The sequence below is a fragment of the Onychostruthus taczanowskii genome, unplaced genomic scaffold (genome assembly GCF_017590055.1).
Source record: "Onychostruthus taczanowskii isolate IOZ18803 unplaced genomic scaffold, ASM1759005v1 scaffold58, whole genome shotgun sequence".
NCBI lineage: Eukaryota > Metazoa > Chordata > Aves > Passeriformes > Passeridae > Onychostruthus > Onychostruthus taczanowskii.
Window position 1 is genome coordinate 5421405 of NW_024503457.1, and position 134693 is coordinate 5556097.

At 40.0% G+C, this 134693-nt stretch overlaps 3 protein-coding genes across 3 annotated transcripts; 2 read left to right on the forward strand and 1 right to left on the reverse strand.

The window, feature by feature from the left end:
- The first annotated feature begins 33101 nt into the window (after positions 1–33101).
- ST6GAL2 (ST6 beta-galactoside alpha-2,6-sialyltransferase 2) lies at positions 33102–53921 on the forward strand. Its single transcript, XM_041418141.1, has 5 exons — positions 33102–34047; positions 37893–37990; positions 41084–41185; positions 42283–42457; positions 53674–53921. Exons 1-5 carry the CDS (start codon positions 33102–33104, stop codon positions 53919–53921), a joined length of 1569 nt encoding a protein of 522 aa, XP_041274075.1.
- LOC121343185 (pinopsin-like) lies at positions 51752–116613 on the reverse strand. Its single transcript, XM_041418142.1, has 4 exons — positions 116220–116613; positions 90648–90973; positions 70210–70443; positions 51752–52043 (listed from the first exon to the last, which is right to left on the reverse strand). Exons 1-4 carry the CDS (start codon positions 116569–116571, stop codon positions 51828–51830), a joined length of 1128 nt encoding a protein of 375 aa, XP_041274076.1. The 5' UTR covers positions 116572–116613; the 3' UTR covers positions 51752–51827.
- Positions 116614–129281: 12668 nt separating this feature from the next.
- LOC121343213 (40S ribosomal protein S19-like) lies at positions 129282–130417 on the forward strand. The gene has a single exon (XM_041418191.1). The coding sequence runs from the start codon at positions 129922–129924 to the stop codon at positions 130294–130296; it is 375 nt and encodes a 124-aa protein (XP_041274125.1). The 5' UTR covers positions 129282–129921; the 3' UTR covers positions 130297–130417.
- Positions 130418–134693: the final 4276 nt, after the last annotated feature.

Genomic DNA, 134693 nt, shown 5'->3' on the forward strand with positions numbered 1-134693 from the left:
TCTCTGTTCTGAGACCTATATGTGCTCTGTCAATCAATTTTGTCAGAATTTTCAAAACTGTTATTTTTGCAAGGAAATGACAATTTAATGAAAATAGAAACACATCAGTTTCAATAAAATTTGCAGTTCAAGACTCTTGCTCGGAATCCAGAAGGAAAGAGAAACATTTACTGGGGGCAAGCCAGAATCCACAAGTTGTCCAAGTGGAAGGGATATGAGTTTGAAGTGTCTGCTTCTTGTGAGGAAGAGTAAGAATATGCACCTTAAATATTCCACAGCTCAGAAAAGTACAGTGGTGACTGGCTCTTCTGGAAGCATGTGTTCCCTTGAACCTATTCGAAAAGCTTCTGTTTCACTTGGATTAAGAACAAAATCTTGATATTTTCCTTTGATTTTTTTTCTCTTTTTTCAAAACAAATTTCTATTTTCCAGTAAAGGGTAACATTAATTTTCCTTTTCCAACTCTCTGCCACCTTTTCTGTGTGGCTAAAATAAATGTTTGGGAGATGAAAGAGGGCCCATACACTGGAACTGTAAGTGCCTCTAACTGAGCCTTATAAACAACTGGGAAAATAAAACAATGCTTCTCAAGCATTGATCTCCAACTTTTTTTAAGATAGTAGCAAATTGACCCTCCTCTTGTTATATAATGTCTTGGTTTTTGAACAGAGATATTTCTGTCTTGGAGCAAACTGCAAATTTGAGAAGGGAATCAGCCTAGCAAGAAAGCTGCAGAAAATTTTAGAACATAAAAGGGGTAGGTTTGGAGGGGAGGACTGAGAGAGAAAGGCTTCCACTTCCTTCAAGAAGTGCACAGAAAACAAAAATATTGAAGTTCAATTCTGTGCAGAAAGACCTGGGTGAGTCAGGGACTGAAGCAATGTCAGATGGGCAAAGGAGTCAGGAAAAGGGACATGATCTTACAGCCAGGGTGACAGGTGCCCGGATGCCACCTGGCTTCTGGCAACAGGACAATCCCCCGACTGTTTATACCCACTGCTATCTGCTTCTGCAAAAGGAGAAGGTTGCACGCACTAAATGGCCATAATATTTTTTTCAGGAAAAGACTGTTTTATCACGAAATGGAAAACAGTGCTTACTGTTTACTATCTTTAAAATGTGAAATATGCTGGAAAATTAAGACTTTAATTAAAGTTGTCTTTTCAATGCCTATTCCTTGTAGAAAAGTGACACCATTTCAAAACACAGCTTTTCTCATATGCCTCTATTTGCTTTCTTATTTTTCATACAATAGCTTCTATTTAACCAATTTCAGCAACATATTTAACATCATTGCAAAAGTAAATGCAACACAAATTAAGAGCCAGTAAAGTCAAGAGCCCAGTAAAGTAGGATAAAATTCTATCTTATATTTGGTGTATCCAAAAAAGTGGGGAACACAAGATCAATTAGCCTAAGAGTTGTTTTCCCATATTGATGTCGGAACTCCTGCCTTTGTTATTTAAACAAACCAGATAATGGTTTCAGTTCTGAACTGAAAATACCAAAGCAAGGTAGGAACAGGTTTTGCCAATTTTTCCTATTAACAGTGGAGGCTAAAAGTTGCTGACTCACTTTGTGACACTAATTGGCTAAACCTGCCTGTACTTTAATTGTGGTTTTAACTGTCTTAAAAAATGTACCTACATATTTAATGTATGATACATAGCCTGTATGTATGCAAACCACCACTAAACCACAGCACTCTTCATATTTCTTTACTTGTCTTAAAGCATTAGGAAAGTATGCACGATGAGAGCAGCTTTGCTACACTGATCTATCCGCACTCCCTCGCAGCAGAGATGATGCCTGGGGTTTTTTCAGGCTGTGTACAGCAGAAACCAAGGCAGCATTTCCCAGGCCAGATGAAAAGTTACATGAAACAGAGTAATAACGAACTAGCAATAACCAGCTCTGGAGCAAAGAACAACCAGAAACCAAGTTACTCCTGGGAAAGTGCCTTTGCATTTTAAATCAAGAAGAAAATGATGACCCATTTTCAAAGCATAAAGTCATTCCTGTAAGAAAACTAATTTTCTTCAGCAGTTCCTACCCAGGCTAAACCAGTATATGGGACTCCTGCAAAGTCGCAATCCCACCTGAGTCTGTGAATCCCATCCGCAGGAGCGTTGCACGTTGCCCTAGAACTGCAAATGCTATTGGCCAGACAACACTAGGAGGGACACTTGCAGGGGCAGCAGGCACTAAGGATGAATTCATGAGTGCCTTCTGATCAAGTGGTGTCAGGGTACTCTTTTTTGACTTTTTGGTTATGTCTGTTAAACCCTTAATTTAAGGAGATGAAGGTTGGTTGTGGTGATCAGGACAGATGGAAGAATCTTCTAGATCCCTTCAGGTACACATGCCCTAAATCAGACCTCCAGGGTGGTCAGCAGGAGGTCAGAGAAGGGAAGAGATGGTAGAACAGGAGAGGCCTTCTCCTCCACACATGTGCTGTGCTGCCCTGCGCTGCCTGAACCGCAGGGATGACTCCTGGCCTTGCGTGCTGCCCTGCCTCGCTCTGCACAGGCTGGGCTGCCTCTGAGCCAGCGTCTGCTGCCCTGGGCAGGCTGGGCAGAACAGCCTCTCTGCCTCCAAAAGTTTCAGGATGTGAATATGTATCTGTTTCCCTACTGATAACACTGTCCAGGCAAATATGTATTTCTTCTTTGGAAGGAAGTTTTCCACTGTACATTGAGAAAACTCTGATTCCAAACACAATTTTTTTTCTCCATTCTCCCATCTTGATGGTTCAGCAGATAAGGCACATTATTTTTTCTTCAAAAACCTGCTACACAAACCCATGTTTATTTCAGTTAACCTTTTCACCCAAAGAGCCAGCTCACCGCAGCTCATCAGTAATGCCTCCATATATCACAACCACTCAGAGTGCAGGCAGAGATTAATTCAATGTAATTTTGCGTATAAAATTTGCTCCAAAACTACTCTGCCTCCAGATATTTATTTACCTTTACAGCATATCCAGGGTTTGAATTCCAGCACTGACTGATTATTAATAAAAATTCCCCAAACACTACAAATTATTTTAGCATCTTCACCTTCCACTAGAAGTTGACAAGGAGTCAAGGCACATAGTACACAATGAGTGCTGCCAGTAATAATAAATAACAGTGGGAAAAATGGACAGAAAGTTCCTGTGCTTCAGCAGAAAACTGGATGAGAACATTGTTCAAGTTCATCAAAGCAGTCAGGTTTTAGGAACATTTTACTGCCCATGTCTTTAGGATGCTGCTAGTCTTTTACTTGTGTAGGATTTGTGATCTTGTTAACGTGACAAACTGAGATTTATGACATTTGTGATTTTAGCTGTGTGACTATGCTTATAGTGCTTGTTCAGTGCCACAAAAACACTGGCTGGAAGATGACTGCTGAGGTCAGTGGGACAGAGCACCAGAGGCAACTGCAGGGAGCTCCCAGCCCTGCTGAGTTTGGAGTCCCAACCCTGTTACCCACTTGTTTTACAAATGCAGCTGAAGTCCACCCTTTTTCACAGCTTGGGGATGACTTCTGCAATAATGTGACAACTAGAAAGAAAAAAAAAAGGGAAAAAAAAAAACCACAAAAAAACCAAAAAAAACCACCCAAACAAGCCAAGCTGAAGGTAGCTCTGGTACCTTTGCCTTTTTCTTTCAGCTCTTTTCTGTTCCTTATGAAACTGACTTGATGAGGAGAAGTCAGAGAGGTGACTTGCATGTATAATGGAGTAAATGGACAGGTGACCCTAGTGTTGTTAAAAGTTCATGGAAGTCCATGTTTCCTTCCTGAGGCAATATGAGGGAGAGGAAAACAAAGAATAGGCTCTGACTCTGCTTATTGGCTTCCACATCTGAGCCGGCACTGAAGGATAAGAATTACTTATTAGCACAAGTCAGGTCAGCAGTGAGTTAGCACTTTCCTTCAAGACCAGAAAGAAACTGTGTCCATTATATCTTTGAGACCCAGGGCTGCTTCAGAGACAGTGTAGCTTACACTTGATGGCCAGACTCTGGATTCGTAATCCATTCTGTTTCCTACGGCACCTTGCCCAGACACAAGGAACATTAGCCAGCAACCGGGCTGGATCTTCAAACACACATGCAACAGGATACAGACAGAATTATTCCTGACATTATCTATGCCATGCTGGCAAATACTATTTTTTCCCTTTTTTCTCCTGCCAGCTCCGTGCAAGCAAAAAGAGTCCTTGGAAAAACACTTTGTGCACACACCAAGCAAGGATGTAACTTTGGGCAGCCATCCATCAGCAAGGATGTAACAAGCCTTGTGAGCACAGCCAAATGTGCATACACCTCTGAAACTAAACCACCTCGCCACTGAGTCAGGGAGAATTTTGTCACGATGTTTCTGAAGGGCAGAGAAACAGCTTGCTTGGGAGAGGAGGCAATTCTGCCAATCATCCGCCATAAGACGGTATGAGAAAAAGAAACCAGGCCACTCTCTCTCCTAAGGGAGAGCTGTTAATTGAGGTCTGTAGGTTCCAATCCTAAATCCACATAGGAAACTGAACAACTGCAATGCTGAAATGCATCTGATCTGTGCAGAAGCCAACAACAGTATCCTCAGCTTATTAAAAATCTGCTTGATGACTAAAAACAAAATGCAGGTCTGCACTAACAAAAATCATGGCGTGTGATAACTGCAGGTCCCTCCTGGTGCAGCAGGATACAAATGCCAGGCCAAAAGAGCCCTACCCAGAGGCAGCACCGCTGGAGATTCACCACCTCATTGCTAAAGGGACCAGTCTGAAGCATGTTTCCTCCTTCCCACCCCAAGGAGGCAAAGCACACTTCCCCAAGATGTTTGAGGGTTTGCAGAAAGGCAGTGGGAACCCACATAACAAGTCCCCTTCAGAAGTGATAACAGAAAAATACCTCAGGGAACCCTGAGAAGTGGGAGGTGCACAATCTGTGGACACCCAGAGCTTACTCGTTGACCTTAACCTTAAGAGCAGTTATTTGTTCAAAACAAAATAAGTTCTAAAATAAAATTGCAATTACTTGGGTGAAACTCAGTTTTGGTAGAGTCAAGAGAAAAATTCTCTTTTCCATCAGTGGAGTCGTGTTAGCTAAGAATATATTCTGAAAAGGTTAAATAAGCTTGTGCCTGGGCTTTAAGGATCTTTGTGTACTCTACCTGCCAGTTTAAATGATGACTACAAAGATCTGTTATAAAACTTTTTCCAGGAGAGGCAAAAGCTTTCTCTGTGCCACTGTTTTTAATATACTGTGACTCTTGCTCATAGTAAATTAGGTTATTTATCCCTTTTATTTATAAGCACTGCTCTAACACAGTAACAAACCAAAGTGATAGATACATCTACACCAGTCATCAAACTCAATAACAAAGCAACAGCAACTCTGTGTAACTTTACCCTATTGCTATCAATTTATATAAAAGACAAATTCTTCAAGCTGCAAACATGTGAAAGTAAATTCTTTACTATTCTGGACTTCCAGCTATTACTATGTCCTCTGATCTAAAATCCTTCCCCAGGCAGCTCCCACATCATGGAAACCTGATGTTGATCTCACAGACCTTATCCCAATTCACCTTCTGGCTTCCAGAGAAGCTGTTCTTTATTACTCTGCCGAAATTGAAGGCGGAATCAGGCCAATGATCGGAAATACACAGGATGCAGAGTTCTTCCATTTTGGAGTTCAGAGTCTAAGCCAAAAGCAGAATGTCAAAGGCTGAAGCAAACCTTATTGGATTGCAGAATAACTCCTTCTGCCTTCTGCAGATAAATTTTACATTTAGATGCATAAGGGAGACTCCCACTGCAGTCAATAAATATTATGCCCATCCAGCGTTATTTATCACCAATCCAACTGCCCATTCTATAAGTGCTTTGCTGAAAAAAAGGGAAGTCTTCAGGCAACAAGTATTCCTGATACTGTGTTTAAACTATCTCAGATCCCCACATAGAATTTCTTAGCTTTACCAGCTTTCCTGAAAAACCTAATTTATACTATTCATTTACATTATATTCCAAATTGAAGTTCTATATCACTGGCATATTAAAACGAGCATACTAAAGAATGGTGCATTCTAAAATAGTAACAGATGGATATGTCTGTAGAGTTGTACAGATTTAGATTCCTACTTTAATTATATAATTTTAAAAAATTGAGTAAGCAGTATCCACCTTTCACTTTGTTTCTTGAAACACGTGCTTATAGCTTATTCTATGAGCCAGCATGCAATATAATATCATTTTGTAGACAGATGCAGCAAGTCTGGGAAAAAAATAAAATTACTGGGAAAATATCCATCCCTTAACTGCTAACTATCTTAATAAATTTAGATTTTTGAATTAATGCTATACAGGACTATTCCTCAAGCAGCACTGTTCCTCAAAAAAACCCAAATATTTGTGGATAATTTGTGGATATATCTACATCACAGTGTCCCTGAATAGAATTTTTGCTGGTTTTATGTATGTAAGACAACCTCTCCTATCATACTGATAAACCAAGGATTCTTATAATTTTGAAGAAATTTTCAAAATGTTCTAGAATGGAGGAAAATATTATATTTTTATTCATTAATTGCTTTGCTGTTCATGAAATTCCTCACAATGGAATAAGTAAGTGCATGTATTTACCTAGAATTTAGAAACATTACTTGCTTTCGGCATTAAGTGCTGTCATTTCAAACAATCATAGTTTTTAACCTTTAACCTATTCTTGATTGTGCTTTGCCTTTCACAGCCTTGTGATGCTACCTCTTAATTTAGGAAATGGCACCTTTTTTCCTTTAGTTCTAATGGCTTTTACTTCGACACTTGTTTCACAGCTTCGAAGGCGTGCCTTTTGCAGGCATGCCGCTCCGATCAGCTTACACCTTACAAATATGGGCACAAAGAAGCTTCAGTCTCAGATGCATTTACACAGATGCTTATCTTGGAGCACAGACTTGGCAGAAAAAAAAAAGTTATCTGTCATTATCTTAATTATTTGTAGGTGACGACTTAGGCTATTTGCAAAGTAAACTACCATTAAATTTGAACCAAAAGCAAAATATGCTTTAAGGTATTTCTAGCCTTTCAGCAAGCTGAGAAAGCACACCAACGACTGTACGGAAAACATTTCCCTTTTTCTGTGCCGCTGGACAGACCCTGGAAGCCCCAGCGGAGCGATCAGCGCCGTGTGGGTCCGGCGGCGGGAGGACTCATCTACCGCACACCGGCAGCATCTCTCTGATCTCTCCTCTCCTTTGTGATCGCTGATCCAACAGCCCTGTTTCGCATTGTTTTTCTACCCGCTTTATTGGCCAGTTAATGTGCTTCTTCTCAGGAGACCTTTAAGCTTAAAATATTTCTTTAATTAACGGAGCCTAATCTTAAAGAGCCAAAGTCGGCGCTTCCACACCACGTGAGTGCGGGAATCCCACCGCCCCGGCTCACGGGGGATGCTGAGGAAAGGACCATGCCTTCAACTTGCCGGACCGGTCACAGAGAGATCCCGCGTCCCCGGCCGGCCCCGGAGCCCCGGTGCCGGAACGCTCCGGGGCTCTCCGCGCTCGGCAGGCGGGGGTCACAGAGACAAGGCGAGAAAGCCGCCGGCCCCTCACCCGCGCCCCTCCCACCCTGCCCTGCCGCTTTGAACTTCTCCAGCACAGACCCCGAAGGTGCAGCGCGGCCCCGGCGCGGCCACGCCACGCCAGGGGAAGGCGCAGCGCCAGTGCTCCATCCCCGAGCATCCCCCCGTCCCCGCCGGCGCGGAGGAAGATGTCCCGCTGCCGCCGGCCCCATGCGCTCCCCCACCCCCCGCCCCGCGGCGGGGATGCGAGGCTGTGCCCAGCCGCTGCCCGTGCGGAGGAAAGCGCGGCCGTACCCCCGCCGCCGCGGTGACCCCCTCCGCCGCAGCTCCCGCCCCTCCCGCCGCTGCCCTTCCCGAACAATGAGCTGGGACAGCGCGGCACAGCCCCGGGGCAACCCCGGCGTGTCCGCCCGGCCCCTCCGCCCGCCAGCGAAAGAGCGAGCGAGCGCAGCCTCCCGCCCCGCCGCCGTAGCGCCCGGCTCCGCCCGCGAGGTACCGGGGGCGGGGGCACCCCCATCCCGGGAGGGGCCGGGCGGCGGCGCGGGGGGCGCTCGGCCGTGTGCGGGGGGCGGCTCCCGGGGGCGGTGCCGAGCCGAGCTGTGCCGAGCCGTGCCGCCGCGATCCGGCCGAGCCGCGGTGCCGCCCGCCCCCGGCCGCTGCCCGCGCCCTGCGCTTTGTGCGTGCGGCGGCCAGCAGCATGCGGGGGGAGAGGCTCCGCGTGGGACGCGGCGAGGCGGAGCGCCCGCGCCGCCCCGGCTGCTGCACCTCGGGGGGCAGGGCCCCCAGAGAGCCCTGAGCGCCCGGCGGTACGTAGGGGCGTCCCCGGGCGGAGAGCGCTTCTCTCTTCTATTATTCTTTGGTGTTTTTTTTTTGTTTTTTTTTTTTTCCTGGGGAGTGGGTGGTGATGGTGGGAGGAAGGATTTCTACCGTGCCGCGTTTGCTGGAAGGAAAACCCTGTAGGTGAAGCCATATGGGTCCTCAGTGGCATGGCTTAGTGGCTTCTTGGCTTTACCAGTTTTCGGGCGGGGAGTGTTCAGGGTGTGTTTTAGGAGGGCTCGACTGCTCAAGAGAGCTTGAATAGATACGTTTAGAGAAGCAGCGCTTTCCAGGAATTTAAATGAGACCCTTTTTTTTTTGTGGTTGCTTTTCGAGGCTATTCTGTTAGTTCTATATTTACTTTTGCAGATTGCTCTTATCAATAGTTAGGCAGCTGTGGTAGCGTATAAAAATCGATGTTCTCAAAGGAAAAAAGAAAGTCTCGGCGAATTCACCTCTGCTAAGCGGTGTGGATGACTTCTATGGTCTCTTTTATAATTTGTGGGAATGTTATAGTCTCATGCTCAACTACCATTTCTAGTTTATTTTGTTATGGCAATGTGTTTCTTTTGGTACTAGAAAAAAATTGGTTGGGTTACTCATTCAAGTAATTTAGTTGGTAACTTGGAGGAACGTTTAGTCATCTCATTTCAGATGTGGAGGGAAATGCTAAGAGAAAGGCAGAAGGCAGTGGCAAACCTCAAGGTTTAGGTTTTTGCACGTTTTTAAATTTGATTTTCCTTTTTCAGTCTTGCAAACTTTCTGAACTTTAACCCTTTTGCAATGAAACTTTCCAGGCGTGGTGTCTGCATCCAGGTAATTTTAATACATATCTATGTATGTATATATCTCTATCTTGTTTGGAAAACGTAGGTGAAAATATTTAAACTGGTTTGCATAGTGTGGAGCTGTTGGATGTGGGACATTTTTCCATTTAAAGACGGAGCTCTTGCAGTTTTTTGGGCTTTTTTGTTGGGTTTTTTTTATGTGTGTGTTTTGGGGTTTTTTAAAGGGTGTTTTATTATTTATGTAAATCTGAAGTATGGTTTAGAGGTATTGTTCTTTCATGGGCAGTTTCTGATTAAAATACTCTTTGATGCAAATCCTGCCATGGATACCTACTAATTTTGTGTGTATCTTGCTAAGACCAACTGCAGCACAATTGGGAAAATATGTGCTGTATTTGCTGAATGAGAAGCTGTAATAAAGGGTCTGGAGGTGAGGTCCCATCCGTGTACTCAAGCCCAAGGACTCAGCACTGATTTCTGCAGCTGACAACTTTGTGGACACTTCTGCTGTAGGAGGCAGCTCCTCTTGCCATTTGCTGTGGGAGTGCTGGATTTGAGATCTTGTAAGTGAAGACTTCAAACTATTTGTAGGCAGAAGTCTTCTCTGATTGAGTTTAGGATGTCTAAAACTCCTGGTGTGGTAGTCAGAGAACTCTTTTCTGTTCTGCACTTCATCTGGGCAGAGGACAGGATTTCCCAGCATTGTCCACACTGCACATTCAGAGTTGGAGGATGTATAGAAAATGTTAGAGGTTTCTTGCAAGGTTACAGAGTTCTACATCTATGGTTTATTATGTGTTTTTTACCAAGGACTTGAAAAAAAAGGCCAAACAATAGGGAAAATGTTACAAAAACTTTTAAAGGGAGCTTTAAGAGATGCTAGGGTCGCATATGTAAATGTCATAGCGGAAAGACATCATGGATGAAGTTGTATGTTCATTTATCTCTTATTCTTTGGAATCTGCAAAATGATTGTTGTATGCCCTCTTAGGTTAAATGCAGACTTGTGCATGAGTAAAATCAGGCGATTTTGTTTCCTGATTTAAAATCAAGAAAGCAAAATTAAAAAATAAATTTAATACTACAGAATTTTTGGTGGGGGGCGGGGGGGGTTACTGCTGATTAGTTAAATAAGGTAGAACAGCATCCTGGTGGCAGCATCCTAACAATTGCATTGTCAATTGATGCTGTGTGTGCTGCTTACTGCATAAACTATTGGGGTATGCTGACTTTTACATGAGTTGTTGGAATGCTACTGGCCCATCATAAATAGTATGCAAATCTCTCTGCAGTAATTTTCAGACTGTGATTTGGAAAATTCTTTGTACTTGCTAGGGAATTGGCTAGCAGTCTGCAGAGAAGTACTTGGGCATATGGTATAGGCTCATTTTCCATGTATTTAACTACTAATGGCATTAAAATAAGCCAAAATATATTAAATACCTCTCTAATATTAATTATCTTGTTAAGAATTTGCTGAAAATACTATTAAAATCACAGATGTGTACCAGGGCGGTGTGATCAGTGTGAAGGCAAATCCAGGGAATGGGGTCAGTGGGAAATCTGTTGATCTGCAAAGGTTTGCCAAGATGCTGTTGTTGCTACAAAAAAATTGGTTGCTCCTGTGGCATTGTAGCTTTGGAACAAAGACATAGGGGCTTGCTTCAAGGAATGGAAAATCTGACTTTACTGCTACTTTTGTAGTGAAGGGATAATTTTTGTTGAGTAAGGCTGTTGGCTTCCTCAGCCTAAAGGTTTACAACCCTTAAATAGCTCTTCCTGACACTAAGCAGTATCCCTTTGATGTGTTTCAAGTGTGTTAGAAAGGCTGGCTGGCAACGTTGGCACTGATGAATGAAAAGGAGAGAAATTTACAACATCAGATAGTTTCTTTAAATTATTTCCCTTGTTGTTAGTTATTACCAAGCATTACACTGCCACACTTGAATATAATTAATGTAGTAAATGGCTTATTAGGCGCCATCTGAACTTTTGCCTTGTTTAATTATGGAAGCTTAGTGCAGTGGTCTGTGTACAATATTCACCCCAAATAATTGCTTTCAGACTTTTATCTGACTATGGTTATTTTTGGAGCAGCTGCATACATGGCTTTTCCCTGAACTTTGCGCTTCTTAGGCTCTCTGCAGTCCTGACACTACATTTTCATTTGCATAACTAAAAGCAGTTGTGTTTTGATTTTGCTGGTAGAAATTCAGAGCAATTTTTCTGCATGCCATTCATATGTTAATATGTTTTGAGCTTCCTTGAAGTACTCTAATTCATATTTAGGTATCAATCAATCCATGACACAAATGGGAAAGTTGTAATAATTTTTTTTTCCAGAAGTTTTTAAATGGTTACTGAAATTAAGAGTATTTCTTTTAGTGACATGGTATGTATTGAAAATTATGTTAAAAGTGTCAAAGGAGTGGTGTGGAATGAAATCAGCACTACAAAGGATTTACAATAAAGGGTTCAAATTCAGCAAGCCCTTCTTCATGTGCTTAATTACATATATTAATTTCATAATAATGCCATCTTCCTCTAGTAGAACTCATGGGGACATATTTAGAATGCAAGATCATGTGGAAAGCTGAGTACAGCTACCATATTGTACCTGTAAAAACCCCTGATATTTATTACTGGGTTTGTGAACGTTTTGTATTTTAGATCCAGTTTTTTCTAAGGTGCAACCATAGAAAACTGATTCTCTTGATCTGTAACATCTTCTAAAATAATAATCTTGTAAAGAAATTCAGATTTCCTTACATCTCAGAAAAATGTTCTTTTTATCTTTGGAAAATTTTACACAGACTAGAATCAGTGCTTCAATAGCTGACCTCAAGGGCAAAGTATGCCAGAATCATTCTGTTTGCTGTGTGCATCTCTCAGAGATTATCTCCTTCCAGAAGGATAAACTCTTGAAGAGTTAAATATCAGGGACTTGTTCCCAGTGTTCTTGATGAGAGTCCTTGACCTTGGGAGCTCACACAAGACAGATGCTTTGACAGACCTTTTTGGTGTGCAGACCTTCAAAGCCCTCTTTGACACCAGTCACTTTGGAGAAGCCAGTTCTTCCATGCTGCTGGAGATGGCCAGAGGCTTGGAGGAGCTGGGGATGTGGAACAGAGTTTAGCTGGGAGGTGTGGCAGCCTGGGTTGCTGTTACATTTCATTGGAGATGCAGCTGTACAGGTGGTTGTGTGTGTGTTAGCACACTGTGCTTTCTGCAAGGTGTGCATAAGAGATCTAAATGTAAATGAAAAGTAAATGTTATTCATTGCATAGCTCTGCGGTTGTCATCAGAGCAGGATTCACTGTGGGTTTTGTGCAGTCCCTGTTTATTGTATTAAATTGTACCAATGCTATCCCAGAGTAGGGTGTTACATAGCTGGGGCTGTGAAATGACTGTGAGTGCTATAAGGTATGATCGCAAAATCTTTGTAATAACCAAATGGCTGTTAACTTTGGAAGGTTTCTTCTTCACATGTGATGTGTATTTGTCTGGCTGGAAGATATGTGGCAAACAGAGGGCTTAGCAAGATGGGGAGATTTGTTCTGTCACTTTCTGGATCCCTTATGTCATTGATGGAGCAAGAGGTCTGGAGGGTGTAAAATTTGATGAGCTATCTTTATAGCATCCTCAGTTTAAAGTAACTGTGCTAAGTTCTGTATGTAATTTTGGTAGTGGAGTTATTTTTCTGTTCATTACTGGAAGGACTACTTTTGGTCTAGTCACTGTCATATCGGGGTCTCTGATCCTGTCTCTGTGAAATACCACGCGGCATCTGCCCAGAATGTTCTGAGAAAATACCTTCTGTATATAAAAATATGGTGATGTACTCTACAATCATAGTCCAAAATGCCCTCAAACTTTGCATAATTGACTAGTGAAGAATTTGCCATTCTCTTATGAGGCTGATGCCTAGATGAGAAAATGCTAGTTAAGAGTGCTGTTTCAATACAATCTGAAAAATGCAGATGTTTTATAATTCACTGTACAAAGCAGGAGGTATTTGGCTCTGGACTGACAATGGAATATCGGGCCATTCACCCTTTCACTGTGTGAGGGAAGGGAGGTCAGTAACAAATGAAAGCTGTTACCATCTGATGGCTGTTCAGTCACCTGTGAAATGTGGTTTCTAATAGACAGGTTTCCACATCATAGGAGCAGCAACTGCAATTAGGTGAGCAGAGCCAGCCCCCTTGTCAGAAAGCCTCGTACATCATGCCTCACCTTAGCCTCAAACTGATCCCACCAGTAAAGTGTTTCCAAACACAGCCCAGGGACCCGGGATTGCTCTGTCTGCTGGTGGAGAAAGTGTGTTTATTGTCGAAGTTGTTGGCCTTTCTCTCCTAGAAAGCAGAAAAAAAGTGGAGCCTACAGCAGCATCCATGAGGTCCTGGCTCCATGTGAATAAGTTGCTAGCAAAATGTTCAAAGGCTTTACTGGGTTTAGGATTTCATCCTGTGGAAGTGTTATAGGGGGGCACCTTGTATCTCCCAGTGAAGCTAGCTAATCAGGTCCAGACGTGGTAGTAGTTAGCTGACAAATTGGCTGAGAAGTCAGTGATTAATTTTAACAAATGAGTTTTCTTTGAATGCAAGCTCATGCATGACAATTATAACAGTATGCCTATGATAAAATTAGAGATTTTTATTCTTTAAGCTTCAAATCCGCTTGCGTACAATTATTTTTTCCAGTGTCTTAAAATATCTGCTTTTTGTGGGGAGTATCATTGGGGGAAGGGGACAAACACACATAGAAAAGAAGTGCTCTTTCTTTCTCAAAATACGCTAAATACCAATGAAATGTTCAAAGCAATTGCAAAATTCCTTTTTAGTGCTAAGGAGTATTTAATATATGGTATCATACATTCTGTAAGGCCTCTGGTGTCTTCAGTGAACCACAGGTGTAACACCCAGTCCCATAAAACTAGTGAAAGGTTTTGTATCGCCTTTAAGTGCGCTCAGAGTTTAGACCCCAGTGAATCCTAGTTTGTGTTCTAGCTTCAGGCTCCTCTTAACAGGAGACTCTGAACTTGGGTGGTAGGAAACAAAGCTGCTAGCAAACATACCTGAGGTGGGTCATATTTTGATGTATTGAGGAAGCTGCTTTTAAATCAAGCCTGCTTGATTTATTGTGAGATGTTAGGGAGAAAGCATTAAGAATAAGAGGAGTGTAGGATTGAATAAAGCAGTGTACACTATGTGGCTTTTTTTTTTCCTCCTAAAGATTGTGGTGCTAGCACAGAAATTGCATTATAGCTGCATAGGCAAGAAGCCTTCTTTCTTAAGAACACAAATGTGTCCTATAGGAAAATCAAGCCGTGACTTGTTTTTAGGCATTTAACTTAGATCCAGTCTTGCAGATGCATGGAAGTTTGTGATCAAACCACCTTGACTCCACACTCAGATCTTTATTAGCGCAGCTGAAGGGCACAGAGTATCAAGGATGGATTTGCACCAATGAGTTTGTGTGACTGTAACAGTGTGGTGTTGACATTTTCTTTATGATATGCCACCTAATTTTCAGAATCTTATAATTCACCTATAAACCACATGTTCTGATATAAAGCATAGTTAAAAGGTCTATTTAGTGGAAGGAGAAGTTTTACTAAGTATAAAAACGATAGCTTTGACAAAATAGGGTAGAATGTGGCATTAACAAAGAGAACTCATTTTTCTTTTTCTTTCTTTTGTTTTTTTAAACATGCGTAATTCTCAAACACCCTTGGATTTAAAAGACATTTAGAGAAAGACCTTTAGAAAAATGGAAGTCTCTTTAAACATTGTTTCTTTCATTGTCTTGACAAACCTTGAAAAGTAGTTTCTGTGCCTGCACATTTGAGAAACAGTTCTTAGGGGTTTTATTATGTGCTGAAACATATGTTTATAAAAAAGACTATAACCTGGTGGAAAAAGTGTCTTATAATAATAAACCTGTCGATGGGCCATATGCTGCCATCAGTATGTTTGAAAAAAATAAATTCTTCTGCAAGTGTTAAGTAAGTTTACAGCCTGAGTGTTAAGTTAGGGTCAGACTGTGACTCACCCTTTGTGGATTGAGAGGGGGAGGAAAGTGCCTGCAGATCCTCCTCATGCTCTTTTCATTAGCTCACAGGGCAGCAGGCGGGCTGGAGCTGGGAAGAACCCTTCCCAAAGGGCAGTGGAGCTGGAGCTCTGGGAGGGACTGCGAGAAGTTCTCCTCCTGTAGCTTTCCCTTGGTGCTCTGCAGGTTTGTGCCAGCCCAGCACAAACCTATGTATTCTGTAAAACTTGTGTGGTCTCCGCTGAGAAGCGCACACCTCTGCGTTAGCTTATCTGCATTTTAAAGGTGAAAGAACAGATATTTGAAGTTGGTATTAAAAAAAGAGCTCTGAAAAATCTCCAATTGGTTAAGAAATGTGGAAGAAAACTTCTGTTCTTACTGTCTATTAGGTAGATAATTCTTATTTTATGGGTGGTTTTGGTGATTATAGTACTGGTTTTGGTTTTTAATGTAGGGGTCGTGGTCATTGCAAAGGCTTTTGTTTTTGAAGAGCGAAAGTAAGATGCAGAAGGTCAAAGGATATGTCATTCTTAAAAGGCGCTTTCTGTGTGGGATCAATGTTTGGTAAATGTAGACACTTTCCAGCCTATTTTACTTTGGATTCACTCGCGTAGCTCCTGTGAATGGTAGTCATGCATGTGTGCATCTCAAAAAGAATAGGTCTCTTTGTAACACTGTTTCCATGTAGAAACATACTTCACCGGGAAGTGTTTTAATAGCCTAATGTTTCCCACCACTAGTCAGCTGTGCACTGCTTGTTTTCCTGGCAAGGTAGCAGGTGATAGTCATTGTCAAAGGAAATAGCAAAGACTAAGGAGAATTGTTTAAAGTAGTTAACCATGCTGAAAGCTGTGTCAAGTGATACATGTGGTTGCCATAGTATCTGTCATCAGAATCAAGATTGCGAACAGAACCGTCCCCATCAGGAGTGAATTCCTTACCCACAGTCTCTCCAGGGTTCATCAGGCAAATTAGAAGTTTGCTTGGGGGAATAAATTTGCTTCTTGAGGGCTGAAATCTTTCCCCTGGGTGTTCCCATCCAGAAGTCTAATGTCCTATGTTGTGTCCACGTGTACAAGGCTCTAGTCTAGAAGAGGGCCTTGGAGATCAAGAGAGTGGAGCAGAGAGGGGGAATCTGCTGCAGAAGAAGCACCCAGACTCCAGCACAGATTCTGCAATCAGCATGGAAATGGAGAATAGATTGGATCAGTAATCCATGGGGGAAAGGGTTGGGAACTATGTGGATGTTCACTGAGAAAATTTTTTGGGTTCATCAGAGAGTAACGTTAAGTATGGATTGAAGGAGTAGGAAGAGGACAACACTAAGTCAGGGGAGGAAGCCATCTGTGTCTGGTGTTTGCTCACTTTTCCAAGAGAGACACTTTGGTACTGGCAAGGACGGGGAGCACACCACGACCATTTCTCTCCAGCTTGACAGAATGCCTCTCCACGGAATCTGTAAAGTCCAGCCAAGTTCTTACACCCAGTTGGACCTGAGGGAAGGGTCCTGGGCTTCTGGGCTGCCTCCTGAGCACAGCTGATGAGGTGATGGAGGAGCCTGCATTGGGCCAGGCTGGCTTGCCTGCGGCATGCACAAGCCAAAGTATTGTGTTAACAACTGCAGCGCTCAGAATTTGCACAAACCCACATTCAGGAATAAAATAGCCTGCAACTAGTCAAAGGCACCAGTGGTAGCCAAGCAAATTTGGAATGTGTAAGCCAACCACTTTTAAGTTATGGTGGGCCAAAAAAAATTAGGGAACAGTCCAAGAAATGGAGAACACCTCACTTTTCAGGAACTCTCATATCTTCAAGATGCCTTGGCTGATCTACCTCAAACTTTCCAGAGGAGCTTTCCTTGGCATGAGACCATGACTGAAATTTCATGTGACTGGTTTTACTTTGTTGAAGTTATGAAGGTTAAAACCAGAGTTTGTTATAGAAAGCTAATCTCTCCTTTAGAAATATTTGTGCATATTTAATATTCATTCCATTGTCATTGTTCACTGCTTGTTCAGACTGATTCTATTTTTGCTATTTATTTCAGGGGGTATTTTTTGTTTCTTTTTTTGTTTTTTTTTCAAGGGTAAATTCAGAACAGTGTAGATTGGAGCCAAAGTGTGCATGGCTGGCTATAGGCACATGTGGTAAGGCACAAGCATTAGCCCTGTGACTGCTGGAGAAGGATTTGCACTTGGAGTCCTACTGCCACCGTACTGTCACTGAGAGCTTCTTGGAGTGTCTGGTTTCAGAGATCACTATATAGTACAGCTTTTCCCTCTCTGCTCGGTCAAAGAGAGTATCTCTGTTGGCCTAGTTATACTCTGACCTGGAGGCAAAAAATGTTTCTGATTGATGGCCAGCCTGGCATTTAGGGTTTCCCTAGTGGCAGCTCCCACTGTGGAAAGCTGCAAGAGTGGCAGTGGCCTAAGATGAGGATCAGTATTCCCCATGTGTACTTTTGGGCTGCTCTTCCTTGTGTCTAAAAATCTGTAGGCTGAAATGTCTAGCTTTCAAAATGGCAAGATTTCAGACAGGCATTAGAAAACAGAGAAAATGTTTGTGGGCCTGGAAGTGCATCTTATTTTTCAAGTTAGAGGCACCTTAGCAGTGACTTCTGTACCGGGATGTGACCTGGTTGTGCACCAGCCCTTTCCTCTGCTCTGACTGCTGGTTTCTGAATGATGAGAAGACCACAGCATGCTATTGCAGATACTTGCTATTGCTGCATGGAGCCAAATGAGCAAAGGTCTCTAAATATACTGTATTTCAAGACATTGAATTAGTTTGATTGAGCCACTGAAAAGACAGAGCAAGCAAGGCTGGAACAGATGTCAGGCTGGAACGAGCCCTCACCCTAAGGCAGGGGCTGAGAGTGTTTGAAGTCACTGCTTGTCTGTGTTTTTCTTTCTGGGGCTTAAGTAACAAAGCTTCAGGAGAGACTTGGCAGAAGTCAGGAGGTGCTGCTCCTGATGAGACAGGGCGCTGTGCATCACTGTTTGCTAGGGCTGCCTTTTAGGCAGGGTCACTCAGCACCTGCCCAGCTCTGCAGTCGATGGAGCCAGGAGGTGCTCTGTGTGTCTGTGCAAGGCCAGTCTTTGTCCTGTTTGCCATCTGTACTGCTACTGGCTAGCAGCTGTACCAGAGGGGTATTCCTGCTTCTTGCCTAGCACACCCCGCACCAAAAATACAATTGCTACATGAGTTTACTTTGGGTTAATTCTTGTAAAAGGCTATCTGCATGAAATAGCGATCAGTAGGTTTTCTATTTGCTCAGGCCTTTTATTATTAGGAGCACTGAAAAGACCAACAGAGTCAGCTAAAAATCAATGTGCCTCTATATAGGCAGCCACTGAGAAGGGTGCAGATAATGTGATCACAGCTGCTGAAATCAGTGATACCACTACAGTCTGCAAAAGCTTCCAGCATGAGAGAAACCCTATGGAAAACTCCTGGAACACGGAATGAAAATAATTAAGTCTTGCAGTCTCTGAAATATATATTGCTCTTGCAAGGTCATCATGAGATAAATAGGGACACTAGCACTAGGTAGAGCACACTGTATACGTGGAACTTTGCTTCTGTCCTGTGTGACATTAGGCTCTTTATTTTTGTAAAACAATAACTAGTTGCAGTTGAAAGTGCCCTGAGAATTCTTCAGGTGGTGATAGCACCAAAACCAGAGTCATTGAAGAGGAAATATAAAGCAAAATATGTAGATATGAGGATGCATCTTTTGGTTCCTAAGTTAGCTCAGATATATATCACTGCATGGCATTGGAGTGCCTGCATAGTGACTCCCTGCATCATTTCTTCGGAAAGCAGGACCTCAAAGGAGGAGGTCACCCCAAAGAATTTTTATCTTCTTGGTGTTTCTAGAAATAGTGTATCTGCACTCTTCAGGCTGCAGAGCTGCAAAGCTTTGAGTTGCTACTGGTGCTGCTCCATCCCGTGCTCCTAGATGAAAGTTTCCAAGGAGTGTCATAAACCCGTTGCACAAGCTGAGAGAAGGAACAGAAAACTGCAAAGCCTGTAATTCTGCAATATTATAGTATTGTCTACTGCTGTAATAACCCTGCTGTGTTTGGAAGGTCTCAGGCATACCAGCACCGTGGTTAATCAGTCAAGCAGCCAATAGTAATTCATAGCCTTCACTGCTGAGAAATTCAGCATGGTTAAGATCAACATCTGATCCAGCTCAAGAAAGTAAAGGCATCTTCCCACAGCAGTTTGCTTTTTGACGGAGTTGCTTTAACCCTGTTTCTGAATTTTCTTACTTATTTTCTAAAGAATACTTTTCATATTTTTTTCAATTAGAGTTACTAAACAAAAAAGTTATGTTTTTGTTCTTTGAAATGTAATGTCTTTTAAAACAAAAGGTTCCCCTTATTTATTTTCTACCAGTCTGAAGTGAGGTTACAAAAGAAGAAGGTTGCAAGTCCCATGTATGCAAAGTATATAGGGAAAATGCAAGTGACTTGGAAACAGGCATGCTAAATAAAAGCATCATCAAGAGAAAGAGAAATTGGGTCAAGACTTCTAGCAGTGTGACTGGTTTATAGGTCTTGGAGTTCAGAATAGAGGTACTACTTCTGAATTTTGGAAATCAAGGTGATTGTAGTGATACGGTGATGCCAGAGGAGACACACTACTGTAATCTGGAGTTATCAGTCACTGGCTGAAATGCTGGAGAAATAGTAGCAGTAGAGAAAGTACATAGAGTACATAAAGTATTTATTATATTAACATTATTATTTTTGCAAGAAAGACAATGCTTTTAGAGAGCTAATGTCGTATACTAAAAGTCTAATTTTTTCCCTGATTCTCTGATGGCCAAGCCAAGTGAATTGATTTTAAACTGAAGTGTGCCTGTTTTGTACAAGCGTGCTTGGCAGAAAAGTGATGCATTAGAATTCACATAAACTTGGATTCTTCAGCTCCTGGAAAGGAGACTATATATGTAACCCACTGATGGAACATGGGCTCCTCTACACTATGCCCTTGGGCTTGTTCTGTTTAAGTGCCTTGAAAATACGTGGTTATTCCTCATGTGCTTGTCCACGCTCAGTTTGTTTATGGAGACTGTGACATTTACAGTATCTGCAGTCTGGAATACTGCTTTTTGCCATAGCTTTTAATTATTATCTCCTTTTACTAAATAAAACCCTAGGAGATCTAGGCAAGGCAATTGCATAGAAGACTTAGCAAATACAAATTGTTAACTGCATGTGGTGATAAAGTTAGAAAACACTTTAAAGAAATCAAGCTTGCCATTAGCCTGATCTGAACCATACAAATTCTTCCCCTTTAATTTCTCTTCCCTCATGGTATAAAAGTCTGCTGATTCTTTCATCAGAAATGATTCAGACCTGAGGGACACTTGTAATTTGGAAGTAATTAGTAAATAAGTCAGATAAATACTATCCATTGAGATTTGTGAAAGCACATTGGATAGGATTCTTAAAGAGCTGTATCAAATATGAACAATTAAAGTTTAAAAAAATTATCTCTAGTTAGTATGATAAGTCCATTTAATCATAAATTAATTCACTGTTAATAGTTTCTGCTGCTTTTGGAGCAATCTGAAGGGGTTTGAGAATCTGAAAAATTAGTTAAAGTAGAAGAAAATCTGTAATAGCACAGCATATGTAGACAAAATTTTGACAGTATCCAGATTCTGAGATCTTGCTTGTGTGCAAATGTTGTCAGTGGGGTTCTGGGTCCAAAGATGAACCTCAGATCTGTGGGTGTGAGTGCTCACTCCTCTCTTCCCATCTAACTTCAAACAATATTTCTCTTGGTTCTTGTAGGGCATAACACATTGCCTGCCTTCTTGTTTAAGAAAAGCTCAGTGGTACTCGTTTTCTTATGTTGAAGTCAAAAACCCCAGATTATGTGGCTGTCACTGTTCACAGCTTTGGGCTCCTTAAGTAGAAAAGCAGAATTTGAGGTACAAAAATGTTTGAATAAATGTGGTTTGTAAGTAGACCAGCCAACAGCTGCTTCTAAATTAATCTTAAAATCATTGTATATCTCTACCTGAAAGTCCCTTCAGAATTGTGAGGTGCTACAGAATTCTCCTGTAGCTTTGCATCAATGCAAATGGGAACACACAGAGTTCTGCCATTACCGCCTGGGAATAACCTGGTGTCTCTCATGACCCTCCAGGCTATGTTAGACCTAGTATCAAGTTTCACATTTGGAGGGTTTATATAATAAAAGTTACTAAAGTTACTGGAAGTACTATGAAATTATACAATGCATGAAAATACATTAAAACATTGCTGTTCCCATATAGATTTCTTTCTGCTTTATTGGAATGGTAAATTTGGTTTAATCAATTCACCAAACCAGGCTTGGTGATTGATAGGGTTACTACTAGTGGCAGGTGTCCTGCCTGATTACCAGAACCTTGCTGTACTGCTGCATGTCCAAATACTGATTTGTAAGAATTTTATTCTTTGCCTAGAGCAGAGCATGCACAGCAGACTTTTTTTGCATAGATACTGAAAATTTTGAAAGAGTTTGGAGCAGATTGAACACAGCTGAACACCAGAACAAGAGTCTTGTCACTGCTTGACATCGTTTATGATTGCTACTAATACATCTATTTGCATTTTTATGCCTGTCTTTAGTATGAACTTCAATGCATTTTTCTCCAACATTTAAAAATGTGATGACAACCCAGTATGATGAAAGTAGGAAAATTTTGCTTTGCTTGCAGTCGTCCTGTGTAATATAGTCTATACCTTCTATATAGTTTTAACTGTTAATAAAACATCTCTACTAATATGCTGACTAGAAGTATAGATGTAAATCAGGAAATAAAAGCAAAAATACTGAAAGTTTTAGAAACATTAAGCATTAGTTTTTAGATCAGACTAATGTTTTCCCCCCATTTTTTTACTGTCTGAAAGGGATTGAAGGAAGACTAAACCCCATTAGCAGAATATGTTTGACGGGATTGGGTGTTGCTGAGGAATCAAGCTGTGTTAAAACAAGGAATTATTTTTCAGAAGTCTCTTTTCATTTTGGTAGAGAAAGCCTTCTTCTGATTGATTTAGGGCAGTGAATTGGCTTTGCTTTATTACTTACCTTGTGCCTTTAGCACTTAAAAGCTACAGGCAAGTGTTGGGGTTGTATTATCCAAGGCAAGGGTCAAAATCACTTAAATGTTTCATCTCCACCACTACAAACCTTTTTCCTAATTCTCCTAGTGGTTGGTTTGAGTGTTGCCAGGAGGTTTCCTAAATGGCAAATGGTACCATGGTGAGGGAAAACTCCTGTTTCCTGGGCAGGGCACGAGCCAGAAGAGAAGCCAGCGCTGTCTCAGAAGATGCTCCCTGGCTGGGGCAGTGTGGGCACAGCCCGTGTGCTCCTCACTGCAGGTGTGAGGGTGGCTGTTCCCAGAGATGCTGAGTTGTCAGTGTGCAGCGAGGGGGAGAGGAGAGGAGAGTTTCAGGTATTTCTGACATCTTGATGAAAGGATGGCTGACTTCTGTGCTGGGCAAGAGGATGCACTTCATCGGCACCTTCTCAACAGCTGCATCTACATCTTCTAAACAGAGTGTGCAAAAGGTGGCAAGGGTTTGCATGCCTTGGCTGCTTAGGCAGTGTTAGAAGGAGAGCTTTTTAATGAAAGTGGTGGTATTTCAAAGGCCTTCCTGTTGGCTGAAAACCTAGAAATGCACGGCCAGCGTTTGAAATACTAAGAAATATTTAAATGAAAATTTTGATTATGCCACCTATTGAACAATTGAAGGAAGGCAATGTATTGCTATATACTGGTTAGCTTCAGGTTCTAAAGTCAGTATTTAACTTCAGACTTTACTCTAAAGACAAAGGCACCAAAAAAACTCTACCAAGGTTCTTGGAAAGTAAAGTATTTACTCTTTCACAGATTCATCTGTAGTAGCCTGTAGGTCTCAAAATACAAGGTTTTAGGTTTTCTTGTCTCTTAGGATGGTGAAAATTACCAGCAAATGGTATTTCCACATATATCCAGTGAGGATGGTTTCAATCATATCCCATCTTTCTAACTTTTATAACAAAAACAACTAATGTAAATAATGTTGGGAGCTAGCCACTCTGTCTTGCTTCTCACTCACTTCTGTGTCTCATTGTTTTCATGGTGTCAGAGCTTTCAGGGAACCTAATCCTCTTTGTGTTATCTTCCATCTTGTAAAAGTCAGTTGTATTTGTAGGGAGTGAATGGCAAGTGCTGGGGGAAAAGACATCTTGTGTGCTGCACATGAGCATCAGTGTTTGACAAAGGGGATGAAGCACCCAGCCAGCAACCTTGGTTTGTCACTATTGCTCGTGCTAGTTTCAGGCTGGTAGTTGTTAGAGATCCTGTTTCTCTGTAAAATTTCCAGACAGATAGGATTCAGGTTCCAGTGGTTCATGTCAGGTTAGAAACAGCTGTATCCCCCACAGAAGAGATTTCTGTTGAGCTAGTCATACTTAAACTAATTTTGCCCACAGCCATGCATAAAACAGTGCCAGAATGGAGAGGGAAAGAAAGGAGTGGGGGGGAAATACTAATACCACTTCATTTTGTTTTAGGAAGCCAACCAAAATACCCCAGCTAGTGTAGGTTGGCTTATTATCAGCATAATCATGTTAAGTATTAAAATATACAAAAAAAAGAGGGGAAAATCGTTTCAGTCCAGGAAATTTCATTTTTAGATTGTAATGTAACAAAGGGCTGAACTGACTTCATCCATCAGTTTGGCAAGCCTTCTTCCAGGGTGAAATTTTTCACTCAAGCTTTTAGACTAAGGCAAATAAGCACATAGAAGGCATGTTGTTTGTATGTATATATATGAATATACAAAAATGAGATGTTAACAATGATAATTTTCTAAATATCCTCCTACAATTATTTTGCTAACATAAACAAATAGGAACTGGCACTGAGATAGAACTGAGAAATAGGGAACAATTTGTTTAACACTGTTCTATATTAGAGTTTTTGAACAAGGGCTGAGTTGCTTGCTTTCTGGAACAAATGTAAAAAGACAAACTACAGTCCAATAAAGAAGTTAGTAATTAAAAGGAAAGCAAAACAGTGCCTACAGTATTAGAAACATACAGTAAGAACATACTTGGCAGATGGAAAATTCTCTGCTACACAGAGATGTGGATAATCAGTATATCTCAGAAATGTTGCTTTAGGGTGGAAAATCAAAATTCTCCAATCACTTCTGCCTGGAAGAGTTAGTGAATTTGGTCAAGTTTTTGTGATGGGATTGAAACAGGTCTTTTGTAACTGTACTCTCTGTTCATGTGTGTGTTAGTATAAATGTTTCCTCCTTTAAGGAAGCAATTCAGATTGCCCTTTTTCAGGGTAATTACTGATGTGCTAAGTTCAAGTAATATAGCATCTAAAAACATTTATGGAGCAAAGAAAAGAAACCTTTTATTCTAACCTTGCCAAGAGCAGAAGTAAAATGAGCTGTTGTGCTGAAAGTGTAGAACTGCATGAGGATTTGTAACGTCCTATTTCTTGTGGTTTAGTCTTGTGTGCAGCCTGAGATTTGTGTGATTTAATGAGACTGTGATTCGTTTATCCTGTCAAGCTTTAAATAAAAGCCCTCAAAGCACTTCCTTCCTTTTTTGAATTATGTGTTTTTGCAAGTACAGTATCAAAAACTGTCCCTCAAAAAGAGGGAGGGGAACCCAATACAGTTATGTATGTTGGCTGGTATTTTTTTCTTCTGTTTTATTAGACACTGAGTAGTATTATCCATTTCTCTGTGCCTCTCTGTCTTGTTTTGGAGCATTAAGAGGTTCCTGCCATCCTCTTCAGTTACACATGAAAGCAGAACATAAGCACAGGCTGCTCCTGAACTGTTCTTTTGCAGGGGGGATTGGGGTTAAAACCTTATTCTGTGGGTGGGGAATAAGTCCCACAGAAAGCCAGGCTGTGCCAAAGATGGGCATAAACTCTTGCTTGTGTTGTGTGTCCTCAGGCACCATCTGTGCCTGTATGTTGGAGCATCCCTGCATGGGGTGTGAAGTAACCTTCAGAGGGGAAATATGTGCAACTCTTTTGGATGCTGATCCATCACAAAGCTCAGTCTGAAAGTGCCCTGGTGCAAGGCTTGTGCTCCACCTGCAAGGACCAGGGTTGGTGCTCCAGGGTCCCCTTTCCCAGTCACAGGGATGGCAGGAAGCAGCACAGTGACCTGGGAGTGGCTGTCCAGAATAAGAGGGAAAGACACAGCACAGGTCCTGCCACTCACCCAGGCTTCCCATCTGCTGAAGGAACGTGGCAGCCTCTTTCCCATCCTGGGAGGAATAGGGTAGGATGCTCAAGTCCAGAACCTTCCCTCAGCAGCAGCAAGGCTCTCATGCTGCTTCCCCAAAGGGAAGGATGTGATCATTCTGGTGGGAGGAAGTTTTCACTTCCAGTTCTCATCCCTGTGGTGCTGAGGTGTCGCTGCCTCTCTGGCAGGTGTTGTTTTGCTCCTCCACTAGCACTATGGGAGTAGTTTATTTTCAGTCTCTCTGCCTTCCTGCCCTCTCTGCTGCCCTGCAGCCAGGCTTCCTTCTTTCCTGGCCCAGTGCCAGAGCTTCCCCCAGCCCCTGCTTCTTCCTCCCTGTGCTTGTGTACAACTCACTTCCTCCTGATTGACCTCACTGCAGCAATAAAACTAAATACCTTAAGTGGTTATGTGTGAGTGGAGGATGTACAAGTAAGTGACGGCCATCAGTCTGGTCACTTTGTTTCCACACCTGGCTTTTATCTCCAGCCTGCTTGTTGTTTCAGTCTGCACAGCATTCAGCTTCCTAGGACCTTCATGGTGATCAGATGTCCTGGGAATAACTGCAGTTCCTCTGCAACCTGCAGTTTGTGAGAGGGAGGAGAGCTGCACAGAGGTAACACAGAAAAACCACAGGCAGCTCTGTGGTTTGATCTGCAGAGGAACTACTGAGGTGGAAGAGTGGAGCCTGCTGGGATGGTGTTTGTGGAAACCTAGATCCCTCCATGACTGTGCAGTGGTGTACTGAATTTCACTTTGGAAAAGTGACTTGCACTGTCTTTGGATATTTGTGGTGATATTATATTGGTGTAAGTACAAGTGGATTTTTTGCTGTCTGGATCAAGAGACAGTGCTGTGGCAGCTGAAATATGACCAAAACCCTTCCAAAACACCCAGCTGGTAGATCTGCAAGGGCAGTAAAAATACTTCATCTGCTTCTTTACTGTGTGTGAGGGCATGCTAGGGACTGTGGCCAAAGTGGTGGTTTCTGCACCTGTGTCCTGTGGTGGAACCAAGCTCTGTTGGCATTTGCAGCAGCTTAAGCAGCCTTGAACCTTTGCATCTTGCTGTGAACAGGGCCAGGACACAGCAAAAGTGTGGCAAGAGCAAAGGGCAAAAAAAGGTGTCAGAAGTAGATAAGGCTGAGTACAGGTAGTACGTAGCTCTGTGAGGCACTCCTTGAGAGGCTGTGGGGCGTGATTTGAGTTACGTTGTGAAAACTGCTTGTCTTCACACGACTGTGTGACACTTCTGCCCCTTTGTAGTTTTGATTAAAGAGCCTGGAAGTGATTTACACTAAAGTTGTACTGAATCTCACATGAAGTGGTATGTACTACATTTCTGTAGAATCCCTCAGTTAGAATAACAAGACTGTGCTCAGCTCATAACCAGTCTGGAAAAGCCAGACAGGTTCAGTTGTTTCCCCTGACCTGAAACTTGTGAGGAAATCCTGGCTGGAGTGGTGAATCTCAGGGCATGTCAGAATGAGAGCTCCTCTCATGGCTCCTGAGAAAAGCTGCTGCAGGTTGGGTAGGTGGAGGTTGACCTGCAAGGTGCAGTCAGTCACTGGGAAACCAGGTTCTCCCTGACTACAGTTGCTCTGTTCAACATTTCCACTGGTGGTGGGAAAGTCTGCATGTGAAGGATCAGAGATGGTACAGCTTTTCTTTTCTATTTTTACTTCCCTCCTGTCAGCCCACACTCGGATAACCTGTATGTGGTCTGTGGGCTGTGGGAAACTGATAGCTGGCTTCAATGCCAGGAAGCTTGAACTTGATGATGGAGCATGGAGACTAGGTATCAGATGCATAGAAGATAATTTTGACCTTCCACTAAGCCCCAGAGGCTGATGCATCTAAGCTTCCATGCTCCTACATAATAATCTAGGACGTGTTCCTTGGCAGAAGCCCCACTGAGCATTTCTCCAGCTGCTGGGTTGCCAGCTCGAGTGAGTTTTACTGCAAGTTTCACTATATTTGGCAATTTTCTTACAGCCTAAGCTCCTGGAAATGGGTCATTAGTAAAAATAAATAAAAAAGTTGCTTCACTCCCACCCCCTTAAACTTGAAATCCTAGGTTTTATCCAAGGACCTAAGAACAGGCACACTGCCTGCCTGCATCCTCAGAAGCAAGAACCTGAGACTGGTCTTTCCAAATGCTCTGACTTGGGACACTTGGCTCACTTTTTGTAGGTGATTCAGGTTAGTATACCATTATTTGAATACCTCCCAAGGAATTTTCTCTAAATAGATAATTTAGTATAGTAAATTTAAAAGGCAATATTGGGGGAAAAAATCCTACTTCAGATTTCTTTGGGTGTTTTTTCTTTATTTCAGAAGACAGTTTCTTAGGTTGCCACAAAAAATGCAGAATGCAGCTTGACCCCTCTGAACGAAAGAGCCAGATTTATCGGGACTAACAAGGAAGTTGTCCAAAAGAGATTCATTAATTAGGAAACCTAATCAGAGCCAATAAGACAAATGCACAGGCCATCCACAGACTAATATACATCTTTTGGCAGTCACCACTCCCCACAGGCTTGCCGGTCTGTTGCTGCCTACTGTATGGCTTCCACCGCAGAAATGATGTGATAACACTAAAACCAATTTGCCACTTTCCACATGAGAGGACGAGTGTATTCCCCACCCTGGAAATGCAGCCTCCAGCTGTCTTGCCCTATGCCAGAGGTTTCTTAATACTCTGGAATTAGCTGACTAAGAGATGCAGCAAACTAACAGAGCATTTGCTATCTGTTCAGACTGCCTAAGCTTTCCATCAAATAAACTTTGGTTTGATTCTCAGCCCTTTGGGAACGATTGCCCACAGCTAACATTTGCTACCCCAAATAACCCCGTGGTGACCTTCGCTGCAAAGCTGCAGCCAAGAAAAACCCTGTTTAACATAACAGTGCACATCTTAGCACATCAACTTGAACCATCCTGACCTCTGAGCTGCCAGGGTCTGTACAAATTAATTTTAACAATAGACAGTGTTGAAAGGAAGGAATGTTTCAAAGGAATTAAAAAAAAAAATCTCCCTTATCCATCTCTTCTCATTTGAGAAATAGTCAGGAGGCCTACTTTAGAAAAATGAAAAGTGCTCCTTGTTGCAAAACAATGGGCTTTATAAAGGGAGGGGAACTCTTTAGTTTCTTGCATCTTAGTGTGGCAAGATGAAATTTCCCACAAGTGGGTGCTGCTTCTGGAAAATCAGCCTTTAATTTCTACTGGGGAATTGCCTTTATTTTTCCTGGGATGCCTCAAAGATACCATTGGGGTTTGCCTTTCTTTTTCATAGCTGCTGCTAATACTTCTATTAAGCAAATAAGTAAGTCTTCCCTTTCTGCCCATTTCACTGGTTTGTACCTTGCCTAATGTTTTCCAGGGCTTTTGTGTGAACGACCAGACTGGGAAAGGAGAAAAGCCATTCTCCATATGCTAGTTGGAACTTAAATCAGTTAATGATTGAAGGAGCTCATCAGAAGGGAGATACATAGGAAAATGAGGTCTTCAGCCTCTGGGGCAAAACAGGCTTATAAGTTCTGCTGAAGAGGAAGCTGGGTTGGGTTAAGTCTCGAATGTTTCCCCCAGGGGTAGACTTATTCCTCTGCTCCTCCTCTGCAGCAGCTTGGACTCCAGCAGTCTGTAAGTAGGAAGGATTATTACAGCAGGGGGTGTGAAGTTGGAGACAATAAGAAATGCTAATGATAATTTAAAAACTTGTGTAGAATTGCTTTAACAGTTTAAAAGCTGTATGTTGAGCATAGATAAAAGAGATGGAAGGTTATTACTGAAGCGTCCAGTGGACTTCAGTATTTGCACCCATGAAACCACCTGTTTTTATTTATTTAGCCAGTGTAATTCGTTGCAATCATCATTTCTGGTTTCCTACACAAATGCTGTTCTCTTTGCAATTGAGATGTGCTGCTGAAGGCAGCACAGGGCAGGAATCCAAGGGCATCCCCAGATGGTGCTGAGGAAGATAACCCCTTGAGCAGCAGAGGGGTCTGCTGCCAGCAGGAGGATGGTGGGGGGCAGGTGGAAGGGCTGCCCTCTCCTCCCAAACATTTTCAAAGCCAGGGACTGTGAGGTGTGAGAAGCTTCAGGGGCTGAGGGGGAGAGAACTGGATGTTTAGTGTAGAGGGAGAGAAGATAAATTGATATTTCTCTGAAGTTCGTGCAGCTTCCGACATACAGCCTTCAAGATCCTGTAAGGTTATAGAGGTCCTCTTGCAACTAATACAGCAATGACCTTGAATTTGCTTCCAGCTTAGCTGTACCGCTGGAGGACAAGGCATTTCTTGTGAGCAAAAAACATGAAAGCAGCACAGAGATTTGCCTGCAAAGCTCAGGTCTTCAGGAGATGTGGGTATCCTTTCTGAGGCCCCACATGCAACAAGGAATTGCAGATAAGCTTCTTCAGTAGTTAATGTGTAAAGTTTTTGGATTTATTCTCACTGATGCCTCTCCTTTTGCTTGTCGTGTTGACAAATATACTGTTGGGTACTGGTTTTTTTTGTTTTATGTGGGTATTTTTTTTGCTGCACAAAGAAGCTAATCATATGCATGCTAATATGTGCATGCTGACCAAGATGAGTGTGCTTTCATGACATAATTTGTGGAGGGCTTGGTGGGGGGGGGGGCGCAGATTTTTGTGTGCTTTAATTTAAAAATAATTAATAATGCATCTCAGTGCTTTTTCAGATTTTAGCCTGAATACTGAGTCTTGACTTCTTTTGCTCTGGCAGTCTGCTGTGCCCTACACATATGATCACAGACAATTAGAAATTTGTAGTCTCATGCCTGAATTAAGGCTAAACCTTTCTATTTCTTAGCAACTTCTGGTTAGAAGATACAACAGAACTTGACGGGGTGGGGGGAATAATCAGATTATTAGATTTATAGATTAAATTGTGTCTGGATTTGCTACGTGACTCAGTGCAAAATATGAGTGACCTCTTCCTTTATGACTTTGACTTCCTGCAAGCTTATCTGTTAAAAAGATCATGAGAGATGCTTCCACTGCAGATCTTGTAAGAAGTGTATATTCAGCAGGAGAAACATCTGACTGAGCAAAGACTAACTTACACAGTGGTTTGGAAGCCACATGTTGAAAAGTGCTGGGGAAACACATCAAGGAAAATGATAAAAAGAGATGAAAGCAGTTCAGATGGATAAAGAATGCTGATTTTAAATGTGAACCATCTGAACACTGATGAGTGGGCAGGTTGCAATAACTTCAGGGCAGACCTAACTGGCACAACAGCCATATACTGTAAGGCAACTCCCACAGGACATCACCTGCAGTGATTTAAAACTGGAAGGTGTGGGAGTGTCGAGGTACTGCAGAGAGCAATCTTGCAGCAGCGGAGTGCAAATAGGAAATGGGTCAGTTGGAGTAATAGCTTTCCTTCGTGTGGTTTGTGTGAGCTGAGCCAAGCCAAACATATGTGGAGCACTGGGTTATCACAGTCACGATTTTTTTTTTCTGTGTATTAGAAATTGCAATGAACTTTGGTCATCCAAGTGTAACTTTATGAATCCTCCCTCTGGTCAGACACTGCCTTGAGCCACAACGTCAGCTGTCTTTTTCTAATGTTCTAGTCTTTGTTGAGATCATTAAAATAGACTGTGTTTGGAAATGTAATAGTGTGGTCTCACATTCTCAGGAGGTCAGCAGAAACGCAGCCTGAAGTATCTCTGCTGATACCACCTGCGGTTTGTTCTCGCCTCTGCATTGTGCCAGGCAATTTGTGCTGAAACAACTGGATGTGTGACCACACTGAAGTGAGTAAAGGGGCTGACCCAGTTTAAAAAAACAAAAAAAAAACAAAAAAAAAACCAAAAAAAACCAAAAACAAAAAAAAAAACAAACAAAAAAACAAAACAAACAAAAAAAAAAAAAAACAAAAAAAAAAAAAAAAAAAAACCAAAACCAAGAAAACTGTGTAACATGTATTTCCCTGTATCAGTTCCACACATAGGGATGTTAGCAGCAGCAGAGGCACAGTGCAGGAATGAAGGACAGACAGAGAACGTCTTACACTGCTGTTACTGCTGGGTTCTTTTTCATGTGAAAACACAGTCTTAGTTACAGCTTTGGTTTAAACTTTGCACTCAGCTTTGATGTACTTTAGCAGCTTGCAGAAGGGTGATAGCATGTAGTGACTGTGGTTTTGGTCCCTCCTGATGGGCAGTGTGAGCAGGCAGTGTGTTACCACAGGCGTGTAAGCTGTTTGGATGTGATGTACTGAGATGGTGGCTCCTGAGGCGCAGGTTGGTAATGAAATTCAAACTTGCTCCTCCTCCCATTTGTCTCTGCTGATCACAGCTGGCTGGTACAAGTGGCTCTTAAGTCCCACCATGAAGTTGCCATCAAAACAAATAGGTTAGAAAGAAAACTCCAGAAGAAGGGGCTTGGCTTATTTTTAATTCGGATCAGGTGAGTGATCTGTCACTAATTAGTACACTGAGTTACACTGATGATGGCTGTGGTGCGGGGAGGTAAGGCTTATGGTGGGGACTTGCTTCAGTCAGGCTTGTAACTGATAGTCACACCACTTGATTAAGCAAGTGAGTTCGTGTAAGGGCATAGTGTGCTCGATGGTCTAGCAATGTGGTATGTATTTTCCTTGGAACAGAGCCCCCTCAGTCAAACTTTGTTTCATTTGGACCATGCATCCCTCCACTAATGCACAAGCTGTCCAAATCCCCCAGGTATTAGTAGGGCACATATTTCCAGGACTAGGTCTGACATTCTCTACCCACTCCCTTTATGTAAAATCTCTATCTTATCCTAAATGAATGTATTTAGATAGTTGTGCCACCCATTCTCCTTTTTGGAAAATCCAAACCCCTGATACCTTGATGTGCACAAGTCCTTCATGCCACTTCAGTGTGCATGCAGCATCCACAGCAGAGGAACAGGAATTGTTCTCATTCAGGGATGATACCAGGCAAGAAATATTGTGGCCACTGGTGCTGTGCCAGCTCATACCAGCTGAGGAAGAGGTTCCCCTCTGACCCATTTGTGTGATGCTCTACCCTCACCCCCTGATGATGATATACACAGAACACCATCCTTTCCAGGCTGTGGGCAGAGGAGGACTGCAACTTGCAGCTTGTGCTCCCTGCCTGGTCCCTTTGGAGACAGGCTTGCTCACAGTTGCTCTGCGTAAGGACTTTCGGTGATGAAGAGAAGACAGCTTCTGTTGCACCCACTGTGCATGCACCAGGCATGGGCTTTGCTTTTGCTCTCTTAATGCTGTGCTTGGTATAGGAGAAGCAGGCAGGCACATGATCTCCCTGAAGGCAGATCCAGTGTTACTGTAGAAACTGGCCACCAGCTTCTTTTGTAGCTAGCAGCTGTCACAGTGTGGTTACAGCCAAAGCATGTCACTTCTACAATGTCTGCGGGCTCTGGAGTTCTGTTTCTGCCACTGAAACCTTTGTGCTACTGCCTGGAGATTAATTCTGCACCATCTATCAATACGTGTTAAGATATTTCTGAGTTGTATTTATTTGTGAACGATTTTTAATAGTGTTTGATGTTCTTTACAGGTTTTATTTTCCTTCACCAATACTTCAAGGCACAGAGGAGCTGGTAAAGGCATTGCCATGAAACCTAACTTGAAGCAATGGAAACAACTCATGCTTTTTGGTATCTTTGCATGGGGCCTGCTTTTCTTGGTGATATTCATCTATTTTACAGATAGCAACACTGCTGAACCAGTTCCAAGTTCCTTTTCTTACATTGAAACTAAGAGACTTCTGCCCCTTCAGGGCAAGCAGAGAGTTATCATGGGAGCCATTCATGACCCATCATTCTCTGAAACCATTGATGGGAATGAGGTACTGCTTAATGAAGATCTCCTAGGTACTTTTAAATCGGGGACTGGAAATTCTAAGAAATGGACTGTATTGGAAGAGGCCTTTAGAAATGAAGATGAGTTTTTTCCACCCCAGTTAGGAAGAAAATCAAAAAATGCTTTCTACCAAGTGAATGATGATTATTTATTTGCTGCTGGTCAGCCTCAGTCACACAACCACCTTCAAGAGATAGAAAAATTCATTTCGGCTGACATGAATAATCCAAAAGAAAATATTTTACAGAACAACTGGAGCCATCAGAGAAGAATGAGGAGAAGGAGCACAAAGCATAGGAGAGGCCAGATGCTTGATGAATCTGATGACTGGGATGGGCTGTATTCCACAATGTCGAAATCCTTTCTTTACAAGCTTTGGAAAGGGGATGTCTCTTCCAAGATGCTAAACCCTCGACTGCAGAAGGCGATGAAAGATTATTTGAGTACCAATAAGCATGGGGTGCGGTTCAAGGGGAAACGAAACTCCAAGCTGACAGGAGACCAGCTATTCTGCGAGCTAAAAGAAAGAGTGAATGTGAAAACAATAGATGGCAAGGAGGCTCCCTTCTCCACTCTTGGATGGGAAAAGCACGTTCCCCAAATTCCACTGGTCAAATTATATACACATGGCTTTGGGAGCTGTGCAGTAGTTATGTCTGCTGGTGCAATACTGAACTCCTCTCTAGGGGACGAAATAGGTGGGTGAAAGCTTCTCTTTGGGTGTGTATATGTATATATATGTGTTTGTGTTCACGTTTAAATTCAAAATGTTCGTGCTTCTCAGGCACAGCTCTGTGAAGTCAGGTTGTTCTCTCTCACTAGAGTGGTATGAATGTAAATTAATGGACTTCAGTGAGGCTGTTCCCTTTCAGAACAATATAACTGAAAGGAAAATCAGGCCTGAAGTCATAATCTAATTTAAAGAAAACAATGATGCCTTCTTATCATATTACAGCTTGTAGTGGGGAGGCGGAACTGGTTTCAGCAGATCTGCCATATTCAACATTTGTGTGCAACATGCGTTGATTTCTTCAGCAGATTAGAGCTATGTGTTCAGGTTTTATTCTGCACAGCTGTGTTACACTGCTCTTTATTTTGCAGTAGCTCATGAGAAACTACTCTTCTATGGCTGAAGCAGTAGGGTGTCATCTTCATTTCCTGCTGGTTTAGAGTTCACAGGCATAAAGAATTCAGACCCTTGAGTAGCTTCATGCACTGAGATCAAGTCCCCTGGTCTCTTTTCTGAGACTGAATTTAAATGAGTTCTAGTGTTCTGTGTTCACCTGTTGTTTTCCCATTTCTGCACTGAGTCAGTGAGGTTACAGGTGTGCTGCGATGTCAGTGTCACTCAGAATCTCCCACCTCAAGGTTTGAGTTTAGTAGTAGCTATTCAGAAAAGGATGGTGGGACCATAAAATTAATCCAAGTCACTTTTATTTTTTTCTTTCCAAAAATTGCTACGACTTGTGTTAATGTCTCAGTAGTTCTTCATTTCAGTAGTACATGTACAGTATGCTAAGAGTGTTGAAAGAGGATGAAAGGTTTCAGAACTTGTTTCTGAAACAAGAAGAGTCATCTCCTTCAGCTATCTATAAAAAAAACCTTTTGATGTTCACTCATTAATCCTCCCCATCTTCCAGGTCTTCACATCCCAGTACTTGCTTTATCACTCTGTATCATCTCTTTGACACAGATAGGTCTTCTTTAAATCTGTGGGATATGTTGGAGCTTCTAGGATTATCCAACTACTGCAATAGGCTTCCAGCACAGCAGAGGTGCCCAGCTAGCCTGTAGCTAAAATCACACCAGGGTAACCCTTAATTCCACAGGAAGCCTCACTGGTTTAGAAATCTTTGGGTGAAAAAGCTTAGCAGTTCCTATCTTCTCCAGCATGTTATATTTGACTGAAACAAAATCTTCTGTCATGTTCCCCAGTACACTCAGCTTGCACCAATATGGATTATGTGCTACTGTAGAATCCGTAGCACACAACCACACATTACAGCATGCTTCAAGTCATATTTGTACACAGGTGCAGCCCAGGCATGGACTTGGGTGCTTGACATGGTGCCTGGGCCCTGCTTGCTCCTGTGTGTACCCATTTTCTTAGGAAGTTTCAGGGCACAGAAGCTTATGTCATTTTCTACAGAAGAACTTTGGTTTTAAATGGGAAATTGTCATCTGATGCCACCTAAAGGGAGGAAGATTGGGTTTGAAAAAGCCCACATTGAATTTTCAGATCTCATACATTTTGTGCAAGGAGATGTTGGGGCACCAGGAATCACAGGTTTTTTATAAGACTCTCTCAGGACAGCTACCAGTGACTGAGGAGAGGATTTGGCCTAGACTGTGGGGGGCCAAGTGATTGCTCACAGCAGTGCTAGACAAGGGAGAGCAATTTTAAGCTGAAAGAGAGGAGGCTTAGATTAGATGTTAGGAAGAAATTCTTTACAGTGAGGGTGGTGAAGCCCTGGAACAGATTGTCCAGAGAAACTGTGGATGCCCTATCCATGGAAATGTTCAAGGCCAGGTTGGATGGAGCTCTGAGCAACCTGGTCTAGTGCCTGTGGCAGGGTGGTTGGAACTAGATGGTCTTAAAGGTCCCTCCCACCCAAACCATTCTGTGATTCTCTGGTTTATTCTCCTAAGAGAGAAAAACAAATCCTATGAAAGAAGTAGCAAGGGACATTTCCCTTTATAGGCCTTTAGCTCCCTCTTCTGCATTCCTATTAGAAACACAAGCAAAAATGTTAATTTGTGTTCTGCCTTTTGCCCTTCTCTTCCCCACCCCTCTGACTGCTTTTTAATGAAAGCAGGCATGGAAATACTATGCAAGTATAGCAAACACTCCCATCGTGATCATGCTATTAATTGAGAGAACCAATTATTTTGGCATCATAGGAAGTAACAGGGATCTGTGATCAAACCCCAAACTTTTTTTGATCTTTAAAATGCTTATCTACAAACACATACTAAGATTAAAATCAGTTTATTTAAAACCAGCTATTTTTGGCAAAGAAGTTTTTCATCTGTATATGAAGAACCAGCATGAGTGTTGTTGGAAATGCATCACACTGTCTCAATTAAGCTGCAAATCATAAAATTCCCATTTCCTAATCTAGTTCTCAGTCAACAGATTGTCTAAAAGTTGTCAATCACGGGTCTAAATTTATGCTCTTAAATTTATTACAACAAACTTGTGTTTTTATTTTCCTTCTCCAAATATGTGAAATACCTGCAGCTTCTATTAATTTCCTTTAGTTCCTGCACAATCAAGATGCTTGGCAGATAAGGTCTAGGTGTTGAGGCTGGGGCTGTCCCTGAATTTGGACACAGAAAAAACTTCCACTCCTTAGCTTCTAAAGAGTTGGGTTTGGTGGGCATCTGGCAAAATCCCTCTTTTCAGACATGACATATTAATGCTAACATGTATGCCTGAGATCACACTGCTGGCTGCATGCCACGCTGTGCTTCCCTGTATGAGTACAAGAAGTGCAGAGTAAAGGAGAGAAAAGATCCCAGATTGATAAGAGCAAGCCAAGACTCCATTGAGGCAGGTTGGTTATCTTTGGAGACACTTGCCTCTTCCAGTTTTTTAGCTGCAGACAACACATTTTAAATGACTGGAGATGAACAGATGTACAGACTACCTGTGGGTTAAGGCATTTCATATTCTCAGCTTCCTTGGATAGAAGGGATAAAAACAGACCAAATACCAGCTACCAACAGGGACCATTGTTTCTAGACAGTGGATGAAATGTCCTGCTCTCCTTCACACCTTTTGGGCTTTGAGATCCCCTTAAAAGAAGGACTGGGAGGGTGATTATCTCTTATCCAATGGAGGCTTGCATGTGGTGTCTACCCTTGACCCATACTTGACCTAGAGCTGCTTTCTCTGCTCCATAACTCCGAGGTCAACTGCTTGTGGAGTAACTTTGACAGTTCAACTCTGTTAGATCTTTGCTAGCAAGGGATCCTGAGGTTTCTTTGTGTGAGCAGATGTGTGGGCTGGCTTCCATACAGAGGCTTTTTAAGATTTGTACTGAGCTTGAGAATAAGTACACAGTATGATTAATAGATTTGGGGTAGTCTGAGATTTTCAGGTATTATAAAATACTGTGAAACACCAGCTTATAGTTAAGCATTGTTGTTCATTCAAATGTGCAATTAGATATCCCTGAAGTTTACGTGCTTTTCCATGGAGTAATTATCTGTAAATTTTGTGACAGAAGTAGTGAGCAATTGTGTGTAGTGGGTGTACTAATAGTCTTCCCACAGTAAGTCTATCCAATTAAGAGAAGTATTTAAATATTGCATGCTAAATTAATAGATGATTCTGAACTTTTTTCCCAGTGAGCTTTTATGTTAATAACATATGACAGATGCAAGAGGATTTTTGTTTGTGCATAGCAGAACATTCATCATCCTTAGAATATCCAGATTAGGACAATTGTATAAATTTTGTATTAGTTTGGATAACTAATTTTATCTTACTGTTCTGTATACTAAGAAAAAAGAGTTACCCCCTCATTTGTGCTCCTAGATTCCCATGATGCCGTTTTAAGATTTAATTCTGCTCCAACACGTGGCTATGAAAAAGATGTTGGCAATAAAACAACCATGCGGATCATTAATTCTCAGGTAAGATCTTCTTTTTCAGAGTTCAAGTCAATGTCTCTTCTGTACAATATGACAGCAAGTAAATAATCTCTGAAAAAGTGTTGGATAATATGGGAAGCAGGCAGTGATTCAACAGTCATGATGCAGAGAAGGTGAAAGTTTTCCCTTACAGGGATGTTTGCACTGCTGTCAGTAGAGTGGCTCGATAGCCTCGCTTCAGAGAACCAATTTGTAAAGTTTCTCCTGTGAACTGATCTGTAAAGGCTCTGCAGGATGCCAGAGAGCTGTCAGTACAGAAGACCTTGACCTCCTGGAGAAGCCATTGCCTCCAGGATTTTCATGAAGCTCAGGCTGTGGTGATTCCAAAGCTGTTTTCTCATATTTTCCAGTTCCCCAATTATTTCCTTGCTGGAAGGCAAAAGAAATGGGAACTGAGTTGTGTAACACTAGACAAGTCATCATGGTTTAAGAATTTGGAAAGAACTAGTGAAAAACTTTAGTGTGTACTGGGTATTATGCATCAGGTGAGTTTGTTCATCTGAATGGAAACAAGAGAAAATGGGATTTTCTGTGCATGGGTGTAAACAAATAATTGTGACTTGAGCTACAGTGACACCTTATGGTTGAGATTAGTTTTTCAATTTCAAAAATGCTGTTGCCTGAATTCCTGTCTTGGGCAAACCAAACCTCTTTGCTCTTCATGAAAGGCAGACAAAAAATCAGCAACAGAATTTCTGTGACATTTTATGACATACTAAAATGGGTTTACTTAGTCAACACCAGGAGTATGGTTGGCCATGTAGCATGCTCTCATATTGATTCTTGTTGAAGGAGAGCAAAATTTTCAGTTACTGTAATTCTTACGGGTTCATTTTTTCTTTTGGTTTGAGTAACTGCCCATGCTAAGTCTGTTCTTGGTGGATGTGTTTCTTATGTGTATAAGCTCATGTTCTTTGCCATGTTTGCTGTCATTCACTTAACTCATTTTGTAGGTCTTGGTGAGACTGCTGAACAGACTAGATCTTTTAAGTGATTTGGGTTAAATATGCCCCCTCTCTTTTGTTCACAAGAAGAAATCAGAAATATCTTATTCTGCCTTAAGTGCTGTAATCAGTGTATAGAGAATGTGGATTTTAATGTATTTTATTTTACTGTTTTGTTTTGTTGGGTTTTTTTTTCCTTTTCTTTGATGATTCTCCATTTTACTGTTAGCCAAAATGTCCTGACATTGACCATGCCTGAACTCCTGAACTGGGCAAGGATAAAGGTTTACAAACTCTTTATAGTTTACTAGACTCAGTAGGCTCCCTGCAGAAGAGAGAAATGTTCTCGGGGAGTGATCTGAGCTTTTTAGCTCCCCAACAAATTCACAGATATTGTGGTTAAATTAGCTGCTCTCCATGCAGGGCAGAGGGGGGTCTTCTGGCTCCCAGAGCTGCTGCAGTACATTCCCACTGGGATGGTGATGGAGGGTCCTGTGGTCTTCTCTTCTTCCCTGTGTAAGGCTTGCTCCCCATGAGACCTCCCAAGAAAACAGAGCAAAGTTCTGGCCAGGTCAGCTCACATGGCTTCCTCACAAGTGTTTGTATTTCCACCAGCTTTGTGCTCCTTCACAGAGGTTAGAAGCCATCCATGATGGTCTGTCTGCCTGGTGAGAAATTACCTGAGAGGGAAATCTGCACAGGCCACTTGATGGAAGTTGCTTTCCCTACCTTTACTGCAGCTGGGTTACCTTACAGGTTTACTGACCCTCCTCCCCACCTCACTGTTGGAAACTCCTGCATTCACTTATTTAAAAGGTTGCTGTGGCCCCTTCTTCCTTCTTCTTCTGTGGCCTATTCTCCACTGTGAAAGCTCAAAGGATGTGAAGAAGCCTGGGCACTGGCAACAGATACTGTTATTGCAGCAAAAACTCATAGGTATGAATGCAGGCTCACTAAAACCAAAGTTTGTGTGGACAGCACCTCCAGAGGACTCTTGCTTATTGAAAAGCAAGTAAGAGCTCCTTTGTGTGGTAAGTGTGGAACCAAGCTTTTAAAATCTTGGCCTTTTGGTTAATTTGCTCTGTATACTCAAAAAAGGTGTTTACATTCTGAGGTCAAAGTTCTGAGAAATTAAGTTGGGAATGCTGCTGGCAGCATGACTAATTCTGTTCTAACTGTAGAAGGCTGATGGAAATCATTAAACTCAAAAGTTTATGGTAGGAAGAATATTGCTATGGCAACAATATTATTTTTCTGAAGAAAAATATGCATAATTAAATATGGCTCATTGGATCCTAAAGGGAATTGAAAATTATTATGGATTTATTTGTCTGGAATGTTGATTATTTTAACAGCTGGAAGAAAATTCATGCTGTTTTGACCAATGCAGAACTTCCTGGCATTGGATGCACCAGGAGTCAGAGAGATCTAGTTAGACATGGAGGGTTCTGGAAGGGATGAGCTGGCAGGAGTGAAGAGTAGACTTCCAGTGTGTTGGGATGATCAGGCAAAGTACTGGGAGATACAAGAAGGAGTTATATGTGAGCAGTAGATTAGAGGAAAATTACAGTTTCTTTCAAAAATAGCCCTGCAACATGCCTGTTGTTGGAATTGTTTCTCTAGGTATTCCAGTTTGTACAGTCATGGTCTAATTTGCATTTTTTGATTGAAATGATAGTGACTTGCTGTTAAAATGAGAAAACCGTGAAAAAGGTGCTTGGGGATGGGTGGCAGAGACAGACTTTACCCTTGGAGGATGTAGCCCTTCAAAGAAAGCTGCTCTGTGTCCACGAGGATCCCGCAGGCCATCTGAAATAGTGTTTTGTTTTCAAGTTCCAGAATACACGGTAATGTTGATATGCAATAACACAGCATCTCAAGTGGTACCATCACATCCTCACAGATGGAGAGTAATTCAGCATACTGCTAGTTCAGACTGTAATGAGTGCTGTTTATGGCTAAGCTTTTTTTGTATATTTTTTAACAAAACAAGATGCTTAAAATCAACCAAAACTGAAGCATAACAAACAGCAGCGTGGGTAGGACTGTTCACTTGAGAGAAGGATTTTGCCATTTTTATGGATCCCACTTGCCTTTAATGCTGTTGAATTCTTTGCATTTGTGTTTGCAGATTCTCACCAATCCAAACCATCACTTTGTCGACAGCTCCTTGTATAAAGATGTTATCTTAGTAGCCTGGGATCCTGCTCCCTACTCTGCAAATCTAAATGTGGTAAGATATCCACTTAGACTTTTCTTCCCAATTATTTGAAAGTACTGGAGAAAATTAATTAGCTACTTCAGTTTCCTGGTTCTTCCTTTTCACCATGAGCCCCAGGTTTTCTCTGTATCTGAGTGGAGAATGCTATGTCTATAGGAATTGGTCAAAATTGGTTTATTGGTCAAAAACTTTTTAGTAACCAGCAATTATACTGGAAGGGATTTTTCTGAGATGCTAGGATAGATGAATAGTGGTATTTGTTTGATAACACGTTGCTATTTTCACATAACAGTGAGTTTTCTGTGTGTTTGCTAAGGAGGGAACACTGCTAGATTTCAGAATTAGGTTTTATCAGGAAAGGTGAAAAACTGTATCAATTTTTCCCCATCTTCACCTTTGCCTTCCCAAACAAAATACAACATCCTTGTGAAAGGCTCTCTGGGTGCCTTCCCCATTTCTCAGGCCTCCTCCCCACCAGCTTTCCCTTTGTGTCCACTGTCCCAGAGCCATCTGTGCCCTGCTGTCCACCCCCTCACTGAGAGCAGCAGATGTCCATCTGGTTGTCACTGGGGGAGTCTCCACTTCGGCTGTTGCTGCAGCTCCGGCAGACAAGTTGATCTGATGGCTTTTGGCACAGGGAGCTCGGAGCTGAGCAGGCTGCAGAGTAGAAAGTAAACCTTCATCTGCTGAACTCCCTTAGCAACAGATGCCAGAGGCTGCCTGCTTCCCACGCAGGCTGCCATCAGCCCGCGTCATGCGCTGCTGCTGCCTCCGTCAGGGACAGGGACGCTTTCAGAGCAAGACTCACCCCCAGGCCCAGATATCGTGTCAAAGCTCTTTGAACCTCTTCTTTAATGTGGATCTGTAAGGGAAAAATGGTCTTGGCTCATCCCACAGCAGTCACTTACTGGGAGTTGTGTGAAGGGAAGAAACAGAGTAGCCCAGAGTGAGGAATGCCTTTCTAGCAGAAGCATCCACCAGTGCAGGTTGCTTTGCTACCTTTGTTTCTGTTCTGCAGAACCCAAATGAAGCCAGTTTATGCTATTGTACATGTAGCGTTCAAAACATGTTTCTTACTATTAAAAAACATGTGACTTTTTTCCTCCCAGTGGTATAAGAAGCCAGACTACAATCTGTTCACGCCCTACGTACAGCATCGCAGGAAGAATCCAACCCAGCCATTCTACATCCTCCATCCAAAGTTTATATGGCAGCTCTGGGACATCATTCAGGAGAACACTAAAGAGAAGATACAGCCCAACCCTCCTTCTTCAGGGTTTATTGGTAGGTGTACCAAAGATGGTCCCAGTAGGCGTTAGATTAAAAAAATAATTTCAAATGTATACGTTGCATGAGGATTGAGTCCATAAATGTGTACTGTGTGCTCTATACAGAAACAATGACTAGCAAAAACACACAGTATGAGAACTAGAAAATAGCTGAGTGAATTTGATGTTCCGCTTTCTTGCCCTTCACATCCATAGTATGTCTACCATATCTATAAAATATGCATATATCTATGAGAAATTTGTATTATTCCATATTAATATATCTTTTGAGGACCTAGTCAATTCTGAAGTTCCTCATTGGGATCATAGAGCAGAGAATCCTTAGACAACAAATGAAAGCAGATGGCAGATCATGCAGACAGGATGAAATCAATGGCAGGCTGAGCTGTATTCCCTACATAGGCCAAGGGCTTCTAGTGCTCAGTCTGAACTGTAAGCAATAGTGTTTCACTGTATTTTTTGGTCCTTCCTTAGTATTTCTGAGGGGACAGTTTGGCACTCTGCCCACAATTCATACAGCAGAACAACTTATCTGATGTACAACAGGCCCTGAGTGTGGACAGGTCTAAAGGATGCAAGTAGGCACAGCGGCAAGGCTGAGTCAGGGTCATCCTGGCTTGTGCTTCTACACTCAGAGGGCACTACAGCCTCAAATACCATCTTCCACTTTGGAAATGCCATCCTTTCCTCACTGACATTGTGATACCGATCTAGGTATTTGGTGCAGTCAGAAATTGGTTTGGTTTTTTTCTTTGTATTTGAATCTGAAAGCAAGGACACCTGAGATTGCATCTGATATGGGAAAACCAGTTTTGAGGATTCATCTTGGTTCTGTATGCAGTAGTGGCATCCTAGGATACCCTGGAGCACACCAAAGGCCTTAGAGAGGGTGCAGAAGCTCCCAGAGGGAGAATACAAAGGTTTCTGGGAGATGCCCATCTATGCCTTGAGTGGGTTGTGCATACCTGGAACATGAGTGGAAAGTAAAGGAGGCCTGGTATGTTGTTGGAGGGGGCCTTGGCTGTTGGTTACTTCTTCAAGTGAGGTTTTTTTGGAACCTACTTGTAAAATTCACAGGAAGAAGACAGCTCATGTAGAATGATCTCACCAGCTGCATTTTGCAAAAGAGTTTCTTGTAGCAATGAAGTTGTTGATAAAAATAGGTTAACAGCTGCTGATTGTAAGAATATTGAAGAGGATCATTGTGCTGTCAATCTCTACTTCCACCACACATAAAAAACACTTCAAAAGCTTTCTTTGAAGAAACTGAATTAATTTCACTATGAGAATAGAACAGCAATCTTCAATCCCAAATCTAAATGTTAGTGACAAAAAAAATCCTTCAAGCAGAGAAAGCTTTGAAAATATAAACCATTAAACAAGCAAAATTTTAACAACAAAAGCTGTACAGATAAATATACTCTGTGTACAGATGCAGATTTGCCGCCTTCTCTAGTGGGAATTTTATTTATATTGTTCTTTTCCAAGAAGCGGTGCTTTTTGGTAGTCTGTTACTAACTTTAAAGAAACAAGGTATTAAGATGAGCTTATTGGATGTCATATCCACCCCATTTCATAACTAGATACTGTTCTGATAGGTGAATTTTAAATATTTTATTAGGGAGAGTCTTCCTGTTTTGATAACCTTATTGAATGCATTGCACATGTAACATAATCTAAATACAGAGGTAGCACAGAAACAGCAAATGCATATTGTCAGGGATATAAAGAGTAATATAAAGCTTAAAAAATATAATGTAGCTTGGCAGAAAGCTGAAAAGTCATGCTGGTCTTCAGGTATCTCTCAATCACTCATGCAGCAAATAATCCTGTTGGAACTGAAGCTGGCAGACACAACTAGTGTCCCTGTATGAAAGAGGTGTGCTGAATACTGAGCTTCTACCTGATCTTATAAAATCTGTAAAATTATTTCCTATAGAATTAGTAGAAAGAATGAGTAAGTGATAGCCGTCATAAAATATGAGTGTCTTAATTCCAAGAAGAGAAAATAATTTATTAAATTATCACACTACTAAATGCCACTGTGCTTAGAAGAGATATGTGAAAGAGATAGGCTGTTGTTAAACAGGAAGTATGAATTTTTACAGAGATATACATTCCTGAATCTGAGCAATTTCTAGCATGGACCATGATGATTCTAATAGTATAGAAAAGGTTACAAAAATGGTTCTGAGTCAAGCAAGGTGCTTTCGTTTCAAGCTTTTTAGCTTCCATTAGGCCCAGTTTACAAAATTGGACAAATGTATAAATTAAAACATGGAAACATCAGAACGTTTCTTTTCACAAATGTCAGGAATGTTTTAGCATGGTCTTACACTGTTTCTTCAGTAATTACATTTTTCTCCTGACAATTGTGTATATTCCTGCACTTAGCACTATTTATAGGAAACTGAATCTTGCCAAAGGAAGGATGTTAGCGGAACACCTCAAGGTGTTCTTCTGCAGCAATGAGTCAGCATCGTTCCACAATGACTTATGTCAGGGGAATCTTTCAACATTGTTAATAACTGTATTACAGTACTTAAATCACAATATTATTAAATGTCTCAGAAGGGGAGCCAGTGGGGAAGAGGTAGTCTCACGTGCTTTGATTTTAGAGGAATGAGAGAGAAGAGGTAGAACTTCTCCCCTGTTTTTTTCACTGCATGCGGGCTAGGGAAAATAATGGTTTTTGCACTTCCTTTGGGGTATGGCTGCCCTACATCTGCATAAATTCTGCCTGGACCCCCTGCCTCCCTCAAACCGTGCTACATCAGCTCTGCACCAGCTCAGTGGTGCTGAGGAGAGACAGTAGCATTTGACAGCTGGTGGCCGTGTGAGGGAAGCACAGGGTGTGTCCCAGCTGTGGAGGGGAAATGAGAGGAAGGGAAGAGCAGGATTGGTTGGGAGAGATGATGGTTTGTAGGTAAAGGTCCAACAGGGTAAACCAACCCTTTGATTTTAATCTGGGGGTCTCTTTTGGTTCGTTTCCTGAGACACCAGCGTGGACTTTAGCTGGCTTGTAGCTTTGCCTTACGTGACATGTCATAACTTAGCAAATGTCACTCCTCATAATAAACCATTTACTCTTTGTAATTTGTATTACTAGTCTAATCTTTATAAGAGCTTTGAGAAGCCATTCCTTCATATTTTTGCATTACTTTTGCTGCCTTCATGCTTCTAAACTAATTTCTGCACAGTATTCTCATCATCTTGCATTAGCATTAGGCAATTGCCATGGTGGCTTTTCACAGTTAAAGTTGTTGGTTTGCATTTGGCTGAAAATAAGTTTGCTAAATGAGTATTGATATGTTTACATCTCATCTTGGACTTGGATCTATGCCATTTTTCTCAGTAGATATATAAGCATCCAACCACCAAACCTCAGACTTGGATTCCACTGGCAAATCCTAAATTAGCACTGTTACTAGGGAAGGATTTGCCCTACCTTTTGGCAACAGAAATCACCTCTCATTTCCTGTTAATAAGTCTTTCACTGTGAAACGTGAACTCGGTCATCCTCCCTTCTTTCTGTACATATCAAAGCTCAGTTTTTAATTGAATCTGATGTACATAAAGTGTCAGTCTCCACTGTTACCATTCTGCTGTAAGAACTGACTGTTCCTGTACCCTCTTTGGTAGCCAATGTAAACAGCCTATGCTTACCCTACATTTTTGTCATCTGAAGACCAGGAGTAAAACTGCAGTTTCCCAAGAGCAGCATTCTGTGCTTATTGGATGGGATGGTACGTTAGCATTCGGAAATTCTGAGAGCTTTTTAATAATGTCGAGATCATAAAAAGGCTTTTCTGTGGAGATTTTGCTCCTGTCCAGTGTTTACTTAGTGGATTTTCTCTAAATTCCTACTTACCATAGTCCATCAGTACACTTTGCTGATTTACCTCTTCAGAGGTAATTTTAATTGAAATTCACATTTATGTACTGTTAGAAAGCAGTGACTTTTATCTTTTTAAATGCTAGCTGAAAGCTGTGACTGCAGTATTTTGGTTTGTTTTCAATCAAAACATGACCTGTGTAGATTCTTACATTTTAGGTTGTGTAGGTGGTAGTTTTGTTATGTGCTAGAAATTTTAGCATAACATACAGTCCACTGAACACAAAATAACTAAGCCCAGATTACTTTATTGTTCGGAGAAGGGAAATGTTTGAGGCTTTACAGTTGACATTCCAGTTTTAACAGTTTTGCATCAGTAATAGTCGATAACATTATTTTAATCTTCATTTGCATGCATCAAGACAATAGTACAAGCAAGGCTATTGTTGCGCTGCAACATTAGCAGGTTATTGTATGACTAAGAAATTTAAAACAGCTTCGGAGAGCATGTTGCAGAGCAGTATACAGCTGATCTCCAGCTCTGCTTAGGAAAAAATGCACTTTCATGAACTGAAAGAAACAACTAGACATATTAAAAGTTGTCTTTGTTGCTGTTATTCAGTTGCTTTAACTGCAGTTGGTGCAGGAACAGAATAGTGCTCACTCTTGCCTGCTCCGTGTTGTTCAAGTATTATCCCACAAATAAATAATACCTCCAATACATAAGCTTCAAATGATTCTTACACTCATAAAAAGCACACTGAAATTTGTGTATTTCCCACTTCTCAAAATGGAGACATAAAAGGGCAAACTCTCCTCTTAAATCACATTAAAAAATTTATTATTCTAGTGTATCTCCCAAAATTAAACAATACATTTATAATTACATTATATTACTGGTCAGTATTTTCCAGTCTGTGCTTATATTACAGAATGTATTATTGTGATTAATGTAGAGCTTTTAGCATTCACCAAGTTACAAATATGCAGTTTTCAAGGTCTACTATGTAATGCTAGTATCTATACATCAGAGATGACAAGTATTGCACAAATTATTAAGCTTAGGCACAGGGCCACTTGGTGACAATTCTTTGATAAATAATTTGTTTTTCTTGTGGTTAATATTTTTCACATAGTTCATGAACCAAACAGAGGTAAGAGAACCCTTTTTAAGAAACAAAGTGTTTTAAAAAGCCAGAGCTACTTTTACTGCACGTACCAAAGAATAACTGAGGCACATTTGGCCCAGTTTCAAGGACTTTCCTGTGTTTTCTGCAATCCAAGAGAGACTATAGTAGTAGACTATCATAGAGAAGACTACACCTTCTAAATGCTTTGTGCTTATTTGTAATGCTTTAAAATACACAAACTTACTAGTATATTTAGCTAAATTATTTTCTGTAACTGAATTTACGATGTGTGTGAAATGATACATTATGGGAATGAATCAGATTATATGTATTTACATGTTTTCAGCATCTCTTGCATTATGTTATAATGATTCTGTGTTCTTGATGGATGTTTGAGTTACACTTAAAATTCTAGATGCTTTCATACACCATCTGTTGATTCAGATACATTAAACTATATTTTATTTATTTGTAAACTAGAAAACATTCTTTTTTAAATTAGAGTGCTAACCACAATGCTTAATTGTACCATACAATATTCATGTTGGAAAATTAAAACCTTTAGAATTATTCAAATTGCCAAGAACAAATTAAAAAAACATTTTCTCCTTATGATTAGAATCCATAGAAGATGTTCATTAGTAAAAACCATTCATGCAAGGAATTTAATCTTCATATAATTCTGGTTTAAGTGTTCTCAGTGCAGATTGTAAAAGCTAGGTTTATTTGTGCCATTTGGACATAGTTTAAACTGTACCCAACACTTCCTAACACCAAAGGTATCTGCCAAATAGGAAAAAATAAAAGTACTACACTACACTTGATCTTAACCAAAATGCCAAGAAGACATAACACACTTTTCTAAGAATTTTGAAATACTAATATATAATAATTCAAAATATGTAATGCTGTTTTAGTGTCTACAATTGCACTGCTATAACAAAGTTGCATTTTACTGTTTTTGACAATCACATAATTTCTTTGGAATAATATAGTTTATAGTATTTTTAAAAGAGTATTCTGTGCTCACAATTCTTTTTTCCTTTTTCTTAATGTTCGTTTGGGTGTTCATGAACATTGCCATTCAACTATAAAACATTCACAAAGCACACCTTTGAATGTTCTACCACAAAACAGGCAGAATTATTTTGCAGTTTTCTATTTTTACAATTGTAATCCAAATGGGACTTTCAAACATCCAGCAAGGGTATTAGATTAGTGGTCTATGCAGAATTATCTTCAGTTGTGTTTTTGAATGTATGGTAGCCCCAGTCATGTTTGTCAAAACTAAAATCATGCTGGATACCCTGACTTTTTCCTTAATGTGAAATATGGATTGGCTATTGAAGATCTGAAAAGCTTCTATATATTTAGATGCTATAGGCAGCCTATAGGCTTTCCCTTTCAGTTTTTACGTTTTCTCAAGCTGTGCATGTCTACTGGCCTTCCCTAAATACTTTGTAATTCTCTTAGAATTAGAATTTATGAGTGCTGGAAAAAAACCCACATCTCCCATCAGCTTAATCCTTGCACATAAATTTGCCATATCTGTATGGTCCGTGTCTGGGTCTGTCAGAGAGCAGGATTTGTGCTTCCTGACTTCAACTGTTCCCAGTGCAGGTCTGTATTTGTGTTAGTCACCCTCAGAATTATTACAGCAAAAAATAGGTACCTCTTAATATTACTGTGAGCCCCAAATTGTCCTCAACATGTGAAATTTTCATGCCTATCCATGCTGGTACTCAGGCTTCTCCTACAGCCAGCAGGAAAAACCAGGAGCTTCTGGGGAATGGCTTGTATGATCCATTAGACATGCCCTGCTTCCTAAAAGTGCTCACTTTCTTCTGCTGACAGCAAAGGAGCCTATGATACCTATCTCAGTTGTGGGTAACTGCACCAGGGGCACATTTGATCACGCCTTGTTTTTGTTTCTTCTCATTGTGCTTCTGGAAAAGCCAGTTATATTATTTTTCATGATGCTCCAAAAGCTACGTACACAGGAGAGTAGAGGAGAAGGTTCTTGATAGCCAAGTGCCAGACTCTTATTTTTGGTTTCTAGTCAGTGGAGAGAAACAATACTAAAAGTTCTCTTTAAGTGAACAATTCAACACATCCTAAAGGAGACATCTAAAATAAGTCAGATGAGTTTTGCCCTAGAAATACCTGTCACCTGCATTGTCTGTAAAGAATGCTTTAAACCAGCAAGATCAGAGGTGCACATGAACATGGCAGTAAGATTAATTCTCTCCAGACTCTGTATTGTGTTGGGACAATGACTGTCTCATGATGTTTATTAATAGCTCCTTAGGTCACATGTAAGACAGTCTGTGCTGTTTTATATATATATAATAACTGTTCACTGACTGAAAATTGTTGTAAGGACTGTTAGCAAAGACAAATATTGAAGTGTATCCTATGGAAATTCTTCACCTTACAGACTATCAAATAATGAGGTTTTCATTCATACTGATAACTGGGGGAGTGTTGAGATATGGAACAAAGTCAGTGCAGATGATGTTGAATTGGGTGGTGATGTGAAAAGTACACAGACAAAAGAAATAAGTGCAAAGACATACTCAGAGGGCAGTACAGGGATAGGACATAAACAAGGCACACTTTGGCACTACAGGTGTGGGAGAAAATGCCAAGAAGTTTAGCCACAAAAGAGAAACTTAGAAAACAGTAATACAGACAGCAGAAATGTGTAAAGATAACAACTGGGAAGCAACAAGGGTCTTCTCAGAATAGACAGGCAAGCAAAGTGAGTTAATGGGACCAAGATTGTCTGAAAGCAGTCAGGCACATTCCTCTTCTTTAGCTTTGAGACTGCATACAAAACATTAAAGTTCAAACATAATGTAGAAAGTATTTTGGGGGGCATGTAAGTGACAAAAAGCAATTGGTGATTTAAAAAATTTATAATATCACTGAAGCTAAATGGAGGAGAGAAGGGAAGGTGCATGAAAATATAGACACACTTCTGCTGGATAAAGATGTCAGTAGCTCCTTGTAGTGTTAAAACCAAGGAAAAAGAGGAATGGGGTTAAAGAATGGTATGAAAAGACATGGGATGGAATGTGAGACCTGTAGTCCAGGGAACTCTGCTGGCAGTGCTGTTTTAGGGACTTAGGAAAAACAACCTAGACACATGGTATTAGAAAAAACATAGAATAAAACCTGAATATATCTTAGTACATGGACTGATGTAAATGTCCTTGTGGTCTAAATTGCTACTAATCTTTTGAAGGTGCTCAGTTAATATTTTTTGTAAACTGAGTTTGCAGTAATGGCTCTACAACACTAAGGCTGTCTCCTGTGGAGGGGTTTCACATACTCCACGGCATGAGAGAGAAATTAAACCATTTCTTCTCTATTTTAGAGAGGACTGTATTTGTACAAAAAAGAAGGTTTCCTTTCCAAAAAGAACCTTTTTTTTCCAATTCTTCCTTCTCCGTTTGTTTTCTTGGGTTGTTTTTGTTGGGTTTTTTTTGAATGCAGTGCAGAACAGCAGGAGCAGATCATTTCAAGGGAGAATCTGGGGGCTCTGCCAGCTAAGCAGAGGGCCCTACCTCCTCAGGTTCATGTGTTATCCTGCATCTCACCCACAGATGGTTTGGATGGAAGTCCTGGTTGTACCACACTGTTGGTCCCATGGGCTGGAGGTCTGTAGTGTTAGAGGTGCTAAAGGAAGAAAAGCCTGGCACTGACCATTGTTTTTGCCCAGACTAGGGTTTGAGCATTTGACATGTACACAAGGCCTGGAAGTGTCAGGAGTGCTCCTGATTCCACCAGGACAGATAAGCCTCTAGCACAGGGATGGTTCTGTGTGTGGTAACCTCTACTAGTTGTTGTAGCTCATCTTTCAGACTTCAGCACAAAAATGTGCTATAACTTAGTGGTTACCACTCAAAAATAGTCTTCCAAGTCAATGTCTTTCCTCCTGCCAAACATCATTGTGCAGCATTAGCAAAAATGTAAGTAGAAGCTATGGTTAATTATGAGCAACCTAGACTGAAATCCCAAGACATGGTCTGGATGGAACCAGGCAGGAAAATGAAGGAGCTAAATTAGATAGCCCTGCATGCCTTTCTCGTTGATTCTGGAGGACACTGAACTACTGATGACTAGAAGGTAAAATTCTACCACTTCTAAGTCCTCCATTAACTAATTTACAACAAAGTCAATGATACTGCTTAAAATTTTGTCATGGTTGAACCATATCTGGAGTCAAGTGGCTAATTTTGTGTTACTAAGGAGTCACAATTTTTGTTCTTGACAGTTTTTCAATCCAAAAAATGGCAACTTCCTTTATTACTTGTAGAGCTAGCTTGGTAATGTGGCAGTGAAATAACAGAACACACTTTGGTTAAGGCTTGTATTTTCCACCAGAGCCAGTTTTTCTAAGATGTTGGTGGTATAGCTTTTGAAGTTGTCTCTGGGCACAGGAGAGAAGTCATTTTACTGTCTGTTTCTGGATGTGGTTCATTATTGCACACGTTTCCACCATCTGCCCTCTGATCCAGCTGGATAACGGTTACCTTGGAATGGTAGGTGGGCTCTCCATCAGTGGAGGAAGAAGGCTGGCAGTGGAAAAGCTGACGAAAGCATTTGTAAAACTAAAACAACAAAAAAACAAATAATTCTAGATATAGCTGCTTGGTAGGTTACGATTCAGAGCATCTCTACAACACCTTCAATGCCAGGAAACTTGGTTTATTAAGCGTGTACTTTTTTTTCAAATAGAGATTAAATATTTTTTCACCATGAATATGTGTTTCTTGCTGCTTAAGGCTAAAGTTCACTCAAATTTAAGAACTTCAGATTCTGTAGATTGTAAAGCTGTAGAACAATTATAAAATATTTTCAGAACCATTAATTTATGATAAAAGATGTGATCACAGAAGTAATTGGTTTTTAGTTAATTCACACATCAGGCAGGGAAAAGTCATTTTGATAATCTAATGATACACAACAGGGAGAACATAGGGTTCTTTTCATTAGCAAGCCATTGAAATCCCTGCATTCTCAAATTGTAAAGTAAACTTCAGAAAATGGCTGTGCTTAATTAAGAAACCAAAATAATTTTTTGTGTTAATTCATTTCACTTCTGAGATCTACCCAAAACACCTTTGATGATGCAAAAGCTGTTGAGCAGAAAAAACCCCCAAACAGCAGTTACCTCAGTTCTCATCTGTAAGTGCCAAGTGAGCAGTCATACAGCTACCTCCCCTGAGAGCTGGCAGTCCTATTCCACAGACAGGGATACCAGTAATGCTACAAGTGCCTCAATACATTTCCTACACTATTTTTTTTTTTTAAAGTGAAATCTTAAAAAAATAAATGGCATCCAAACTTACTTCATGTCACTTTCCTTTTGCATGGCTTTGTCAAACAGAAAAGGCTTCCAGGAGCTGTGATTGATGTGAAAGTATTGTAGTTTAGGCAGTGTTGTTGGTCATTATCTGGTATTAGTCCATCTGAAAATGTGCAGCTGCAACAGCAATATTTCTCTTGTTTTAAGGCTATAAAGACCACGGTTGATGGTGCTGATGACAGTATGCCACTGGCACATGGCAGAAAAAAATGGGTTGGCATTTTGTGGATTTTTCCTTGCTGAGCAAGGAAGTGTTGAGGGGCTTTTCCTTATGACAGCACTGCTTTAAGTAGGAATCTGTCTCTGGTGTCTCTCCATGAGAGTTGTCTCAAGGTGTGGGCTTCTGTGCCACCACTGCATGGGTGATGTTTCTTTATATGCCCTTCTGCATGTGTTTGACCAAGTCTTGCTGCTTAGAGAGAAGCAAGTGGATGGGAAAAGTGGAATTTGGTTCCATTTCAGACTAAGAAAGACCAACATTGCAATAAGGTGGAGATGTTTCAAGGATTCTTGTGGGGAATGTTTTGTGGACAGTCCACAGAGTAAATGGGGGGGGAGGTGAAAAAGAGCAGTCTTCTCACTCAGGAGGCTGATGGTGACATGCAAGTCCTTTACAGGCTTTTCACTCTTCCTTTATGACTGTTATCCTACCCTGTTGACTCTACAGGGATCACAATCTTTATGTACGAGGGACAAGTGAAAGCTGCTCAAATAAAAGGAACGATTGCTTCACTTAATAATTTTACAGAATGCTTAAGGTGTGCGATAGCAAAGAAAAGAAGGAAAGAAAAAATAGATTGGATGACTGCAGGGAAATTTCTGTGAGAAAAGTGAAAGCTGGTGTTCACTTTTGTTTTCACTTCTTGTTGCAGGTATCCTCATCATGATGTCCATGTGTAATGAAGTGCACGTGTACGAGTACATCCCTTCAGTGCGGCAGACCGACCTGTGTCACTACCATGAACTCTACTACGATGCAGCTTGCACCTTAGGGGCCTACCACCCACTGCTCTACGAGAAGCTCCTGGTGCAGAGGATGAACAAAGGTTTGCAGGATGATCTGTATCGGAAGGGGAAAGTCATTTTGCCAGGGTTCAAAGCTGTCAAGTGCCCCAAATGAAATAATTTCCCCCACTTGTAGAAGTAAGTCTTTCAGAAACAAATGTGCAATAAGGTACTACTGTCGTACTATAAACAAGAAGAGAATACTTGAAAAAATATATCTTAGACCAATCTAGTCTTGAGTCTATAAATTGTAATTAAGTAGCAGGCATGAGAAGTACTTCTTTTCTGAGCCTGAGTATTTATTACTGCTTTGCAAATAGTTACAGAAGAAAAGCAAAAGCTTAGTTCATGAAGGTGCAAAGGACATACTTAGGCAGAAATATAATGTATCATTGTTGGTGTGACTGTCAGAATTTGTCAGTGGTCTCATGCCACATATGCTAGACTGTAAGTTTTTTTTAAATGAATTTATTTAATTGGCAAACCTGGCATTGTGAAACAGCCTCCGTTGTTCATGTATGTGTGGCCAGTTGAACAATGCAACATTTCCTGTGGCTCTATGGGATTTTCACACTCTCCCAGAATGAAGTAATTGCTACTCCAAGCTGTGCAGTCATTCACTAGAGAAGACTTTAATGCCTGTTCCTACACAGGCTCAGTTCCAGGCCTCCAGCTGAACAGGGGTTTAGGGTAGCCCTGAAGTGTGTGCAGAGATGGCTGTACATAGCTAAACCAGTTAAACTACTGGATGTGGTTTTGGATGCCAGTCTCCCATGCTCACACTGACTGAAGAGGGAAGAGAGAAACCCTTTCTTTAGAGAAAAAAGAACATATTTATGACCCAATTAGAAAGAAAAACTCTCCCTGAAAGGACTATCAGGAAGGTATGAGATGGAAATGGTGCCTCCCCCGAGTCTGCACAGATACAAAAGATCCAGAGAAAGCCAAGGGAGGCTGTGCAGCATTCACCCATTACACTGAAAAGCAAGCATAGGGGCTCACCACTTGTCAACAAAGATAGCATTCAGGAATACAGACATTATTTTTAGGTATTTCATTGATATCTGAATCAAAGTCACTTGTTCACAAGTTCTTGCTGTTCAGAAAGAAGTTTTCTGACAAAAGAAGATATCAGCATTTTTTACTTAATGCTTGAGAGACTATAACCCAGAAAAGCTGTAATTCCTGCAGAAAAACCTGACAACAGATTGCATATGGAGATGGTTTGATATTTTCATTCATAACACACGAAGACAATATTCTTTTTGGCAATTCTAAAAGTTAATGGTCTCGAGTGGTTTTCTCAGTTGTTTGGTTTGGTTTGGTGTTTTCCCACCTGACTGTACATTTTCTTTTAGAATAAGTTCAGCAGGAATATTTGTACACAAAAGCACAGCTGTGTCCTACTCATGTCCATCCAGTAAGAAAAGGAAACAGCTCAAAGGGGCATTGAAAGGAATAGCTGACTGGTTGGTTGTGGTGGAAAGTGTTTTTTGTGTTTTGACTTAAGAAAAAGCTTTTTGCCAGAAAGGCAAACAACATTAATGACTATTTCACCTTCAGTTGTAATGTAAGGATAATCACAAAATCCTTTTTCTCTCGCTCAGCTCTTTGGGAAGCAGTATTGGAAGGACGGAAGGATTATTTTCCTTCCTTAAAATGAAGAATAAATATCTCACATAGGACTTAGCCTTCTTTTTGGGCTTTACAATTATCTTAAGATTTTTCTTATTGACAGAAATAATGTGTAGATGATCTAATAACTGTACTTTTGTGTTGTATGGATAGTTATGTCCATAAGGCATTTTGGTACATATCAAAATTAATACATTTTATCCATACTGGGCTTGGAATCTGGTTGTACTGCATACCAATCTACATACCAATTTCTTTTTAATGTTATGTGTGGTGGCAACTTTTATTCTTGAAGTTAATAACATTCTTATTTAAATGCATGGAGGATAGATAGCCTGCACAGAACTAATCTATTTTTCCATATGTTTGGTACCCTTTTTGCAAAACATAAGCAGTCTGAACAGTGCAATCAAATATGTCTCTCTCTGCTGTACCCTGGGTTAGCTATGACATAAATACGAAGGAAGAGAGTTTAGCTTTCTAAGACTAGTGAATACGCTACTTTTCTATAAGCAGGAAGAACTTCTAGAGTTCCAAAAAAAAAAAAAATCACTTTGACTGGCCTGCAACCGCTAACTTTTAATTTCGATTTTCACAAAGAAGAAAAATACAAACTGCATTGCTCAACCACCCACAGCAGGATTATGTAGTATTATTTATTCTCTCAATAATTTTTCAGAATAATCAACATAGCTGTTGCTTATACGGAACAAGGCAAATTACAATGTTTCATGTAACAAGTGCTAGGCATACCTACTTAGTACATCATTTATATACCAATGCAGAACCAGGTCTGAATATTTATTACTGCTTTACAAATAGTTACAGAAAAAAAAAGCTGTATATTTTTAATTTACTGGGCTGCACACTCAAGCATTGCAGCCAAAATTTTTTCTTTTCCATATCCTTCTTTGTATGGCAGTCAGTCCTCCTTCCACAAGTACAAATGTGGCTGTTGTAGCACCAACACCTCAGAAGATGCTGCAGAGCTGTGCTGCAAACATTTGCTCACAAAGGAGGAAGACCAAACTGTGATGCCACCTTTAAAAATGAGCCTGGAATGGCTTTCTAACACTGGTATCCACTGTGATGTTTTACTGGTCTGCCTGCTCAAGTACATTGTGGTTGTTTAAAGAGCTTTTTCTCTCCTACTTTGTCTTGTCCTCCTTCAGTGTCTGGCACAAGTGCAAGTGTGTTTGATCTGCTGATTGAGGGCTCCCCTCCACTTGCTGCAAGCGGGGAAGGGGCAGAAATAAAGGGGAAACATAGAGGACCTACAGAGGTGCTCCTCTCAACACTTCTTACTCTCTGTGGCATTGGCATCCCGGCTTTTGTAAGAGCCCTCTGAGTGTTTTTGAATTCATGGGCATTTCCCCATCCCTTGTGAGGGCAGAGAAATGTTTGCAAAGAGCCACATTCAGTAAATTTAAAACAGTCAACATGTAACAACACTGAACCACAGCTCTTCTAAAAATAATGGGTGAGAGTGCTGAGTTTAGATGCATGTTAAATGCTGCAAAGTGATAAGGAAGTGTATTTTTTCACCAAGATCATGGCACTTTTTGGGGAAAAGATACAGGCATGGCTTCATAGCTCTCCCATGTGGTTGTCCCACACTAACAGAGTGGGACAACACCTAGACAAGAGAGATTTGCACAAACCTGGTGCATCTCAAGGTGCATCATCAGCCAAGCAATTGCCCCTGCTATTGGGCCCCTGAGCTCCCTTTGCACTTGTAGGCTTTAAATTTATGGAATTTTACTGACAAGTTGGAACAAGTTGCCTTCAAACACTATCAAGCCTCATTTCTGTGCCCTGGTGCTGTGGACAACAGTTAAAGTTAACTGGAACAAACCAGAAACACAGCAGCAGTTTAAGGAAATGCACTGAGTTTATGCTGAATTTAATTATGCTCTTCTTTCCCCACTGTGAATTCTGTCTGACTTGCGGTGCTCTATTATTTTATGCATTCAGTTTTGGATGGTTAACTCAAGGTATTCTTTTGTTTAATCAAGAAAAAAATTATGAAATATTTTGCCTCATTTTGAGCCAAAATATTTTTACTAGAAAAAAAATCATTATTTTGTTCCATTTCTTTACAGTTCTAAAGATGACCTCAGCATAAACTCATAGCTCAGTCCGTCCTTGGATTAAACTACTACATCTTTTTTTACCTTGTTGTGCAATTTTATGCTGTAGAAACTCTGGTAAATTCAGTGAAATTACCATGATGTACCTTTGGGGAGAGAGAGGGGCGATATAAACATCTAATATACTCTGTACAAATTTAATTTAAACATTTCTTTTCTTTGGTAAAGACATTTTCTTTGGTGAAGACATCTGAATTCTGAGCTTGTTGCTGTAGATCTCTTGCCAAAGTCAGAAAAACCAAAAGAGGTTGTTTTGGTTTGTTTTTTTTTTTAATGAAGACAAGTGTCTACACTCAATGGTTGCATAGACTGAACACAGTCATTTTAGAGACTGATTGAATTAAACAGCAGTTCAAAACACATGTGGGGCAATCCCTAGTGGGGTTTTTTATTTCTTTTTTTCTTCAGAACTTTTTAAGGATGGAAAACTCCATTTGGACAGTGACACAGATGTACTATGAAAGGAGTATTAAATGTATTGACTGCAACAATAAATGGTTACTATTTTTCCCTTCATGCTTTCTAAAGCTGATGCATATTTAAATGAAATCCTGCTTTGAAGTAGGTAATTCAGAAGCCTGCTGTTAAAATGATTTGAATCTTTCCCAGCATCTATCCTCTTGCACACGAGGAGGATACCTGATTTAACTGTTTGAAATTAAAGTAGCCCATGTCAGGGGTATGTGAATCACTCAATGAATTTTGACAGTGCAGATGTCTTCTCTCTGGCTTAGCAATCAGATTCAGAATTTTGTTTGTGAAATAAGAGTTGTGTGTAAAAGCCTTACTTTTTTTCATGTCATCTCATCACTCCTAAAATATGTAGTCATTGAACTATTCAAATATAGACTGTGTACTTTTTTAATAGCTTTGAGAATTATTTTGTATGATGATTTTTTTAAATCAATGTGTACTCTAATAACAAACCTTAAGATTTTACAGGAGTCACATTTTTAAGCAGTGTTTGTATACATTTTAACACTTTTTATATTTTCTATTATGATTTTGTATATTTTTATGTATACACAGTGTACAGATTTTTTCCTGTAAATAAAACATTTGTTTTCATTTGTTTAGGAGTGCTGGTCTTTTCATATTGCCTTAAATAAATGACACTGAAATACAGGTGAAACAAAAGAGGTGGTGGTGGTTCCTGTCAGTTCTGCCCACAATTTCAACGAAATCTTATATGGAAATAGCTAATCTGACAAGGAGGTATCACAGTAAACTACAGAAAAGAGGCAAATATTGTAAAGCCAGTTTTATTCTAAAGTGAGCATGTGTACCTGAGCAGATATGCTAGGATTCCCTGGGAGAATATGTTCACCATACTGCTCAGTCAATTTCTGAGCAGTCAGTTTCTGGTGACTGTCAAGCAAGGAGGTAGTGGATTGTCAGGTGTGGAGGTCGTGCTCTGATGACTTGGTGGTGTACTTGAAACGCTGATAGACTTCAGCTTAATGGCTGTGCTACCCATTCAAGGAATCCAGTGTTGTATTTAAGGGAGAAGAACACTGTTATGTTTAAGGGAGAAGCTTTTTAATAAATTATTAATTAAAATGAAAAACAACTTACCAAAGGGATAATGTAGCTTGCCCTTCAGTCTGTGATAAGTACTGTATAATTCACCACAACAAGCCTGCTTACATCCATTAAATGTGAGACATAGTGCTGCTTTTTTGTAGTTCTTGAGCTACACAGGGACCTGAGTTGGGCCAGTGGAGGTGCTAATCAGTGTTTTCATCCCAGGGACTCATCTTGAGTCCATGCCAACAAGACAGTTGGTTTCACATTAGTGGAATGACAGCAGTTGGATTCCGTCATGTGCACTCCTGGCAGACAGTAATCACGCAGCTCATCCTGTGTATTACACCAGCTCCTGACAGGCAGTTTTGAGGGGCTAGCTACTGCCATGATGTGCAAGTAACACCTCTCAGAAAACTCACACCAGTGAGGTACTCTAGAGGATAAACTGAATGCTGGGACCAATGCATGAAGCAACTAACTGATACCTTTTAAATCCAGCAACTTTGCTTTTTCTATTTAAAAAAAACAGAAAGAAAATATGATCACTGTGTTCCTGTATATTAAATGCTCAGTCACCTTCACTGTCTGTGACGTCAGAGAGAACATTCTTATCTCACTGCATTCAAACTGTGCCTCGGTAGGATGTGTAAATCCATTAACTACATTGTGTGGGGTACAGAGGACATCTTGCTTACACACTATTCTTCAGCAGGGACAGCTAGAGGAGGTGTGACATTGCCTTTCTGATAGTATAGGGAGCCTTGGAGGCAACTCATTTTCAGGTTTATTCCCAAAATTGCACTGCCCTTTTTTGAACAGCATGCCTTTGTTGGAGGTACCTTTTATTGTTTTATTCATAGAAGCCAGCTGTATTCCACTTGAGTAGTTCTTAGGGGCATAGTTCTATGGACAGGTGAAACTTCATGCAGGCATTTTGGTCTGTTTATCTGCATTATTAGCTTGCCTGTTGTGATCTGGCTGAAAGACATATCTCAGGGTTTCTAATTCAGCTTGCTGTCTTGACTGCAGCATGAACTTGTTGAAGTGATTCTCCCCCTCTCCTCTGCTCTGGTGAGATCCCAGCTAGAGTACTGCATCTAGACCTGGGACCTCCAGCATAAGAAGGACATGGACTTGTTGGAGCAAATCCAGAGGAGGTCCACAAGAAGGTCAGAGGGCTTGAGCACCTCTCTTATGAGGAAAGGCTGAGATAGTTAGGGTTGTTCAGCCTGGAGAAGACTCTGGGGAGACCTTATTGTGGCCTTTCAGTATTTAAAGTGGACTTAAAAGAGAAATGGGACAGGCTTTTTAGTAGGGCCTGTAGCAATAGGATAAGGAGTAATGGTTTTAATCTAAAATAGTGTAGATTTTGACCAGAAAGGAAAAGTGGGGAAGGTTTGGTTCTGGACCTGTGTCTGAGCCTGCTTTTTCAGTAAAAGGGACAGGAGTCTTAGCTGACGCTTCCAACTGGATTAAGCACCATTAATTTTCTCCCCTAGCAATATTCCTCTTTGGAAATGTAGGGTTGTTTTTCAGTTATTTCCAGTGCTTGGTTTGGTCTATACAAATGAAATTATAAGCTATCTGGTGGGCCTAATTTAGACTTTACAAATGCTTGGGGCTGAATGTAGCTGTCAGGACATTAGGCATTTTAATGAGCAGTTGTAGCATCCCAAGAAGTAGAGATAAGAAGCAAATGTGTAAGCTGTTACCAAAATAATATTAACAAAGATGTTCCATAGTAGAAGAGCAAGGAAGGCAGAAACAACAGAGCATGTAGCATGTCTGAGAAATACTGCCTTATTTTCATGGTTATAACATGCTGTTCAGATAATTATTTTAAAATACTCCTTTTAGATAAGTGCCCATGACACATGTGCTCTCATATAAAGTTAACAAAGTGAGAGATCAAAGCTGAAGGGGTCATAAAGTGGGGATAGTTATTTTGTCAGAGGAAACAGGGAGAAACTTTTCTTTGCCCATACTTAAGTGTAATCAGCGTGGCTGCTGAACTTCAAAGGGATTGATTATGTACATGAAAGCAAATATTAACAATACCACTGTGTCTTCAATGCACACTGCTTTAAGACAGCACATGGTTGCTTTCAATGGGTTTATCACTGCAGGAAATACAGACCAGTTGTCATATTTATCTCATAAATGCTCTTCCCTGGCCTTAAACAGAGTTACTAAACCCCATACAGTATACAATACAAGTAGCATGTGAAGTTAATTCCTTCTACCTAAAAGAAACTTAAGAGTTTCCTAAATCAAGATGAGGAACTTCAGTGAATAGCAAAAAAACAAACAAACAAACAAACAAACAAACAAAAAAAAAGGAACCTCCCTCTGTTTCCTATTTCCATTTCATAAGTTAAAATTGTTTGGGGGTTTGTAGTGTGATTGATGGATCCTGACTAACAGAGGGAGCAGCAAATTTACCAGTCCCTACAGTAACATCCTACTTTGTAAGGAGAAATGAAGGGTCTATTACCACCATATTATAGGATGAGTGATTCCCAGAGCATTTTAAAATAACTCTCATTTTGCTAAAAGTTCACAGCATAACAATGACAAGTATTTTTACACTTGAAAAATCTATGTGTGTGTTTAGTTACAGTCAATATGCTGTTCTGCTGACCCAGTTTTTTCTTGAATTTTCAATTCTTCAGCCACGGACTCTAGATCAGCCCAAATGAATTAAAATGAAGACTGCAGCTGACTGTGATGGGTTTATGCTGGTATATTCCTGCCCCAATCTTGCTATGAATATAGTACATTATTAAATATTTGTAGAAATGTGATGTTATTGTGTTGGGGGGGGTTGTTTGTGATTGGGTGGTTTTCTTTTTGGGGGAGTAGGTTATGAATGGCCTGTCTTTGGCTATGTAACACATTTAGGGAAAGCAGATCTTCCAGATGCTCCTTACAGGGTTTCATTAAGGCTGAGACCCAGAACACTGCGCAAGGAAGTCCAAAGTGTTCTTTCCATGAGGTTACCCAATTTTTGTAGTAAAATACCAATATTTTCCATTGTGAACTTCTCAGGGTCTTTTTGCTTGAGGGCTGGTCACTCTTGCATTCTGAGTCACACACACAAAGAAACTTCAGCAGCTCTTGGACATTTCAACTACTGATTCTTCTTCCTTGGCACTAATTAATTCTAGCTCTGGCTAAAACATAGGTTCTTACAAGCCTCCTCCCCCAGATTTCCTGACTACCTGCCCTGTTGCTTCTGTTGCCCAAAATTATATTTCCATCAATTGCTATGAATGAGATACAGGAAGTTCTCTAATATGGGAATGCTGGAAGAACCTTTTAATTGCCAGATAAGCATCCTACTGCTGGATGAGGGCACTTAATATTTTACCAAGAAATGAGAGCTGCAGTACAGTAAGTGGTGGGTATAAAGGGTGAGGATTAAGTCTTCCCTGGGTTTTACTTTTATCTTGGTTTGCAGACAATTAGGTATTGATTTTACCCAAGGCAGAATTACAAATTACTAAGAGGGGGTTGATTTGTGACTGTATTTTTGTAGCAGTCATTTGGTTTTGTGTGTGAGTAATGCAATAACAGAACCCATTGGGCTGGGAAATCAGAATTTCTCTTCTGACAGAATTTTTAATTCTTCTATAATTTTTTTCTCATATTTAAGAAAAACAAAACAAATTATCAAAAAATTCCAGACAAAACCACAGACTGTCAAAATATCCAGTTACATGTAGATGTTTTTATGGATCTATAGTTCAACTTCATTCTGACTGTTCCCCTATAAATTAGATCACTGGGCTGGGCTACATTTCATTGCATTTCCTCCCCCTCACTGAGCCACTGCTAAGCCACGTGAGGATGTAGTCTGGTAAAACAGCTTGGTCTGCAGGGTGAAGGACAGTGTTCTTCATTGAAAGTACTTTTGACAAGAACCAAGGTGTAGAAGCTTAAGCATGGAGATCTGGGCTGAAATGTCCTTTTTTTTCCCCACTGAAAATAAAATTGGCAAAATTAACAGCTTCTCTAATATTGAAGAAGCCATATGTCATGCTGAGAAAATGCTTTACTAGGACATTGACTAACAAGTGGCAAACCTGCCTGGTTTTTGTTTTCTAACTCACTTAGAAATTCCTTCATTTTGAAGCTGGTGCTTGCTGTGAGAGAAGTGAAGAGTGGTGAAGGTGAAAAGGAAGACAAGTGATATAAGTTTTTGGTTGACCTTTGAATCCTACTTGTAGTGAATTTCTATTGGCCTAAAGCCAGCAAACACAGAAGCCCTGTAAAGCCTTGGGTGTGTTGTAAGGTCTTGAGTAAGTGTTTTCCCTGAAGGGTTTGAACATTACTTCTGAAGCAAGGTCATCCATAAAGTACTCAGCATGCAATAGTTTTTCCTTATGTAGCACACCTCTTGTGTATATTTCTGTACACCCATTTCTGAAAATCTGATTCTAATTTAGATAAAGGGATTTAAGAGGCCAGTGTAGAGCTGATGCTCTTGTTTTCAGTTCAGATTCTGAAGATAACAATAATCAGGAGAGTTAGACACTGCAAACAAGACAGAAACAAGAAATAACTCCTACTACATTGAGGTGTTCATTCTCTACTAACATCCATTGAGTGCCTAAAAAGTTTCCCAAATTAAAAACTTGGTTCCAAGCATGAGCACCAAAATTATAATTTAAATATTTGTTTTGAATATGAAATTATTAAAAGAACTAAACTAGTTCACACTAGCAGTGTGGGGGTAGTGGTCTGTTTATGGTATCCCAGTATGAGGAAAAGACAACTACCAAAGAAGGGCTTTTTGAGGAATAAAGGTTTATAAACTAGATACAAATACATTTAGTTTGAGAGCAGCTATTATACTAAACATCAGGGGAACAAAGCTCTGTAATAGCTTCTACTTCAAAAGACAACGATCCTCAAATTTATTTTCATTTGAACACAGTGAGATTTCTGAATTGCATTAAATGATGCAGTTTATAATGAAAAGGGGTCTATTCTAATGAATTACAGGCCCAGTACAGTTTTGTATTGTATTTTCCATACTGTGGCAATGATTATTTCTTTGAGTACAGAAGATTTTTTGCCCTGCAGGAAGAAGGTCATCAGCATAAAATAATAAAATCAAGTTTTACAGATTTGAATTAGAATTGTCAAGAAATTTCTTGAGGGTCTGAGCACAGATCTGATGTTTAATCCTCAAATTTCTCCTGCTGTAAGATTAGGATGATGATAATCATATGCTTCACAAGGATACCAAGGATTAACTCAACTAAAAATATTTATTTAGTGGAGGTTACATAAATGCTGAAAAATATTCTCTGCCTAGGAAAACCCATTTTGTTTTTTTCTCCATCGATCTAATCCGAAACAATTGTTGCTTCAATTGTAGTAAGATACATCACTGCAAAGGTACACACAGTAAAACTCTGAGAAGTAATCTCAACTGACACAATATGTAGAAAAAATGTGCTGCTTTGAACAAAATTTTAGTATTATGCCACTACCATATGACAAAAATTATTCAGTTATTGAACAGGAGGGGAAAATTAGAGGCTCTGTCACTGTCAGGGTTGCACTTACTTTTTCAATACTTCTTCATCTGTTGAATTTGATTGTCCTCATAAAGCAACTAAATTATTTGTTTATCTAATATGCTGTATTGCACTGAATTACAGAATGCTGCATTCTGTTTTCTTCACCTGACCTGTGCTTGTATTCAGCTTTGAAGTGGTAAGTAGAACCAAATGCTTAACTGAAGTCCTGCTTATAAAACTTGGACATATTATAGAAAGCAGGAATATTAGAATTGAAATGGGGAACTCTGAGGCCAAATAAATGCTTGACCTTAATCACACCAAGGTGTGGGCTAAAATTGATTCTGATCCCTGACCGGCCATTGCAGTTCAGACCACTGCAACAGATGATCCTGTGACATCCATTCAGTGTGGCTTTCTGCTCCCTAGTTTTGCTCTGGGTTTAAAAGAAGAAAGTTCTAAACCCTTCTGTGATATTGAAGCCAGTCCAGGACAGGCACAGCATGTCAACACAGACAAGGTGTATCAAAGGAAATAGCCTAGGGCAGCATGAAGTCTGGCTGGGGTTGCTTGGAGCCCTAGTTAAATGCCCAAGTTGTTCACCTGAACTGATCTTTTTGTCATGAGCTACAAGAGAAATTCATAAAGTAATTTAAAACTTACTGTGTGAAATGCAATTACACCTTATTACAGCAGCAAAGGCGCCCTTGAGATATTTTTCTCTTCGCCCCTCTGCTTTAAAAAGTCATAACACTACATGTTGGCAGAGAAATGAAGTCAAAACATTTCTGAGCTGTACTATAGTAGAGTATACTGCAGTAAGAGATCATTTTGACTTGACCTATTTTCAACTGAAGGGTTCAGGTGTGCCATTCTCTTTGGACTACTAATTACTCAAAGACTGCTTAGCTACCAGTGAAAGAGGACAAAAAAAAAAAAAAAAAGCAGATCATGACTATTGAAATCAAAGTGAATTTTAATGAAAAATTATAACAGTATAATAAATTCTATGGTAACTCCACAAACCTCTCAAAGGTTTGAACTAAGCAAACAAGGGACTCTTTTCAGGACTTAACAGAAGTGTCCCAATTTATGTATAAAATGAAATTTGGCACAATTGTCCCTGAATTGCATACTGTCTTTCTGGATCTGTAGTTCTGTGTTCTCACACAGCTAAAATAACTTATTTTTCCAAATGTGAAAACGAGCAACTTATAAAATACACTGTTAACTTACACACATATTCCTCCGCTTTAAAAGTTAGCCATTAACTTTTGTTGGAAATACTGAAAACTGCAAAATACCCCATGAAAAATGGCTGAAAATATAGCTGTTATAACAACCAGTGGAGGAATGTTAAGGTTATTTTTTTTATCATGATCATGTGTATATCCCTTTCCCAAAATTCATCTTCATTTCTCCCTGTTCAGCACAAAAGGTACGATCAAGGACTGAAAAGGGGTGCTAGCAAACTGCATATACAGAGAACAAATAAATTATTATTATGGACAGAAAAACTCTTTGTTATTCATCTGGCAGCTGGGAAGTTCCACAAAGGCCCTGGAAGAGGAGGCTGGCCTGAGCAACAAGTCACTCATTAGGTAAGAGAGTGGCATTGCTTCCTAGGAACTGTCAGAGCCACAGCAGAGGTGCCTGGGAGGTGTCTGGTGTGTGATGTTGGGCTCAGGTCCCATTGAAGAACACTCCCTAAGTACATCATTATCGTTATTATTCAAATCTCTTCAGGGGAAAAAAAAAAAAGGTCTTAGTTTTATCATTCTTTCTCCTTAATTTCTTCCTTACCCATCATGCTCCATTACATGATAAATTTGGAAAGATCACAGTAGTAATGACTTTCAAGTAAGTGTGTATATTCTTTTGAGCATCACTTCTCAAGATCCTTGGGGAAAATGAGAGGATCACCTATTTTTTGAAAGTGCAATGAGTTTAATACAAGACAGACACTAGAAATCAAATCACTAATCAGGGACTTATATTCATGTTTAATACATCCCTTTCCTCACACTCTCCCTCCTTATTTTGCTCAGAGGCACTTTCTGACACCAGAAATAGCACATTACTGATCACATGGTGTGAGTGGACTTTTATCCAATTGTAATATGCAACAGAGTATTAGATGTGCTAGCCTGAGTTTCGGTAGTCCAGGGAGACTTAGGTGCACTATCTGAGCACCAAAAAATGTGAAAGAAATTAGTGTAAAGCTCATGAGCTGCAGGGGAGCAAGGTTATTTTGCTTCAGCAAAGATTATGACTTGTAAAATCATCTGTAGTTTTCAAACAATTGGTTCTTTAGATCTATAAGTGATACAGGTTTAAACTTGACTTAAATTTGGCTGTCAGTAGAAATGCAGCAAATTTCTATTTTCTCTGAGTCACATCTTCAAATGTTGTGAAATGAGTGGAGATTCACTCAATCTCACTGTGATCTCATCCATGACCACATCTTCTTGAACACTCATTATTAGTGTCTTGACTTCTACATCAATAAAAAATGAATTTCTGATACATAAAAAAGAAGATGAACCTCTGAAGCTGCCACACCATTATGCTATCCATCTAATAATCCCTGTTTCTTGGTGCAGTATGTCCTCATGCACAGTTATAGCAGCCAGAAAGCACTTCCATGTTGGGGTTCCCACGCTGTTCTGTGGAACACACAAGAGCAGGATTCTCCCAGTGATCACCTCCGCAGCAGCAAACCCATGGCTACAGAGAAACTTCATATCTCCTGAGTAAATGCTTAATACTTGTTTGCAATGTTACATGTAAAAGAGCAGGGTTCTCTCTCTGTCAGCACCATCATGGTGAAAGGAAGGTAGTCAGAGCTGTCATTAAAAATCTGTTTGGGGTGGCTGCATGGGTGGAAGTTTGAACAATGGGAACTTGACAGGGATGTGTGATGGGAGTAAAAGGCACAGAGAGAGGGAGGAGAAGATGAAACAAAATCTGCACAACTACATTAACTATATAATTATAAAGGACTGATGCACTGAAAATGCATGCTGACTTTGCCCAGCTGCTTGGCTGTGTGCTGCCTTTTTGGGACCTGACCCTTGGGGAAGCTGCCCCAGGCACAAACAGTCATATTGCCAAGGGCCAAAAGAGCCTTCCATAAAGAGAGAACAGGGAAAATGGGATCTCCTCTACTATCTCCTCCAGCTTCACCCCAGCCTCATTTGGTCTCAGGCAGTTTAGTGCTTTAGTTTTGTCAGTGAATCTTGATGTCTGCCTGGGATGTTATGAGCCCAGTAACAATTCAGCTTAAACAGTGCTTCTCTCTCCTCCTGGAGGACACCACAGGAAGAAGGACAGAAGCATGCCTCATGCCATCCCATCTGAGGGAGTTCCTGCAGCTGGAAAGAAATTCACTATTTTCCTCAGTGATTTACTACCTCGGGTCAGTGCAGTAGACAATGCCAAAGACAAAACTATTTCTCTAGATTTCCAGGACCATGAAAGTGACTCAGGGACTGCTTGAGAGTTAATTTAAAGACGTGCTCTGTAGGATGAGTTTTAAAGCTGACTCAGCGGCTGATGGTTCCACAATACTCTGCACAGATTTATGACCACTGGAAGCTAACACCACAACTGCAGTCAACCAACACCATTTTCCAGTCTCTGGGGCACTTCCCAGAGCAAAAAGACTTATACATAGAGAGCCAACAATTCTGCCGTATGTTCTGTGTATTTTCAAGGGGTGGGAGTAAATACCCTACTGTGGTACCTCATATCTGCAAACAGAGAACTGTGAAAAAATGCAGACCAGATAATTTCTGTGTTGGGAGGCACCAGCCTTCTGTGACAATTCTCAGCTAAGCATGAAGACCAGAGAAGATGAATGCCAGGAAGATGAACAACTTCTTTTGCTGAGGTGTTAAATTTACAAGAAAGTGTGAGAACAGCTGCAGAGGTGCCAAGAACACAGTGAGGCATTGTATGGGGGTGTTACCATTGTTCCTGTTCTGAAAGGAGGAGGAACAGACAAAGGGATGGGTTTCACCTTCTTGAGTGAAGCACATTTCTCAGTGTTAGGTGAAACCAATTATTTTCACTGCTAATACACCGTGGCACAGCAGAGGAGAGCTGCAGGTTAATGCTGCACATTAGCTATCATTTTGGTTTGATTAGTAAAAAGTATCTATCCCAAATCTGATCAAGCTCCTCCCCTTCAGTGTGGCTCATTACATCTCCATGTGTAACGACAATGCCAAAATGTATCTGCTATCAATATTATATAACCTGTTCCAGTGATCACAGCACAATCAGATTATCTCCCAGTCAAGGACCTCAGTCAAAGTGTTCAGAGAATAAAGAAGCAAGGCAGATGCTGCTGTTGAGAAGTTTTTGTAAGAATCGTGAAAGGTAAGGGGGGAAAGTTACCGGTTTCATTCAGCATTAACACTTTCAAATTTAATGTTCTATTTGCTTCAATGCCAGCTCAATCTAGACATTGGAAATGAAGCCCTGGTCTTGGGGAAGACAATAGAACTTTTTCCTTCTGATTTCAAGATTTCACAGCTTGCTTGAGATTTCCCCTCAAATTCCAAGATTAGATTCTTTGTTGTTTAAGAAATTTAGGTTAGATGAAGCTGGCCAAGAATGATCTCAGGCTGTGACAATACTTGAATATACTTGGCTGTTACTTTTAACTCTTCCATTATCTCAGCTCCATAATAATATAATGCTGCTCTTGATAAATGCTAAGGGTGGGCTCCAGCATACACTGAGCAAGAAAAGATAAAGGGTGTTTCTTTGTTTTGTAATAATGTCATGGACACAATGAAGAAAGAAAACTGAGAACAACCTCTAACATGTAATCTAATAAAAAGATTTTCATTAACTATGCATATTTTTTCAGATTTCCTACTGCAAAACACTTTTAAAACTTCCAGATTTGCCATTATCAAAATTTAGAGTCAGAATTGCCAACACGGAAACATTAGGAGGCTCACTTTTGAGTACTGACAATGGCATTTACAGGAATGAGAGACCTGAACTGGGTGTAGGCATTTTAGAATATGTTTCGGTGTTCATGAGACAAAATTTGTTATCTATTTAGGCATGTAGCTGAACTGTGAATTTAACAGTAAGGATGTAGATGTCCACAAAAACAGTAACTGCAATGATATTTGGTTTCAAGGGGACCTATCATGATAATAGTATTTACAAATGGTCTCTTTTATTTTGTTTTCAAAGTCATGAAATCCCCTTGTCTCCTTGTCCATTTTTCCTCCCCGCTCCTCAACCTAACCAAATGTTTGAGTATTCTTCTTATAAATACTTTTGGCAACTAACTCTAAAGGATACAAATTAATACCCAGCGTGCCCTCAGAACACAAGCAATTTCAGTAAGCAAACATTTTAACATTTTTCTGTTCTTCCTCTCTAGCAATATGCTGTTGTTTGCAAACAGTAGTATTGTTTGGACAAGAAGATTTCAATGTCTTTAAAGATACATCTATAAGACAGGTAGTCACAATGGTCAAGAATATCTGATGGACCCTAAAGAAAATACAATTTAAAATAATGTATGTCTTACCTGCTTATTCATAAGTATGTAGATAATGGGATTGCAAACAGTGCTGCTTTTTGCTAGGATGGAAGGTATGATGCTTGTAACTGGAGTCACAGCACCCGGCTTGCCAAATGTTGCAAGTAATGCTATAACCCCGTATGGAATCCAGCACACCAGGTAACAGATAACTGTAGTGATCACCATGAACAGGACGTGGTATTCTCTTTTGCGGGCAGCATTCTTGTGGACTTTTCCAACCTAAGGAGTGGTTTAAAAAGAGATAAAATTTAACAAGCAGAGCTGTTGGATTGACTGCATGAGCAACCTGGGACTATTGGTCTTGGATCAGCAATAACAATCAACACTGTAGTTCCAGAAGCAAAACAAATGCAAACCCAAAAGTGATTGAATGCAGTGAAAAGACTTTCATCATTTCCACCAGGTACTAGGGGAAGCCTTGCAGAGACCACACTGCATGCCAGCATAAACCAGAGTCCCAGTGGAGGTTGGAGAAAATGTAGAAAGGTGTCAAAGCATCTAGTCCTTATCAGATGTGAAGTCATCTGCAGTTGCTTTTAAAGTATGGAATTTTGTGTAAATGTACCATGTTTTCATTCAAATTATGCTGGTACACAGAACTTGCTTGAGATGAAGAAGCTTTACATAGCACATCTGAACCACCAGAAGTATTTTCTGTTAAGGGCGTGGAAATAGCAGAGCAACACTGGGACTGTGCTTAGTATCTCTGTCCTTGGATCTTTTCAACACTAGATAAAGCCTCAGCTGGGCTGGCATAGTGTTAGCCACAGTCATACTTGGAGTGGGAGACCAGAGAAGCCTTGCTGAATCATTTGATCAAGTTTTAAGTGGTAGGATTCATTCCTTCTAGACTATTTCTTCCAGTTACTTAACCATTTTGGTAAAAGGGCTTCACTCCTGATAATGATCAGAAACAGGTTTTTGTGCTCTTAAAAAAAAGTGTGCTGAATGCTGATTCACTGTGGTTCATTGGTTTTTTTTGGGAAATGGAGTAGAATTGGCTAAGCAGGAAAAGCAGATGTAAATGAGCAGTTTCAAAGTGATGGTACAAGAATCTATCTTGTAACCATGAATTTGATAATAGTTACAGTGTGTGGGTAAATCTGTTGTGGAAGTATTTGTAATATGTGCTTCAAAATTTATTCTCCTTTAACCTGTTCTGGCTTGAAGTATCATGCCCTTTGGGAGTCTAGAGCTGTAAGACAAAGTTTTAACATTAAAATAACAGCCAACTTTTATTTTTAAGCATTGGCGTGAATACATTTTTCTGTAGACAGCTACAGAGTTCTCTTCCAGTGTTTGGGCAGCTGAGTGCATGGCTGGCAACAGTGAGGAGCCCTCATTCCCTAAAAATCAAAAGCAAACTCTGCAAGGAGGCTAATTTTGGAGACTGTCTCTGCTGACTCTAGATGGAAAGTCAGCACACTGGTCTCCTGAGGTTATAGCTGATTCTTCAGCTTTACCCCAGCATGTGTTTAGCAAACCCAGATGTGCCAGCAGGACTTCAGGAACTATTCAAATGTCTAAACTATATTGATTGAGCCTTGTACTCAGACAAATCTAATTTATGTCCACTTTAAGGTCTTTTTTCCTCTTGAATGCAGCACTTGAGAGTAAATTGCACACAGGGGAATTCCCAAAACTACAAACACAAATAAGCAAAAAAAGCTGCTCTGTGTAATGGAACACATCCAAACTTTACTTAATCTAATAATAATAAAAAAGTTTTAAATCAGTAGGTTTAAACTGATTCAGGTGAATGAATAGAGCACAGTTAAAGGTGGAAGTCACCAACCATCCCAGTCATTTGTCATTTGTTGTTGCCTGACACATACATTGTGCATGCCAAGGAAATAGAGCTTTTTCTACCTCTTTGTGGGGTGGGTCTTTTTGCATAATGTATGTGTTTATGTATCAGATTGTGAGTTAAACACATATATAGTATAAGGCAAATTAATATGGTTACAGTTTCTTTTTAGTTCATTGTGACTCTAGGCTTCTAAAGTGCTTGGTTCTATTTGGAGTTTCAGTGGAAATGTTCCTGTAAATGGAACACACTAACTTTGCCTGCCCAAAACTAAGAAGTATTTTTCCTGACTGTTTTTTACTGATTTTCTGCAAAAAGACAATAACAAAATAAAAACTATCCTTTCTGAGAAGACTTGGGACTATGTTTTTTATAAGACTGTAACCTGTTCATTTTATAATTACTTTAGCTTGTAAAAAGGATTAATAATAGATAATGGTCCAATCCTCTATTGCTTATTTGAACTAAATTTTTCATGACTAATGGGAAATTTCTCTGACTGATGAATCCAGGATCCCATGTGAGCTGCAGCTACGCTACAAATTAAATATTAACCAAGGAATGCAAAGCCCCAGTCAGCCATGGCATCCACAGCTGAAGACCTTCAATAAACACAGAAGGATCAGGCAACATATTTTTGCTCTGTGTTTAGATACGTATCTTGAAGAGTTTTCAAGAATTTGCCATCCGCACAGACAAAATAGAAACCATAAATGAAGGAAGGAAAGATGTCTAAAAGTAGAGTGCCTATGGATGTGATTTTAGCACTCATCCTTCCACTTTCACATCTTTAGGTCATTTCCATAGGAAGGGAAGTTCTGAAATCATGTACCATATTTGTCCTCACACTCTTGGTTTCATTGTCTTTGCAGTTTTGCAGCCTACCTTTAGAAGGTATTACCTTTAAAATTTGTCTGCTTATAGGTACTGGAAGCCTTTCAGCGAAATGTAACTCAGGTTCATGTAACCTTCAGAAAGATTACACTTCTGCATGTGAAATAGCAGTAGAAATTTTAACATTAAAATAATTCTATTTGTTATTTTAAAATACTGGACAATTTAACACAATTGCTACACTTTATTTTCAGTAGTAAAATGGAAATTCCTCCCTGGCTATCCAGCTGGTAGAAGAGCATCAGACAGTGATAAGAAAAAACAGATTGGAATAATATTCTAGAACAGCTGAGCTTGTGAATCTCTGTCTAAATGTGAACAAACAGGGTATATATAATATGAATTTAAAATACTTAGAAAATCTAAACCACATTTTAAAGTGGCACAAGAAATACTGGCCCATTGGGATCAGATTGTACTTATGTAGTATTTGCTATAAATTCAGCTGTTTTCTCTGGAACAAAGATCATCTCCTGCCAAATTTAGCAATATAAAGGTTGGGAAACTACTATATTTAAAGAAAAGAAGATTGGAGGACTGGTTGTTGAGGGGTTTTTAATGAGGAAATTGTGTTTCTCCCTTACTTTCATCCTGGGAAGTAGCAGAAATGTTTTGGTTTTTCAGAACTCAGCTGGAGGCAGCGACAGGCAAGCTTGTCTAATCTCAGGCACTGAGCGTAACAGTGGCACAATTAGCTCTGGTCTGGATTTGCCCTGCAGCCCTGCTGCATCTCACATATACCCAACGCTTTTTTCGAGTCAATCTGACACAAAAATACCACTGCTTAGATCACTAGGGCAGCATGCTGAGAACATACATTAGATGTGACAGGCCACAGAGTGTGGGAGAAGCCAGGGTGGCATTCAGTGAGGAGGCTGGCATGGTAGAAGTGTCCTCAGGAGGAGGCCAAGTGACACATTGCTTGACCTCAAAAGCTACATCCACAGCTGACAAGATGTAGCAGATACATTACTCACCAAGTGATGGGCTGCATTGCTATTCCATGTTTTGGAAAAGATGAAACTGGGGAGCTCTGAGCAGAGCATAGAAAATTTCAACAGCACTGGTGAAAGTCTGGAGAGGTCATAAACCAAAGATACCTTACAATGTGGATACGGAAGGGGTTAGTAAAAAGAGATGCAAAGAGCTTTTGCTGTAACTGTGGAGATTGTTAGGTTGGAGATTAAAGAAAAGGATTGAAAATATCTGTTGTGGCAGTTACTCTGCAATGAGAGAGAAAAGCCTTTAAACTGGATGCAGGCAAATGTGTGGGCCTGTCACAACAAGGACCCACAGAAAAAGTATGACCTAGAGGAAGCTTGACTTCCTCTAAGGAGAACAAGTCTATCTTTTCCTCAAAGAGAAAAGAGAATGGGTCTGTCCTTGCAGAAAACAATCCTTCCAAACACGTAAACAGTGTTGCACAGTGGTATGGGAGATAATAATAGGACTGTAGTTCATAGGAAATGATTTTAAGGTAACAGGTTCTGGTTACCCAATTTAGGCATTCTGGGTGTGAGTCCAGACCTCGTCACTGTCCAAGTCAATGGGTTCAGTCAGCCTGTTCCTGGAGGGATCAGCCATTTGGCAATCACAGCTGAGTCCACGGCTTTTTGTCAGGCCAACCACTGGAGCTTTCCAGCCCAGACAAAAGAAGACAGCAGCTACCTGCCTCTGGGCAGGGATTTTCTGCTTTAAATATTATTTTTAGTCATCAGAGAGCTTCATATAGAGAAGAGCCCTGAGCAGCGCCTTAGCCAAGGGGACAGCCTGCCCCGTCCTGTGCTCCAAAGCCAGAAGTTTGACCTACTGCAGCCCCTTGCTCAGCTCTCTCTGGATTTATCTGAGTATGACTTATGGGCCAAGGGTGTACTGGTCACACATCCACTCAGAAGAAGGTATCAATATTTAGAGTAGAAAAGGTTGTGGTTAATTTAATTCATGAGGTAAAGAGAGTAATGAGTAATACTTGCATCACAACTTGCTTTTTCCTAACTTTCTTCTCCAAACTTGGATGATTCTGGTGTAAAAATTTTCATATAATTATGGAAATATATATGTGGGTATGTGTGTATATAATGCGTGTATATATATTTGCAAGACATATAGTGTGTGGTGTGTATATGTTTTTGCAAAATACAAATGTATATACATATTTCAAAATGTTACTTTTTGTCATTGATTGAAAACATTTTTCCTTTAGGTGCAGGAAAGTGTGAGGTCCATTTTCTATGCAGATGGTAGCATATTGTTGTTTAGCATAAAGTAGCCTAGAAAGAAACCTGGAAATAAATTTTACACCTGTCAGTTCATCTTTGTTGAATAGTTCAACTTTATTAGTGATGTTGCATATACACATTCTATATTTTGCTATCTCTGGAAGAGAGAACACAGAAACCAAGAAGGAATTAAGGTCTGACATTTTCCCTTCCTGCTTCAGAAATTCTTCAATGCAAAATACATCAAAGTCAGCCTTAATTTTCTTTTCATTTTTCCTTTCCTTCATTGTCATCTGGGTTGTTCAGTCAGTCAAAGCCATTACAAAAGTTTTTCAAACAACAACAACAAAAACTCTAACCCAAACCAGAAGTTGGGTATTAAATTATTGGTTAAAAATGTAATTTGTTGGCAAGCTTTTCAAGAAGAGGAATATTAAACTAAATTACTGCCTTGATTTTATGAAAGCAATCTCAGCACCTTCTACCTTCATAATAGCAAGCTGTGTTGCAGAGCAGCAACACATGTAGGAATGTTATAATACAGTTCACATCTTCCTTGTGTTAAGGACTCCAGGGCTGGATGCATCACTCCAGGTGGACTCTCATGAGGGCAGAGTAGAGGAGGAAAATCACCTCCCTCAACCTGCTGTCCAGTCCTCTTTTGATGCAGCTCAGGATGTATTTGGGCCTTGTGGGCTGAGAGTGCACATTGCCAGCTTACATCCAGATTTTCATCAATGAGAACCCTGAATTCCTTTTCTGCAGGGATGGTCTTAAGGACTTTTCCCAGTCTGCTGTAATTTTTGAGATTTCCCCAACCCATGTGCAGCACCTGGCACTTGAATTTGTTCAATTTCCAAAACTTAGTGTTGGGACAATGCTGTCAGTCATATGGTGCAATTATTGGCGCTGCAACTCCTGCAAGGGCAAGAGTTGGACTTTTATGGTTCTTTTAAGAGTATCTAATGGACTTCTCTTTCTAAAACCAAACTGTTAATGCAACCCAAATGATAGTGAGCCTTTACACCTTTAATCTTCTCATGCATACTGATGCTAGAAAATACACAATGAATAAAGAAGGTCAGGATAAAGCATGAATTATCTATGATGAGAGCAAGCAACACCATGAGCTCCTTGTTTAATATATGGGAAAGTGTTCACTGTGTTAGTCAAGTTGCTGCTAAAAGCCCTTTAGCAGTAGAAAAAAGAATCCTGCATCTAAGAGGATTATAGTGTTCCTTAAGTCTTTCATAGAACTTGGCAAGATTTTAGCATCAATAGCAGTTATGATTTAAGAGCACTGTACAAAGCTGTGAATTTTGTATTTAAAGCATCAATTCACCTTGAGGCATTAAGGCATCTAATTCCCATTTCAATAACAAAAATTTACAATAAAACCAGTCTTCATCTGATAAAATATCCTTCCTGTGGACTTAAATTCCTACATTTAACAGTGACATAAAATAATTAGCTATATGGCCCCTTGTCTGGTTTTATGGCTTCTGCCTTCTGTATTTGTTCCTATTACCTCATTATGTGGCCCCAGCTGAGCAAAAAGCTCATGTGCATGTTTAAATCTCAGTTTGCTCACTGAATATATAACTGTAAATGCTTTGTAGAGTCAAGGCCCATTGAATACTAAGATGACCCAAAACAGATGTTTCTTTTCACTCTCCATTTCCACAGGACAATACATCTCTTCAGTGTTCACTCATTTTGAACTGAGCCACCTAACTGCTAACAAAGGAGGCATTTATTTCTAAGCCAGTGAACCCTCTTTTTCCAGGATTGCCTATTTTAAACAACTAAGTATTTAATCCCCCTTATTATAAATCTGGATCTGGGGTAGCTTGCACTGAGAAATAGATTACTTGGAGAGTATGTTTCCTACAGCTATTTAGAGCTTTACATACTTTGGAGGTGTGGTTGCTTTTTTTCTCCTTTTTGCCTTGTTTCCCCTGAGGACAGAATCCACAGAGATAGGAGAGGCAAAAGCTCATCAAAACTGACATTTCAGTCACTGCTTAGTTTGACTGCAAGGTTTAGTAAAGGTTTGTTCATACCAATAAATGGAGGCCATATCTGATTTTGTTGTCTTACTTGACTGGTTCATGATGGAAGAAGAATAATCTTTTTTCAGCTTTTTCCTCTACTGCTTTTGCATAAAAAGTCTAGATGCTTTCTGTTCATTTCAAGAAACCATAGCAGACTAAATGTTCAAAGATTGGCAGACTTCCCTCACATAATTATGAATATTTTACTTATGTCTGGTTTTGGTAGTACTATCGAATACTTGATCATGTCAAAACAAGCACTTACAGCTGATACTGTAAGATGCTGGTGGCAACAAACAATGCTGCTCATAAATAACCTTTTCTTCACTGTGCAGTTCTGAAGTAGTGAAGTAAACATGGTTATATGAGTGTAAGATGCACAAATACAGATCCAGGAATAATGTATCAGCCGTGATGAAAAAAGCACTTTGTTCCCTGTTTCCATATTGCTTGTTTAGAGTGAGCTACATAAAAGATGTTTACAGCACCCACTATTTCGGTACACAGAGTATAGTAACTGATATATTTTTTTGTCTTAAATAGCTGGAGAAAGAGAAAGTGACTTGAAGAACAAAACATACAAACAGGATCCTTGATTTCTAAGATGTTATGATGTATGTACATATCCCCTGCTTGAAGTGGCTCTGGATGCTGCATATTCTCTCCATCTAGTGGTTAGATGGATGGGGTGCCACATATTCTTCATAACCTTTCAAGATGTTCACAGCTGAAAATGGGTGCAGTTAAAATATGAAGGAAATGCTTTATGAGAAAAAGCACATAGCTACATTAAGTAAGGAGGAGAGACTAGGGTAAATGTGACAAAGAAAACACAAGGGAATTCAAAACAGTCAGGTTAGATCTTCATCATTGAAGCTTCCTCTTCTTAACCGCTAATTTTGGCCCAGCTCCCTTTCCTTACGTATGTGAAAAAGCCCAGCTTGCCCATGGGTGATGGGAGTATGATGGACTGACTGGATATGTGCCTCTGGCACTGTGGGCCTTGCAGCTGCCTCCAATCGCTACGAAAGATGGGCAGTTGTGTTTTAGATACTATTCCTTGTTAGAATTTTGAACAAAACTAACAAAAATAAGATGCTTTCTTGTATAGCTCAAAACATTCTAATTTTCTAAATGCTTACAAATGCTCAAATGGGTGAGCTTGTTGAGACACTTCCAGTTTCTATCCCCTGTATCCTCTCTGATGGAAGACCGTAGATCTGTGGAAGCAGTGATGCTTGAAAACATGTAAGTTCTAGATACATATAGCTGAGGGAGGGATATAAATGCCATTTCTTCTTTATTTCAGCTTTACACCAAATTATAGCCTAAAGTGGAGACATCTAGATGTCTTCCCTGCAGAGTCAGCATCATCATTACAAAATAGAGCAAAGAAGTATAAAAAAACTCAGATATATGTATGGGGCTTTTTTAGTAAAATGTCTCTGAATTATACTTTTACCAGCATACATGATTGTTCAACTCCATATTAAACCAATTTTTTTCCTTCCTCTATCTTCTGAAGTTGGACATAACATTTGAAAAGAAAAGAAAGTACATGTTTTCTAATGCAAGAGAAACACTGACATATGCATCCCAAAATACAATAAACTCACACTAAAATATTTTCTATGTGAAAACAAATGCAAAATGTGACAGAGTCAGCAAAGTTTGGGTTATAGCTGTTGTTACATATTCACAAATCTGGCACTCTGAAAGTTTATATTACTTTGTCAGATGCACATTAAAATAAATAGCAGCTGGTGAAGACAAAGGTCTGAATTTCTTTGCTTTCCTACCATTTCATTTTCATGTTGTCATAAAATACTCTAGTATCGTACATTTCCTGTTACTGTGATGAAGTGGTTTTACTATCTTTACAAATAGATATTAGGAATTCCATGAATTTTAATGCATTTAAAATCTTACAGCCAGAGGGCTGGAAGGATTCTCAAGGGATTTGGTGTTGTCCATCATTCCCCCTTCCCCCATATGCACTAAATGCAGGACAAATACTCCTCAATCAGCCTGAGATTTACTGACTAATAGAAAGATATTTCATACCCCTGAACAACCTTCTCCATGATTTCAACACCTATATCCTTACAAAACTTTTAGTAACATCTAATCTAGACCTTAATTTCTAGAAAATGTTTCTTTGTGTCTTTCCATTAGTGTAAGGGTATGCAAGCACGAGTCACAACTGCTTCTCTTTAGTAGCAGTGTTTTTACATTTGAAAACTGTTCACATATATGTTCTCAAAATGTGCATATCTCAGTTTAACAAAAACAAGCAGACAGAACGAGAACAACCAAGGTCAGGTGTTCCACACCTCTGTTCACCTGTCCCACAATAAGATCTATTCTATTTGCAAAGGTATCATGTTCCCAAAACCACACATTGTTTGGGACTCAATACTCAAATTAGATCCTTTAGACTTTACTGATTCCAGCCTGTGTTTTTTCATCTTGTATGATTTCCTGTTGTGCAAAACCCTGCACTTGCATTGACCAATCCTGATGTTTACTGAATTTTAATTATAGACCAATATCATTAATGAAAGTGCTGAAAGCATTTCACAGATCTCTATGAAATGGGCACCTTAAAGGGAATCCTCTAGCACAGTATTTACCTAGTGGCTAAGGGCATATCATGGGCAAACAACTTGAGTTTTATCACAACTAGTTTCCCTTTTATCCTCTAGACCACGTTACCTGTCCAAACGTGAGTACAGTTGATTCTGGGCAACTTTTGAGCAACTCATGTTGGCAGCTCTGATTCAGAATATTCAACTACAAAGACTTCAAAGCATATTTAGAGTAGTGAGAGGAAGAAAAAACTTTTTAAAACTCCTTCTACCTCCAGTCTGGTGTTGCCAAAGTGTGACTTAATGGGGTGTCCATAGAAAGGAGGTAGTTGGAAGTGTCCAGGTAGTGGATCATTGAGAAACAAACCTCCTTGGCTGATGTTTCTGCAGTAAATGGCCAGACTGATGGATAGAAAAGAAGGCTTTTCTCTTATGAATCCTACCAAGGATTAGCAGGCCACTACTAAGCCTTTTAATGCTAAAATGTTAAAATTGTCTTTAGCACAAAGCATTCATCTGAGAAGTGGGGCTCTACTGAGTATTTCCTGCTGACTTTGCAACAGGCTACCAACGGTCCTCACTGAAATGAAGTTCACCAAGCTTGCTTAAAGGCAGGTCAGTGATTTTTATAGAGTCAACATCATCACTTAAGGAAGAAGTGGCAGTTTTGTAGCACTAAAGCCCAGCTGGCAGCTTACTGGCATTTCTAGGTGAAAGCCAGGCGTTTGTAAAAGTGATGAGCTGTGTTAACTTTACCAGACTTAGACAAATTCCTGTCATTTCTCTGCAGAAGGAGCACAATACAGATAGTGCTGACACATAATTGTAAAGTATACTGATGCTGAATTATACTGTTGCTAGGGAAGAAAAATAGATTACACATTAAAAATAAGATGTGCAACTTCACAAAACTTGGTTAGTTGGCAAGCTCCCTTTCATTTTTATATGTGAACTGTAATAATGTAAAAAGTAAAACACATCTTCCTGATAGGCATACTTACTCTGGAAGAAAACAGTGAAAAACACCAGTAGCCCATCAGGTTGTATTGGCTTTGATACTACAAATTGTTTTGAATCCTGACAGGTCTGAGCCTGTAAAAGAGTATTTATCTAGCAAAGAAACAATTTCAGTAAGAAAAAGACCAAAATAACCTCTTAGAAGATGACATGGATACAAGATACCTTGGGTTTGGAACTTTATTTCTAAATAATATTGGTTTTCCCTGAAACTTTATTCTCATTTGTTGAAGAGGAGCAGTATAGCAAACATAACTATATTGTTGTTACTCTGCTGCTGTACAAAAGGTAGCATTTTTATAAATAATTTCTTCAGGTAGCACAGATTTCTGGGTTATAGGGGAACATGATGAATAACACAGCACTGATGACAACTGAAAACAATCAATACAGGTTCCAAATTTTGTATACAAGCAGAATAATCACTATCACTCTGTAATGGTTCATTTTACTTGCCATGCATTCTCACATACTCCAAGGGGACAGACAAAGGTGCAGAAGAATGTTAGAATGTTACGAATTATGAATTATGGTTGCTCTTCTTTAGTTGTTGTTTTTGGTTTGTTTTTGGTTTTTTTGTTTTTGTTTTTGTTTTTTTCTGGTTTTTTGGGGGGATTTTTTTGTTTGGGTTTTTTTTTTTTTTGGTTTTTTTTTTGGGTTTTTTTTTTTGGTGGTGATTAGAATCCTGAAAGAGTAAAGTGGTGTCAGAACCCAGGACATCCCTATGGATGTCCTGGATGGCTCAAGCCCCTGGCACAGGACTCAGAGACCCTGGCAAAAAGCCAGACACCTGTGCCTTCGATTTTGACCCATGGAGCAAATTGCCAACTTTGTGTGAAGAGTTACAAGTCACGAGAGTTTAAATAAAATAATAGTTAAGTTTGTGACACGGTGAAAAGGTAGGATTTTGGGGTTTTTAGAATAGGGGTTCAGGAGGCAAGATGGAGGCATTTGGACATGCCTTGTTCTTCTTCTTAGCCACCATCTTCTGTGTGATGCTGGCACTTTTAGATTGGTTCAGAGTAGAGACAGACTGTCTAACATAGGTGATAGGTATTGGAAAATTATTGTAAATAAAGTGCACATAGTTCTTAGTATAAAATGTTCACACCATCTCAAGGGCAGTCAGTGTGCCATGAACTGACCTGCTAAGCAGACCTCAGTGGATCAGGAAAAGGATGTATTAGATAAAAGAAAATAAACAACCTTGAAAACCAGAGCCAAAGAATTCCGGCTCCTTATTCGATCACCAGGCTGGGAAAAAGAGACTTTGTAACACCTCGGGGTCATCTCGACCACAGAGATTCTGAGAAAGTGGCAGCTGAACAGATAGCAAATTGGTCTTCTGCCAGTGAGACCACTGACTGTATCCAAGAACGCATCAGTTCACACAGCTGCAGGTTTTTTTCAGGAACAATCTAAAAGTAATCTAATATAGGGGTTCCATTAGAATGTTTCAGTCAGCAAACATGATGAGGTAGCTATACCTTAATGTGTGCTTTAATTTAGATGAAAACAATTGTTATGAGCAAGCTTCTTGTTGACTGAGACTAACAGGAATGAGGAGGAGAGACAAGGACAGAAGAGAATGGAATAGGAGGGAAAAATGGTGGGGGAGGGAGGGAAAGGAGGAGCAAATGAAAAGAAAATGGGAAGGAGAGGGGAAGGAAGGAATTAGTGTAATACTGTCTCACTTGCTCACTTATAGAGTTGTACTTGGAAATTCAGAGCTCATGTTCTGCTTCTGAAACACTACCTATATATACGGGGTTCTCAGTGGCACTCTATATGGACCAGGATGCTTTCCAGCTTGGATAATATTATATTAATCATATTATGTTAATCTTGGAATCTGGGATTTCACCTTGAGTGTCTGAAATGTAATACCATACTTGAAAGATGATCATATCTGAATGTTGGTTTCTGAGGATATTTCTCGCACTTTTAATCTCTCTTTGATTACTTCTGTCGCTCTGATAGTATTTGTTAGCCCTTTTGTACCTTTTCTGTTTTTCTTATATTCTTTTCAAATAGATGACTAGTACACCTTGCAATATTCAAGTTTATACAATGTTTATTATAACAACATTGGGGATGTTAGTTAGTGCCCAGACATATATATATAATTTTAGCAATGGTTCACTAACAAGTCCAACCCTCTTCAAGTCAGGATTTATAAAATAAAGATATTGCAAGTTCAGCTCACTTGTGAGCAATACTTTCATTTCTGAGTTTTGGGATAGAAGAATTCTTCACAGTGCAATGAGTAAGTAGGGATAGATATAGTTAGAGCCAGTAAAAACCTGTCCAGTGTGAATTTAATGACCTCAGAGATGGTGTAGTCATATAAAATTCCACCATTCTTCTGGAAAGGCTGAAACTAATCAAACAATACCTGTACCTCCCTAGGGAAAGGTCAAAGTAAAAAGAAGAATGAGTTAACAAGATGATTCAGCAGGCTGGAATTGTGTTACTTTTAACTTGACATTTAGACTGAATTAACATCCTGAACTTACTCGGCAAGCAATGGAGACCAAAGCAAATCCATTTAATTATATATTGAGAAAATCCAAAATGTTCCAGGCTGACATGGCTAAGCACCTACTGAGCCTTGACCATCCTGGAGCACAGAAGCATAAGCAAGGCAGAAGAGCATTTACACTGCGGAATAGTGAAAGAAAACATACAAAAAGGAAATTCTCCCAGGAGCAGCATGCAATTAACAAAAGGCCAAGGCCAGATTACCAACCACAGTTACAAATTTTTTTCAGAAAGATTACAGATTGATGCAGAAAGGCCAGGTTAGAGCAATGTGAAAGTCAATTCTTTCAACTTGACATTTCAACTGAACTGAACATTTATCCTGAAGTTGCTCAGGGAGTGAGAGAGAGAAAAGTATCAGGTAAGGCCTTTAAGGACTTCTATTGAGCTTGCAAGCCATAACAATGGAGAAAGTACAAAAATTATCCAAGGTGAATTTGTTAAATGAACATTCCCAGAGATAGGTGTTTTTAAATGCCCAGCTGAGGGCATCAGAGCAGAGCAGAGTGCTACTGGTATTTAACCAGGGATAGCTGCAACCAGGAACTAGTGGCTATATTCATTCTATTCTCTGTGCAAGGCAGTAGCTTGTATACAGCGTTTTACAGACATATAACCAAATTTTTAAGTAAGTTTAATGGGAATAAAAAAATGTGTATACTTCAGTGTACTCCAGGTAAGGGAAGTTCTATTCTTTATGGGAGTGTTTGCATGATTTTTGTTTATCTGATTGTTTTTAATTTAGTCTCAGATTATTTATTAATTTCTTCCTTTTTAATTTCTATGCAGGTCAGTTGTATTCAACTTTGTTTTTGTTTAATCTTTAATAGGCCAGATATAAGTAGCAAGATTTCAGATAAATGGAAATCTATCTTGCCATGTTTGGGGCAGTTTCAAGTGAAGTGTTATATTACCAGATAAAATTGATATTGCAGCCTTCTGAAACTGCAGTGTTGTGCCTCTTCTGCCATGAAAGTGGTCAGAAACAAAACAAATATTGCTGTGATTCCCTTAGAAAACACCTCACATATTTTTTATTACCTTGGAAGCTGTTTAGTTGACAGGTCTCCTATTTAAATTCAGGTTACCACTCCCAAGTACAGAAGAAGGTCTGGAATATACCCTAAAGCACCCTAGCACCTACTCATCCGAGATTAATTCAGCTGTTCAGCAGATGTCAGTTGTACTACTAAAAGTCAAATAATCATCCATTCATTGTAAGCCCAGGTGACTCCACCTCAACCCAGAGACCATTGTTTGCTTTTTTAAGATGCATATGGTGTAGGCATTTTAAAAGAAGAACGATGGGGGAAAAAAAGATGCTTAATTACACAGGGAAGTGAAGCCTCAGGACCCTAAACACTATAAATTAAGAGTGAATGTTCACTCTCCTTAGTCTTGTACCTTGAAATAACAAGGAAAGAATAAACTAAGACCACAAATGGGATAGTGGTTAACTTACAATGAAAACTCTATGAAATAGAAAAGTTGGAGAGTGAAGAGATAAAAAATAACTTGAGAAGTAGAGTGAAACATCATATGCATATTTCTTTGAAGGAAACATTGGCTAATTAAGATCTTTATTAAGAATTGCACCAATTCTCTGTTGTGGCCACGGCAGTGGCCTTGGTCTGCAGACAGACCTTCAGAAGTGTTTCTCTGGGGAACAATGACACATTGCTGCTACACATTGGACAATTAATTTTCCTCCAAGTCTTCACTCAGGGAGTTTGCCTGAGGTCACACGTTAGTCTCTGAAGTGGAGTTAAACTACAGAAGAGTAAGTAAGTGTAGCTAAGTTCTTGCATGTTGACATGTAAATACAAAACTCTGCATGTTTTACAGTGCTAAACACCCTTCTGTACATTTAACCTTTCCAGTTTTATAAGTGGTGAGGAAAAAGGAAAAAAAAAAAAAAAAAAAAAAAAGAAAAACTAAAAAAAAAAAAAAAAAAAACAAAAAAAAAAAAACCTCATGCTTTTTCTTATCAGGAAAAGGCTTTACTGTATCATATCCTGAACTGATTTGTTATGAGTGCTTGGTATTGATATATATCATTTGCTGTAAACTCATGAAACCACAGGCTATTTTTTTGTGGACATAATGCATCCAGAGATTAATGGATCAGGTCTTAAATTTCTATTAGCTTGTTATTAAAGATTATGACAGACTTATTTTCTCCCTAGTTTATCTAAAGTATGAAAAGTGGCAAACAAATGAATTCCTATTTTCTGACCAGCCATTAAATTGATTTACAATGAATTTGCACAGTGCCTGATTTACACTAAAGTTTTATCACTGCTTCTCTGCAAAACACAGACAATTAACTAATGATTTATGCTTCTGCAAGCACAGGGGAAAGAAGATCATAATCTTTTCTCATGTCTGCTTCCCTTCCAGCATGATCAGACCTCAAAGATCAGTCTGATGACATGCTATAACATTCAGTCGACACTCTTTAATCAGAAATGCTGAGAACAGCCGTGAGTGAGTATACCTGTCACCCATGAGCTAGAAGTGTCTGTGCAAGCACAGCTATTGATGTCCTTAAAGATTTTGAAAGGTATTTTATGTAGGATTGATTCACCATACCTTTACTCTCCCAAAAGCTGAGATGGTGAACTTATAAGCCTTGCAGCTATACACGAAGAAAATATGTGAGCTTTCTCCTTTATTTCTCAGGATTTTTCTCCACTGTTACAGAAAACACTGAACTTCATTCCCTTGAGACAGAATCCTTTAATAAAAACTGGTATAAATGTAGTGCACAAAACTGAAATATTTTTTGCAGCTGAAAGCAGAAAACTCAAAAAATCAATACTATACTTACAGTGTTTTCATGATAGCTACCTAATAATCACTTTGACTCCTGGGAAAACTCTAATAGTTACAAAAGAATACAAGACTAATTAACCACTTTAAAAATTAAGCATGCTAGTAAATCTTCTTCCTAGCTAATGAAAGCAACTTTTTATTCAAACAGGTTTCCCAATAAAATAAAATGAAAAAAATATCAGCTAACAGGAATAATCAACACTGTCTTCACTGAAATATTCTTGAACAAAAATGTAAGGATATAACTGAAACATGAAATACTGGCATCTGAAAATTGCTGTTTATAAAAGTATGAATGTCAGAAGTTAGTGTCAGAATGCTACAGATTTTGCTTCAAAAGTTATGCTATGTTTGTACTTTATGTTATGACCTGGCATTAAATAACAATGACATAATGGCATAATAATTTAACTACTGTAGCATTTTTTTGAAAATAATTGAAAACACGTACCATTAAACATATAATTATCGATACACCACACACTTTTTTAAAGGTGAAACTATTTCTTTGTTTTGTTATAATATAATTTACTTCTTTTAATGCTACTCAGGTACCAGCAGCTGAAAAAAAATTTGCTGGTTTTGAGAATAATCTCCTTGATGTGATTTTCTTTCTTTACTGAGTACAGAGGGAACATGGAATAAAAAATAGGCTAGATAGAATTGTAAAATGCCTTGAATTCTCACAGATAATATCTGAAAATTTCTTCTCAGTACAATAGGAATAGTAGTATAAGCTTTGCGAAGCCTTGGAAAATCAGTGTATATTCACAGCATCTTCAAACCAACAAAGGAAGAAATGTATGGAGAAGGAAGGAAGGAAGGAAGGAAGGAAGGAAGGAAGGAAGAGATCTAGCTACGTAAAGAATGGTGTGAGGGTAAAGGAGAAAAGAAGCAGTGGGACTCATGGGCTCTGAAGATGAGGGTGCTTACAGAAATTATAAAAAAAAAATTAAACAGAAAATGTTGATATACAAGGATTTCTTATGTATATAATACCATCTACAGATTGCAATCTGAGTCTAAATAAATTACATATTCAACGGAATTTAATAACTTATTAAGAAACATTGAGACACGGCTTTTTTTCCCCCCAAGTATTCCATGACTATTTTATTCCAGATATCAGTTCACCTACAGAATTCTAATAACTTTGATCACCTTTAGAAGCCAAGAAGACTTGAAAATAATCAGAACCTCAAAGAACTGATCACTGATCACAGATACATACTATATGCAGTCTAATGTCTTTCAGTGCTCCTCTACTTTGAAACAACAAAAAGTAGACAGCTTTTCTACTGGAGATATGATCTAGAAATTCTGAAAAAACTACAGTGTTACACAGGAATGCAAATTGCTCTCTTAAAGTCCATTCTTATGGCAAATACCATAGAATCAAACAATAAAAAAACAGTGTCTGTTATGACAAAATATTCCTCTTATCACAGAATCCAAAAAGTGGTCTGTTGCCAGCTTTGAGCTCTGGCTGTAGAGTGGCTTGCACATGAAGAATTTGGCAAAGGTCAAACAACTTCCCAATAAGCAGCTGTTGAAAATTTACTGCTAGGTGCTTGCTGAATGCTTACAGAAAATTTGGAAATATTTATTTTTTTTTTTTTTTTGTGATAGCAGTTGATAATCTAGCCAATGCCTTTCATTATATTTTGTAAGTTTATTACAATTCTCTCAACCTGTGACTTCTATTTTATTAAGTTCCCTTTTCTTCATGACGATGTGACAGAAGACATCTATTAATTAATTAATTTGCAAACTAAATCTCTTTTTCTTTTGAATGAGATGTCATTGCTATATATTTATGGCAAGGTTTAAAAATTAAAGGCAAAACTATTTATCATTTTCCTTCTATGCCATCAGAAACTAGGAGGGGAAGGGTATATGAAGATCCAAAGAAAAGAAATAAAATGTATGTGCATATGGTAAAGAATAATAAGATATGGCTTTCTAATGAGTAAATCTGTCTGTTTAGGCTTAGATTCAGCAAGGGTCAAACATACCTGAAATCAAGTCAAATCCCAAACGTACTTAATCACATTTGAAAGGGATGATCTACAGGAACCATACAACCAGGTCTACATCATCTTCACTTGAATTACGTTTCTTAGGACTTATTTTTTTAATTAAACAACAAGAAAAATGTTGAACATTGCTTCTATAATTACAAATCTGATTTTATTTAGGGTTCTAAGAAGTTAAGATTTAATGGTGCCTAATTGCTTTATCAGTTTTCTCAACATAAATTGTAACTTCAGTGCCATCAAGTATGAACTTTCAGAAAATCAAGTTTTTCTACAGATAGTATTATGAAGCACATGAAGGAATGATGGGACAATAATTACATTCCCATCCTATTCTTTGCATTATGTGAAGATTTTTTACAGTTTAAATCACTAAGCATTCTGCCCTAATGTGCTCTCTTCCTCCAAATGATCATTTCCAAAAGAGATGGAAAACTGGAAACATTCACAGGCATGGTCCTTCTACTTTGTTGTCCTTTCCTGACTACTTTAATGAATTGTGTTACAATAAATGCTTTTACAGATGTTGTTTAACTGTTCCAAATAGTACAGATATAAATCAAGAATAAGGATTCAGAAATTATAAAAATTTACCTCTCTTCATTCCTTTTTCTCTTAGATTTTCTGTGTGGGCACAGAGGATTTCAAAACCACCACTGCTGTTTATACCCAAATCTTTAAAAAATAACTTAGAGTCAAAATTTCACCATACAGATTTGAAAAATTAGATTCCTTTATAACCAGGTATATTCCTTTATAACTTCACTCTGGGTCATTACTTTTGACATAAGAGATGGAAGCACTTTTCCTCTGCTAAATTTGGTACTTTGAAATCTGGAAGAAGAGTAAGAAAGATGAATAGACAGCTTTCTACTGTGTAACTGTGACTTTCCCACTTCCCCAACAAGATGACAAGACTCATAAAAGTCAGGAGATGGGACAATAAAAGGTTATCTGGGTCTCCTATGATATCTGGAAGTCAGAAATAGTGTGTCACTTTTCAAAAGAAACAAAAAAAAATTGCTGTAAGGGGAAATAGTTGGGTAATTCCACTATCTGTACTCAAATTTTGGTCACTAGTTAAAACTAGATGTTTTGGAGGAATTAAGCAAGAACAGGTGCATGATAGGAGGGAGGACCAGACATACTGGTAAGGCCAACTTCTGCATCATTTAGTCTTTAAATTTTCCCTAAATATTTTTTCTGTTTTCTTTCTTTTTTGTTTTTCAAAGACAAACTCGTAGTCTGGAATAATGGCAGGAAAAAAAAAACAAAAGGAAAGCCATCACACAATAGGACAATCAGGTCACATTGTAAGCCCATCTGCTCCAGAACTCCATAAAACATTGGCCCTTTGCCCACTTCAACACAAAGTCTCTTGCAGAGTAAGAATTTTCTCTTACTCTATTTAAGTCTTTGTGCTCTGCTTACAGTCTTTTTTTTTTTTGTTTTCCATGTCCTAGCTACTTTTCACAAAAAGTTCCAAGCTTTGTTCAAGCATGGCTTTCAATGAAAGAAGACTGACAATGAGATGAGTCTTTAATAAAACTAAACTGAAAACTTTTCTTGAAACATCCTTCTGGGACTCTTCTTGTCCTTGGGCAGGATTTTTGCATGTAAGTAGGAGATAATGCGGGCTGAAGAGATCTCTTTTTGAAAGTTTTCCTAATTTTCATTAGGCTGGTTCACATGAGTTCTCTGGGCCCCTCAGTGGAGGATTTTAATCACATTGTGTCTTTTGTGCTACAGTGATCACAATGCTAATCTCTGTAATTCTACATTTGGGAGCCCACTTTTCAAAGTGTAAACAACTGACAGTGACTTCAGAAAGAACATTTTTCCAGAGGGAATGAAAGAGTAGAGTCACAGAGAAGCATCACAAGCCAAAAACCGAAAAAAAAAATCCCATGATTGTACAAGGAAAAATAAACCATCCTCAATTTCCTTCCTTTGTGCTGTAGAATGTGCATGAATAAAATACATGTGAATAAATTTTGCGAGGGAGAAATTTTTGCCCCTTTGATCAGACGCAACCATCCAGATAAAGCCAGCCTGAAAAAAAAATCCATAACTTTAAAGAAAAATGTAATTCCTAAGGATTTTCAAGTGTGATAAATGGCAAGAAATAGTGGTGGAGTGGTGTTTTAATGCTGTTAAATGGCATTTGCTATTAACATAACTTATTCAATGATGTTATTGACTTCTAATTCCTTGAAAAGATGATCTTTCATAAAATCTGTATTAATGAGAATACAGGAGAATTAAGATTGCTGAAGACCTCATGCTCCTTCCTTGAGGATTTCTGCATTTTTTTCAATTTCATTTTGGCTTACTGATTTGCTCTCTACCATCAGAACTTCCAAATTAGATGAAACAGAAATGCAGAACGTGCCTGAGAGCAGTCTGCACTGTGAGAGCAGGCAGCTGCTTACCTGTTTGACCGCGTACAGGAGGCGCCCGTAGCAGTACACCATGACCATCACGGGGACAGCCAAGCAGAAGATGAAGAGACAGACGATGTAGGACGTGGACTCAGCCGACTCTGAGGACCAGCGTACTGAACAGCTTGTGCCTGCGCCTTCTAGTCCATAACTGCTCCAACCAAGCAGAGGTGGCACGGTCCAGACCAAGGAATAAATCCAAGAACCACCGACTGCTAGCAGAGCCTTGCGGAAATCATCGCTGCGCTTGTGGCACAGGGTGAGCGTGCTGTAGCGCTCATAGGACAGCACAGCCAGGGAGATCAGGGACACAACACCTGCAATGAACCAAGCAATAGAAATGCTTACTTCCACTGTTTTGCATGTATCCATTTCAAATCCCGAGAAAGCAGATGATTTTTTTGGTTATTATATATTTGAAGCAACAGTGAAAACTATTTCCATTATTCTCTATGTAATATACTCACTGCTCCTGGTTGCTCTGTCTGTCCTGTCAAATTCTGTTTAACTCAGATTTATTTTACACTGGAAGATTTGTATACTTGATAGATATTCATCTTTTAGTCAGGTTTTCAGCTTTATCTGTTTTAGTATTACTCAGGGGAAATCCATTTTCTATCTGAGCTAATAAAATGGTGAAAGATTCCCTTGATAAGAACCATTCAATTTTTAAAATCCATGAGCATTTTCAAATAGCGTATTGACTTCTACAGGGAAAAAAAAAAAGAAAAAAAAAAGAAAAAAGAACCTTCAGTTCTGACTATTCATATATGGAAAAACAGACAACCACATCATGACTGGCATATGGCAAGTTGCAACTTTATTTACATATATATTATACAATCAGATTTAGAAGTGATTTAGATTAATATTAAGCCCTAGGTGTCATAAACCCTTTATATCTTGCTGAGGAAGGCTTTAAAATTCTGGTTGTATGATATTTCCATTCTTTTTTGCAAGGTTTGGGACCCAACCCCCCCTTCAAAACTGTATGGTTTTCCATGGTAGGCTCTTAGTCATGACACAGTGGGAAGGGTTTTGTTATTTCCCATGGTTTTGTTCTCCTTGCAGCTTCTTTGAAATTCTTGGTGACAAAACACTGGATGCCATTTCCAGGATTTATGACAGAAGGAACTTGTTTGAAGAGCTTTAAAACAATATTTTAAAACCATATTTTTCAATATCCTTTCCAGTCCCCTTCCTTTTTCTCCTGTAAGAAGAAAAACCTGAATAGATCAATGTCAGTCCAGCTCTTTCCGAGTTTTTTCTTGATCTTTGCTATTAGCAACAGCCAACTATACAGCAGCACTGAGATATATAGCCTGCCAAAATCCTCTGCTTTTCAGTGGTACCTATTCCCAGCAAATGGGTTAAAAGAAAAGGTGTTCTTCAGGGGAATCCATAGCTGTAATCCATTTCTCCCATTTAACTGTCAGCTTCTCCTATAGCTCCTTCCCAGGCAAGGAATAGAGGTGAGTCAGAGACTTCTCTTGGGAATAGCACTACTCTATCCTTTACGTAGGGGAAAAACCCACACACAGACCCACACAGGGCACAGTGGGATATTTTTCCCAGGCACAGCATTTTACTCCACTTTTTCTTACAATTCAGTGACTCATTTCTGAGTTAACTGGATGCAGGCACAGCTATTTCTGGCATCCTGACAACAATTTGCAGTTACTTAGTGTAGAGCTGGATACGGCAAAAGACACATAGGAAATGCAATCACTGCTTGCTGCAACAGGATGCCTTATTTCTCAGAGGGAAAGAGAGCAAAAGGGTGTGAGGAGAAGACAACTTTTGAAGAAGAAAATGTCTTTCTTGTTACAAGAGTCTACTAAATTATTTTCCGCACATTACTGGAAAGTCAGTCCTAAAGAGTAGATACATTTACAGCTGTAATAGCTCCACTAAATTCAAGTGACTTATAAACTTGCTTTAAGGCTAGGCTGCTTTAGAGACAGGGAGACTTTCTCATCATCCCTCACCTAATCTGATTTCCTACAAAACACTGCTCTTGAAAGCCCTTGGACTCTACTGCTCTCTTCATGCTCCCAGCCCACACTTAATTATCTTCACTTTCTTAGCATTGCTGCTTGCCATCTGCTTGACTAAAAAGCTCCTCTCTATCAAAACCATTTAGCTCATGTAGGCACCTAAGGCAAAAATCCAGATTTTGTATTTGAAACTTAGGCCTCCATCAGGTGTTACAGATCTATTTCTGTTCTTTAGACTAGACAATCTAGACAATTAGACAATGGACTAACAGCAAACTGTCTCAGGAACAGGAAATCTCTCCCTTCCCAGCAGGGAGCTCTACAGCAAGGATCTATTGTTCTTGCTGTATCTTTGATGGCAATTGAGACTGCATTTTCCCTACTTTGATGAGATAGCAAGTGAGCTGTACTTTTGTTGAGCATATCCTACATTCCTGCATGTGTGAGGCTGCCTAGAAAACCTAGACAGGATGTTCAGATTCCCCTAGCTCTGGGCCCTGCTTCCTGGATTTCTGCTTTCACTGCTGGGCTCTCAGGTTCAGCCTGGCTGCCAGCTCTGCCTGCTCATCTCTGTGGCCGTGCTACTGCCCAACAACTTCTTCTGGTGTTTATTGTCATGATTTATGGTATCATTTACACTTCCTCTTATCTTCACCTATTGCCAAAGGAAGATGCTTAGCTTTTCTCACACTGGTATTTATGATGGATGGCTCTATGGCACAGCTCTGAAGACAACTGACCATGAATGCAGGATTACTTGTTTTCAGACACAGAACAGTTCTGTCTTATACCAGCAGAGAATTAATGTTCAGATATTAAATTAGGATCATAGTAATGTCAGTCAAGAATAAATCAAATATTAGCAATCAGACAAACACACAAAAGTTGACTTTAAATTACAGAAAATCATTTTCTTCTTTATATAGAAAAAAATTCATGGCATTTAATTGCACATCTTGGCAGGAGTCAATTCATCTTCACTCACCTTACTATTGAGTCCCACTGACATGACACAAACTACACTTTTCTCTGGAGGACAAACATTGTAATTTATGGAATCCCAGACCACAAAAGTTCAGGAAAAAAATCCATTATTTTTGAGTTTGGCACAGTAAGACTTCAAGGTCTGAATTTTTTAACAGCACTACAGTTAATACCACTACCCACTGAATTCTATTACTTTCAAGACAAGGGAAAATGAGGACTGCACTGAAGAGGTAGTTCATAAGAGATAAAAGAATTCAACATTCTTTATGTGGTTTAAACTTAGTAAGTCCAGGTAATTTTTCAGAAAAATTAGAATTACTTTGAAAGAACTGGTGCTTTGAAAGATAAAAATATAAAATAAAAATCCAAAATCAAAATAAAAAATTAACAAGTACAGGTAGCTTTTTCCAACAGTGAGATACATTTGTTTGAATTGGGTGTGAGTAATTAAAACACCAATTACCCAGGTGAGGAAGAAACAGGAACAACAGAGGCCACTGCAACCCTCTCTGAGTTTACTCTGTGCAGCTCCAATCCTCCATCCAACCTTGCTGATGGAGAGCATTTCACCTTAACACAGAAGCCAAGACTGATCAAAACAAAACCACATCAAGAGTAACCTTGTTGCAATGTTGGGACAGAGCAGTTCCAACGTCCCTGATTGCTAAGAATATCCTCAGCTTTTTAATGATCAAAAAACCCAACCAAACAGGTTTTTTTTTTCAAATCTCACTCTTTTATTAGTTCATTAACTGAATTCTAGAAATACACCACTACAATACATCCTTTCACCACTACAATACATCCTTTCATCAATTATAACAGATACTCATGTGTTGGTCTGAAACAACATTATTTCATAAAAAAGGCAAAACCAGGTTTTGTGTTCAGTACTTAATTTAACAATATCTGGAAATAAAATATGAGGATCAGGTGTACATGACCTGTCAGCTTGCAGTGAATGAGCTTCCAGCAGAAAACTGATGACTGCCTTGTCCTCTACATGCTTTTCTTTAGCACCCAGTGTCATCCTCTCCATAATTTTTCCAGGTACTGATTTTAGACTAACAGGTTTGTAGTTTCCTCAGCCCCTCTTCACACCCTTCTTGTAATCTGTTTTGGCTAAAGTGGAATAAAGCCTCCCAGTTTTCATTATGCTTCCTAGCTTTGCATACAGAGTTTTCTTAATGCCAGGTGCATTTAACTGTTGTGACCTTTGTTAGAAATCCTGCAGCTATCTGGTATTCTATTTGATGCACTATCTGTTGCAGTCGGAGGAACCAGTGAAAGTCTCAGCTTAAAAACACAAAACAATTAAATACTTTAGGATTGTCTCTGTAGAAAAGACTTGAGTGCAAGTATCTCAATAGCCTTATTAACCAAAAAACAAATTTTAAAAAATTAATGTAAGCTATAAAAAGGAGAAAATAATTATAATTCTTTATGCCAATGTTTAATTTATTGAGTAGTAACATTTATGACTGTGCAGACTGTGTATATTAATTTCAAATGAATAATTTTTTCTAGAACTGCAACAGAATTAGGTCCACAAATTGCAAATCCAAATGGAATTTGCTTCCAACAAATATTTAGAGCCTCAAGCTGGTACCTAGACAAATAACTCCACAGGAGTCAATCACACTGAGAAATGTAATTTGCTCCCCCAACATTTCATGGACATACAGGAACAAAAATGAGATTCTCACTGAAGAGTACTGAAAAATGTCAAAAATTCCTGTATGCAGATTTGCATTACAGGAATAGATAATTATTCAAAAGTTAACCATGGAAATAAGTGACTTTGAGACTAGCTAGGTATGGAGCATAAACCTTGCTACATGGCAATTAGGTGCAGTGACTAGAGTGTAAGAAATTAAATTTCAAATCATAAACCAGGACAGACATCTATTTATAAGGCTATTATCTGAGACATTATCTATTATTTACTTTTATTTAAGGATCTGTACATTTCTCCCTGGCAGCACAGCAGTGAGTATGTTGTGAAAGGCACAGCAAATCATTACATTTTGTTCCCATGGGTTCTAGTTAATAGCGTTACATTTTCTTACTCATTTTTGATGGTTTATGCAGCTCACTGATGTAGTAATTGGAAAGGGGATGCAGCTCACCTGTGGTCTGGAGGCTACGAAAAACTGAAAATCCCAGGAATTCAGCCTACGCTGGATCAACGTTTTGACTATTAACTTAGACATATTTGCCCTCTTAAATGGCCTGTAGATCATTAGAGTCATGGTTAGAGTCCTGGGGCTTCCTGCAGCAGTCCTTGTTGTATGTTGAAAGGGATATCCTGCACTATGTTCCAGTTCAGGACCAGGGGCAATGAAAAGAAAACACTGGTAACCTTAGGCAGCCTGAGAATGGAGGGATACAATAGCACCTTCTTTAACAAGAAATTAATGGAGAAAAACTAAATCCAAATGTTTGCAAAAACCCAAGGTAGATTTTCCACACCCAGACTCCATGAAGGTTGATTTTACCCACTCACAGGCATTGTCTCATAGCTTTCATTCACTTGCACTCTCATACCCACAGGGTCTATGCTTAAGAGGTCTTGTGTAGAATTTCTTTTGTGCATCAGAGAGAACAAGAGACTCCAGCTATCAGAAATCCTCCACTGCTTACAAATCCTGCCCGTACAAGTCTTCTATGTCTGAGGCAAGACTGCTGCTCCCTGCTGGCATTTCCTTGAGGTCATGCTCCTCTCAGTGGGTGCAGGACCCTCCACCCATGAGTAATAATACTGTTATTATCAGCACACCATCCTTCAGGCTTGGCTGAGTCAATACCTTTCACTACTGGAAACAGAATTCTCTGTTACATGCACAAGCTGTTTTCACTCTTCTGCTGTAATGTCTTCAGGCCTTTACAACACCTTTCCCTCCCTGCATCCTCTGTACCTACCTCAGTAACTATTGTGGTTTAATGAAGTCTGGTTTTCAATTGGGGGGGAAAGTCAACAGGTTATGGGGGTGGTTCCCTGTGGGGATCTGGCAGAGCCGATCAGCTGGCTAGTTTTGAAAATTGACACCTGGTTAAATCACTTAAAAGAGTTGAACACACCTCTGTGGAAAAGCACATTTAAGAGCAACCAAGGCCTGGGAAAAAGTTCTCTGGCTTCCAGCCTTTGAGCAGGTAACTGGGTGCTGGCCTGCAGGGCCTGGCTGGGCTCTGCTGTGGCGCTGGCTGGGCCAGCCCCACATGGCCAGGTCAGTGCGTGGCTCAGCTGAGATTTCTGCTGCTGCCATGCCGGGCCATGTCACTGGGACTATCCCAACACCACGAGCAACCATGTGGCCAGGACCAGCACCAGGAGTGGCCCTGTGGCCGGCACTGGGAGCAGCCATGAGGCCAGGACTGCTCAGCCAAAATCAGCACGGCTGGAGCAGCGCTGTGCGGCCATGGCTATCTTGGCATGGCTCACAAATGAACTTTGTTTACTCTGGGACCAGCGCTGGGAGTGGTCCCATGGCCAGCACTGGGGGTGGCCCCAAGGCCAGGAGCAGCCAGGATCAGGAATGGTCACCATCGGCCTGGTCCAGTCACATGGCTGGGACTGCATGGCCAAAATTGGCCTGAGGACAAAAGGACAAAAGCAGCAGTAGCAGGGGTTTTTTTTCTTTTTCCCAGCACCCCACATGAAGGGAAGATGTGGGGCTGGCAGCCAGCATGGCTTGCACAGTGCCAGCAGGGACCACAGGATCAGCAGTGAAAAACACAGCGATACCTTGACTGCAGAGCCTGGACAAGATCAACTTTTCAGTGCTGCAGAAGTCTATAAAAACTGTTTAAATTGATAAAGCTTGGGAACAAATGAACCTGCAAACACCAATTCTCTCCCAAATCAGGAAAAGGAAAGGGTGAAGACACGTAGAGGAAACAATATGGGACACTGAGGTCAGTGAAGAAGGAGTCAAATGCTAGATGGGAGGGGATTGAGGAGATGCCTTAGTCTTGGGCTGAAATTCTTTTACGAATTGTGAAGATATAATTGATGTATAAGAAGACTTTGTTTTTCCCAGTAATTCATGGAATGCATTGGGGGGATGTTCTAACTACAGCTGTAGTAGAGCAGAAGAACCAGTGCTGAAATAATGTTGCAGTAGCTGTGACTTCAGTGAGAAGCTTGAACAGAGAGAGATGAAGAGATGAGAAACAGTGCCCCAAGAATAGAAGAAGAAATCCTGTGTTCCCAGAGATAAAAGAACTTTTGTTTTTATGCTAGAACAGCTTATCCTTAAAATAGCACCCCAATAAGTTGGCATGGCTCATGAAAGCAGCTGTGGGAAATCTGCAAGGCATGGGAGGGACTTTAACACTGGAAAGAGATTTTCCTTTCCCGGGCATCTGACTCGCTGTTACAGCAGGAAATCAGTAAATAATTCTAGTGGATCCACTGGAATTTGGCCATCACTAAACCCACCACACTAATTGATGCATTGTCCAGAAAACTCAGACTGGTGAACCAAAAACCACTACAGTAATGCCACAGCAAGTCCACACATGCCCCAGTGCCACTGCAGCCCACATCCAGCCCAAACTCAGCTCCTGATACAAAGACAGGGCAAAATGCAGCTGAGAGCCTGGTACAAGGCATGGAACCAGGGTGTACCTGGCTGTTCTGCTGCTGAGCCCCACTGCAGGATAGTACAAGCTGAGCACCCTTGGGGGTGCATCTGACCATCTGCCAGCCATGTACAAAATGCAGAGGGGAAAGCAAGGGGATACTAAGTTCCCACATGGCATCTACAGAATCCTCTAATTTCTCCAGAGGAGCCTGCCAGTGGCAGAGGTTAACTAACAGCAACTCTCACCATTGCTGCTTAAATGTGTTGCCAAATGAAGAGAAAATGATGATGCTTCATACATTCACAAGACTCCATTTAAATATGTGTGTGTATGTCATACCCACTCCTGGGGGGCAGTTTTCACATAATATCCTGGTGTGGTGATTAACACCAGCAAGAAATTAATCTCTAAATAAGCCACTCCTCTTCCCCCCACCCTTCTTGCAAGAGAGAGACAAAGGCAGGGACTATAGGTTAAGATAATAATTTATTGAAAGCAGACAGCAATGGAATAAGAAAAGTACAGTAATAGCAGCAATGTTAATAATAAAAGTATACAAAAAGAGAAGGCGCTTTACACACAAGGAGCTGTTTGTTACCTTAGCTTAGTTCTGTGTGGTCACCAGGACAAAGTCAGGGTGGTGGCTGCTCCCATGTCCAGCACCACATGGTTTCTCCAGATGAAGAAAAGCTGTTGGGCACTTCCTGCAGTCAGCACTCCTGTTCCCAAGCCTGAGACAATGAAAACCATCATGGACAAATGCCCCAAAAGCTGGATAATCTGTGCTGTGATGCCTGATTTTTTTCCATATCACTGTGCTCCACTGGTTCAATTCCATGCAGCATGGCCACTTTGAACTGTCCCACCCTGCTCCACCTGCTCCACTCTGCTCCTTTTGGCTCAGCTTGGCTGGGACCAGGCTACCCTCCACTCCTCTGTTTCCCACAGATGCTTCCTGCACTGGTGCTGCTTTTCAGCCAAATGTCTTGGAGCCAAGGCTGCCACTTTTTCAGAACCATGTCTTGGAGGAACTGGGAAGGGGACAGGCAGTGGTGACAGAGAACAGGGTCCAAACAGCTGATCCCAGCAATCCCCTCAGTGAAGAGTGAGACAAAATGACACACTTCCAGAGGTGCACTCACCTTTTCTTTCCCTCAAAACCATGCCTGCAATGATGATGTGAGTGTTATGGAATAGCAGCCTGGCCACATCCAAACAGTGCTGAACTGAGCCCCCTCTCCACAGCCAGGACACCTGGGAAGGACATCATGCAGCTGGAAATGCAAGAGGAATGTGAACCAGCAGCTGGCAGGCTGGGACCCACCAAAAGTTGCACCTTTCCTTTTGAAGTCAGGCCACCGTGCAGTGGTGAACAGTGAACTCCAAGAGGCAGCAAGCAAGGAAGAGCACCATGCTGGAAGGACATTGGTAGAGGTGGAAGAGGCATGCTCTGGTCTCCACTTAAAAATCCTCTGTTGGTAAACACCTAACAGGAGCAATAGGTATGTCTCTTAGAAATGTTATGCATCCTAACATAGCTATGTTCCCTTTCTTTCTAGTCCCTCATTTTTCATCTGCTAAATCTGCTGTTCCATTAGCTGGAGAATATGCTAAAAAGCTCTGTGGCACAATAAGATGGAGGAGGGAAGATGGAGGTACACCCCAAGTTGGGAATACTGGGAATACTGTGCTGAAGTATTCTTCTCTTGTTTCTTCTGGATGACACCTTTCATTGTGCTTGCCCAAGGACTTAAACACAGAACAGCAGTAAGAAACAGCTCTCTTCAAATGAAGCCTCTTAATACCTCAAATTTCAAGTTTTGAGCTTAATCACAAGTTGTGCTACTTAATGGAATTACATAAATACATTATTGAGTTATACAAAACTAATTTGATCAGTGATTCAGTACTGTTTTCAATGCTTTTAAGAAATGAAAGCATTTCTGATAGTTCTCTACAGAAATAAAACACTCCACACATGAAAATGAAACACAAAAAATTTAAGCAACTTAAAAGTTATGACATTTCCAACATATTTGTACTTCTGTATCTCCTTAGAAGTCTTTCTGAAAACATATCTTAGTATCAGTATCATCTGCCAGGGACTGAGCATGAAATATCATCTGTAGGTCTAGTATTCACAAGAGAGGTTTAGAAGCAGCAAGATGTAAAAAAAAGAAACAGTCTTTTTCTAATTGTTGCTTATTCTTCAGGAGCAATTTTGTTGCTCTGGGCAAAAGTATCTTACCTAACAACTGCTACAGCGTCAAAGACTTTGTAAGAGCAATCTATTTTACCATCACCTTTGTTTCCATTTTATATATATCAATTAATGTTAATACTGATAAGTAAAACTATCGGGCTCTGTGTCCACTCAAATCAATACATTTCTTCCACAAAAATACAGTGATACTCACTCCAGTAGCTGCTGCCATCAGAGGTTTCTTTGCAAGTGAGGAGGTGATTTCTTTGCAAGTGAAGTATATTATGATAAAAGCAGAAACTTTCAAAAGCTGACTCACTGATTCATTGACCTGGTTTTTCACAGCATATTGTCCTGGGGTGACTTCATGATGCTGAATTGTTTCCATTCCTCTGTTTAGCTCAGTAATAAGTTCTGCACCTTTAAAACTAGATCTGAGGGTGAAAGTGGGGAGAAGAAAAAGCGGTGGTGGAATTTTTTTGCGGCTGTATTCAAAACATAGAGATAAGCAATTTTTTACAATTTTAATGGTTTAAATAAAAATTAAAATTCCTTTTTGCCTTCTAGCTCTGAGTCTCACAGTAGACATTTCATTGCTAGGGAAAAATCTATGTCATATACAGTCTCCAGTGAGGTTCTGCAGGTTACATCTCTTTTTCCATTATACTGGAATTGCCAAAAAGTAGCAGTGAGAATGTTGATTGGTATGTGAAATCTGGGATAGGCAGCCTGGAATGACACAAATTAAGTTAAATTCATAGAACACAGTTAAGTTAGATAGCAACTTTCATTGCCAGTAGGGCTCGTGGGAAGGTACCATAAAATGAGCAAATCATGTGAGAGATTGTGAATATGGGATCTCACAAAATATTACTATCAAAGGTTTCAGTTTTCATTGAGGGGGTTTGGTGTTTGGGTTGTTTTTGTTTTTTTTTTTTTTTTCCATTTCTTGAGATGAGAAACACAAATGAATATTCAGAAGGGATTCAAACAGGTCTTGCGAGTGGCAGACATATATGGATACTGGTCCTTCTTCACTAAACCTCGAGAATTTTGTCCACTTTTTCCTTTTCTGTCCCAAACAATAAAAGAGAGATACATATTTTAAGAGCCCGCTGATTTTGGCAACTGAGCCAAATGATTTTGGCAGAAGACCCCAGACCTTTCCAGAGCTAAAAAGGAAGCCCACTGAACATAGAAGATATTTCAGAGTTAAGATGAATGGAGTCAAAGTGAGGTCTGGTCTTGGAGGACAACCAACCAGTACTCACCTGACTCGCCTGAAGTTCAGCAAATAAAGAAATCACAGCAGAACTTTTTATGATATAGCAAAACCACAATGTGAGGATAACAACTGGCAAGTTCACTGCTAATATAAAGGATATGAACTGCAGAGGAGTGGATGGATGCTTCAAAAACTGACAGAAGCGGCTGAGAATGGGGTATGCTTCCAAAACACTATTGGCTTTATTTGGATATGCCTATTAAATATTTATATGATAAACATAGAATAAATGGTCAAAAAATTAAATATTTTTTAATTTGGTGACTCTTATTCTAGTTGCTGCCACATATTAGTCATCAGAGCACAATTTCCTTCTGATTTTTAATGCATTAAAAGCATTTCTACTTATTTGAAAGTAAGAAAATATTTCCCACAATCATTTATTGAACATTAACAGTTACAACCATTTTCCAAATACAGGCTACCTCAGATGTCAACCATTCGCTTTGAATAGAAATAAACCCACCAACTGCCATTTATCTAATGCCTGCAATTATCTGTTCTCTTTTGCTAAGATGACTTGGAATCATGATTCCATTAGAACAGGGAATCATTCCCTTCTCCAAAGAATTATCTTCCTGCTTAACTCTAATGGAAGTCACAGTTTAACATTTCACTTGAAAGAAATTATTGAAAAATCTCTGTTGGATCCAACCCTGCTGGGAGAAATATGACAACGAGCATTACTGGTCCTGTTCAATGAATCTTTCTTGGTCTTTTCTCAATGGTCATTTCTGTGTTTCATCCTTTGCACAACTTACCCTTTCCTTTGTGTTTGGTGGTATCTTCAATACAGAGAGCATATATTACTTATAATAGGAAAAAAAAAATCTCGGGTTTTTCCTCTTTCTTTTCCCCTCCTTTGCTGAATTTTTAAAGGTGTTTATTTTGTGTTTTAAAGGTGGTCTTAATTCCTAGCTGTATCTGGTGACTTAATGTGCATCACTGAGTACTAATATATTTTCTGCAATGCTATTAATATGCCTATCCATCCAAACAACAAACTCCCAGTGGCATAAACAGTGCAAAGAATTCCCTTTTGCATCTCAATGATACCAGCATAATACAAAAACATCCCTGAACGTTCACTTCTGTCTCACTTTCCGTATGTTATGCAGGACCCCTTTTTATTCTGGAAAGCAGGCTGGCCGTGGCAAATTCAGCTTCCTAACTTGGCTGCCTCCATATCAGTGTATTTATTCTGCTGCCTGAGGGAATTGGAATAAGAAATGTCAGCACTAGATGGAGCTCCTGTACAGCAACATCTCAGGAAAAAGCTGGGGCTCGTGTGCATGAGAAAAGCAGGAATGGATGTGCAGCCCGGGTGTAGCAGGAGGATGCTCTCAGGGCAGTCAGGTTCACTGCTGCATCCCCATACCCACGCCATCCTGCAGGGCCCCATCTCCTGCCAGGACTGCTCCTTTTGAAACGTGGGGGCATCCCCAGATCCTCCCTTCATGCTGAGGATGTGCACAGCTGTAATACATTACATGCAGTCTCCGGGGGTTTCTGTATGTGGGACATGGCACCAAATCAGCTCAGAGGTGAAATGGCAGTGTTAGCATCTGCTAGGCAGTGAGCCAAGCATCCACCAGAGCACACAGCCAGCACCCTTCCAATGAACACCTCCTTTTTCACTGAACCCAACTGCTTATTTTTAATAATAAGGGTATATTTCTAAAGATTTGTTATAATCTTGGGGGTTTCTTTGGCAGTTACCATTCCTAGGGGTGGAACACACTACAAATACTAACTCTTCTGAGTCAAGTTTTTCATAACGTCTGGTGGTCAAACTGTTTTTTATTCTAATTAGATGTTAACTAGTCAATAAATAGTCAGATCTGATACTATGAATGCAGTCTAAAAATATGATGTTCAGGCTTTACACTGCCTTTGAACCAGGAGTTTCTTGTGCAGTTTTACATCCCCACAATCTCACATGGTGTGGTGAGCTGAAACATCAGAGAAGGCTGCTCCTGTCTCTGTCCAAGATCACTGTGATGGCTGAAGAATGTGCAAAGAAGAAAAGCAGTGTTCTCCATTCCTTAACCCCTCCAAAGGACCTCAAAGAGGAGATCTTTTGCTACATCCATTAAAAAATTAAATATAACCAATGCAGACAGAAATCCTTTGCAGTACATTTTCACCCAACCAATAAGTCTAAACTTCAACACTGGATAGATGGGTGGAAACTGCCCTAAAAAGTGTAGTAGTGGAGGTGTGACATACTGGGGCAAGTGTGGCTATCATGAAGGGAAGCCATACCTTACTTAATTCATCAGAGGTCCTTGACAACACCCAGCAGATAGGGCTGATGCCTACTTGGATAAAACCTACTTGGATTTTCAAACAACTTTGACTAGCCCAAAGGCTTTTAAGGATAGTAAGCTGCCATGCAATAACAGAAATCTTCATATGAATGAATAATTAAATAGAGGTAGGTAATAAAAAACAGGAGAAAAAAATTACTTTTCTTAGTGGAAACTGTGGACAGCAAAATTCCCCATGGATCTGTCCCAGGCCCTGGGCTATTCATCACATTAATAAATGATCTGGAAAAAATAGGAAAAAGTGACAAGTTTTCTGACCATACTAGACAGAAAAACTCAAAATCAACAAAAACTGACAGTGAAGTACTGCAGCACAGCCACATGAAACAGAGCCATCGAGCAGATGAATGCAGTACTGAAGTAAACTGCCATATGTGGAAGAAAATAGACCTGGTTTTAAATACACAGCAATTGTTTCTGACTTACTGTTCTGCAAAGAGAGTTATGATAGGGAACTTTACACAAACCACTTCCACTAAGGAGCAATGCTCAGCATCATTTACAAAAGCAAACATCAATACTTATTAGAACAGGAAAAGAGAAAGATAAAAGAAAGAGAAAAGGTGGACAGGGAAAGATTATTTAGTGTTTCCTAAAATAAGTGGGTTTTCAAATTAAATCATCATGTTGCAGGCTCAGAATAAATAAACTGGAGAACGTACTTCTCTTTGCATAGTACGTAGTTAATAAGTAGAATTCCTTTATATATTATATTGTGCCTACCAAGATTTTGCAGGTTTCCTGAGAGCAAGTGGAATGGGAGATAAACACAGGAAGACCTATTAGATTCAAAAGTACTGCTTCGGGGAAGATAGGTGTCCCTACATCACAATCACAGGCTGTGGTACTGCATACTGGAAAAATATCATTGGATGCTGAAAATTATCCCAGCTTTAAGTTTAGTATTCTAGAAGAATAGCTAGTCTATTTTGAATGGCATATACTTGATATCTACACAAAAAACATTTTGCAAGGCATAACTTGTTGAAATGATAAGAAAAAACAATTACAGCACAGTAAGAGGCTAATACCTGCTTGTATCTGGTATCAGTATTTCTTTTCCAAAGGTCTGAGTGCCCACAACCCTAGAAAAGATATTAACTTGTAATACTCTTACTCATTCTCAAATTCCTTGTTAAACACCACTTGGTGCACTGACCTATGGAGAAAAACTGCTCCATGAAGAAAACCAGATGGTGATATGCTACTATCTACTGCTCTTATCTCAATGTATATTAAGCTAAGGCTTTATCTTGCCTCATAACCTCCTTTCTACCCATTAGAAAAAGTCTATTTAAATTCTGACTGGCATATTTATCTGGCAGCCTTTCATCCTGCTCCTGTGATGTGGTCTTTGCCTCTCTCAAGGATATTAAATAGAAATAACATTTTCAATTTTTGGAAGTACACATAGTAAAGCAATCCTCAGCAAAATCATGCAGCCACTGCTGGACCGTGGCCCTCTTGCACTGCCACACGTTTTTTCCCTGAAAATTGAGCAGTTTTAGTGCAAAATTTCAAAGTTTGGATAAATTAGGGCAAACTGCTGAGATTTGTCACAAAGAATTACATGGAGAAGAGTTACTTGGTGCACCATAGTCAGTGTACAGAACATATAGATAATGTACACAAAAACGCCACATACATACTCTGCTCTTTCACTGAGAGGCAGAATTTGTAACATGTCCTCACTTCCACATTAACTCCTACCCTAGAACTCTTTCTAATTAACTCCTGCTGAACTCGCACTGAGGCAGACAGGGATGGCCATCAGCCTCCCATGCAGTGCCTGCTCTGCTGCCAGCAGAAAAGGGGAGAGCAGTACCCACCCCGCTCTGCCTGGGGCTGCCTGCTGTGCAGTGCCCAAACAGCCTGCCTAATTTCATTAGGGTGATTAAACAGTCAGTCTAAACAGGTCCCCTGGTAACTCCACAAACAGCCTGAATGCAGAACACAAATAACCCCCAAATTGTAAATCTGGCAAACCATAAAGCTTCAGCGTGCACATGTACATAAGGATTAAGTCTAACCATTGCACGTCCTAAGATTCTCAAAAGGTCAAGTTATCTATGGTTTTGTAAAATTCATACCATTTCTTAGCTGAAAGCAAATCTTGCCAGATGTTAATGTGCTATTCCAGTACTCAGAGGTCTGTACTAGAGTCAGACAACTCTTAGATATTAAGCAATAAAATGCCATATATGTGAATTAACTAGTGGTTTTGAATTTTAGAAATTACCAAAGTCCTAATTTAAACAAAGTTTTACATAGCTTTTGATTTGTAAAGAGGATCTACTCCTTATGAATTATTTTTACTATCTAGTCTTCTTTTTGTTACCTTGTTTTCTGATAGCCACTTGGCCCTGAACAAATTTCTCCTGTTATAAATCTCTACAAAAATAATTCAACATAAAGAAGTTTCCTTCTTTTGATTCATCTGAAGCCTGCTGACTTTGATTCCTTCTTGCCACAGTTATCTACTATTTCTGCTCTTAATTGCATTAGTGAAACCAATAGAAACAAAGAATAGGAGTCGGGGAAGGAAACAATAGAAGATATAATTGAAAAACAACACTAGAAAATTAGCAGGTAGTGAATGTCTGCCTCCAATAAAACACTGAGAAATAGATGTAAAGATTGCCAGCTTAGCACAGTGAGTCCCTAACCTTCTGCATTATGGCTGCTATACTTTCTTAAGGAACAGCAGAAGTTTGTATCTGACCATAGGATGAGATTGTACTTCCATCATATTAGAATCTTTGAAATAGGCTTAAGAAACTACAAATAGGAGAAGAAACATAATTTAACAATATGCTGGGAAGACCTGCTGGCTGAAATAGCCCAGAGCAATTGAGTCTGGTGCTGATAGCTGGCATGAGAAACCTTCAGCTGAAGCAGGTGAAGTCTGGCACAATGGTAGGAAAGATGGTACCCAGGAGATCTTGATTAGAGGCATTACCATCCAGACCACGGAGAGATGCCTGGGAAGTCCAGCAGCCCCGGGAACCTGAGGTTTCCCCCTTGCATGGGGTGATCCCCTGATTGCATCCCCTGATCCTCACTGGATCTGCACAGTATGGAGGGGAGAGAGGGGCAAACAGGTCCCACGCTGCTCAGGAGGGAAAGCACAGGGACATCCCACAGAAATGGGATGGGGGCATGTCATGGGGGTGAAATGCCTACTTGGAGTCATGCTCCCTTGCATTTGCTCTCTGCAGATTCTGAATGTTCCTCCTGCCTGTATCAATTATGAGAAAGTCTATAGCAGACAGAGGTAATTTTGCATTAGTTTTAAAAAAACCCAAACAACCCATAACAAAACCAAATCTACCAATCTCCCAGCATTGGGAGGCATTTGGATTATTTAACAAGTGAATCATGTTAGCTGAGAAATCCACAGAAGCAATTAGGTGGTCTGCAACTCAGCAGAGACTGTAGTTTATTGACATTACTGAATCTTCAGTTTCAGAAGCAGTTTCTCAACTAGTGTTTGTATGTAGAAAACCACAAATGTAAACAGAATAGTTTCAGCTTTCAAATAGACTTATTTTTCTTTTTTGGTGTCTGCACACTAATTTAACAAAATTATTTTCTTACTTAATACACTTTTAAATTTAGAAACATAGCAGAAACACTAACATAAAAAATCTCCAAGCAAAAGGAAAAAGAATACAAACCCTAATAATTACTTTTAAGTATGAAGTATTTGCCACAGATGAGGGGAAAAAAAGAACTTTATAGTTATCACCTATTATTGCATCATTATTTGGAACTATACCAATAGTTCTGTAGCCTTTTTACCACTGAATAGACTGTAAACTTTATTTGCTTACTGGATTGTAAGACTGCTTAAATGCTTCCTAAAAAGATATAGAAAATCAATGTCCTGAGTTAAGAAAAGGTCATTAGATGTATAACTTGAATGTGAATGGCCAAAGATAATACTCTCTCTCTGGCATACTTCAGGGGCTACAAAGAAAGCTTAAAAGTTTTCCAAAAATACCGAATTCTGTTCAGATGGGTCAGCATGTGAATGATCTTAACAGCTCCTAGAGATTATTAAACACACAGTTAAAAAATATTATTTAATAGCCCTTCATGAGCAAAGTCCATTGCTCTCTAATGTGGTTTTATTTTGACTGAATATTGCTTATTTACTGGCCTCTATTTTATTTATACCCACTGAGGGACCAAAAAGCCAGCTACATTTTAATGACATATTTTTTCACATGTGTGTGACCTGACTACAAACAGAGCTGGTTTCTGCATTTTCCTAAATTAAAAGAAAGCCAGCATCAGGCATAGCCTTGTCTGAGTTAATCCATGACCCAGGATTAGGGATAAGGGCTTGGAAATATCAACAACTAAACTTGAATTCTGACAGAAATGCTGTTTCATCATCTCCAACAGTGCTTATAGCCATGAACTTTTAAACTCAATTCACCATCAGGATAATTCTGCAAGAAATCCAACATGGTCTTTGCTTTAAACTCCTGTTTGAGGTGTCCATGTGAATTTATGTTGTTTGTATCTTTCTTTGCATAAATTCTCCAGCATTCTGCAATGTGTGGCCACAACACAGAACCAAAAATATGCAACTGTGTTGCAGGATGGCTGCTCAATTGGAAAGGATCAAACACTAGCAGAAATCTGTAGTCACTTGCACAAGCACAGAAAGAGACCTTGGGCACAAGCAGAACACTTTTTTTGCATTGACAGCTGACATCTGTACACAAAAAATGCCAAAGGGGTGATCAATTTCCTTACAGAATTCTTCTGTTCTTCTATCCCTCTTTTCAGGGACACACACACACACACAAACTGTTGTCCATCCTTCACTGTTATTATTTCTGCATGTTTTTTGCTGTTTTCTTTTGTACAGGCATTAAGAAAATGGACTCTAGATTCTTGATCATACAACAGAACATGTCAGAAAACATTAAGGATGGCAGCTAAGGGAGAAAATATTTCCACCTACATGTGGCTGCTGGTGCAAACTGAGGGTACCTGAGGATGTTTTCAGAGCTCTCTCCAGCTCCTGTTTGAGCCATTGCTTGAATTTCAGCAGTAAGGAAAGATGAGAGAGGGGTGGAGGAGGGAAGTGTGAGGCTTTTTAACGCCATTAGGATCAACAGCTAGAGTCTGTAATACCTTGTAAATGGGTAAATTGAATTACATTCTCCTGTTTTTCAGCGAGGGTAGAGTTAATTTCTTCTCAGTAGCTCTTATAGTACTATGTTTTCTATTCAAAATGAGAATGATGTTGATAACATCATTGATATTTTGGGGGTGTTTGCTAAATCATGTCTATCCTAGGTCAAAGAATTTTTTTCCTTTTTTTCTCATGGTCTGCCAGTGAGGAGGTACACAAATGAAACTGTGTGGGAGCATAGCTGGAAGAGGTGACCTAACCAAAGGGATAGTCCAGACCATAGAACAACATGCCCAATATATAAGCTGAGAGGAGTTACCCAGAAAGGCAGCTGGTAAGGGTCTGACATTGATCAGCAGGTGGTGAGAAACCACATTGTGCACCAATTTTTTCCCCCTCTTATATTGTCATCATTGTTATTGTTTACCATTATTATTGCATTTTACTTTATCTTCAATTATTAAACTGTTCTTATCTCAACAAAAGAGTTTACTTTGATTTTCCTTCCCATTCCACAGGGAGAAGAGAGGAAGAGAGGAGGGCGTGAGCTGCACAGTGCTTCATCTCCAGCCCAGCACACATCTTGGGTGATACTGTGCTGTAACCAAGGCAAAACCTTCTCTTATCTCAAGAAGGTGTTAAAGTGCCTACCAGAGTGAAGTCTTTGATTTCAGGAATAACATTCAAAGTAGGACATTAGGTCTTCCATTTTCACTTTCTTTTTCAAGGTGTGATTCCTTCTTTATCATGTTTTCCAAATTTTTTGCCCAAGTTGTCTTCCCGCTTTAAGCATGTAAATTGAATGCAGAAGTCCAGTACTCATGCTCTACAAATTACCTGCTCAAAGAGCTGACAGCATTTTCCCTACATTATGAATTTGGGATTGTAAAATTGGCAAGAGGACTAGGACACCTCTTCATGGGAACACAGCAGATATCTTAAAAATGATCACTCTTGCACAACTATTCTAGGTGATTTCAACTTTGTACAGTGTTTAATGCATATAGGAAATAGAAATTCCTGGAAACATCCTGGAAGAGGACACTGATGTGGGGAGGGAACTATAAGCAAAAGTAAAAAATTAGAGAAAGAAAACAGAAGTAATAAACGCCCAATTTGTGAGGGTCAGCTTATGACTTCAGGGAGGTACAGAGCAGGTATCCACCCCTGAGCTTGGGCTCCTTTCATAGTCCATGGAGATAAAGGGGTGCATGGAGGACACATCTCATATCTCCCTGAAGAGAACATCTCAGATGTGCTGAACAGTTTGCATGCTGGCAGTACAGATTTTGGTTTTCTATTGATTATAAAAAAGCCTTGGGGATTGGAAAATGTCCAGTTTTAATCAGACAATTCCCATCTGTCTCTAAGGGATTAAGCATTTTATTTTTTCCATAAGCACGTATGGCCCTGAGAAGTGTATTTAATAATATACAATTACCTCACTGATTAGTTATTTAAATAAAAAGTATAGCAGGCTAACTTCCGTTTCTCTAAAGAGGAGATGCCGAAAGAGGAATTCGGATTACATATCTTCTTAATAACTACTTTTATATTTTTCTTTACTGTAAAATCTAATACATATCAGGTGCTGGAAATTACATAGAAAAATTGAGGATAAACTGGCCATTGTTACACTGTATTAAAATAACTAAATCCCTCTAGGTCATTACAGCATTTGTCCTCTTGTTTTGTTTTTTTTTTAGATAAATGGACTGTAAACACTTGTGACTTATTCCCATGAGTCAGGAGTTTCCCCCCTCTCTGTTTGAACCAGTGGATTATTTCTGATGCTGACCAACTACTGAGGAAAGCTTGCATGGGTCACAATGATTGCAGGCATAACAGAGTCTATGCACTTCAAACAGAGAATGTTTTCAGGATCTTTGCAGAACTATGTTTTCCTGAGCAATACTGATTAGTTGTATTTGCTACCAGCTTTATTTATAAAAGTATCACCTCTAATGCCAGCCCAAGCCCACTGGAAAAGGAGCAATCAATGATAAGTGGGCAGGTGAGGAGCTGCTAAGAGTGGTTTTGCACTGGAAGATGAGTAGATGAGTACTTGTTGCATCAAAGCTCAGAAAACATCAGATGAGCTCTTGCAAGATCAAGCCAAGTGAGATTGTCTTTTTTTGTGGAAAAAAATGTATATTTTCATGGAAGAGTCATTTATTACATGTGATATCTCAACTGCATCCTATAAACAGAGAGTTTCCAGTATGCTGGAAGTTTATACTCTAAATGTAAGTACCTTAGTTTAATGCAGTGAGTCTAAGACACAGCATATAAAATCAAGTTAAAATACTAAGAAGAAAATTATTTGTTTAAGGTCATGAGACAGCTGAACTTTAAAGCAAAATCATGAGCAGCTCCATCTCTCATTCACTGTGTTCTCTGGCAGTTTACAAGGGAATAAATCGATAACTGCTTTAATATGACTGAAAAGATTGTCCACCCACAGAGTTGAGTACAGGGTTTCTAAAAAGATTCAAGTCCGCATTTAGGTATGACCTTGAGTTACCAGTGGACATTAGGACATATCTACATGCATTACTTCAGTTCAAATAGGACTGTAGCCCCCTGCTGCACCCAGGACTGACAGGATGCTGTGCGGGAAGACACAGACTTCAAGTCACACAGCTTTCATATGACACAGGCATCTCTGGCTCCTCTAGAATAGTGATGTTCTTTTACACAACACTAATCAGAATTCATTTTTTACAAGGAAATATTGGAAACAACTTCTCGGGCAAGCTGCCAGGCATTTTAACCAACATGAAGGTTAAGAAAGAGAAAAACAATCAGTGGAAAACAAGAGCTAAGAGTTCAACAGGCACAAAAATTTCCCTGCTAGTAATGTGCCTTGGAACTTTTCCAGCATTAGAATCTAGTGTTGGATTTCTGTAGGCCGAGACAGCTTTGTCTTTCTCATAAGTATCAATCTATTTAATATTTAATCCTGATAAGATGTGGCATAGAGTAGTGGTTCTAAGAATGAACTCCAGAAGTCATCTGAGCTCAAATTCTGCCTGTCCTACATGTTTGGGAAATTTACATTAGTGCAAGTATGTTGAGAAATGACGAATTTTTTTTCTGAAAGTTTGCATCTGTCCAGAGATTTGAAATGTTTAATAAGGCATTGTGCAGAGATTACATGGGAGATGGTCAAAACTGCAAGACAAATCTAATTTTAGGATGGCATATCACTTCCTGTGTATGTGGTCTCTATAAAAATAATATGCCTTAACTGCCTTAAAAATAATACATTTTTCCTAAATTAAAATCTAATTCTTAGTCATTTCATGATATATTTAACCATCCTTTTTTCACCTTGCCTGCAAAGTTTACTGAGAGTTCAGCTGTGAAAATAGATCCTGTCCCTGTGTCACTTTCCATGCTTGCTTAAATGTGTAACCATAAGCCTGTCGAACCATATGATGAAGTGGTGTGTAATGGCAGCAAATTTTAAAAATCCATCCATTTCCCCAACTCAGTGACATGTGCAATTTCCACTGCAGTGACCTACTTAACAGAGCTGAAATCAAGGACGAGCACCAGGGTAAAATCATTTACTCTGGGAACAGACCATGCTGTTTCTCCTCTAGCTCCATTCCTGGTGCTTCCCCAAATCAAGACCCAAAAGCTCATACTTCCATAGCAGATCTCACAGTATTTAATTTTCTCCTTAAAGTCCTGATTACATGCTTATTGATCAGCATCTGCACTTTCCATTACCTTCCAATCCTTGTGCTTTCCACATATGGCTTGAAATCACAAAGCAGATATAGGGATAGCAGGAAGTAATTAAACCAAAAAACTACACTTTGTCCATAATTTTTCTCCACTGTGCCCATGGCAACACCCTGATGGTTATTCTTGGGTCATAGTTTTTCAGTACCTGGGGTAGGCAATGGATTGCCTGGTAAACAGCTTACTCAGTTTCCCACCAAGTGACATTAATGTACATGGCACTGTCAACACTGCTGGGAAGGGAATCAGAGCTGCTTTCCAGATCACCCTCCAGGCATGTGATTTTTTAAAAAAGTGATCTCTTACCTGGCGTTTACATTTGAAACAAATCTCAGCTTTCTACTTTCACTCCCTCAGGTTTCATCCAAGCCACAGACCTGAAAGATAACACCTTCACTCTCCATTTGGTTTAAAACGCAAAGAAGGCTTTCACCATATCATAAAACAAGTGGAAGGGGTGGAAAACAACCTTAAAAATACACTCCTGCTAGAAGATTTGCAAGAACGAACTGCATTTATAAATATTTTAACAGTCTGAATTTGGCTTAGATGTACCTTACACATCATGAAATAATCACCAAGTCATGAAGATTAGTTGCCCACTTAAAGTTTCTTCATGATTTAGAAAAATACTGCAGTTAAGAAAAAAAAAAGGGGGGCATACCTTCATTTGGTACAAGAAAGTGCAATACTAGGGGGGCCAGTGAACTTAGAGCATCACAGAATCATCAAGATTGTAGGAGATCTTCAAGATTATCTAGTCCAACCAGAAACCCAATTCCACCACAATTACCCCAAAACCATACCCCTAAACACTTAACATCATTAATACTTAACATCATTAACAGTATATTAGTATACTGTTGTTTATCCTAGTAGGATCATCTATTCCACGACAAAAAAAAAAAAAAAAGAAACCCAAACAGTTATGAGTATTGAAGCATTTCTTCTTACCAACACTGATGTTGAACTTTAGTTTATCATAATTACCTTTCCTGTTACCTATTCTGGATCTTGAGCATTAGTGCCCTTTCTATTATCTCTGATGGGCCAAAATCACACATGAGGTATCAAGGAGGGAAAGTGAATATTTTAGCTAATAAATGTATGAGAATTTTTTAGCAATAGCTAAAGGATGAATAGTGATATTTATCAGTTGACAAAATTTGTTTGTAAAGACACATAAATGTTAGGCAACCTGCTACTGTTATTTGGTTTTACTCATCCTATATCCCAACCAACAATTTTTAATCATAATTCTGCAAGCAAATTTCTTCATTATGCCCTTTACAGACACTAATGAAAGAACACATGTGAGTGCTGCAAGACTTTCACATGAGCTATGCACAGTTTAATAACTACCTGCATTTAGGTTGCCTCAGCTTCCCAGCATACCCCACTGACAGCACTAACATCACTTAGAGGGGCTGAGGTCACCTTTGGCATTTTGAGTTTTGCTGTTTTGTTTGCTTGCCTGCTCCTTGATGATCTAATCAATTTTAAGAATCATTAGCAGAAACTATCACATGAAAACAGGTGTCACAATAGCACAGAAATCTGCACTCCTGCCATGCATCCAATTCATATAGATCTGACTTTGAAAAATTATTCCACAAACAGAACACCCTGGCAGAAACTTACCCATTTGCAGGTTTAATTCCACAGTAAATGGGATGGTAACTCACATGGATCCAGACAGAAGCCAGCAGGCTCAAAAGGGCACCTTTAACATACCTTTTTTTCTAAGCCCTTGAATACCCACCTCTTTTTCCCCTCTCTCTTCAAATGTTATTCCCCCCACCCACTGGTAAATAATAGAAAGCTCAAAATATGGAGAAAAAAAAAATGGTCCTACTTCTTTCTGCCTGAAAAAACTACTTACAGAAATACAGGAATATATAAAACACACAAAAATGGAAATGAAACCTGGAAGAAGACATGCCATTCTGCTCAGCACAGACCAAACTGAAAACAACCTACCAAAACAAGCCAAGGTACTCTTGACCATAAAGTCTGCTTTTGGGTGGCCAAAGTGCTCTTTTATTACACAGCATTACTAACTCCTGTGACTTCACTTTGGGCAAAGCAACAGTTTCCCAGAGGAAGCTGCCAGGATGAGTGGTCATGAGTGGAGCACACATTTGAGCAAGGCACAGGTACCAGAGACCACACCACTGGGAGTAGCAAAGAGTTTATAGTTCAGGTAGAGAACATGTGTTGAATTCACCACCTGATTTTACATCAAGACCTGTGGGAACACTTCTTGGGTCAAAGGGCCTACATAAGATGTGCTGCAATCCAGGGCTGGAGAAGGGCCCGGAATGCATTTGTCCTGTGCTCTTGGCCTGAAGGCACCAAAGCAAAGATGCAGAGCAAGAGGAGTTGTGCCAAGTCCCCTGGTCTGGGTTAGATAAGGATCACATCTAGACATGCACCCACAGGCCAGTTCATGCTTTAGTGGGTCTTTTTTATGAATGTAGGAATAAATGAAGAAAGGGTCACTGCTTGGTGATGCAACAGGCATCTTCAAGCAACAGGCCTCATCCTTGGAGGGATGAAGGCTGTCCTCTGACTGTTCATTGTCCCTTATCTTCTTCTAATAATTAAAAGAAATCCAGGTAAAGCACTTATATCTAGTGCTGCAAAAGATGGTTGCAAAAAAATTTTGTCTGCACAGGAGAGCAACACTGAATACTTTTCCTACCATTTCTGACAAATCTATTCCTGCAATTTAATTTTCTACTGAAGCTGCAAGCCTGCAAGTCTAAAATAAATATTTTGCTTTGCAGAATAGAAATCATCTAATGATGAGAACTCACTATCTGGGACATGAGTAATTAATATTATATATTGAAAGATAATTAAAATTGGTAAATATAGTACTTTCAGGAGGCTTTGTTCATGACAGAAAGCTCACTGAGGGACCTGTAGTTGAGCAATGGCACAGATTTTTCTGAAAAAGAGGGAAGTATTATATATGTTCATACACTTAATCAAACTCTCTCCAGTGGCTTTCCTTTTTATAGTTTCCATTTTTAGCTCTTAAGTAATTTTGAAGAATGAGATACGTTAGGAAATATTTGTTAGATCTATTCTACTCTTTCATAGTCTTTTTTTAAGATATTTTAAACTATGGACTTGTGCTTGACCATAACAAGGCAATAAAAGTATCCTTCTGTTCACCACAGAAAAGCATTTAACTCCCGAATCATGTTGCTTCATGCACCAGTGCTAAAAAGACTAGTAAAGAATCATCACAGAACTCTTACCAAAGCAGGAATTGACAAAGCCATACCACCGACAAGCATGGTCCCCTCCAATCCATTTGCCACGGATGTTGGATGCAAAACTGAGGGTAGTGCCCGAGATGCACACCAACATGTCACTGACACTGATGTTCAGGAGAAGCATGTTGACTGGGTTACGCAGGGTTTTAAACTTGCAGAAGAGGATGAGGACAATCAAGTTATTCAAGAAACCAAAAAACAAGATTAATCCAAGAAAAACAGCCACTACTGTGTGCCCACTTCGTGAGAGTCCAGCCCTTGGCTCAACAGGATGTGCAGGTGCACCAAAGCTCATGTTATACATCCAAGTGTGGTTCATTTTGGACTTTGTCATGGATCAGTGAGGGCACAGATGCTGAGTATCCTTTGATGAAGTAGTTTCCCAGAAATCATTCCATCACAGATTAAATCCTCTCAGGAGCCTTGTGATCTTTTCTCAGATGAGATATCTCTTAGATGGTTATGCAGGTGAAACACAGTATTGCAGCACAGGACTGTTTTCCTGCACTGTGTCCTTCCAGGGGTCTGTTCTGCAGTAACTCCAGGGCAACAGAACCAAGTGAACAATCACCTCAAATTCATCTTTCTTGTTTAAACCTAGGATAATATTAGATGATCTTTTTTGATGTTCAGAATGGAAGGTGTCTTAAAATGATGTTTCAGCATGGTATCCTCCTTCAGAGCAGATAGACGGCCCTACCAATGACAGCTACCCTCCTCTCTTCTGACAGTGAGTGTCTAAACACAGAAAAAAACATATGGTTAAAACCAAATAGCTCTTTCCACACAAAAACCAAAAAATAGGTACATAATTTATTAACAGTTCCTCCTGTTTTGTAACAAATATCTCTCATTCTTTTCAGTTTTTACTCTGATTTTTTTAAAAAATATCAGTTTGTTTACATTTCCTTGGATGTTTTAAGAAATTTTTCCCTAGCTCACAATTAAGCATGGAGGTTGTTTGCACCTTCCTAGCAAAGTTCTTCATGGCAAAACACCTATTTTGCATCAGCTTCCCAGAGGAAGAAATGTGTCTTCCTCCCCATTAAGTCAATGTACACCAAGTGAAGTTTCATTTTTGGCTTGACCTTAATTAAAATGATAACAAATTTAGGAGAAGGTATTTCTTTACCCAGAAAGAAAAAAAATCAAATGCAGTCCCTCAAGCTCTCATGTGCACACAAAGGTTTGCAGATCTGTGACAATAATATCTCTCCTCCCACATTTACCAGTGAATAGATGTCTTCCTTTATTATTTACAAAGCAGCCAGACAACCAAATCCTCACATCTCTCCTATCACAGGTGTAAATTTTATCCATACACAGTGAATACATTGCTTGTGTGTTTTGTGAAACAATAGTGTTTACTGTGGATTCACAACTACATAGCCTACCTTCTCTGTGGTTGCAGGCAAATTCTGCACAGAATTTTCCATAACAATGGAGATGTGTGTATATCTGTGTATATATATATATATATATATGTATATATATATATATATATATAAATGATTGCACACATGTTAAAATGGAGCATCTCCTATATTACTCCTAACTGTTGTCTGGAAAATGTCTTGTAGAAAAATATGTATTTAACAACTGGAAAATTAAGAGTTCAGTTTACTGATGGTTCAGAGGTTGCTTTCTTTTTTCTTTTATAACTTTGTGTCATGGTAAGCATTTAGAGTAACTATTTTGTCTTTCTATTTCTCTACTTCCACTAACTGTGCTAAGTGCTGCAGTGACTGTGAAGTCTAACATATACAGACTGTCTTAAGGCTTTTTTCTGGTAAGCAAATTATGTAAACTTCACAGACCTTCTACTGTTTGGTCATTGGGAATCTGAAACACTGATGCAATCTGATTTTTTCTTCCCCCTTTAGGAAGTACATGGTATTTATGCTGGAAATGGTCCCAGGTAGCATATCTAAGAGAAAGAACTTTTTAAGTCCTCTTCCTACAATTTTGAAAAAAAAAAAAATTCTCCTACCCAATTCTGGTTGCAGGTTATAGAAGGAAACTAACTGGGTCTAACCATCAATATACTCCAAATTGCATATAATGTTTAAAAGAACAGAGTGAAAATTGAGTGGAACAAAACCCAAATTTTAAAAATACCCTTATGAGCATTTCTACTATGCAAACTGGCTGAGAGAGTTGGGGCTGTTCAGCCTGGAGAAGAGAAAGCTCTGGAGAGACCTTGTTGCAGCCTCTCAGTACTTAAAGGGGACTTTAGAAAAATGGGGAGAAACTTCTTATCAGAGCCTGTAGCAAAGGGGTAAAGGTTTAAAACCAAAGGATGGCCAATTTAGGGTCAATAATGAAGACTTTTTTTACAAAGAGGTGGGATGAAACACTGGAACAGGTTGCCCAGAGAGGTGTTAGCTGCTCATCCCTGGAAGTGTTCAAGGTGAGGTTGGAGAGGGTTCTGAACAACCTGATTGAGTTGAAGATGTCCTTGCTTATTGCAGAGGGTTTATACTAGATGACCTTTAAATGTCTGTTCCAACACAAATTATCCCGTGATTAAAAATTTAGTTCAAAATATAAATAATAAATTGTAGGTCTATTATACAGTCATCCTGCATTTTTAAAAACATATCAAGAGTTTCATAGTGCTTATCAAAACACCTTTACTCCCTGGATGGGACTCAGCTGACTGAAATTTAGCAGTGTCACACCAGGTGTGGTGGTGTCAGATCAGGTGTACAGGCCCAGCCTGGTATCCAGATAATTTCTCCACTGACCATCACTCACACAGCTTTAGCTGGGCAAGTTCTGCCCTGGTGTGTGTTGGGAAATTATACCTTAATGCACAGGCAAGATGAGCAGGTTCTGACAGTTCATTTTAAAATTATATTACTCTATATCAAAAGATGACAAACATGATGCACAAAGATGAGCTTCAAAAAGGTTTGGGTGAATTTAGGAGACAGAGGAAGATGTCTGAAGACCTGGGCTATTTGGAAGTAAGTCTCTTTTTAGAAGTTCATGTATAAAGTGCTAAGTGCTTTTTACACTTATGGATGAGGTAAAAATTAAATCCAGATTTCAAAAAAGCTTCTAAACTCCCATACTAATCCCTTGAAGAATGGGTCCAAGTTTACTTAATGTTAGCATTTAACTGAATAATACACATTATTGTTGAAAAACACTTGTAGATGAGCTTTTGTGCTCAATACTTTTGTGTTCACTTGATTTTCTTTTTTTTTTTTTTTTTTTTTTTTTTTTTTCTTCCAGAGAGATAGATTGGTTTAATAGAGGTTACTCTGGAACTCTATAAACCCTGTGTTACAGGTGACACTCTGCACTCCCCTGGGCTCCATGACCTAGAAGGACAGCCTGAACCCTCCCAGTTCCTAGCAGGAAGCTAGGAGCTTGGAGAATTGCCAAAATTCTGCTTCTCAAACAATGTTTAAAAATCCCAAAACAAAAAAAAACTAAGATTCCATCCAAGGCAAATAAATGAGCATCCAGTTTGTCCCCTTGAAGTTGTCAGAGTTGACAGGGAATGGAAAACATACCCAAAGTGATACAAAACATATGGCCAGGTGAAATGGGCCAAAAGTTTGTTTAATGTCACCACCTATTAAATCCTGCAACTGTTAACTGGTTCTGACAGTAAAAGTCTAAAGATACAGCAACACAGACACACATCACTGTGTGTGTTTTCTCTGAACTAGTCTGTTGGAAACAAATAAGGTTTCAGAAGATGTTAGATCTGCTTCTGGGAGCACAGGCTTTAATACTGAGAATGAGAGGCTTCTTTTCACACTTGACACCATGCATTAGTCTGAGCAGTGAAGCTGGTTTATTTCCTTTCTCACTTTTCTACCAAATAACTTTTTGAACACATTAGCTTCACGGGTTTCCAGCTGGGAGATTCTTTACCATCTTCTCTTGCAATATGGTGCAACGTGCCAAAGATGATGCTTAATTCACTTTAAATATTTAAAACCTGAAGAAAATGCATAAAAGAGCACCCAGCGCAAGCTCAGGCTGGCGCTGATAAATAAAATCAAACTTCATATTCCTAAAAAAACAAACTTATCCTTTTCCATCATATCAACATTGTTTTCTTGGGATATAAAGGAGCTATAAAAAACCTTCTTATATTTACATATCCACACAACCTAAATCAACTCATTCTTCATATAAAAATCAATTTTGATATAGTTGTTTCCTTTAATTTAAGGACTTGTATTTCTAATGAAAATTTAAATTAACAAACAAAAAACATCCAAACCAACTCCCTTACATAACATTTCAAAGACAATCCCAGATGAAATTTTATGAAGGATCACTTTTTTGACATGCTAAAAGAATTATGACAGCAGTTGTGTATTTTTAAGTTGACATACATTTAACCTCATCTTCCAGATGAGAAACTGAATTATTTTTAACAGAAAACATCAAAAACCAGAGTTATCATCTGAAACAATTATTTTGAAACACAGCTGAAAGATGGTGGTCTTCGTGGGACTTCTCAACAGTAAAGTCAGAATTCCCATCTGTTCTGGACTATTTTTCCATGCTCCAAGCCACACTGCAAGATTTCAAGACATCCAGAGAGATCTTTAGAGCTAAATTAGAAGACTAAGAGGAGGTTCTATGGTTCAGAAGTCTGGGTATCTCCCAGCTCCCAAAGCCTCCTGTCTGTGGAAGAATCTCGTGTATGCAGATCAGCAGACTTACTTTCAGCAGTTCACGTTCATGACACACACAAACATGGAAATGAGAACAACCTAAGTACAGAACACGTGATGAAGCTCACACGTTTGAATGTTGCACTATTTACTCAAGGGAAAATATAAGTGTGGCAAACCCATGCTTTTGAAAAAGAAGCTACTTTCACCTAGTATATTGAAAGTCAAGGCAACACCTCTTATGTACAAAGAGGAAATTTATGCACAGAAAAATCTGTGGTGCGAGTAGATGAGACAGACCCAACCCTGAGAGGGCTGAAGCCATCAGAAGCGTCGCAGAGCCCGGGCCGGGACCGCGGCGGCAGCGAGGACTGAAAGCACCTCCTGAATGCCCGGGCTCATCTCAGGCTTCTGAACACTGCACCAAGCAAAAGCCTCCCCAGCCAAATTCCCCTTCCTTCACAAACTTTTTTACACTTCTTTGGGAGCGGAGGGGAGGGTGGCACAGCACGCTGGAAGGAAAACCCACCTGTATCTTTCATCCACAGCAATCTAAAGGCAAAACAGCCACCCAAGCCTGCAGCAAACGCGTCCCGAGCGGCGGCACCAGGAGCCCCGGTACCGGGCAGCCCTCCCGGCGGTGGCTGCGGCAGGCGGGAGCGGACCGCCCGCTCCCCGCTCCGAGGAGCCGCAGGGCGCCCACGCTGAGCGGGATGGAGGCGGCGGGCTGGCCCCGTCCGCTCACATCCTTCTCCTTCACCCCTTCCCGGCGGGCTGCGAGGACATCCAGCTTCGAGACGGGTGGGAAAGTGATGGTTTTGCTAAGTTAAAGAATATGAGCGAGGCGCATCTCGTCCCGATCCCGCCCGCGGCTCCCGGCGCAGCCCCTCAAACTCCGCCCGCGCCGGGGCGGTGCCGCATCCCGAGCGCCGGCACAGCGGGCACCCAGAGCCCCGCGATCCGCACCCAGTGATCCCACCCAGCGCCCCGGGATTTGCACCCAGCGCCTGGCACAGCGGACACCCAGCGCCCCGCGGTCCGCCCCCTGCCCGGCCGCCCCTCCTGCGCCGGGGCTGCTCCCCCAGGGCATCCCTGGTGGTGCCGCACGGCTGCACAGCGAGCTTGGGCTGGGCACGCTTACTGCTGGGAAACAATTTTTGTGCTTTTGTTAAGCAAGCAGGTATACACACCTGCTCGACAGCGGCCAGGAATGCTGTTAAAACACGTGTCAAAATGTGGCGGTTTTGACTTGACAAAAGTAAAACCAGATATATCTTAAGTGTAACTTATCAGTCATCTACTTTGTGTTTTCCAGAAATCTTTACATTTTAAGCATTTGCAGACTGAACAAGCACTATGGTTGCTGTGTGCTGAAACCAATGTTTTCAGAAGTATGTCTGTGTACCACAGAAAGAGCATATGGCTTGAAAAGCTATGTAGTACTGTGTCTTCCTGTCACTACTACTGCCTACTACTACACTGCTCTTTGAGGCGTACTGCTCTGGTCTTTCTACAGAGGGAAAAAAAAGTGCCTATGGGGAATGAATTGCTGGATAAAACCACTGAGAAAAACTAGAGTATACTTTGCTTTGTTGAACATCTCTTAGCTCTGGTTCTTGCTGAATTTCTAATCAGTTCTAATCTTTTAAATTTGTAGATCACAGTTAAAGCCTGTAAAGTGATTGTCATAGCCATATTAGTCCATCTAGATTTAACCACTTATCTGATCAAACTTGCAGCTTTTTCAATATCTCTGCCTTCAAAACAGACCAGCCAAGGCACCTATTGTTATAGAAAAACAGTCCAGAAAAAAAAAATGTTGTGAAGTTTACTCATATACTCTTTCCCCAGTGATGTCTAAGCAGACCTCATAATTTGTACTAATAACAATATTTTGTTATTAGTACAGTTCAGCCTAAGTAAAACTATTTTATTAAATAAAATAATAATTTTCTGAATAAATAAATCAGGAAAAAATACCATCATTTCCAGAAAACACACTGTATCACAATTTGCTGATTAGAATTCTACTGTAAACTAAGAATTGCTTCTCCCAGAACAAAAAAATAACAAAAACAAGTCCAAAATATTGTGCAAATGTCATATTCGGAGAGAGAGCAGGAGTGTACTTCCTTTAGAGATGCCTACTTAAAATTAAGTATTCATTTTTTAAAATATCACTTGTAAAATATCTACCTCTGAAATTCTCCTTTATGGTATCTAGTTACAAAAACAACCACACTCACTAGCTGCACGTGTTATTACGCGTTATTATAAATTATTATTTATAATAATTTTTCAACAACATGAAAATATGTGGTGTTAAAGTGAACTTCATTACCTGGTGCAAAGTCAGACAAAACTGCTTGCTAAAAATACTATAAAAACTAATTTGAAATTCACTTACCTGCTATGAATTTGGAAGAGTACAAAAAGTGGATTGTAGCAGCAAAAAACCCCCTTGTCAATAGAAAAAAAAAAAAAATCAGACAGTTTACATTCATTGAATCTCCTTTTGTGTCACAGATTCAGAGCAGTTTGGCAACGTTACTGATGGCCAGGGTGTGTCAGCAAAGAGTTGTCATGCTCTGGATGGTGTCCATTTGGCTTGTAATTCTGATGGTGTCCATTTGGATTGTAATTCTGGCATCCTGGTGGTGCTTCAGAAATTAAGCATGAGCATTTGATTTTAATTCCTGGTTTGGTTTTAATTAAAAAAAAAAAGTGAATTACAGCATCTTCCATTAATTTCCTGCTTACCTCTTGCTTTCAAACAAATCTTGTGACTTTTAGTGAAGTCTCAAATATTATACAGAAGAAGGGACAGCAAATTAATCAAGTGGGGAGCAGTACTGAGAACACCTGCTGATGTGTTCACCTACATCTGTACAACATGTGGGAAGTTAGATTGTGTCCAGATACCAGTTACTTGAAAGCGTGTAAGAGTTCTTACTTTCTTATGTTCCTATGGGAACTGCTTTTAGTATCCTCGTTTATAATCTAACTTTGCTCTTTGAGAAAGACCCAGTTAGTCCAGCATAGCACTAGAGATAACCTCTGTTCTGGTGTTTTAAAAAGAAAAAACAAGTTCTTGACTCCTTACTTTTACAAAAAAGACATCAGCCGTCATGGTTTCATTGGCTCAATGCATGATGTAGGGCAGTTCCTGGGCTCAGTGACATGCTGTGCGTACTCAAGACACTAAAGAGTGGGGGTGCATTCCATGGTTTTGCCAAGTAGCTGCTGTGATAACATTGGAATCGTTTTGTTTTTCATTACAGTAACAAAATAAGGAGACAACATAGGGAAAGGGAGGGAAACTCTTCTTTTCCGCCTGTCCACAGCTGCAAGCACTAATAATTATCAAAATCCTTACTGTGACAGCATTTGATGATGAAGCTAAACAAAGTATCCTCAGAATTATCACAGTTTCCCACAGCCTATGCCTAGGAAATCAACTCACTGATTGCTTATAAAGAATGACAGCAGATGAGAAATGCATTGGCCTGGATTACATATTTAGATGTTTTGGATGGCACAGATTCCACAGTCTGTGAATTTGGAGAGAGAACACTAGATGTGAGTCCAAGATTGAAATTGCTCATAATCTCCTTATTCTGCAGAAATCATATGAAGGCAAGACTGAAAGCAGCTACTAAAATTTAGGATTATGTATAAAAATACAATAATTTCTGTTTTGGAATTAAGATAAGAACATGTTACATCATATTAAAACCACTATTAAAAGATTTTGAAATGCCTTCAGAACAGTGTAGAAGAAGATAATTTTAATTTCATATAAACTAAGGAAGAATTTGTGAGTCAAAGCCAAGTTTCTTCATCTTAAAAATATTTTTAGGTTCAGTTACCCACACAGAGGTATCTAATGTGTTTGAGACATCCTTGAAAATCCCATCCAACTCTTTTCTAAGAGGAGATAAGCCAGAGAAGTGTGGGTCTCCAAAAAGCAGTCTAATAGAAGATATTATTTGTAAGAGAGGCTAGAAGCTGTATGCGTAAGGCTTATCTATTTTTCCAAGTATATTATCTGGCCTAATAAAAGATGCTAGAAATTTTGCCTTACCTACCTTTTGACTATCACAGCAAGAGCAATGTCACCATTCAGTGAACCAGCTCTTTCAGTTCATGTCTTATTTCTGGGGGATGATTTTTCCTAGGCTTCTGTGAGGTTCTAAAATGCCTGTGTTAGCTTCTTTCTCATTTTTGGACATCCTCTGAGTTTCTAAATCATGATCAGCTTGTATTTAATTTATCTAAAGATTCCAAAAAGGCACATAATTTGTGAGACAGAGAAGTATTTTGCAGAGTCTGGATCTAGACAACAGATCCACGCTTCTCCCTGACTTCACAGTGTGTGAACAATAGCTGTGGTTGTGTCCCCTCCTCTTTCTCTAATCAATTCCATTGCTCCCACCCTCAGTGTGGCTGAGAGTTACCTCAAAGTCCAGGTGCCATGCAGCATATCTAGGTAGGACTGGAATGTTTATCTTGATGGTAGCTTTCTTTCTGAGGGTTATAGTAAATGTAAACCGTTCTTCCTGTAGCTTTGCTTTGCCAACTTCCCAGTCAATAGCCAGATGAGCATCAGTTGGCAGAGATCCCAGCCAAGAAATCCAGCGGCATCCTGGCTGGGACCAGCAACAGAGTGGTCAGCAGGACCAGGGCAGGGATTGTCCCCCTGTACTCAGCAGTGGAGAGGCCACACATCAAGTTCTGCATTGAGTTTTGAGGCCCTCACTACAAGAAGGACACTGAGGTGCTGGAGTGTGTCCAGAGAAGGGCAGTGGGGCTGGGGAAGGGTCTGGAGCACATGTCCTGTGAGGAGTGGCTGAGGGAACTGGGGGTGTTTGGCCTGGAGAAATGGAAGCTCAGGGGTGACCTTATCGCTCTCTACAACCACCTGAAAGGGGGTTGTAGCCAGGTGGGCGTTGGCCTCTTCTCTCAGGTAACCAACAACAGGACAAGAGAAAATGGTCTCAAGTTGTGCCAGGGGAAGTTTAAATTGGATACTAGAAAAAATTCCTTCACTGAAAAGGTGAAAGGCATTGGAATATGCAGCTCAGGGAACTGGTGGAATTACCATCCCTGCGAGCATTCAAAAGGTGGATGTGGCACCTGGGGACATAGTTTAGTGGTGGATGTGGCAGTGCTGAGTTGGCAGTTGGATTTGATTATCTTAGAGGCCTTTTCCAACCTTAACAATTCTATGAGTCTATGAATAAATGCTTAGTAAAGATTATTTTGAAGTTGCAAAAGAAGATTCTGTGCCTTTCTATTCACAACTCATGCCCAGTCTTCTGCCATCAGCATGTAAAGCCACAGAAAAACTCTCAGAAATCCAGACATAGTTACAATTTACCCCAGAAGGCAAGAGACTCCAGGTAACAGATGTGTGCCTCACTTCACTAGTGTAATGGGGATGTATAAGCAACATCATTTTTAGCTGCAGCAAAGTGAACTTGTTCAGACAGAGTGGGATCTATGGAGGAAGATCAGTTTGCTATTAGGGCTTCACCCAATGTACCTTACTTTTATACAAGATGGGAGCAAGCTTACCTTGCTGTTCCCTCTGGAGATCATGTGTTTCTCTGGCTTGCTGTCATCCAGAAAGAACAGGGCTGACCAGAGCCAGACCAGGGAAGGGAAACCTTCACAGCCTGGTGTATAGCACAAGTTTCATCCTCCAATCCACCGCTGACATCTCTCGTGCTTTCCCATGGAAGCCAAGATAGGGCACAGCATACATTGTTGACATTGGTTTTCAGAAGACAGATATTCAATGCAGATGCTTGTTGAAAATAAAAGAGCAGAGGAAAAACACTCAAAGGACTACAGAAGACAGGTATGGCATTCCATATGTTTGCACTCTGCATATTTGCTTTTGTCTGGGAGAGCCCTTCCCCAAGAGAAGTCCCCCACAGATCTTCTCCATCCTGCTTCATTGCCTGCACATACCCTAGAAAAACAGATTACAGGCACTTCTCTCTCCTTTCTCACCCTGTCAGCACCACCATTCTCAGTAGTCACACTGGAAAACAGGTTGGCCACATCCTTGCCCAGAGGCACCTTCTGTTTCCTTTGTTGCGTGGCTACAATAAAGGTGGCTCAGAGACAAGAGGGATTTGGGAATGTTATTTTGTAGTATGCCAAATAATAAAGACTAAAAATCATCAAGACCTCCTCTGACAAATTGGACTTTTTAAAGGCCTGGTTATTTAAGCCAGGTTTCACTTTGCATTGCCCTGTTGGGACACCACACCTTTAGGTGTGTGTCTGAGTAAGCATGTGATTGGACAGAAACAGAGAGGAATATTTGTGATGCTTGCCACTGCATATTTAACTCTCGCAAACACATCTGCTCATTGTGTACCCAGCAATGAATGCCAAACAGTATACAGCCTCCTTAACAACTTCTAACAGTCTGCTTCTTTATCGTCATACTGGACCTAACAGTTCTTTTCATCAACCATGTCTACTTCCTGAATTCTTGTGTCAGTCCCTCTTGCACCTTGAGGAATTTTGCTTCCATCTCATCAAAGCCCAAGGGGCTGCAGAAGCCTAAGACACCAATCCAGAGCTCTTCACCCCTGAACCATTTTCTGGTCAAATTTTTCTTTGAGGAAAGGTTTTCTCCTGGACAATAGAAAGGGAACAATACTTGTGGGTTTCCTGATTCTTATTCAGAAACCACTGCTTGAGATGAGGAAGGCAAAGCATTGCTTTTCTCTAGCTTTGTTCTGTGCAGCCATCCTACCTTCCACCCTCCACCAGTGGTTGAGACAACTGGATACCAATCAGATGTTTGTCAGTAATTTGGTAGACAGCTGAGGCAGTTTGCTTTCTAGCATTATCTCCAGCTCAGCTGAAATGTGTTATCTCCCTACTTACAACACAAGCCAGCAGGAATGTTAATGGAAAATACTGAGCAATTTGTCAGTTCAAGTTAGCAATGCACACAAATGTCAGATCTGCCACAGGGAGAAGGTAGGGCTCTGAGCAGTTTTGTATTTCTGAATTTTCTGAATACTCTTGCCACAGTGCTACATCTTAGTTTTCTTAACAACTGCTTAGCTGTTCCTTTGAATCAAAGATGATTTTTTTTTTTTTCAGTAGATACATTTCATACTGGATGTGAGACTTGCTTCCTTCAACTGTCAGTTTCCAGCAAAAGGAAGGAGGCAGGTGTAGAGCCCACCAAGATCAGATGTACAGAGGAATAGACTAAGGTTCAGAAAAGGATGAAATTACAGAGGATGAAATTACATGTATTGAAAGACTAGCAAGAGTCTTCAATTTGTTTCACAGTATGGAGGTTTTCTGGCAGCTGGAAAGTAATGTTTTTATAAGACTGGGAAACTCAGTTGTACACTGTGGAAACTTCCTCTTGTTCCTGGGCATTTTTTTGGTAGCAGCATTTTGTAGGAGGCTCTGATTTGGGCACCAACCATCTGAGCCATGCTGGTTCTGTACAACCCTAAAATATCTGATGCCAAGTTTTCACTACTGAAGGTACCTGTGCCATGCGCTTAAAGCCAGTTCTGTTATTTCTCAACACCGATAAAGTACATTTTAGAGCAGACAGCTGCCCTGTTCAATTTTAGTAGGTTTTCTCACATGTATAGGACACTGGCTTTGTCTAAACTACAAACCCATGGACACCATCCATGCTGTCAGGTGCGAGAGTATAAACCTTGCTTAATATCTGTTGGGAAGGATGAAAGTTTGACAAGAAAGTCTCACAAATATGTATGCTTGACAGAAAGATTTTTGAATGTAGAAGCTGAGGAAGGAATAGAGATGGAAGTAAATTTTGATATAGAAGAAAAGAATTGCTGAGCCAGTCTCACTGGATAACCAAGGAGGCAAAGGGTATGTTAGTTAGAAGGGGTTTTTTTATGACTTAGAGCAAAGGATAAACCCACCTCAAACAAGAAGATGTTTTTACCAAGCAGAAAGATAGCACAGGCAAACAAGTCAGCAAATGTTGCAAGTAGAAAAAAGGTCTCAGAATTTTCCACTGCAAGAAAACTGAAAAACAACTTCTAGCTTAAACTGTAATGTACTAACTTTTAGTGATTGGAGAATAGTAACATGAATATGGTAATTATAGTAGTTGTGATAGGCTATAGATAAAAGCTAAGGTATAGATTGGTTCTATTGTATTAAGATGCTCAGTAAAGAAAAGTATATAATGCATTTGTAACCTAAACTCGGGGTCTCCAGGCCTGCCTGCAGATGCAGCTGACAGCCTTAGGCACAGGCTCTTACAATTGGCGCCCACGTTTTAGTTGGCAAACTCGGACTTATTGACAGTAAGAGACCTCTCGGTGAACTCAGTAGGAAGCGGCCGCACGGATCAGGCACCTGAAAAGAAGGTGACCGGGGCCCGGACAGGAGTTGCTGCTGGACAGTGCCTGGATCGGAGCCTCCATATTCAGCACCTGCTGCATAGCTGGACGGCAGGTGAGCACCGGGAATAATGGGGCAGAATAAGTCTGTTCCTCGGAGAGATGTGTATCAGCATTTAAAATATTTAATTAAGTCAAGTCCAAAATCCTTGCCTAAGCGAGAGCTCAAAGAGCTTTTTAAATGGACTATAACTCGTATCCCAAATGCTGACTCTGAAGCCTTCTATACCAGAGACTTTTGGGAATCTGTGGGGGTAAAATTATATAATGCTATCTCTCGGCGCGACAAAACAGCAGCGGAACTTCTCCCCGCTTGCCGAGTCCTTGTGGAAATCTTCGCCGCGAATCCCCCGCCGCCGCGCCCCTCCCCCAGCCCCGTTCCACCCGCACCCTCGCAGCCGCGTCCCTCCGAGCGGGCCCGGCCGGCCTCTCCAGCCGCCAGGAGACGGGGGGAGGGGGAGAAGAAAAGAGCAACTGCCCATGCAGTAGGAGAGGCAGACGAAACTAACGATATCTTGAAGAGAGAGGGGAATTGCTTTACTCCAAAGCAAATAAACCCCGAAAACCAACTAGAAATGTTTCAAAATAACGCCAGGGCTTGCCCCGGGAATGAAGATTTTTCAACCCAGAAAGAAATACCAAGCCCCGGGAATTCCCCGGCGCTGCTTCCTGGTTCGGAACAATCCCCACAAGCAGCAGATTTCCAGCAGCCCGGCAATCCCAGATCGGGGGTTCCCATCTCCCGTCACAAAAAAGAACGGGTTTTACACAGGAGCAGCCTCCACAGCCCGGCACCTGTACCTGTGCGGCGGGGCCGGCGTGAGCTCCACGGCCAAGGTGCCCGGGAGCCGGCAGCGCCGCGGGGTCCGGCCCAGCCACCTCAGCCGCGGCTCGGGCTCCGTGACCCGCCGGGTGCTGCAGGTGATCGAGGCACCCAGGGCGGTCGAAAAAGATCAAGACGAGAGCCAGAAACTGACTCCGTAGGGGCAGCGAAATCTGCATCTCGTGGCCAAGCAGGTTGCCACCGGCACCAAGAACCACTGAGGGAGCCAAAAAATCATCCCCCAGATCTGCTACTCCTGAAACTAGCAAGGCTTTGGAGAAAATTGCCGATGCTCTACAAAACAGAGAAACACATCGCTATGTTCCAGATATACCTTTTTTCCTTGCAGTTCTAGGAGAAACGCTGAGACAGTATGGCCTCATTTTCCAATGGGATTCCTCTCAAAATGATCCTTTGTTAATAATTGAATGGGTTTTTCTTTCTTACAGGTCACCAAAGACGATCTTCACATCTTTAGAGATGATTTCTCAAATTATCATTAAGGGCAGAGCAAGACTTCTTTCTATAGCAGGTTGCGAATTTGAAATAATCTATTTACCTATGATTAAATCCTATTTTGATTGGGCCATGCAAAAGTCAGAAGATTTGCTGTATGCCTTGTTACATTTTCCAGGTATTTGTTCCATCATTACCCAGCACACAAACTGATCAAAGCTAAATTATGCTACAAAGAGAAACCCCTTATCAGTGAAGAACCTTTAGATGCAGTTACTCTTTTCACTGATGGGTCAGGACAAACACACAAAGCAGTGATTACATGGCAAAATAAAAACACTAAACCCTGGGAGCAAGATGTTCAAAAGGTCGAAGGTTCTCCTCAGATTGTTGAATTGGCTGCAGTTGTAAGAGCATTTCAGCTCTTCCCAGAACCCTTTAACTTAGTCACTGATTCAGCATATGTGGCTAATGTTGTTAAGAGAATTGAAGGGTCTGTTTTAAAAGATGTTAGCAATGACACGTTGTGTCTTTGGCTTACCTGTCTTTATCAAATTTTGTTACACAGAACTAATCCTTACTTTGTTGCTCACATTAGAGCTCACTCTGGTCTCCCAGGATTTATGGCAGAAGGGAATGCACAAGCTGATGCATTGGCATCAGCAGCGTGTGATGAGGGAACTGAAGAAGACATTAAAGATTGCACTTCTGTGCTTCCTGCAGCTACCTTACCTAACATTGTTGAACAAGCTAAATTGAGTCATGCCTTTTTTCACCAAAATGCACAGGCACTCAAACGAGATTTTCACATCTCCCTAGAGCAGGCACAAGCCATTGTACGGGCGTGCCCTGACTGCCAGCTTGTTCAGCCTATTCCTTCTACAGGAGCAACCAACCCAAGGGGGTTGGAAAGTCTGCAGAAGTGGCAAACAGATGTCACAAAGTACCCTTCTTTTGGTAAATTTAAAAATATCCATGTCTCCATTGATACATTTTCAAAAGCAATTTTTGCGTCTGTACATATAGGAGAAACGGCTAAACATGTTTGCCAGCATTTTTCACAAGCATTTTCTTCATTAGGTGTTCCTCAAGAAATTAAAACTGATAATGGTCCTTCATATGCTTCACAAGAATTGGCCACATTTTTAAATGACTGGGGTGTTCACCATACATTTGGTATTCCCTATTCTCCTACAGGTCAGGGAATGGTAGAAAGAACACATCAAACTCTAAAACGCATTTTGGATCAACAAAAAGGGGGGGGAGCCCAAGATACACCTCAAAGAAGGTTGAATAAGGCTTTGTATGTTTATAATTTTCTGAATAGCTCTGCAGAAGAGCCAGATCCTCCCATTTACAGACATTTCAAGAACAACAACAAAGCAAAACTGAAGGAACGCCCTCCAGTTTTAATTAAAAATCTAGAGTCAGGAAAAATAGAGGGACCATTTGAGCTTATTAATTTGAGCTTATTACATGGGGCGAGGGGTTTGCGTGTGTTTCTACAGATACAGGACTCAAGTGGATTCCAGCAAAAAACGTGAAACCGTACCACCCCTCAAAGCCCGTGGATGCTTCTGCACCAGCCAGTGATCCTGCGAGTGGAAGCCGAGAGACAGGCACGCAAACGTGATCTACGCAGAATCACCCAGAGAAAACTTTCTGCCAGAATCGGTTTAAGAAGAGAATGGAGTTGTATTATTATTTGCGCGCGTGTATGTTACTTTTAACCTTTTGTTTTTATCTTTGCAGTGAAGCTTTACCTGTAACACAACCAAAAACAAATGTTTGGGTTTCTTTAGCCAAGTCTGCAGGCTCTGACACCATTTGCTTATCTAACACTAGCCCTGATAAACCTTTTTCAACTTGTTTAGTTGGAGTGCCTTTCCCAGAAGGTTTTGATAATGTTACTTTTGAGAAATATTGGCCATATGATGATCATCACATTTCCCCAACTCCCAGCCCAAGACACCAAACTTATATAGATAATTTTAAAGTTGATAAATCTGATCTTCAAGAATTAGAAATTTTAGGTTCATTAACTATGGACACTTGTTATTTGTTTCATTTTATAGGACAAAATGGGCCACATTTAAATGTCACTCCTTATCACCCAGTTTATAACAATATGACTTCTTGGTGTAATCAAACTAAGCTTCTTATATATGATGAACCTTATGCAGATCGTCTTAACAAACTTCCAATTCGATTTCCTAAAGGAATTTGGCTTATCTGTGGAGACAGGGCTTGGCAGGGTATTCCCTCAAAATTAGACGGTGGCCCTTGTGCTCTGGGACAACTTACAGTAATTGCTCCCAGTATCAAAAAAGCAGTTAAAAAGAAGAATAGAAAAATAAGATCCTCCTTAGGGCATCATTATGAGAGCAACTGCGATAGTGAGTTTCATCCTTGGAACTCAGGAAATTCAATTGTTACAATTAAGTTAATTACAATTGCAGTTAAGTTCTGCAATTGCATTGAAACAGTTAAACAAATTAGGGTGTTGGCTCAGTAAAGAAGTGAATGCCACCTCTACCATAATTAGTGATTTGCTGACCGATGAGGAGGCAGTCAGACATGCCACCTTACAAAACAGAGCTATGAATATGGTAATTATAGTAGTTGTGATAGGCTATAGATAAAAGCTAAGGTATAGATTGGTTCTATTGTATTAAGATGCTCAGTAAAGAAAAGTATATAATGCATTTGTAACCTAAACTCGGGGTCTCCAGGCCTGCCTGCAGATGCAGCTGACAGCTGTAGGCACAGGCTCTGTCGCCCACGACCCTGGACTGCTGTAACACCTTGGATGTAATAAACTGCATTTGGAAGAGCCACCTGGAGTCCCGCATCTCTATCTCAGGCTCTTACAAATATCCACACAAGATCTCAGTTCACAATTCCGGCCTTCTCCTGTACCTTGGTTTGGAAGGAGAACTAAGCATAAAATTCAGCTGCTTGTCCTGAATTACCCCATCCATATCCCTGGGCTGGACATCCAGAAGCCACAAGGCAAGTGGTGATTGGCTGAGATATGGACTGAGGCATGTCAATACCGTGACTGAGTAGCAATAGAGATGGTGGGATAAAGGGCACAAAGGTTTTGGGATCTGTCCCTTAGAATTTATCAGCAGCTGTTGCTGTTTGTTCTCTGGTTGATATCAAGGGTCATGTCCATGTCCAGGACTTAAATTGGTGTAGAGGTAGTGCCCTTATGTTCCTTGTGTTCTTGATGATGAGTACTGTAGTCTTATATCATTATTTCCTTAGTAAGAGGAGATGTTTATTGTTGGGCTTTTTATTCCTTTCTTTTTTTTATTACCTAATCTCTAGTGTCCAGCTTAATTTCATTCTGTGACAATCAAAAATTTCATTTATAAAAGCTTCTAATTATTTAAAGATGCTTCAAGCATGACACCAGTTAAAATTAATGTGAAAAGTTCAGAAAAAGAGCTTCAAATTTACTGGTTGAGTATACTATGCCTTTTTATTTTTTTTTCCAAGATAAGTAAAGAGAAAATCAAATTATGTAAATCGGGAAGTCTCAGAAATTAAATGAATTTGAAATAACTATAGGTTTTTAAATGGAACAATGTGCAACAAGCTCAACAGTGGATATACACATTTGATTTATACACACATAAAAGGACACATTTTGTGTCATTCTGAGAATTTCATTCATATTTAAAAATCTGGCTAGGGACTCAAAATTGCCGGCTAGTAAATTTTCCTGTATAAGTCAGAAGCAGATTCAATTTTTCAAAGGGCTGTCCCATTCTTTCTTCTTTCTTAGCAATTGGTCCTGAAGGGGTAGTTTTTCCATTCACACATTCTGCTTTCTGGAGGGTGAAAATTATTTCCATCCATTTTAAAGAAAAGCAGTCTGTCAAAGCATAGTAACAAGATTTCCACTGCGACACAAACTGAACTCCTTATGAGCTGGTATCTCAGAGAATTTAAAAATAATATTTTCAGCTCCACAATTGTCATTATTCTGATCACTTCCAATTTGTGTACTTAGCACTCCAGTCTATCCTTATGAAAAAAAAAAAAAAAAAAAAAAAAAAAAAAAAAAAAAAAAAAAAAAAAAAAAAAAAAGAAA

What these genes read in the sequence shown, in the direction of transcription:
- ST6GAL2 (XM_041418141.1), top strand. Translation starts at nt 33,102, where the DNA reads ATGAAACCTAACTTGAAGCAATGGAAACAACTCATGCTTTTTGGTATC. An exon ending in TGCGGATCATTAATTCTCAG is followed by an intron (nt 37,991 to 41,083) that starts GTAAGATCTTCT and finishes TTGTGTTTGCAG; the next exon opens with ATTCTCACCAATCCAAACCA. An exon ending in TCCTTCTTCAGGGTTTATTG is followed by an intron (nt 42,458 to 53,673) that starts GTAGGTGTACCA and finishes TTCTTGTTGCAG; the next exon opens with GTATCCTCATCATGATGTCC.
- LOC121343185 (XM_041418142.1), bottom strand. Translation starts at nt 116,571, where the DNA reads ATGACAAAGTCCAAAATGAACCACACTTGGATGTATAACATGAGCTTT. An exon ending in TCCTGTACGCGGTCAAACAG is followed by an intron (nt 70,444 to 90,647) that starts GTAAGCAGCTGC and finishes ACCACTCCTTAG; the next exon opens with GTTGGAAAAGTCCACAAGAA. An exon ending in ACATACTTATGAATAAGCAG is followed by an intron (nt 52,044 to 70,209) that starts GTAAGACATACA and finishes TTGTTGTTTTAG; the next exon opens with TTTTACAAATGCTTTCGTCA.
- LOC121343213 (XM_041418191.1), top strand. Translation starts at nt 129,922, where the DNA reads ATGAAGATTTTTCAACCCAGAAAGAAATACCAAGCCCCGGGAATTCCC.